The sequence below is a fragment of the Lytechinus pictus genome, unplaced genomic scaffold (assembly GCF_037042905.1).
Source record: "Lytechinus pictus isolate F3 Inbred unplaced genomic scaffold, Lp3.0 scaffold_19, whole genome shotgun sequence".
NCBI classification, from domain to species: Eukaryota; Metazoa; Echinodermata; class Echinoidea; order Temnopleuroida; family Toxopneustidae; genus Lytechinus; species Lytechinus pictus.
The window spans coordinates 13,973,497-14,103,945 of record NW_026974140.1 but is presented as its reverse complement, the minus strand read 5'-3'; the positions used below and the strand labels follow the sequence as shown (position 1 = coordinate 14,103,945).

The 130,449-nt window shown below is 35.9% G+C and overlaps 3 protein-coding genes across 3 annotated transcripts; 1 reads left to right on the top strand and 2 right to left on the bottom strand.

The window, feature by feature from the left end:
- Positions 1 to 51,634: 51,634 nt before the first annotated feature.
- On the bottom strand, positions 51,635 to 85,292 carry LOC129260848 (phosphopentomutase-like). The gene is made up of 16 exons (XM_054898842.2): positions 85,144 to 85,292; positions 74,965 to 75,064; positions 73,006 to 73,073; positions 70,629 to 70,717; positions 68,217 to 68,301; positions 67,870 to 67,977; positions 65,688 to 65,857; positions 65,169 to 65,292; positions 63,523 to 63,784; positions 61,846 to 61,928; positions 61,385 to 61,478; positions 58,298 to 58,427; positions 57,872 to 57,971; positions 57,137 to 57,223; positions 55,751 to 55,884; positions 51,635 to 52,701 (listed from the first exon to the last, which is right to left on the bottom strand). Exons 1-16 carry the CDS (start codon positions 85,213 to 85,215, stop codon positions 52,599 to 52,601), a joined length of 1,809 nt encoding a protein of 602 aa, XP_054754817.2. The 5' UTR covers positions 85,216 to 85,292; the 3' UTR covers positions 51,635 to 52,598.
- Positions 85,293 to 99,349: 14,057 nt separating this feature from the next.
- Positions 99,350 to 112,578, top strand: LOC129260849 (F-box/LRR-repeat protein 20-like). The gene is made up of 2 exons (XM_054898843.2): positions 99,350 to 99,514; positions 106,829 to 112,578. The coding sequence occupies exons 1-2, from the start codon at positions 99,485 to 99,487 to the stop codon at positions 108,734 to 108,736; spliced, it is 1,938 nt and encodes a 645-aa protein (XP_054754818.2). The 5' UTR covers positions 99,350 to 99,484; the 3' UTR covers positions 108,737 to 112,578.
- Positions 112,579 to 122,053: 9,475 nt separating this feature from the next.
- Positions 122,054 to 125,585, bottom strand: LOC135157762 (synaptonemal complex protein 1-like). Its single transcript, XM_064114595.1, has 5 exons — positions 125,148 to 125,585; positions 123,808 to 124,886; positions 123,137 to 123,273; positions 122,747 to 122,853; positions 122,054 to 122,081 (listed from the first exon to the last, which is right to left on the bottom strand). Exons 1-5 carry the CDS (start codon positions 125,195 to 125,197, stop codon positions 122,054 to 122,056), a joined length of 1,401 nt encoding a protein of 466 aa, XP_063970665.1. The 5' UTR covers positions 125,198 to 125,585.
- Between the last annotated feature and the right edge of the window lie 4,864 nt (positions 125,586 to 130,449).

Sequence of the window (130,449 nt, the reverse complement as noted above, 5' to 3'; positions counted from 1 at the left end):
ACTTAAGTTAATGAAATTTAATATGCTGTAATCATTCAGTGAATGTGAATTTCTTATAGTAAAGATAACAGGTATGATTGCATTCTTAAATGAAGTGTTTCACATCAAATGGCATATAACATGCAGAGTTCTGATTGGCCGAATGTTAAACAAAATACAGTCCATAATTGGGAAAATTCTGCTCTAAATTGTAATGATCCCATAGATCTTAATTAATCAAAGCTTAGATTACATAAGGGAATATTAGGAAGTTGTGGAATGTATAACAAAAGCAATATTTAACTGGGGGAAGTCTCTCTTTATCTTTCCTTTTCATTCTTACATATAGCTTGGTAAATACTGATTATAATGCCTGTGACTTCTTATTTTAATTGCTATTTCCTATCCTTGTTTTTCATGAGTAGCAACAAAATATCACAAAAGACAACGATAGTGCACTTGTCTGATTACCCAGAAAGTATAAACCATGCATGACCATGATTTGATTTTGTTCCAACAACCTCTAAATGTGACTGATTTTCAAACAAAAGATATCATTGACAAAGGATTACAAAGAGATATTTGCTTTCTATTAGACTTACATGTAACATGATTCAAAGTTTTATTGTCATTGATTGTAACTTTGAACTCAAGGTTTAGCAGATGGCAATACTGCCAATGTCTTCAACAACATGTTAATTGATTTGTATGTTATCTGACTTCCTGCATAATGATAATGTTATGTCCATGACTGTTATTTCCATGTCTCTGTAGAACATACATGGTCATGTTCATAAGTTCATAAGTTCATGTTAATGTGTTTTATACAATATCACTCAGTGGGCTGTAAATAATGCAACTCAGAGACTAATCCTTTAATGTATTTTTAGTTTCTATCGAGAGATTTCAATACAAACACTGTAGAGAAGTGAAGTTCTCTAAACACCATAGAGAGATTGGACTAGCGCAGCAAAGAAACATGGTTCAAAAGATTTCCAACCAAGAAAAAGAAAGGAAAGAGGTGCATGGGTTAATAATCTTTCTATGTGAAGATTGTTAAGAGATTTTTAACCATGATGATATACATATCAGATGTTAAGTTAAATTAAATGGTGGTACACTCTAAAAACACAAACGGCAAAACGGGTGGAAAATATGGAAAAAGGGCCAGGGAGTAATTTCCACCCTTATTGAAAACGCTGTCACTCTTTGGCCTCTTTAAAGGGTCAAATAATCATTTCCACCCTTTCATTTTTTTAGAGTAAAGTGATGAAAAAGGGCAAAGGAATTACCAAAATACTATTGATACCTTCCCCCACCACTATCCAACAAAGGAAATAAAATGAAAAAATCATGGAGATTTAATATAAAATATCTACATCCAACAAGCATTTCAGGCACTTACTATATCATGCATGGACCTCTTGTTAGTATGAACATGGACCTCTAGGTCCATGGTATGAGCGACTCCCTGGTATACATGTACAAGTACAGATGGGGACAGTAAAGTACTGCTATGCCATGGGAACAATCTACCCACTTTCAATTACACTCCACTTGTCTAGGTTTGTAATGAAAACAAGTCCTGATCCTGGGAAATCTAGCAATGACCTTTCCCAAAGAGGTAGGGTCTCAGTCTTTGAGTTTCAACGATAATAAAAATTTAGCTTCAGAAATTGTGATGCCAACAGATATGAAGTTCATCTTACAAGTAGAGAAAGTTACTAACTGCATGGGCATTATATATAAATTATAGTAGTCAATATCTTTATTATGCTACACAAATTAGACAGAAGTCCAATATCAAAAGGAAATGAATATTGAATATAGGCCTACTATTCTACTGCCACCGAATGAACCAAAAATATGGGAGTGAAGAGAAGATACATTTATACTTTGAAAATGTGAGACTTCAAAGAATACTTACACTGCATTCCAAATGATTGTACAAGAATTCCAGTTGTGCCTTTTATTTTAAACCAAATCCTTCCTTGTGGGTATATAAAATTAATTTCTTCACAAATTCAGAAATTGAAATCTCACAAACACTTCTCCAATCCATGTACACCACACAAAATGACCGAGCAGTTTGATCCCAAATGCTATTCCCCTGAAATGTTCAGTTTCAATATCTTCCCCATCTCCGCACCTCCACACAGGAGCAACCGCTTTGTGTTCGTGTGCCGTGTTTCACAGAATGTAAACAACTGGTGGAACTTGCACTTGAAGGTTGGACCTTTATGACAACACGATAAACCTTGATAGCTTTTTAATGATTCTGGACCAGTTTCAAGGAAGGAAGGGCCCTGACGATAACAGGCGCACTAAAGTTAGTTTCCAGGAAGGAAATTGTGTAAAGCATGTTAAAGTTCAACCCCCTGTCTGGTTATGAACAGAAAATGTTTATTAAAATGTTTATATAGGCTTTATGCTAATCTTGTTAAACTTCCCTTTTTCAAAAACCGGAATTTCAAACTGGCATGATTCCAGAATAAAGTTTAAAGTGAATGCCGAAATAAAAGCAAATCAAATAAAAGCCTAAATAACAATTAATATCTGCAATAAGTCATAAATAATTGTTACATTTTAAATAATTTTTAAAGTAAATAACTTTTTTTTGGCAGTTTTATTGATCCAAAATGAGTTCAATTTAAAGCAGAATAAAGACATGAATGAAATACAAGAACATAGAATGGGAGAAAAGGTTATTATAATGAAAGCTTTTCTCTTAAAATAAAAGATAAAATTGAAATATAAGAGACTATGCTGCCTATTAAAGCCTAATACTGCAATGAATGATAAAACTAGAAATGGTGATCCCATGATTATAAATGCTCTTATAATTATGATTAGTACTTTTATAACTTAAAAAACTGATAGCATATCAAAGGTTTTAATGATAAATAAAAAAATAAGTAGCACTATGGTATAATTTATATAAATAATAAATAATAAATAATAATGGTGGCTACTTATATAGTGCACAGGTCCACCTTTCGGTGCTCATGGCGCTTCAAGGAAAATAAACACAAACACAACAACAATAGAAAACAAAAAAGAATAGAATTTGAATTCTCCTGAATAAACACAATATTAAACTGCTAATGGGAGATTAAATAAGTTTTCAACTGGGACTTATATTATATTATATTCTGGGATATATTGTGGTAGCTGTATCTTTAAATATGTATTGTTTGTAAATGTATCATCTATTGCAAGGCATTTGAGTAATTTATCATTTTACATGTAACAATACAATCAGGAAGATGTTCAATTTGCATTTCACACTCTACTTGTGACAAACTAAAAATCATACTGTAAAAGATGTTAGGCTAATAAAGTTATAGGCAAACTAATTTTGCTTATTACACAAGACAAAAAAATATCATATTCTCCTGGCTCAACCAAATGACTATGTACAAGTACATTTTCTATATTCTTGAATGACATTCAACATTATTTTCATGCCTTTTGGAAAAAAATGATGCCTGAAACATCCAAGCTCAAAAGTCAGTCACTGTGGGTGTATTGACATTTGAGTTGAAAGACAATGCCCACTCAGTCGACAGGCGGTAGGATCGATACATAAATCAGATCATCCCAATACATAAGCTCTCTCCTCTATGACAGCTGAGTTTTGGTGCATCATAAGATTTCCTATTTTTCTACTTTTCTTTTTTCTTTTTTTACGATACCCGCTGTCTATCTCCCTACTCCTTGTGTTAACCCTCTCTCTCTCTTTCATATTCCAATTTTGTTTCTCCCTTTCCCTACCTATCAATCTCTTTTTATTTCCCCTCTCAGTCCCCCTTTCACCCCTCCTGCCCCCCTTTCATCCTTCTTTCATCACTTTCTTCTTCATCCTCCACCACCTCTCTTTCCCTTCAAGTTCTCACTATCAATCTTTCTAATTATTCTCCATTACCTCCTTTGTCCTAGCTTAACATTTTGTTTCCACATTCTTCCCATCTCTCAAACCTAATCAACCTTCTTTACTGGTTCATTCCCTCTCCCTTCAGTATTCCCCCCCCCTCTCTCTCTCTCTCTCTCTCTCTCTCTACCCCTTCTTCATCCAATCATTTCCATCCTCATTTCCTCCCCATTATTATCTGTATCTGTGATATCTCCCTCATCAGAGTTAGTTACCTACAATGGCTACATTAAACTGAACTTAATAAATTTCTTATCACATGAAATGGTACTGACTGGAATATGGATAGAAACTTGAACGTGGAGGAATTTTACAGTATCAGTAGCAGATGGCATCATTGAGGGAATCATAGACCCCATTCTCATTACACTTTCTAAAACTAGTTTACTGGAAACCGGCTAAGGAAACCAGTTTGGAAGATCGCTTTGCTAGCGTTCCCATTTCATCACTTCACGTAAAGCGATCTTGTTGCTATGGGAACGCTCTCAGTGGGGCGACACGTTTCAAAATTCAAAACCGCATCATAAGCATTCTACACACAGTGTGTAGAGTAGCGCACTCAAAATGTGCGAAGATAACTTCCCGAAAAACGGTTGTGTCCTCATTTATGCTAAAACCAGTTTAATGAGGCAAAGCGATCTTGAAAACTACATCGCAAGGTGGTCTTATGAACTGGTTTGGAAGATCGCTTCGACCGTTCTCATTAAACATTAAACTAGTTTCCACTATAAAACTAGTTTCCAGTAAACTAGTTTTAGGAAGGTAGTGAGAACAGTGTCCTAGTACACTACTGTATCATAGCCTACACTTTAGCAAAGAAAATAATAATTTTTTATCAGGTTTTAAAGTAAATAAATTACATTCTTGGAGCTCACAGTTGCTTAAAAGCAGTGAGTTAAGGAGAATGTTAAAAGGGCTAAATAAACACACTGAACATGTAACAATCTCATCAATAAATGGCAGATCAACATGGCAGACTATGTGCCAGTATTAATAGAGATCAGTGCATCCATGAGTTCACAAGTTCAAAGATAGTAGTATCACATCAAGGCTCCATCCAGCAAAGGCTTGATTATGACAAGGATAAAGGTGCAGACTGATAGACAGACAAGCCGAGAGTCATTACCCAGTTCAGAATTAGGACTCATTAACTTGGTGGACATCATCGGGTTGTTTTCTTTCATCAAGAGAAGCTCATGGAAGATCAGCAGAGACATTATTAGACTCAAGGTACTCCCCTAACAAGAGGCCAGAACATTTCTGAACATTCAATACAATGAATGTATGAGGTACACGTTCTAGACTGAGCAGGATGCCACAAACCAGGCATGTCAGGGGGTCATTGTCGCTGTCTCCTGGTTTCTTGGATAAGGGTGGCTTAGGGGACTAGAGACCTCTGGGTAGGCACATTACCCATAACATACACAAATAACCTATTTCTACACATCTGAAAATCTAGAAATAAGATTTCAATTCAGTGGTGAATATATGATGAAATTCCACGATTCCATTTTCTTTTCCAAGAAAATAATTCCACAATGAATCAATCAAGTTTCACCTAATTTTGCCTTCTCTGGCTCTAACCGCCCCTATCCCATTCCTTTGAAAGCCCTAGAATATTCGTCCTAATTATCAAAAAAGACCAAATCCTTGACAAGGGTCTGAAAACAAAGTTGAAGGACCAGTGGTGTTTGCAAGTATTCAAAACTTAAGAACTTCCATTAGTAGAAGCGTTTCACATATCTCGACTATTCAAAATTCAGATGAACATAAACTGACTTATCAGCATTGACAATACCCTCTAATTGCACGGAACGAGTTGATTATACTGAGAGCACAGTGCACTACCCCCCCCCCCCCCCCATCAATTATCAAGCTATTTTGGGATCAATTCAGACAAATGTTAAAATTACTTACCGCTTTTTCTTTACAGATTTATTCATGAAACATACAGGTAACAAGCCTATCAAACAATTAATTCAAGCTTCTTGACATAAAACTTGATAAAACTGAATGTCAAATAGAAAATGTGCAAGTTTACTGCTTAACAGTCGGTATACATGTAACAATGGGTAATCACAATTTCATTAACTATTACACTTTCTACTGACTTGATTCATAATTTTATATGGCCACCTGGCCATCTCTCTTATTGTTTTAAATGTTTATCTAATAATTCAATTCCATCTTGTCTTCTCTTTACCAATTCTCTTCAATCACTGGCATACAGATGAGGGGGGGGGCTTGGGGGCCTCAGACCCCCAAAATTTTTCACGACCGAGAAATAAAAGAGAAAAGGAAAGAGAAAATGGTGAAATCATCATGTCAGAATCTATCACAAATTTGGAGTTTAGTAATAAAAAATGTCAAGATTTTCGCTCGCTTCCAACTTTAGTTTTGGCCCGATACGCTACGTTTCATAATACCCTCAAAAATTTTGGCTCATTATCCTATTGTCTTCAATATATCTACAATTCTACAAGAGTGAGAGACTAAGCTTCACTACTAAATGATAGAAAATAAATAATGAAAACTAAATAATCATTCCTTAATTTTACGCATATCTTTCTCTTCTTCTCAATTGTCCCTCACTTTTTACATGCCTAGTCCAACAACAAAATCAAAACAAAATACAGGTGCAGTAATACTTGAGAAATTGCTATCAGTCACGAATTATCAATACTGTCCAAAAGCGCACAACAATCATACGTTCTCCCCAAAAACTCAATCTAACATGTCTAAAGGTACATTCTCCACAAAAGTGCACCAATAGGATTGGACAAACTTTCAAATTTTGACATACGAAAATTAATTAAACTCATTTGAATTCAGAAACTTTAATACTTCGAGAACACATAACAACAAACGGGTGATTTTTGACCCCAACATATTTTTCAAGAAATAGCATTGAACTTGAACACCTTTTTACATAGTTTTTACCACCCGTCAGATACGTTACCATTAGGCCTTAGACAAGAAAAATCGCTGTGGATGTATCACTTGTGGACCAATAGTATCAGTAAATATTTCAAAGTAAACGTAACTAATATACACACATGATTAAAAAGTAATTCTTGACATTTGATTGGTCGAGATGTATCAAAATGATAAATGTTAGAAGTCTGTAAGTCAAAATCAGCGCGAAAAAAATAGTATATTTTCAGATAAAATACATTACCTAAATTGCAATTCATATCTCTAATACAATTTGATCTTATATTGCTTTGAAACATTAATAAAAATCATACATAAATACTGAAATTATTAAAGAAATTTCATTGTAAGCACACTTTACTACATATTTCATACATTCTGAATTACAAGAAAAGAGAAAATTGGTAACGTATCTGACATACTTCCACGAAATTTCGTTTACTGTGACCAGTTTATACCTAAAGATAACGATAAACTCAATCGTGCAATATATTTTACATCCAAACGAATTATCAACTAGGAACATTCAGATTTATAATCCCGATTAAAAAACACTACTCAGTAATGCAAAGTCATGTATTCATCTATAGCATATATACGTGCATGCAAATATATAACTGTAATATGTCAATATGGTAACGTATCTTACAGACATCTATGATACAAAATGTTGTTACTGTGACGCAATAACATGATTATGTTCTGTTTGAAATGTATGAGCTAAACTTTTGATTTAAAGTGCACAACGTAGTCCATTTCCTTCTATAAACTCATTGATAATATATCTAACACTATTAAGATGGAACAATATCATCAAATTTATTACCTGCGAGTGCAAGGCAAATATATAACTGTAATATGTCAATATGGTAACATATCTTACAGACATCAATACTACAAAATGTTGTTACTGTGACTTATAATAGTAACATGCGTAAACTCACTCTTGCATTTTGTCTTACATCAAAATGTTATATCCACCTCGAACGTAATGATTATTTATGATGATCACCTTGACATAGTTCAGTAAATAAAATTATGCACCGATAAACAAACACAGACAAAATTCACCTCAGACATAATTATAATACTGTTTCAAATATATGACCAAAGCTTTTGATTTCTAATGTGTACAGTCTATTATGTAGCTTTGTTAACTTTTAATGAAATATGTAACATCATGCAGTTTGGAAAAACATGATAAATTTGATTACATCCGAGTGTTTAGACAAATATATAACTGCAACGTAGGGTAACGTATTTGACTGTTGATAATTTAAATTTTTAAGTACAATGAAATTTCACTTGGGCTATACTTGGTGTTTCGGCTCTGCTCCTAAAAAAAGAACCTTCTTAAATTGTATAAAAGATCTCATTCTTAACAATTAATCACGCTGAATAGTTATAAAAAGATTTGTATAAATTAATGTATTTCCACATGTTCTGTCATAAAATTTGTTTTTAAAATTTTAACGTAGCAGACACAACTCTCAAGTAATTAAAATGTCTTTGTAGCACATCTGATTCATCATCCACTCAAATATTTCGGTACATTAAAGCTTACACTATATTGACGGATTCTACTTTTTCATATTTTTGTACATTCAGAGAGCCAAGACAAAACAACTAGACTACGGAATCGAAATATTCTCCTTCCACATATCAGTTGACAATTAACATTATGTTGCCGCTTGTACATAATGTGGCACGTATTAAAGCAAAAAGCCGGGTAAAAAAATGATTAGCATGATTTAAGAAGGAAAATACAAACCGGATAACAACCGACAGCAAGTAAGGAAAATATTATATTTCAAAATTTTACATTTTCAGAAAACATATTCTAATGAGCAAGTTGTTAATGTCATCCCCTCATAATTTGTCACGTTTAAATGACATTTTGGATTGTTTTTGCAAGCATTGATGCAACCATACCCCTTTAAGATATGTCAGAACAAATATTTCAGAACAAATAGCATCTCTCATTCATTTTGTTTTAATTTGGGGTTAGTTGAATAGGAAAACTTTACTGTATCATATTTGATAAATGGATTTTTTAAAGGATTTCTGTAAATTAAATGTGAAGAAAATTGTAAGGGAATTACATCATTAACTTGCTCATAAAAAAAGAAATGTTTTCCGAAAAAAAATTATTAACGTCATTATTTTCCTTTTTTATAGAAATATGCCATTTTCATCATTCTTGCATCACAGGGAAAGGATTCCTTTTCTTTGTAAATTGTTCGAAAAATGGGAGGATATGGAAAGTGCATAAATACAAGTAATGCTGTCCAAATATTTGTCACCTGCAAATTCTTATATTGATCCTTTTACTTAATTTGTGCTTCTTTATATTTTTTGGCCAAATCTTCGATTAGTGTCAACTGTTTGATGGTTAACTCAGATTTTCTCTCTGACTTTCCGGATCTCAGCAGGCGTTTTACCCATGTCTTTTTTTTTCTCTGAAATAAACGAGAGACAGACAGAGAGGAAAAATATCAGCATGGGAGTTTTATATGTACATTATTTTATAATTAATAACAAATAAATATAAAATAGTTAGTCGTCGTGTACGTAAAAACATGACATTAATATCTAATAAGATACGTTACCAGTCGGGTAAGATACGTTACCGTGCCTGTCTGGTAACATTATAATGTTCATGCGAGCTATCACACACACTAAACAATCGCAGGCATACGTGTTAGATGTCTTAAGCCTATAACTGTTCCATCAACTTCAAATAACTCTCAAATGTATCATAGTACTCAAACAGATAAATGAACTATATTCTGTCAATATTCAAAAAATGAAAATTCTTACCAACCACGTAGCTGGGATGAATAACAAACGGCGAGAAGCCTTACATCTCCATCAGACTCTCAGCACGTAACGCTCAATGCTTTGAAGGGTGGAGAAGCGCTAAAAGCGTGTGCAAAATTAGAAAATGCGCGAATGGGCCTATCAACGCGCAATGCGGTAACGTATTTGACGGTAACGTATTTGACGGCCTTTAGGATCAACCTTGTGTTTTCACAAAATAACAACCTTTTCTTTCGTAACTCCCATGTATTACCATAAGCAATGTAGAGTGCTCTAAAACAAAATACATTATAACTTTGTTAACCAAGTTATTTTTCTGTAATAGAGCAAAGTTTCAGTAACGTATCTTATTTTACCTTATGGTAACATACACAATTGAAAACTTTGTGTCTGAATATATTCATTATTATAGAGATTCAGTATACACTATTTGTATTTATATAGCCTTGAAATGGACTTCATTCACTACACCGAAATACAGATCACTGCATTATTGTCTTCGTTCTTTTTAGGGCATCATACAAAAAGTAACGTATCTTATCCCGATTTGGAGACACCTTCGCTAAGACCGCAGGAAAAAATATACAAAAGTTTTTTCGCTCAGCAATATGCTTTTTTATTTAGGCACCGAAGGCACTATAAATTAGTGGACAAAACATGAAGTTCGGATATTACGGTAAAGAGCGGGAGTATGAAATATAATCACACAGGTCGCTGGAGACATGGGTAAAATGAGCACATATATGTTTTGTGCTGTCGTATATAATTTTTTCATGAGGTGTGGTGACCTCAGTTGATTTTAATTTTACTCAACATATTCTGTAGTATAAATAAAAGTCAAAAAATTGGTTTCCTGATGAATTAAATTATGGTTTATAGCCTAGAGAAGGTTGGAGACACGAAAATGTCCTTTGGTGCCCCTTTTCGGAGAATGGCCCTAAAGAAGCACGAAAAGCTTGATCACCAGCACCATACACCCCTGGCGATATTACTCACATGCCGATACTGCCCCGGTGGTTTACAGGTGCTATCCGCTCCTCATATCATTTTAGAAAAAGGAAGAGGTTCGCAGGAGGTTCGACCTTCAAAATGTTACTCACCTGTGATATTGATTGAAAATCGCAAATGAATTATCATGGTGCATCAAACTTCAATTCAAAATTAATTCTTCCTCGATAATATAATACAACCAGAAGACTGACTGAAATCAAAGAGTGTTTGGTGAAGTTTGTCCCGTGTTGAGCTCAGACGCAGTACGGACTGTAATCTGTATACTGTGATACGAATTTACCGGTATGCGATTGGCAAAAGTTCAGCACAGCACGCATGATGTAGCAGCATAGCAGACGACACGCGTTGTCGAGATAACAAGTCGAGTGTCAAGGGCAAAAGAAACTTTGATTTATTTTCTTGAGAAACAATCAATCAAAAATGATGAAAGCAACCTAAAGAGAATATTAAAAAGCATGTTATCTGTCTTAACAGACGAGAATCGAACGGCCCCGAATACACCATAATTATAAAAAGACTGGATATAGTCAAATGAGGCTCTTTAATCTTTCGGGGATAGGCCTAATGCTTTAAAAGGATAGAAACGAGGGGGTGGGCACTAAAATGATAAACACCCAGCCGGTGGTCACTTTCAGGGTTATGACCTCAATATTTATCTTACCAATTTGACCGTTAATGTCGAGATTTCAGAAAATTCTTTACAACTATTATCTGTATTATTTATTGTTATTGACCCCTTTATTGACCAACGTTGCACAAGGTCATGTTTTCATATCCTTCATCCTAAATTTCAGTGCTGACTGGGATGACGTTGTTCATTGGTGAACATTTTAAGACCAAGAAAAAAAAGTAAAATGAGAAAAACAATGAATAATCCCTCAGCCACATTTCTCCTACGGCGGCCGTATACGCCCAGTCGAAAACAGCCTTTTTAACAAAGTACCAGCGACATACATGTAGGTGGTTTAAACAAAAATGAATAAAACGGCTGTTTTTTACTCGCCATACTACGGAGCCCGAGAGGGGACATGCATGAAAAATTTTTTTTAATAAGTCGTTCCCACCACTTATAAGTCGTTCCCACCACTTATAAGTCGTTACCACCACTTATAAGTCGTTCCCACCACTTATAAGTCGTTACAACCACTTATAAGTCGTTCCCACCACTTATAAGTCGTTACCACCACTTATAAGTCGTTCCCACCACTTATAAGTCGTTCCCACCACTTATAAGTCGTTCCCACCACTTATAAGTCGTTCCCACCACTTATAAGTCGTTCCCACCACTTATAAGTCGTTCCCACCACTTATAAGTCGTTCCCACCACTTATAAGTCGTTACCACCACTTATAAGTCGTTCCCCACCACTTATAAGTCGTTCCCACCACTTATAAGTCGTTCCCACCACTTATTTATAACTACCACGTGATGGCATATAATTATGAAGAAGGGAGCAGTACGCCGCGCCCGCTAACTCCAGGAAGCTCCGACGCCGACGCCGAAGCTCTCAAACCAAGCCTGGCGAAAATCATCGAAATCGATGGATATAACAACAACAAGAAGAAGACCGGCAGGAAGTTGGTTGGATATTCGATATTCGATATTCAAACTGTGAAGTTGGTTTGATATTCCGGTTCGATATTCAAACGCGTGTGAAGTTGGACCAATATTCGATATTCGATATTCAAAAATTAGGGGTCTTGAAAGCTAACTAGGGGGTTAAACAGGTGCAGCACGTCTCGGGCAACCATAACAACACTGTCACTGGCCTGCCCTAGTAAGAGGACATTTAGGGGACAAACGTCAGTGAATAAAAGGGCAGAAAATTGTTATTTTTTTTTTTTCTTTTCGAGGGGCCCCCACATCCCGACGGCCTACCCAGGGCAACCATGTATCCTATCTTGTAGAACTGGACTCGGGCAACCAGATAAACACTAGTTTGACCCGGCGCATACACATTTAGGGGGCTCAAATTAACAAAATTAAAGGAATAAAGGGCTATTTATTGCATTTTTTTAATTTAAAAAGTATTTCTTCAAGGGGCCCCCAGGGATATCCCGACGGCCTAGCAAGGGTAACCACGTATCCTATCTTGTAGAACTGGACTCGGGCAACCAGATAAACACTAGCTTGACCCGGCGCATGCACATTTAGGGGGCAACTCGTTAAAGCATCTCATGAGCAGATCTTATTCATCTACTAGTATTATACTAAGTCCTAATTCCTCCGCCAATAAAATAGTTCCGAAATCTTAGTGACACCTGTATTTTTCTTTCATTTGCACAAAATTTGTTCAGTGGTTGCTCATTCTTTGTTTATATAATCAGTCTAATCATTATACATACTCTTTTTTGTAATCAACTTACCAAAAAAAAAAATGAGAATGGGTTGGGTCGAATGAATATCTTTAGCTTTCTGTTGTAGATCGTCATCTCTTGGAGAAAAGATGGGGGCGTATATCGATACAAAACGTATTGTCATGATATAAAATATGAGTATAAAGCTCCTATGATCTTCGAATGATTCTCATGAGACATTTTATTTTGCATGTTTAGCCTTCAATTTATTTAGTTAGCAAGGAGTTATACCCCTCCAATAAATTTTAATGAACTAAAATGTCTCTTTTAGACGATATCGCGTGACTAATTCCAAATCTATTGATTGATTGATCGACTAAATTTCCAAAGCTACTATCACATAATTAGAATTTAATTTCAAAATCATTTTAAAGGCCAAAATTTTCTGGCTTGCTTCGCTCGCTGGCTACTTTTTCAAAATTAACTATTCCACATTTGCTTTGGTGTGCTGCCTCAACATATTTTGTTTATTATCCGCAACTGCGTTGAACTTAATATAATATGTGGTGTATGTACCCGCGATTTGATAAAAAATGGCCATCTGCAATGTTTAAAAATATCACGAGGTTCCGGGGGCTCCGCCCCAGAACAGTGCATGGCGCCACCGAATGGGGAGGCCCCATTGAGCCCCCCCCCCCCCCGAAATTTGAAGGAAAAAAAATGTATATAATTCTCCAAAAATGTTTTTAGTTCTTTAAATTTTAACAATTTTCTCATCCATTCACCGTCACAGCATTTAGCTCCCAACAATTTTAGTCACTAACATAAATCTTTCAGGCCATTATATAAAATTAAAAATGTAGCTCGCGCTACGCGCTCGCAGTTATTAATGATTATCTTTTCACATGGGGCTTAAAAATCCAATATTATTAGAGTTTTCATTATTCGTTTTAGCAAGATACATTATCCTGCGAATTCATAATTTTCAAAAATGATATATTTTCAGCGAATTAGATAGCCATTCAGTTCATAATTTAAAAAAAAGCTTAGAACGGCCAGGTATCATCCCGGATATCAAAAATTTTCGGCTCGCGCTTCGCGCTCGCACTATTTATTTGGTGAGATATCATCTTCATAACCCAATTAATGGAAACAGCTGATCCTTAACAGGTCCCTTTTTCATTCAGTAGGGACTGCATATAAAAATAAAATTAACTCGCAACTCTCGCTCGATTTTTTTAAAAATGTGTGTCATCCCCCCGGCCCCAAAATGTTTGTTTGCCTCATCCTAGGTTAAAAACCCTGGTGCCGTCATTGCCCCGGACCCGAACCGCATAGCACTGCCCCCCCCCAAAAAAAAAAAAGTTCTACAACCGAGAACAAAAAAGAAATAATAAAAGGAAAGAAAGAAAAGGAAGATGAAAGATATGATGTCATTTTCTGCATTTCATGTCAAAATCAATCTCAAAATTACAGGTGATTTTTTTCGCTCACTTCGCTCGCTCGAGACTTATTATTAAGCAAATATTTGCTGCGTGCGCCATGGTGTGCCCCCTCTTTTTTGTTCTAATCTCGCATTGAGCTTCGCCCTAATGTTCAGGGCATAATCATAAAATATCCTGGTCATACAATAATATGACCCCTCCATTCTCTTTCTCTCCCTTTCCCCCTCCTTTTCTTTCCTATCTCTCCCTTTCGCTTCTCTCTCTTTTATTTTTGTCTTCTCTCTTTCTTTGTTGTTTTTTACTTTACCCATTGGCGGCAACCCTAACGGATGGGGGGACCGTGGTTCCCCATGCTTGAAATAGCCCGTATTCCTTGTTAATTTACCCCCCCCCAAATGTGCATGCGCTGGGTCAAGCTAGTGTGTATATTGTTGCCCAAGTCCTGTTCTAGAAGATAGGATACGTGGTTACCCTTGCTAGGCCGTCGGGATATCCCTGGAGGCCCCTTGAAAAAAAAAAGTTTTTTTTAATTGAAAAAATGCGATAAAAAGCCCTTTATTCCTTTAATTTTGTTAATTTGAGCCCCCTAAATGTGCATGCACCGGGTTAAACTAGTGTTTATCTGGTTGCCCGAGTCCAGTTCTACAAGATAGGATACGTGGTTACCATTGCTAGGCCGTCGGGATGTCCTTGGGGGCCCCTTGCAAAAAATACTTTTTTAAATTGAAAAGATGCGATAAATAGCCCTTTATTCCTTTAATTTATTTAATTTGAGCCCCCTAAATGTGCATGCGCCGGGTTAAACTAGTGCATATCTTGTTGCCCGAGTCCAGTTATACAAGATAGGATACATGGTTACCCTGGCTAGGCCGTCGGGATATCCCTGGGGGCCCCTTGAAAAGAAAAATAAAAAAAATAACAATTTTCTGCCCTTTTATTCACTGACGTTTGTCCCCTGAATGTCCTCTTACTAGGGCAGGCCAGTGACAGTGTTGTTATGGTTGCCCAAGACGTGCTGCACCTGTTTAACCCCCTAGTTAGCTTTCAAGACCCCTAATTTTTGAATATCGAATATCGAATATCCAACCAACTTCCTGCCGGTCTTCTTCTTGTTGTTGTTATAATGTTGGGTACCCGGGTCTGTTGACGTTGGCGCTATATCCATCGATTTCGATGATTTTCGCCAGGCTTGGTTTGAGAGCTTCGGCGTCGGCGTCGGAGCTTCCCGGAGTTAGCGGGCGCGGCGTACTGCTCCCTTCTTCATAATTATATGACATCACGTGGTAGTTATAAATAAGTGGTGGGAACGACTTATAAGTGGTGGGAACGACTTATAAGTGGTGGGAACGACTTATAAGTGGTGGGAACGACTTATAAGTGGTGGTAACGACTTATAAGTGGTGGGAACGACTTATAAGTGGTGGGAACGACTTATAAGTGGTGGGAACGACTTATAAGTGGTGGGAACGACTTATAAGTGGTGGGAACGACTTATAAGTGGTGGGAACGACTTATTAAAAAAAAATTGTCATGCATGTCCCCTTCCGGGCTCCGTACCATACGGCCGCCGTAGGAGAATTTGACTGAGGTTTGTAACGGAAAGGGTGAAATATGATATCATTTTGTGAATATATTAAATAAGTTTTTTTTGTTCAATGTGGTTCATGCAGGATAAACAAGCCTACATGTACATTCTCCATGTAGGCTAACAGTAATTCCCTATTTGGCCACCTGCGACCACAATCATGTAAACCGGTTTCAACACACGTATTCAATCATTGTCTTGGTCCGTATTGACCTTTAATATTTCATCTTTGTCATAATAGAGAGTGGAAAGAAAATGAATATAGCCAAATAAATCAACAACAAACATGATTGTGATTGATGATGATAATGAAGATTATGATGATTATGATTATGATGTTGATGATGATGATGTTGATGATGATGATGATGTTGATGATGATGATGATGGTGGTGGTGGTGATGGTGGTGGTAAGGACGATGATGGTGATTGCGGTTATGGTGGTGATGATGAAAAACCGGTGAAAACAAATATTGTGTAGGAAGACGACGCAGTAATGAGAATGGGATACAGTGTAACCAGGGAGTGCCCCTTCTGAGTGTACGGGTTCTAAACTAAATAAGATAAGGAAATAATGAAGATAAAAAGAAACTAATAATAAAAGTGAAGTCCCAATTGACTTGAGCCATTGGTATATTCATCTCACAGCAATGATCTAACAAGACCGTTATAAATTGAACTACATAATAAGTTTGGTATTTAAACTTAAACAGTTGTATTTACCTCAAGATTTAACTGGGGGTGATATCAAACTACTTAATCTGATACCAAGTCCAAAACAAACGTATCGCATGATAATTGGATATTGTTTGTAATCCACTACTCAAGTAGAACAGATTGTAAGACTATTCTTATTTGTGGTTTTACACACCAACATCATCGGTATATATCTCAGTAATCTCACCGTCATATTAAAAATAAAAAAAAATCTATGTGTGGTCCAATGCAGTCATCATGACAGAGGACTGTTTCTTGAAAAAAAAAACAGGTATCAACACTATTGTGAGCAATGACTGTCAACTCTCACTAAACCGAGAAACCAAACTATCGGTTAGCTAACTTGCATATTTGATTGGTTGTTGGAAGACAAGCATTGGTCTAATATATTAGTAGCTGACTATGGTAACTGTGACAAAATCGGATTATCGGAACACAATAATGGGGCACGTGCGGTAGGCATCAGGGGGCACCAACAGGAAAAAAAAAGGAGAGGGGAGAAAAGGGACAAAAGTAAAGCTTAAAAACAACTTGAAACTTGAAACTCACGACCAACCGGTGAAGAAACTAAAAGCTTCAAAAGTTGAAAGGGGCGCCATTTCATTGCTTTCACCAGCAGTGTATCAGATATTGAAAATGACTTGCCCCTTTTGTTAGTATTTCTAGCTAATCCAATGTGCACATGGCACAGAATCACAACTAAACGGTGGTGTCAAAACTTTTGGCTATAACGGGTCATAAAAATGAATCATATATCTTACTGAGATGGGGTAAAGTTGGGGTGAGGGGTTATCGAAAGCTATTCATAAATTATGGTGTGAAGTTGCGCGCCAATAACCTGTCAGTTCACTGACTGTGTTGCGCAGGTGAATGTCACAAATATTTGCTTTGAGTTACTGAAAAAAAAATTGCTTTTATAATTCCTCCAAATCCTATAAAGAATAAGTCATACATTGAGAAGAGGCATTATATGTTGTTATAAAATGTGCATCGTACTTATGATTCTTATCAGAATTATAACACGAATTTCCATAAGCAATTTCAATGCGTGATCCAATGACAATGTCGATCTTGTCAAAATTACAGATCTATTCACCTCATTTTGAAATTGTCACAGAACTCATACATATTAGTAGATATAATTAACCGTGAATTGCCAAAACTATCTTTGAGGTTTAAGTGTAATAAGCTTTCACTCAATATAGATAAAACAAACTTTATATATTTCAAGTATACACACTCACATGGTAACGAATTTCCTTTCAATATAAACATAGATAATATTCCTCTCAAAAGGAAAAGAGAAACAAAGTTTTTAGGTGTCACAATAGATGAAAATTTAAATTGGAATGAACATGTACGTTGTATAACTACTAGTATTTCTAGAAACGTAGGTATACTTTACAAAATGAAAAACATAATTCCACATACAACTCTTATCATACTATATACAATTCATTAATATTACCTTATACATCGTATTGCAACATAGTTTGGGCAACATGTGCAAAAACTAAAATTAATACAATATACTTATTACAGAAAAAGCAATTCGAATCTGTACTGATTCCCAATATTTATCACACACAAATCCATTATTCCATAAACTAAAGACTCTAAAAGTATTTGACATAAATTCACTTCAAAGTTTACTACTTATGTTTAAGTACGTAAATGACATGCTCCCACCTTCATTCCACAATTTTATACTCTGAATACATTTATTCATTTCATACCCTACCCGTAACTCTTCAAATTTCCATTTAATCAACCCCAAATTGCTTATTGCGCAGAGATCCATAAGACACCATGGTCCAGATTTGTGGAACTCTCTACCAGAGTCTGTAACACAATCTCCGTCTCTTCACTCATTTAAGGCAAACGTTAAATCTATGTTATTATCAGAATATTTGAAGTAAAATTTCTGTGTCGTATCCTTTTTTATCGTGAATTCATTCCTCCTTCGATTCAGTCATTACCAATATCCCCATCATGACCACCATCATCTCCATGGCCTTCATCATCATCATCATCATCATCATCATCATCATATCACCGTCACCCTCACCTTTATCATCTTCATCTTCATACTAAAAATATTGCATGAATTGATGATTCGTATTTAAAATATATGCCCATTCTGCTTTATAAACGTATTAATTAATTTAATTAGTTTTAGTTTGGGATTGTCATTTTTCTTCAAGCAATCTGCTTATGATGACAATCCTTCTCCTGCAAATTGTGAATATCATATAATAATTTGGTAGTTAATCATTTTTGTCTGGAATTATTATTTTTTTTTTTTAGTACACTTTATTTGTGATTCATGCCTTATGTTTATTATGTTATGGAAAATGTATTATACGAATGTTCCATGGATGCAGAAGAAAACAATAAATCAAATCAAAATCTATAGTAATTTTACGAGTGGCTGGAATGTTACACTTATCTACTAAAGTTCTTTATCCATTAGTGTGTTTACATTTCAGGCGTGTAATGACATACAACGTCATATCTGTCTGTATTTCGTGAGGCACTGATAATTATGGTCATTTATGGCCCTCTAAAATCAATTTGTTTAATTTCCGTGTAATTGATGAATAGCTAAATACACTCGATCATTGATTGTTGCGAGTCTTGCACTATTCATTCATTCTCAGGCCTAATGATGAATTAAGGAAAATATCAGTTGTCTTTCTTCAATAAGCCTAATCAGTAAATCTAGGTCAAGCATAATATTTGTATAATATAGCACTAGCATGTTTATTTTGCTGAAAATCTGTAAAAATATATATGAATATATATTTTATATTCACACATTGCCCAACGTTTTTCCAAATAAATTGCATTAAAATACACAAGCCTTTCTTCGTCTTTGAGGGTTTTTATCTTTGTTGTTGTTAATGGGTACAATGCATTATTCTTCCAGCATATAGAATGAGAGAGAGAATGTGTTTGAGTTTGTTGCCATCCATAATGACGATTTGGCAAAACGATAAGTGGGGTGTAGTATATAAGGTAAAACTTTTTACATTTGAGTTTATTTCTTTGATACGTTGCACTATTTTAGACAACTTGCAAGTGAGAGAAGCGAACGAGGGAGAAAAATGATGACATTTTGAATGTTAACAATTTGAAATGTATTTGGCGTGTGAAATTTCAAAGCGGCTAATTATGACATCATTGAAAATGATAATGCTAAACAGCAAAAAATGACACTTGCGCGGGGAGGGGGTGGTGGGGGTGGGGGGAGGAGGGGGGGGGGCTGGAGAAAAGCACTCCATCTTAATCACGAAAAGAATGCCGTTGTAATAATGTTTGAATAAATTTTATATACAAAAGTGATGTTCAATTGCTTTAATATCTGTTTTAGACAATCAATTTTACATCAAAATTATGAATTAGGATAGATAGAAATATGAATTTTGATAGATTTCAATTTTGTTACTCTTTCATTAATTTTAAATATCTTAAACATAAATCTTTATTGATGGGACTGACCTTTAGATTGAGAAATCTCCAATGCAAAAAGTCGGAATTAACACCAATACAGATGGCGAAGGAAGCAGACACGAAGTTCTCAGTCACCTTACATTATTACCCTACTAACATGATTATAATGCTTTCATGATTCAGAAACTAGTGTGTCTCTATATGAAACACATTTTATTTACCTTGGAAAGGTCACCATCAATGAGAAAGGATATATGAAATGGGGAGATAGGGTACTTGCTCAGAGCATTTTAATTTTCTTTCTTTCCTCCCCTCCAATTATACTCGCTATACGATTTGGGTTGCCTGTTTGATGATGTTCGGCGCGATTCATGCAGATACATTTTTGGCGGGAGGCGGAGTGAATGTCCATGCTAATGGGGATGTAAGTTATAGCAACGGAACATTAATTGCTTTATCTTGACTGAAATTTCAGGAGATATAAGTCAGCTTTAGATAGTCCAAAATCATTGAATCTTCTCATGTGCGTTTCAGCTGTTTGCAAGAGGTTCGATAAAAAAAAAACACGAAAGATAAATGTAATATAAAACTATATTGAAAATATATTTCAACAATATTTCCCAATGCTACCCCCATCTCCCCGCTTCTCTCTCGCTTGCTCGCTCTCTCACTCTCTCTCTCCCTCTCTTACACCCACACACACACACCCTACATTCAAAGAATCTCATCTTTGTGAAGCCGACGGCGTGTAAGTGACAAGACACGGTAAAATCATCCAGGCATTTACTCAAGCACTCGTCTTTCAGTCGAATAGACAATATTCTCCACTCAATTACATTTCATCTGCAGAAAAGCGAAGTCGAACAAATAAATGAAACATGAATGATAAGGTCCATTTTAAATGACATTCAAAATGAAGACATTTAAAAGGTGGTTATTATCCTAAATAAATCATGTCTTTTTTAGGAAGAAACTGTCACATGTATGGAAGAAAAAGGTGCTTGTGAATAGATGGGTATTTAAGGATGGAAGTTTTGAATTGAAAAGCGTCTCAGTTCTGTCCACATTAATTCCTCGGAGTGTTTGTGGTTAGCTGTAATTTAACTGACAACGAAGAGAAAGTCGATTTTCTTTTTTTTTCCTCAAAAGTGTCAGGAGAGCGAGAAAGGGCAATGGATGCAAAGTGGAAGCAAACGAAGATCTATGATCAGAAGCGGATCTAGAGGGGGGGTTGGGGGGGTTGCAACCCCCCCAAAAAAAAATCCGGGGACCATTTTTTTAAATCTTATCTTTTTTTTAAAACTTGTAATTTTATTTTATTCTATTTCTATGTATTTATTTCATTTATTATTATTATTATTATTATTATTATTATTATTATTATTTCTTTTTGGGGGAGGGGGGGGGTTGGGCGAACAAATGTCACAGGAAAATGCAACTTAATTTTACAAATTTTCATGGGGGTTAATTTGGCAACGACCTCTATACCAAAAAGAGTGGTGTTTTAGATGCAAGAAAACGCCATTTTCACACACAGATTTTCAAAAATTTTCCCTACTGTGGAAGGGGGGACACCCCCCTCCTACACCCTCCCCCCTCGCTCGCTCCGCTCGCTTGGACTCGGTCGCTACGCTCCCTCGCATACCACCCCAACCCCCCCTTTATAAAAAGCTGGATCCGCCCCTGATGATAATGTAGTGTTATTCATGCATGGTATGCAAGGAAGGCTTGGTAATGCGGCCATGTTCGCGAGTTCGTTATGACTGAAAAGAAGAGAGAAAAAACATGAAACTGTATTCAAGTTGAAGTTGTTACTTAGTCCATTAAACATTGAATTTTCTTCTACAAGTATATGACGTTTTAGAACTAATAGACTCATCATTCTCATGATTGTCATCACCATCAATATTATCATTGTCTATAATTCTGCGTTACTACTACTACTACTACTACTACTATTACTATTATCATAACTACTATCATCATTATCATCATTACTATAATTACCATCATCACCATCGATATTATCTTTATGATTATACAATATTCAATATTTCGTGTATTTATAAAAATATAATTCGAAATCTTTATGATGAGGCATGAACATACAAACATAATGGAAGCAATGAGCTTCCTCTTTCTTTATGTGTTCGTTGCCTTACTGTAATGTGTACAGCTTGCGATAACGTTCTTTAATTGGGGCGCATCGGTTAAGACTCTACAGACCATAACAAAAGCATCTCAGAATAAAGCTTAATTGCATTTTGATGATGGCACATACCTAGTGCAATGTATCATCAAGCTCAGAGGGTTATTATTTCACTTGAATTACAGACACTCCTACACATTTCAGAATCTATTATGGCATAGAAACCTTTAATCTCATGACACCCCCTCCCCCAAAAATATGAATTAAAAAAAGATGTTTTTGTAACTACGTATATTGCTAAAATCATAACTTTACTTCATTGACCAATAATAATTCCCTTACAACTATGTAAAACAGATTACATTATGCGTCGATGATGATTTGGGCTATAATTATGACAAAATATAATCTTGATAGATCGTAAAAATCATTGTAATTTAAGAGGGGAAATGTCATTCGAAAATTGGAGGATTACTACAGATGAATTCCGTGATTAAATCTAAGACGTTATGATTTCTTACTCGGGTCAATATGGCGCCTTCCCAATGCAGATTCGTTAAATATTAATCATAAATAAACCTTTATGAGATCATCTTGTCACAATCTTTGAAGAATCACAACGCTCTCCCATTAACAAGATATCCCGCCATGCACTCTGTTCATATCTTCTAAAGATCGCTCAGATTAAACGCCGTGCGAATCTGGCGCCAAAGTTCGATGTATGTAGTCACTCGCATGGAACAATGACGATGGAGGAATGTCGTCTGTTTCATTATTCACGTTTTTGTGGTATTTTGTAACGAAATAGACTGTACTATAATGAACGGGATGAAAGAGAGAGTATAAGAGGACAAGGAGAAGGGTGGGGTGGTTGGGTAATTGTGACGTATGAACGTTAGTTAATGTAAGTTCCAGAAAAGAGAGATAGGGAAGAATTTGTGTTTTGGATATATGGTATACTTTGCTTAAAATATCATTTCAATTACATGGGGGATAAAGAGAAAGAGGGGGGGGCAGGACTGGGCAATTCACTACGTGACCTGATATAAGGAGACAGTAGAAAAATGAGGTGGCGAAGATTTATAGCATATTAAAATGCTGAATTCTTCGCCACCTTATTTTTTCCCATTTGCTCTAAACTTTAGAGAAAAAAAATGTAGTTGCGAAGCAGATGGCGGGAGTACAAGGAATACACATACGAGCATGGGTCTATGATACGAGCAACCAATATATTAAGAACATTAATGGTAATTCAAAAAGTGACTGTGAAGAGAGCTTTTCCCACAACAAGCATGACTCCACGGCCAAACTCATTTTCTCTTCTCTCTTAACGGGACAAGCTTCAGTCGTTAAAGTTGATCTCCCGATCTTTAAGGGAAAGTTCATGCACCTGTGTCCACTAAATTAACTCAGTGAGAGAAGTAAGGGCGAGAATATATCGGTCAAATTGAATCATGAACCACCTTGCCTCTCATCAGCTGGAGGTTGGTTGGAGAGGCTATAAGAGGGAGTTTGGGTTACGCATCTGACCGGCTAAGTGCCTATTTGAACAGCCCATTTCATCTCGTCCAATTCGCACGGTTAAAAACGTGAGTGATATAGGCCTACATTAATAGTGACGGGGTAGGGAGGTCGTTTCATACCTCAAAGTACAAATTTTCTTTTGGATGATTATTCAGTTTACATTGGCGCAAAATTAATGTGTTTTTATTTGAAATTGCGTTTTTAAACACCATTTTTGACGAGCGGGTGTATAACAAACTATTAGATCTTTCAGAATATAGTGAATATAAAATCTAAGATGATTTTAATGGCATTGTAAAACCATCTTTGAAAAAGTGTAGAACAGTCAGTAAGTTATCTGACATCTTATTGCAAGGAAATTCCCGCCACCATATCGGATTTGTTGAAAAACTGATTTGAAAATACAATTATTATACGGTTCGCTGCTACAGATTGTTTCCCTTTCTCTATAAATGAACCAAAACTCATATAAATTCGTTTTGTTTTAACTCTTGTCAGTTACTATTACAAGACCCCTGTACAATTATTGTTGATGGATTACCTACAATGATACCAGTGGATATGGAAATTTCATTAAAAAATGAGATTGTTCCAAGGACAGTTTCTCGAAATTTTTCAGACCTTCTCATGCAGGGTATACATTTTTATATAAGCCTTAAGACGGACAAGAGGTAAAGTTATCCCAACACGAAGAGTACAATAACAATGTTAAAGGCTTTAACACAACCGGCACAGCACCGATGTGAAAGACCACTAGAACAGTACAATAACAATATGAAAGTCCCCTAACACGACAGTACCGATGTGAAAGACCCCAAAAGAACAGCGCAATACCACTGTGAAAGGCTCCTAACACGGCCAGTGCTTTACCGATGTGAAAGACCCCCAAAAGAACAACGCAATACCAATGTGAAAGGCTCCCAAAACGACCAGTGCAGTACCGATGTGAAAGACCCCAAAAGAACAGCGCATTACCACTGTGAAAGGCTCCTAACACGACCAGTGCTGTACCGATGTGAAATACCCCCTAATTCATGAAGTAACCGAGTGGATATCAAGGGCTTGAGGTTTCACAATCAATGGATGAACCCTATAATACATCAACACTACACGACCCGTGGAATAGACACCCATCGCCTTCCTCATTCTCATTCTCTTCATCTAATTGATCCTCTCATCTCAATCTTACATGGAGCGCATCCCAAATCAGAATGGATGAAGATGCTCCGGTATGACCACATCGATTAAGTTACCTTTTGAACGTATAAAAATGGCTGTAAAAACTTTGCTGAATCAATAAAAGTATGCTTGTTTATTCATTATAATCTTACTTAGAGATTCTGAACTTTTATTGATGACTTAGACTTAACAAATAGCCTATATCCATATTCCAAATCTAAATAATTTGTAATGAAAAGTCTATTTAAGAAATCGAAAATGACGATGGTTGGTCTGAGAAGCCTTTCATATTCATTTCCTATATTTTTTTATGCTCTCCAGAAATTCCGGATAGAAAAATCTGGCTTTTCAGAAAGGAAGGTGAAATGCAGAGGGGGAGCTGGTTTTGTTCACAAAAGAGAGGGTTTTCACTCTAAAATGAAGGTGATTTGGGTAAAAAAGAATTGACAAGCAAAAGAGGGGGGAGGGTTTCCTCTCTCAAAATAATGAAGGATATTTTGGCACCCCGCTTCCCAGGGCCATGGTCAAAAGCTAGCAATAAAAAGAACGCTTTACCAAATAGGAGCATTTATGACAAAACTAATATATGACAATTGAGCAGTTATATTCCACTTAATATTGCATGCAATTAGTTCTTAATCTGATACAACAAAAGACAAAAAACCTAATCATGTCTACCTAATTATCAAGTTTATACAATGTGGTAACTATAGTAACATATATCGGCAGCAAATTCATGTTTTCAACTGGTACACCATTACGTTTTATGATAAGAAGCTCCCATAAGAACTCATGCTTGATGTTCAGAAATAGATGAAAATTTGAATGTTAGTTGGTGGTTCCTATTCGATCTTCAAAATAGTTCGTCATATATAGAACTAAGACAGATCAAACATGGGAAAGAGGTTGAGAGGCAGCCGTTGAGTGCTTACTTCTTCTGAGCATAGAATGTACTCCACATACTGGATACACCTATTCAATGCGTGAATTTTTTACGATGGTAAAATATTTCTTCATTCATTACTAATAAGCTTTTACTATCCTTGCGTTTGGTTGGTTAAGATATTTTTATAAGTAGAGTAGACTACCGAAAAGACATGCACTCACCACCAAAAGTCTCAACCGGGGAGGGGGAGGGGGAAGAAGAATTATTAAAAGAGAGTATTAGATATTTATAAAAATTATATTCCTCCACCTAGAAAAAAAATGACGACATGGTTGAATTTAGGTCTGCATGTCCCTTCGCAATTGATCTCTATATTCGTTTTTATATTTTATTTGTGGAGGGGTGATCTACCCAAGCAGCAAATTTATATGTTGTCCTCATGCAGCCTTCATTTATATAATGTTTTTTTCAATATATTCTCGGTAGAATTTCATAAAGACACAACGGAATATTAAACGATTGAGGTCAGATTTTAAGTGAAAGCGACAGAAACAGTGTTCAATAGAGAGTGAGAGAGAAAGTGAGAGATAGATAGAGAGAGAGAGAGAGAGAGAGAGTGAGAGGGGGGGGAGAGTGGGAGAGGGAGAAGAGGGGGTGGAGGTAATAATAATAATAACAACTCTTATTTACCCATGCAGGGTAGCCACTCTCAGCTGTTAGCTGTTCTTCCAGCGGGCCCTGCATGCAGTCTCCATTCTCATTCGTCGAGCGCCTGACAAGAAGGCAGAAGGTCCCATGCATTTTTAAAGTGTTTGGTATGACTCGACTCGTCCGGGGATCGAACCCACGACCTCTCGTTCATGAGGCAAGCGCTCTACCACTGAGCCACCATGTCCGGTGGATACTTATAACAATCCAAACCCATAAGATCATAATGAAGTATTATACTAAATCAACAACATAAAGCTGTCTCCTAACATAAGAATAAAGACATACACCAGTATAGAGCGTCGGATGCACCTTAGGAAGATACTAGTTGGTTAATTATGATTAGGAATTAATGAAGCATATCGGCGAGAACGCGGAAAGAAAATTACCTTTTAATGAAGCATAATACGAGAAGTGACAAATCTTGCCAACTTGTGTCATAGCAAACGCGGTTAAGGTTTAAAGCACTTTCCTTATTTCAGGTATTTTGTACATGTCGGCATCTTGGTATACATAGTACACTATCAGGACCTTCACTGAGTATATGAAGGCTCTCTCTTTTACTGTGATATTATAACTTATGATATATTTCAATTTCAAACCAGCAATCGTCATGATAATACCAATAATATTTCGAATTCAAACGTATTTTAATGAACTTTTGAAAACTATTTTTAACAACATTTACTTGTATAGAGGATAATTATCCTGATAGCATGGTCATTATTATGATCACTGGCCTTGGAAGTTATGTGAAGATTATAATGATTATGAGAACACTAATCACTTTATCACTCTTGCTACTGGGATGATTTTCATCTTCTCTCTACTATCTTATAACCGCGGATTAAACGTCATTCTCTCGGGTCGAGATTAATGATGATACATTGCGAATGTTTTATAGGATGTGGAGTCAGGATTTACCAGGCATGATTTAAGAAAATTGCTTTAAATAATGAAGAAATAAAAATAACGATATAAAACTAGAACTGCTTGGTCAAAACAGTCATGACAGTTGTGTGAGATGATGTATTTTTCAAAGTCAGCTTATCATCATTCTCCCATCCCCTCTCTTTCTATGTACTTTCCAAATGCAAAGGAGCTAATCTGGTCCCTCCTCTTAGAGTGAGATAAGGGGCCAGTCCTGATTTATGAAGATTCAATCTTTCAGGAGTGATTTTTTTAACCTTTTTTTGGAGTGAAAGGTTAAAAAAGACACCCACTTTCACTCAAAGAAAGGTTAAAAATTTGTCATCATTCTCTACTCCCCTCTCTTTCTATTTACTTTCTAAATGCAAAGGAGCTAATCTGGTCCCGTGAGATGAGGGGCCAGTCCTGATTTATAAAGATTCAATCTTTCAGGAGTGAATTTTTACCTTTTTTGGAATGAAAGGTTAAAAAACACACCCACTTTCACTCAAAGAAAGGTTTAAAAATTTATCATCTTTCTCTCCTCCCCTCTCTTTCTACGTACTTTCTAAATGCAAAGGAGCTAATCTTTATCTAATCACACTCCTCTCAGAGTGAGATGAGGGACCAGTCCTGATGGAATGAGATTTAAATCTTTCAAGAGTGATTTTTTTTACCTTTTTGTGAAAGTGCACGTCTTTTCTTACCTTTCACTCTAAAAAAAGGTAAATATTCACTCCTGAAAGATTGAATCTTATTAAATCAGGACTGGCCCCTCATCTCACTATGAGAGGAGGGACCAGATTAGCTCCTTTGCATTTAGAAAGTATATCCCTCTTATTCTCTTTACTTTTTCAACACCTTCCTCCCTGATGATTCAAGCTTAAGCTTGAAATCGGTTCAAAATTTTCATATTTTGAATATCCAATTTAATCCCCCCCCCACACACGCACACACACACAAACCTCCCTCCCTAAGCCATCGCTAAGCCAGGAGCGATGGTCCCTGAAATACTGGCCTAAGACAAATGGAAAAGCGCTTAATCGCTATAACAACTCGGTCACAAAGAGAAAGAAAATAGTCACTTGGGGGATGACAGCCGATGGCATAATCATTTACACGTGATGGTGAAAGTATATATGCAGCTACGAAGATTGTTTACTCATCATAATTTTAATACATGATGTGTGTTTTTACGACCAGAGATGCAGAATTATCCTAGACATTACGATTATCGGGCAATACCTTCTGTTGATGGTGTTTCTATATGTGTTTTTATTTTTCATTTGTGTAATAAAATTCGCAATTCGTGATTTTTTCATTCCTGAAATTTTTTACCCTGTAATTTTCAAATAAAATATAACATATAATATTAATAATAAGTCTACAGGCCTGTTTCTTGCCTAACTGCAGTACACATTATGATTTCGTATGTACTTCTTTTTTTCTACTCCTCCTCTTCCTCTTCTTCTTCTTCTTCTTCCTCCTCCTCCCCCATCTTCTTCAACTTCTTCATTATCATCATCATCTTTTTCCTCCTCCCCCTCCTCCTCTTCTTCTTCTTCTTCTTCTTTTTCTCCTTCTCCTTCTTCTTCTCCTTCTTTCCCTCTTCCTCCTTTTTCCTCTTTATTTTAGCTTTTTCTTCTTCATCAATTATCAGTAATTACCATCACTACCATGGTCACGTGTAAAAATAAATCATATTTCAACTAATAGTGTATATAAATATTTTCAGGTGTTAAATATACATACATGCACGCATTACACTATCTAGGTAAGATGTGAAAGTATAGCACCGGGAGAGATAATATATACCTGCGTATATAATGCAACCGGTTTAATCATCTCGGATAGTCCCTGGTGCTGTCTATCTATATTAAAAATGTGACCAAGTTCGTTTCGGTACCAATAATTTCACCCACATTTTGTAGAAAAATAACATTCTATATTTAAAAAAATCACTCTTTTCTCATTCCAAGTGCAATTGCTGCACATAATTTTTCATTTCATTTCATTTATTTAAGCATATAGGGAAAGACTTCCTTATGTCCCCTCCACTAATTTAAAAAAATTCTTCTCCAAAACCCCCTTCTTTCATTCTCTTTTTCTTCTTTATTTTTCTTCTTACTTCCGGCTGGAACTTGGATTCGAACCTCTTGCTGCAGAACGATGAATCTCCAGTCTGTCGCCTTACTCAATGAGCTAGCAGGAACTGTGAAAGCCATGGGTTTCATAATGGTTATCAACCGATATTACGACTAGTCTACTCTCCAAGAGTATTGGGTATTTATTTTTCTGACTAAATAAACCGATACCATTGGGAATTACACACACTCGAAATTTTGACGGAATAAAGCCATATTTTGGTATGTATCCAACTTTTCCTTCTTAAATCTCTTAAATATACGTTAGATAATTCTTGATAAACCTTCTCCATATTTTTTTTTCAATTTTAGTGGAGGGGACATAATTATGGAAGTCTTGCAAAGCATAGGGCCAATAAAACTTGAAAGTCATATCCAGGTAGCCTGATCAACAATTAAAAATATGTAAATGTAGAAGATCGTATAGGCCTTATCAAATTCGAATTCTATATTCTTTAACTACGTGTTGCCATTAAAAGAAAAGTGATTTTAAGTTTAAGTTATATATATAGTTTACATAAGGACACAATAGGATTTACCTCACCTTTAACCAGCGGAGAAGGATGAAAGTCCGATTATGCATAATTAGATAGAGGAAAAGAAGATCATAATGTAAATACTAAGTCAAAGCCCCAAGCTTATGATGGTAATGACAGCCTTAAGCATAGACAACCTAAAAACGTGTAACCTTTCAGCTGATTCACGAGGGGGTGAGTCTGGATTCAGAAGACCTGCATCACAGAAACAGTTTTCATTTAACAGGATAGCCCCTGGTTCTGCATAAGTCATCAATACCTCCATTACATTATCAAGAACGATACAGAAAAGACCATTTATCGATTCACCAATTACATCAACGTAACATGGAAAATAAGACCTAACCTGACCAAAATGCTTACTAAAACAAACTTACCGCAGACAAGCAAAACTTTCATATAGGCACCACATTTACCATGAAGTGAATCTATGCAAGCGAAGAATAACCGACAAGCCATTAGGCCTACAGACGAACAAGTATTAATCGACACCCGACACTGAAAATGCGCCGAAGCCAGACTAAAAGCACAATTAAACTCTCTTTATTTTTTTCGTGATTTAAAGAGCAACATGGTGATTTCAACAATACGTTAATTCACTTAATAGTTTGCTCGATATATTTTTTTTTTTCATAAAAAAATTTCTCATCCCCGAAAAGTTGCTAATAACATGACAAACGAAGCAGAAATACAAAACTGATTTAAATAAATCGAAATATTGAGATGACAGTGATATAGAAGACTTGTCAAGTCTACATCATCCGTCGAACGTGAGGAGGTGGCATATTAAAAGGAAAAATAACTACAGGAGACATTATGAAGTTTCTTCAAAATTATCGGGAGCGAAACAATCTCCAAGATGGACGAAGATATTGACACGGGTAGGCAAGTTAAAGTGGTGAGTCAAAATAAATTCAGGACCGAAAATTGTTACGTCAAAACGGATAACAGTGCCCCGTACATCAATACAGGGATGTCTATTTTTATCTCGCGTTGTGCCTATATAGTAATTCAGTACGAAGTCGCCGGCAAGCAATGTCAATATATTTTTTTTGTATACTGTCTTATCCAAATGGGATCTGGGGCCCGTTTCATAAAGGATTTGCAACTGTTGTAACTTTGCCATAATGGCAACTACCATGTTAACAGGGCTCAGCAGCCAATCATAATAAAGGTCGCCATGGTAGTTGCCATAATGGCAAAGTTACAACAGTTGCAAGTCCTTTATGAAACGGGCCCCAGATCAGTTATTGAACATATTCCAAAAAGAAAAATCGAGAGGCTCCGCGGTCAAGCGGTCTAACCATTATTTTCGGAGGTTGTAGGTTCAGTACCGACCTGGTATACTTCTGATGCCCTTTTCTTTCTGATGGTTTCTATTTATGGGTATCTGATATATTCGAAAGACACTAAGTGTTGTCAGTATTCCTGCCTTAAGAAAATTATCTGGCCGGGAAGAGGGGGGGGGGGGGGGTACAGTGGAAGTTTGCTTCCTTTTCATTAAAATTTGCAAACATTTAGTACCCTGCGATAAATATTGCCCCTATTGTATTACCTTTTTAAGATGAAAGTAGGAACAGACCTGGAACGAAATCACCACCCTTCATTGTTTGATTGCTAGAAGGAGCAATAGACTTTGTTCTTGTTTGCCTGTCTCGTTTTGGCGAAACACGATTGATGGTAGCGAGAGCCTTTCAAAATAAAAATCATTAATCTCTGACACCTTGGATCCACTCCTACGTGTACAAAATGTTACTTAAATATCAAGTTACCTATTTGAATGAGCAGAAAATACACATCTCAACGGAGAGGTGTACATGATTTAAAATGAATTGAGCAGCAAAACAAGAAATCAATACATTTGGGGGAGGAGTATAGAGGAAACACTAATTAAAATCCTTGGTGATCCTTCATGAATGAGACATGATAGATCCAAAGTTTATCCATGAAACGTGCTTCTTAGAGTGATTATATCGAAAAGAGTTAGAAGAAATCAACGATGGATTTTCGAATGATCCTCGGAGTGATTTCTTTCATAGTCTCCTCTCAAATCGACCCTCGATTGCTTTGTTCAACACTCTACGACTTATTTTCTCATGAATACTAGTTGCGAGCTGATGGCTTGTTGTTTAAAGCATTTTAAGAACTAATTTTTTTTGGATATTTTCTCTCGAAATCTCTATCTCTGTAACTTTTACTAAATCATGACCTCTATAAAGCAGTTGGAAGAAAAGCATTATGACTGTCTTCTGACTACATGGATTTTTCTTGAATTATAAAAATGGATTGTTCTTCTTGAAATATTTCTTTTGGATGACTGAATGTCAAAAATAGTCTTTCCAGGCACGTGTATTTAGATTTAAATTTATTAAGAATTGCAATTTATACGCAATTAGGCTTTCCAGTGAAATATATTGTTTATTTGTAGTAAATTTCTGCAGATGTAAACTGCTCCTTATCGTTTGAAAGTTTAAAAAAGGTACAAAAAAGTAAGCAATAAGAATATGGTTATAATACAGGCATGGTTGCAATTTTACTTGAATTTCTAAAGCACTCTCTCTTTTGTTTTGTTTTTGCTTTGTATTGTTTTGCTTGTTTATTTGTTTGTTTGGGGAAGGGGCCTATTCGTTTTCCCCTACTCGATTTTTTCCTTCCTTGTTGATGCTATGTCAACGCTCATCCATCCCTCTGCTTTTTTTTAAATCCTCCTGTCGTCCCATCGTCTCTGTTCCCCCTCTCTATTATACAATATCTTCAATATACAATTATACAATATGACATTTTCGCTTATTTCTCACGAATTTCTTTCAGTCTGTAGAAAGCGATTCTCGGAAGCTCTTTGGTGATGACCTGGTTCTGTCAGTGAAACCTATCCAAAGAAAGGTACGATTCTATTAAAACTTGCATGAACTCATATACGAAATGAACTGTGCCCACGAGCACCGCATCATATTGGAAGTGGGAGAGTAGATACTGGAAATAATGGGGGGGGGGGGGGTTGGCATCGCCTCGTAACCTGGAGGGGAGCAGTAGGACCAAACATATTTGTTTAATTTATTTGAGGAGAAAAGTCTTAATCACAATTTTCTAATTAACAATAAAATGGGAGAAAAAAAAAGTCCACGCCAGGAAAGGGGGGGGGGGGGGTTGAGGGGTCGACCCACCCAACTCTACACTTTAATCTACCACTTTTAACAGACATCCAGCGACATATTTTATTGTCGAAGTGATAAAACCACTTAGTGCTAATTCAACCATACTTGCTTTTCAAAATCAAAGAAAAAGCCAAAATTTTCAATCTAGAATTATTATTTTTTGGTTAATTTGATTATGTTAATCATACATTTTTTCCCCTACCGTATGGGATTTCACTGTCAGGCTAAATCACGGAGAGACTATATCCGTGCCACTGTCTCGTATAACGGATAGATGTGCCAATGTATAATAATGGTAACATATATATTTTTCGTGCTCTATTTTATCTAAATATAACAATATCGATTAGGTTAAAAAAATCTATTCGCGAGAACAGAATTTGAACTATTATTTTGTTTCTGAAAATTGCAAAATTGATAACCGGCGGCAATTTCCTCGAAATTCATCCATTACTTATTTTTATTTTGTTCGTTGTTATTTTTCAAATTGTATAGTTATTTCATTTATCTGTCTACCTATACAAATGAACTGTCTCCTATAACCAGCTAACAGGATTTATCCTAATTAACATTAGTTTATCTGAAACCATGGTCTCCTCCCTCACTTTATTTCAGTAATACCCCCTCCCCCCCATTGCACCAGTTACTCTAATTTTATTCAACATCTTTCTCGCTTTTTTTCTCTTTCTTTTCCCTTTCCTTGCCTTTCTATGATATCTCTTACATTTCCTTTCTCTCCCTCTACCATCTTTCTTTCTCATTATTTATCTTTCACTTTTAACCCCCCCCCCTCTTAAAACTTTTTATCCGGGCTGTCGTCAATCGGACCTTTCTTTCGCTCTCTCACACACATTTCTCATGTCCCTTCTTCACGTTCTTATATTCATATTGTAGTAATGATACCGAGTGCACTTTGATTGTTCCAATGCATGTGCTTATCCTCTCGTTTTTCAGTTTGAAAGCGATCATGAGCTTTTGATTGGTTTCGGGTTTTTTCGTTATAAGGATAACTTTCCAATATTACTTCGCTCCTGCATGGTCTTGCAATAGCAACACCCCGGTCACACAAAACACAAACGACATAAAGACACTGTTTCACGGGATAGTCAGGTTCAAACATATCTATTTTAAACCCTTCAAATTCGTGGTTAAGCGTTTGAAAGAAAATAAATGAGAAATAATAGAATTTTCAACTGTTTCTTTTTCCTATCGTATTTTTACGTATATTTTTATATATAAATAAAGAACCACGTAGGCCTACTTAAAAGTTACGAAAAACATTCACCGGATAGTGTTCAAGATCAGTGGCGTACTAATGGGTTAGAACATGACGTATGGAATAACTTAACAGTTGCGAGCAAATAAAGCAAACATTTTCGACGAATATAGTGACAGATATACCTATAAACAATTCCAAATGTTAACCATTTAAACCATATCAAGTTTTTCTCAGAGTCAGGGTAGGCGGGGGGGGGGGGGGCGGCGACCCCACCAATAATGTAAGCTATTGTTCAAGCTGACATTGTATTCTGTACCCATGTATCGACCTATCGACTAATTTTTCTTTATCTGATAATGTATACATCTATTAGGTCATACAAACGTAAAAGATATTCGTAAATAATTGCAATTTGGATTGACTTCTTATTTCATGAGTTGGCATGCCAAGTTCATCACTCAACGGTTCATAATTATACAAAATGAAATAATGGCTGTATCGGAAACGAGTATTTCATGCATTCAAATTGGGTTATACTGAGGATAAAAGTATGACTGGAGTCGAACGAATAAAGTGCATTTATACATGTATATAACGGTAGGTCAGAATACTTTCAAAGAAAGAAAACCTATCGTCCTTTTCGTTTGGCTTATTGGAAATTGAATTCCACTTGGCAAATGAGATAGACTAGAAGTAGTGTCAAAGCACAACGGACATTCACTTATTTTTATATGGTCGGTAGATTGGAGTTTTAAGTTGAAAATAAGAGCATTAATTAGAAGGCAGTTTGATAGAAAGGGGGATTGCTTGATTGAAATGCAATTTGAAACGAAACATGGGTTACGAGAAAATAGGCAATCAATTGCCTCGTTTAGGTTCAGGAAGATATATGACTGCGTAGAAAGAGATCTATATATTATGCCTATATTTAGCAATTCATTTAGGGCCTATATGTGTTTTATTAAGCTGCGAATAATTATGGAAAGAAACGAGGAAACAAACTTAACTTCAAAATAACGTTGAAGACAGGTGTTCAAAATACACCATGATTGAACACAACGCAAAACAGTATTGAAACAACAAACAAAATGTGTTATACTTACACAAGTAACACTATAAATTCAACACCATGTAATGCTTTGTGTCTATAATCAATGTCGTTTCAACACCACTGTTCTCAGAAGTGTAAATTTTAATTAAAGTTATACGCACGGCTTAAGAAATGAGCTAAAATAGTAGTTAGCTTTAGAAAGTTCCCAACAATTTTACAAAAGTACAAATACATGTAATCGTATACGCTCTATTCTAACATTTTAGTAACACAATGCACAGGGGCAGCGTAAGAGTGTTTCGATAAGGGCAAGACAACATAAAGGTAACGTCATTTTTGATTGACGGTGTAATCTCTAGACCGCTTTCTTCTTTTTCTTCTTTATTTTCACCTCCCCCACTACTTGAAAAATCTTATGGAGTCGTTGCCCCTTTGCCCTTACCTTTCCATATTACAAAAACATTGACATAATTAAAGGAAAATAAGTGAAGTCTATCTCTTTTAAATTACATTTATTTACATCAACTGAAAAGGGAAGAAGCGGCGCCACGTGGGGGGGGGGGGGGGCGACCACCCTCTATGATTTTTCAAGTAATGAATAAAAAGACCCATGGAAGATCAGTACTGATCTTATATTTTTATGATATATGATTTGTTTTACTCTTTTTATATGGAAATAAATACAAACAAACAGGAGAAAGGAGAGGAAAGATGAAGTAAAAGACATAGAGAATATAGACATAAAGAGCGATATGTCGCGTAACTCTAATTACACCTGTTATTCAGTTGAGTCAGTCGTCCCCCCCTCCTATCAAAATACCCCTGATCTCAGCATGCATAACGATATGACTTCATAATTATAATAAGCCTTGCCTACATACCTTGAACGGTGACTTGACGTACACCTTTAAATACCATGACACATTATCATGTGTCACCTTCGGGCTACAAGTTCGATGTGACTGATATAAAGACATGACAAGATGACATTCTGTTATAGACTAAACAATGTATATTTAACAAAATATTGATACTGAAAATCCATTTGACTGAATAAGTCAATGTTGCCATCCTCCTCCTCATCATCGCCACCACCAGCAGTAGTATTATCATCATCAACAACATAATCAGCAGCATTTTTATAATCGTCGTGTGACTTTATCTTTATGACCATTGTCATAATAATATCGTCCTCCTCAACACACACTGTGGTACAGATGAGGCAGGCATGAGTCATTCACGGTTACACCCCCCCCCCCCATGTTCCACGACCGAAAGAAAAAAAAAGGAGAAAACTTCAAGAAAAAGTAAGGCATGGAAGGGTAAAAATCTGAAATCATTAGGATGTTAATGTTAAAATTCATCACAATTTATATTCAAAATGTCAAGTTTTAACTCACTGTCTCGCTGTTTACAAGTAACCCCCCCCCCCCCGTACGTAGGCCTGTTCTTCCCCTCAAAACTTTTGTCTCATAACTCTACTGGCATATCATCAACATTATGTCGGTATCATATTATTGTCACCGTCGTCTTCGTCATCATCGTTATCATCATAATAGCAGCAGTAGCACTATATACATGCAATAAATAACACAAAATTGCCAACTGCTGTCATGTTTTAGTTTTGTTACCAGCGTCATCAAGTCAAGTCAGCGTCTATAATAATTCGAATTGATCTTCCTTTCTGATAAACATTCGAAGCTAGTATCTCAACAAAATAGAACTTTATCTTCAATCAAACTCACCATTCTCCCATGCCTCCAACTATTATGTGAAGAATACAGGAACATGTGGGATTAAACAATCTGCTCTGCAAATGTCCTTGGATTATCAGTGTTTCTACGCACACTCTCAACAGGATGCACAGCGTGTCGTTTTTATATCAATGTCTCATTATAGGATTAATCAAGGGATGAGCAAAAAAAAAGTGCCATGCTGTTACAAGTCTTCTACAACCACCTGTCTGCCATTTTTTCTCATCGAGGCGTATAAGACAATAAATATCGTGAGAATAAAAAATGAAATCTTTGTTATTTTATGAATAAGGATTCAAATTAATCCTGAATTCCATTGGTCACTAGTCGATCTGAAATATTATTTAAATCCATACTGTTTAAATTAGAGTATTTTATAGTATGTAAATGCCGCATGGGCATCAATCTGATTTATGTATTTGGTTGGGTCCACCTATACTGCTTCGGAATTAACATCAATTTAGATGTAAAAAGTGATCAAACCCATTTTCATCATCTGAACAATATACGCATAAGACATTATATGCATTATATTAGTCCGATCAGATTGTCTTGATCAGATTTGCTTGCTTTCCGAAATCAACCTGCGCCACCTTTTTGTTTATGTCATTCTACAGCGAGTATGGACAAAAAGTACTTTCTTTTGGAAATGTTATATTTTGCCATTTAGAAAATTTGTATAGGCCTACACTCTAAAAAAAAGGTTTACCCAGTATTGGGTAAAATGGGAACATGCATGTTGGTTAATGGGTAAAAAGATACCAAATATTTTGTAAATTTTACGAAATGTTGCGTTAAAATAGCCAAATATGGGGTAAAACAAAATTACCCAGCAAACATGCATGCATGTTCCCTTTTACCCAATATTGGGTAAAATTTTATTCAGTGTTTTTAGAGTGTGCACTCTAAAAAATATTGGATAAAAATGCTCCGTGAGGGTAATAATGTGTCCAACCAACAATGGGCATTTCTTTTTGGGCATTTTGATTTATCCAGTGTGATGAAATTTTTGCCCATTCTAAGGTAATTACTGCTTATTATTATCATTTTTTACTTACTGGACAATATGCTTCCAGGCATTGGGTAAAATACTGCCCCAAATGGGTTGAACACAAAATTACCCTCATGCTGGTTAAAATTTTACCCAATATTTTTTACAGTGTACTATTATCATTGCGAACGATATGCGATCATCTAAACTGGCCCTGAATTTACATCGATCAGGCGTAGCGAGCGAAAAGAAAACTAGAAAATCTGCTAATTTACCAGTCATAAAAAAATGTGGATGCAGATTGCCCCACCCCCCATGCATCTTGAAGTCTTAGAGTGTTTTCCTAGATTGGCGTAGTTGATTATTCGATTTGAATTTTAAGTAACTACAAAATCACTGCCATGCAATAAATAAATCCCTATGCATTTGTCCATTTGTAGCCTATGTCATGACAAGTACATACAAATTTCAAAATCTAAAACTTCCAAAACAGAATGAAGCTCATATAGGTAGATATCCAAAGATGAATTAATAGGTTTTGTTTGAAACTTAAATAAATATAACTTTATATTAACAAAACCACACTAGATTGTTTCCAAAAAAGACATAGGCTTACAAACGAATTTTAATATATAGGCCTATACATCTGCATTAAGGGCATCGAGTATCATAGACTACTGATGTATACCTTACCATAACATTATCTAGCTGACTGCGACCAATGTAATATGACTTCCATTCATGTGTTATGACACCAGTTCATAATAACATACAATGTGATCCCGTGAGAGGAGCGGATGATAGATGATAATCAAGCGTTATGACAAATATTGACATGATCTTTGAAAACATAACGCAGATTAATGGTGCTCAATCATCTCACCCAGAGTGCGTCAGATAGCCCCTGATTGCAAAGAGAAATTATGAGTAGAGGAGCATTCGGTTTTATAAAAAATGCTTCAGTCACACCCAGAAACTGAATCCAGACCAATCAAAGGTATTACGTTATTTCGAATGGCATATCATCGTTCGGTTTGGAGTAGGTCTTCTTGGTGTGACTGATCAAAATTATTTTACACGTTGAGATTGCCATCAATTACCAATTATTACAGGATTAATCTGCTGTTGTTATAAAACCATAGTTACGTTTAAATAACAATTAAGCTCCCGTGTTGAAAAGGGGAAATTGTATGTGAGTTCTATCATTATTCCTTTTCTTTTACCAAATAACGTTCCATATACAAGATCACATATTTCACTTAATTCCCATCCTCCCATGGTATATACGCATATACGGCTTAGGCTTTCCTATTAATTAGCAAAACAAATATTTCTATTTTGTAAAGTACTTTTCTTTCCTCTTTTAGCCTTTTACTTAGTGTCCCCTTCTCTCTCTTCTTTTTCCTCTCTTCTTTTTACTACTTGAAATATAATACGCGACTGTCGTCTCATATTTGTTTACATTAATATGTTTCATTTTTTTCATATAACGCTGTTTACTATATGAGCTTTAGTAATACCATTTTAAACAATTGGAGATTGAACATAAAAACTATACTTTGTTATGAAAGATTGAAAGGGATACTCCGGGCTGAAGATATTTATATCAAAATAAATAGAGTAAAATTCATAGAGCAAAATGCTGAAAATTTACATCAAAACCGCGGATAACAAATAACGAAGTGATTGAAAATTAAAGTTTAGTCATATTCTTTGGAAACAATTATTTGCACGTCATCATGAATATTCCATCAGGTGGGCTGATGATGTCACATCCCCACTTTCCTTTTTCTTTTGTAAATGATGTATCTCCATTATAATGAAATAAGTTGCAGCAATAAATAATTAATGCACTTCATCAGTTATCAATCAAATTGTTTTAGTTCTTGGTATTTTTTTAAATAAACCTCATTTCATATATTATAATAATATACAAAATAACAAGTGGGGATATGACATCATCAGTTTGCTCATTGAATATTCAAAAGGACATGCCTAGAACTGTTTCAACGGAATAATGCAAAATCTTTAAAATTCAATAACTTTGTTATTTGTAATCCGATTTTGATCAAGTTTTCAGCATTTTGTTCTGTGAATTTTACTCTATTTATTAAGATATGAATATTTCCAGATCATCCCTTTAAAGCAACTACAGTAAAGTTCATATGTCAAACAGCGTTTTTACCGTGTAGTACCACCCCTTCGTTTACCACTGAAAAGAAAGATATAGAAAATAAGGTTGGGAATTCTACTTATTAAAACTTTTAGTAAGGATGATTATTTGCGATAATAATATAAGCAAATAAAAACCATCCATTTTCAGATAAAAGATATATTTACGTGAATTCTAATACAGAAATTCATAATCCACTTTTGCCACCAAACAGATTCGGGGACATAAGATTCAATGCTAGATTATAATTTCGCTGATCTATTTCTAAAAATATCCTTTATGCCACACAATTTGAACAGAAGGAAGGTTTGCTACCTGGCAGGATTCTGAATAAACATGACCCATTTTACTCAGATCATCTTCATCCTCAAGTCTCAGACGATCGCGAGAAGATTATTTAACAAGGAAATGATATATCGTGTTGCCATGGACACTAAAGAATCGATAATAATAATTCGATCGATATTACAAGAGGGTTAAAGAATCGTCTGATTTGTATGTAAGCTCTTTGAAATTTCATATAATTTTTGATTGACTCCATATTTAATTACATTTTGGTGACAGATCCACCCAAGATATGAAAGAAATCATCTTGAAATGCGACTTTCCATATGCACAAAACCAATAAAAGTTATATTAATTTCAACGATTTTCAGGCTTATCGCGAGTCTGAAAAAGGAAATGGAAAACATGACTTTTTCCAAGTACAAAATAATCGAAATTGCTCCTTAAGTCTCTGTTGTTTTAAAGAAAAAGGATGTCTAATTAAAAAAAAAAACACTAACAAAGCAATATATATTGTATATAATTTGACAGTGTATTTTTGTGATCAATATTAAGGCTGGTCTCCGTTTTGTTGAAGTGATTTTATCATGACATATCATTATTTTTCATACTAATTTTATTTCTCCATTTCACTGGGCCTCTTTTGGCCTTTAATTTTATAGGCCGCATGTGATAATCAAGACTCACATTCACTCACGCGCTAAATCACAGCTTATACTGTATATAGCCTAACTGCTGACCCCCCCCCCCCACACGCACACACACACATTTTCAATCCTTGCTATTATCTACCAGGGTAGCGGGTTAAGCTCATTATGAACTTTTCTCCTAGCGGACTTTGCGTATCATCATGATCATTATTACCCTATCTCTTCTCATATGTTGAGCGCCTGACAAAAAGAAGGTCCGTTTTCTGAGGTATATGTGGTACGATTCAGGAAGGAATCGAACCCACGACCTCACGTACATGAGTCAGACGCTCTACCAATGAACCACAATGATGATCAAGGATACATCGATGGTAATGGAAATGAAATAAGAAATAAAACAAGGAAATTAATTATTCTGTTGTAGAAAATGATGAGACAGAGTAGAGAAAATTCATAACCCTTCTCGGAAATGTACAGAATAGAAACACCCCCTGGATGGGGGCAGTCAAACGTATTGATGTACACATGCGTGACCAAATTATTTCCAAACATCCCCTAAACGAGTTTTTCTCTGTGTGCAAAACTACCCCCTAAACAAGTTTTATGGGGGACTTTATTTACACATTTTTTTGGCCCCTAAACAAGTTGTCGCCAGAATATGACCCCGGGAAAAAGCTTGTGGGGGAAAAACATACCCTGAACACGTTTGGCTAGTCTTAAAAGAAAGCTTTTGAATCACAATCAAACCCTAAATACGTTTGACCAAGCGATTGCGTTTTTTTGGGGTCACACATGTGTACAGCAATATATTTGACTGCCTCCCTCCCCGGAGAAATTTCCTGATAATAATCAAAAGCAATTAGAGGGAAAAAGGTAAATAAACAAAGCAAAGAAACAAAATAAAGAACAAAGATATTTGGGTTTTTTGCAGATACATGGGGAATCAAGGGACAAAATATAGATGAGTTATATTCCTACAGAAAATTTTACAGAATGAAAATCACATTATTTTTCATTCTTTTTCTCTTTTTATATCAAAGAAAGAAAAAAAATGGGAGAAAGACATGATAACAAGATAATCTTTTGTGGCAGATGATGGAACAAATTAGATTATATCTAGCAGTGAAAAAGTTTTTCAAAAATAAATATTGGGTGCACAATCTGAAACTTTATGACAGATAGCATGCAATATAGTTCAGATATTATGTAAAAGTCATTGGTTTTCCTCGTTCGCTTTGCTCATTCCTAATAGAATTAAGGTTGTTTGGGACTATAATTGGTAGAAACAAATTTCTGAAATGATAGAAAGTTTCCTGCCGGACAGTACTTCGTTCAAAACTTATTCCCCTTTGAGTTACATCAGATCTTTGAAACACTTTCGTACTATTATTGATTTATCTTTTCACTATAGAATCTAGTTATTGAAAACTTATTTTCATTGGTTATATTTGTAATTCAATACATTTATTTAGTTTCTCTTTTCATACGAATTTCGTTATTGAAATAGTCACAACAAAATTTTTTATTCGTACACAAGTCATGTATATAGTAGTTTTCATGCTTTTATTATGAAATTATATCTTCATACAGAAAGATTGATAAACACAATGTAATTTATGTAATTTTAGTTGTTCATATTGTTTTTATTGATACTTTCAGAGAAAGGCGGATACTGGTAATTGATTTTCATACGATGTGGAAGTTAAATGATAAAAACAATACATTTCTTTCATTATTTTTGTGAAACTGAAATTTGAAACAATCCAAATTATGAATATCAAAAGTGGTCACAGCAAGTGGCTATTTCCTGTGGATCGTAATCAAGAAAATTAAAAATCAGCTCAAATGAGTTGGTTCATTGCCAGAAATTGCCTATAAACTAAGTGATTGAAATGTCTGGCATTGATCTTTATAATGAAATTAAAAAGATAAATTATTTAAAAAGAACCATTATAGACACATGCATGACGAAATTAATGTCAAGCTCTAAAGAATTTACACGATATTAAGGTATAAATTAATAAAGCAAAATAAAGGAAATTTTCTAAAAAGGAAAAGTCCGTAAAAATGTCATTGCTTCAAAAGAAGAAAATTAGAAATTGAGAAGATAAAGATGACGAAGAAGCAGAAGTAGAAGAAGAAAAGGAAGAGGAAGAAAAGAAAGGAATGGAAGTAAAAATAACAAATGAGAAAAAAAGATTTTAAAAATGAAGAGTAAGAAGAGTGAGTGAGGAAGTGGAATATTGGAAAATAAGAAAAAAAGAAATATAAGGATGAAGAGGAGAATTAGAGATGAGAAAATAAGGAAAATTTTCTACTCACAAAACACTATCGTTGAAAAAGCTTGAATATTTTTTTTTCCTTCTGAAAACCCGATCCACTGAAAAAATAATTCGCTACCAGTGCAATAGGTTCCTTGTAAACACAATCCAATATCAAACCTGCGAACTAGGCATCGTCCTCTGAAATCATGCAGACACAAATGATGCAACCATGCTGAGGCATCCCTTTTCGCTTAACAATGATCGTCGAAAAGCGCGCGAAAGAGCGAGCAAAAGTGTTTTGTGCTTTGGGGTACACTTATGAGCGTTGCCACTGTGATGAAATATGACTGAAGATTTGGGTATGCTTATTCCAATAAATCATGTCATGATGTAATCATGTTACCCCTTAAAAGAAGAATGATCTGGATCTATTGCAAATGAAAGAATCCGGCAATGAAAACAAATGCCTTTAGCATGTTTGAGAAATATATATATATATATATATATATATAATGAGGAATAGACGGCCTGTAAAATTTGGTGAGCAGGAGAGTATTCATTGTTTAAGTGCTTGAGACTTCAATAATACCCCGGTCATCGGCTTTACTTTATCGTTATACAAATCTTTTGGCAACAATGCCTTCCCTATTCGACTAAATTTGAAATAACCAATCAACCAATTATTATGTCAATGCTATAAAGACTGCATTTGAAATGACCAAATAATTAATTATTTTGTCAATGTTATAAGACTTTCACTCAACAGAAAGCAAATATATATTTTTATTGATCTTTTACAGCTTACTTATTTTGTTTTTATTATTCTTAATTTACCTTTTCCTCATTATCTTATGTACATGTATGTAAATTTTCATTGCCTAAGTATTCTTGCCTATACACATATTTCTCATGTCAGTTTTTACAAAGGTGTACTGCTTTTTAATGTTTGAAATATGTAATGAGTCTTTTAATTGTTTTAACTTTGTATACATGACCAATTCAGCCATTTGGCTGCGACTCACGTTTTTAATAAACCTTGAATTGAATTGAATTGAATTGAATTGAAAAGTATAAATTGTTCTGGAGAGTAAATTGGTTGGCACGTGATCGAGCAGAGCATTGGCGTTGATCCAGGCTCTAATGAAGGTACACATGGAGACGTTTTACATGATTTATTAAAGTAGATACAATGACAGGTGATAAGTACAACACCTGTGGTCGAAGTCCCCACCCCTGCGGTGGTGATAGTGCTATTGGAAATAGGTGGTGGTAGATTTGAACATCGTAATCACTTTTGTCCATCATTATGATTTCTGTACCTGCACTCGCCCCTGCCCCCCCCCCCCACATCCCCAGCATGCTAATTGGTGGCCAGATCATTTCCTTTCCTCTTCATACATCACGACAGATGATAATAATCACCATTTCGATGCCAATATGTGTTCATGTACAACATTCAGTTAAAATTCCAAGAAAAACAACCTGTTCAGGAACCTGGGAAATGACACTAAAACGTCCGGGGAAAACAGACTTCGGTTTAGAAAGGTCAATTCACTTTCAATTACGCTTATTTTCCTTCCTTATTGTCTTAATAATTCACTGCTTGTCCCCGATTTCATTACTAATTGTTTAATCTTAGAACGACGAATTTAGTTCTATTCTTTTCACTGGGAAACCTGTATCCTTTAATATCCTGCTTATTTATTGTAGGAAGCCTTAAATATTAAATTTTGTCAAAATGCTAAGAAGGTAACATGTGCGTGTATAAGAGCCTATATTTTGAAGTGCCTTTATAATTCTCCTTTACAACCACTCCATTTTTAATGATCTACTAGTACTAGAGGTGAGAGTCTTCAATCTCAAAGTATATCAATATTGGTTATCTATCGGGATTAATTTTCTGAAATAAAATCAAAACAGATGATCCATTGGTTTAATAGTTTCAAGGTGTCTCAAGGGCCACAAAACAAGGGGGGGGGAGCCGTGTCCAAAATCGTAAAAATTATCATCTTTGATTTTTTTTGCATGGTCAGCCCCCCACTATCAAAACTGTTCCGCTGCCCCTATCTGTAAATACCAGAAGACAATAAGATTCTGGGGGCGTTTCTTGAAAGTTGTCAGCAATCAGCACTTATTAATTTCAGTGAACACCTTTTTATTGATTGGCTGAGAAGCACATCCAATAGGCCTATAACCAGTCTGCTTATTTTTTTCAGTACAAAAATCATCAAATCATATCATACAAATATTGAACCCTTTCAGTCCCAAAGGCCATTATGCCCCCTCAACATTTTTTCGCCATAAATCAGCAGCGCAAAATTGTTTGACAGAGCCGCTAGCAGACTTTTTACTTTCAAATTTCACTTAATGAATTTCTGAGGCTACTCATACAGATAAATAAAATAATATATTAATGAAAAAAGTGAATGAATGTTCAGTAAAATGAATGAATAAATAAAATGAGAAATAAAAAGAAATAAGAAAAACAAACAGATAAACTAATAAATTGATAAACATGTAACAAATTAAGATTAATACTGTATATACAGTATATGAATGTACACAAATAAAATGACGTATACTTCAAATGCCACAAATTTTGGTGTTATATGACTTTATTTTGAAACATTCAGATTATAATCTGATAACCTTTAAAGGTGCCTGTACACACACAAACAAGTAAATTTTGTGGCACTAAAAAGAGCAATCAAATTGCTATGTCGAGAAACAAAACAAAACCTAATTTGACCTGAGGTACATATATAATTATGAATACTAACAATGCCCTACTTTACCCCTAAATAATATGAATTCAAAGAGGAATATAAAAAAAACCAAGAGCAAAGCTGTTTCTAGTTACATTTTCTTATCTTTTTGAAAGGACGCATTGAATGAAAATAAATATATTTAAGTTTATCTTTTTACAGTCTACTTTTCTAATGAAAAAAATAAATAATTTTCTGTATCTGCATTGTGCATTATATTTATTTCATCTTAAATAAAACCATTAATGGTCTACTCGATGGCAACAAATCTAACATTTGGATCTTACATTATGCCATGTAACCATTAATGGTCTACTCGATGGCAACAAATATAACATTTGGATCTTACATTATGCAATGTAACCATTCATGACAAGACTTAATTTAAACCATGGAATTTTTTTTATAATCAAAGGCACCATAACAAAATCAGAGCTGCATATTTCAGATGAAATCCCACTGAGCATCTGTTTACATCTATCCTATATGAGCACACGATGATACGAGATGGAAGAATAAAAAAAAAGATAAGAGGGAATGCTGGGATCTTTTGCAAACAGGCAGTGAATCGTGGTTCCTGTGAAAAGACACATCACAGGGTTTAGGAATAGTGCCTAAGCTTAAACAGTACACACATAAAAAAAATAATCAAAGGATCCATCAACATTATAAAACATTAGATTAAAATAAATGTGAAATAAACTATCTTTGGTTTTGAGTGCGGGAATATAGATAAAACTTGTCTTTTGTCTTATCATTATAGTTTAATTTTTTTGTTGGTATAATAAGTCGATGGTTCAATAGTACGGACTGGTCAACAATTTAATATAACATCCATGCACCACTTATATATTTTCAAACACAAATGTACAATGATTCGTTACTACCAAACATAGAGCAAATTTAAATACATGAAAGTCAAAAATATTTGTACAACATATGTACACAGAAAGTATTTCATAAACAACAGGAACAAACTGTAACGGACTGATGGTAACTAATAGGACTATATTCCATAAAGCACCAATATCTTTTATTTCTGAAAAGAATATCAAGTATATTAAAATGGTATGGGGGTATTGCAAGAACATGAGATCAATTAATAAGTCAATAGCAGGTCACTGTATAATCCTATTAAAAAAAAAAAAATTTCAAATCTGCAATTAATTGTAAGCTACATCTTGCAAAGGAAGAATAAACTTTATGAATTGCAAATTTGAAATCAATGTTAGAAATTATTTGGAAATGTCTTACAACACCCCCTGAATAAGATAACTTCTAAATTAAGAGTGATCTAAAGATAAGCAAGGATATAAAACTGTGCTTTATCTTACTCCACTATTCTATCAAATGTATGCTTAGCTAAATATAAAATCTTGTTGTTTTCTCTCTATTTTGTTTGTTAGATTTTGATTATTTTCTTACAGTCAAGAGACCAATGTTCATTTAGTCATTATCTTTAGGTATACTGCTTTCACATCAAGGTACAGTCGCAGCGACCGATCGGATGTGCTTTCACACCACCGTCAAAATTTGGATAGGCCTAGAGTAATCGGTCGCTTTAGGTTTGTGCACATCATTATCTGCGCATACTTTACGCGATGCACATTAACGTCACAAAGGATGAAAAGGGCATTTCGATCGGTCGCTGTAGTACCTTTCCGATCATACTCAGCGACCGATCATTTTTTACCAAAACAATCAGTCACTGAGTACAATAAAATGCTTTCACATCATGATTTGATCGGTCGCTGGGTATGGTCATTGCGACCTTACCTTTATGTGAAAGCATCATCAGTTACCAAGCACAAAAACCTGTAAAATGTCTATGTGAGATATGTGTCACATTAACATCAATAATCATAATTAACAATTAAATGATGCTATCAGAGTTTAGCATATACTAAGTCGTTAAATTCCCATAGAGTATGTTTATCCCAAATCCACCGACGTGTATATCATAGTTTAGAATATGGGCTGTCAAACTCCCTAGAAATATGTTTATCCCGATATTCACTGATTTCAATCTCATTAAATCTAAGGATGCCAAACATATTCACAGATATAAAAAGAGAAATTTACTCAACCAGTCAACCTGAAAAAAAAGAGACATTTTGCAGCACTACAGAACTTAAAGCAGCAAAATTTGTGATAATTCAAAATTACACAGGTACATAGATGAAACATTTCTTTAACTTTTTTCAGATCATATAGTTAAAGATAAACATCTCAACTACCAAATCTTGTAAAAGTAGAATAACATTCCAGTAATATACAGCGAGCATCAAAGCAATGTAAAAACAATTCAAGTTATATGTTTCACTCTCTACAAAAGCAGTCTATATATTATATGTATTATGAAAATAATTAATCTCTTAACGACTCTTAATGAAGCTTCAAATGACCATAAAAACAATGAAATGAACAGCTGCATTGTTACTTCTCAATTCATTTTTTTTCATGAATTTGATCAGTATCATGTTACCTATCTGATCATAATATCTTCTATATCAAATTTTTTTTTTTCCTGCCATGTATTCATAATGCCACATGAAATGAGGTGGATATTAAGCATTAATTCATGCAGTATTGATAACATATAGATTATGCTTTTTTCACAGTGCTACTTGGACAGATATAGGGCAGGTAATTGACCCTTATGCCTGCTTCCTAAAATAATCATCCAATGATAATATGTCATTTAACCAGCCCTGTTTCAACGTTGAGAGTATCTAGATACACCACTTATTGTCTGGATCAACCTTGTTGACAGATGTCTTGAAGCAATAAACAAAAACAAACATGTTCACAATTACAAAAAAATAAACATTTAAATAAGACAGTAGGATTCATATCATATCTTAACACATACAAACAAAGAGGAAAATAATGATGAATATAAACAATAATAATATAAAAAAGAAACTTTAAAAATTCACAAAGAGATGAGATAATATCTTTCCATTTGATGCTAAACTTTCCATCGGTTTATTCACTTTACCAGGAATAAATCTGAATCGAATTGCAACCCCTGTACCAAATTTTAAGAGGCAACAGACATTAATTTGTCCAAAAATATTTTTGAAATGAAGTATTCCAAATGAAATAACTAGGAATTTCTAATATCTCTGAAAAAGAAATAATTATTAATCATTGTAGCATTGCAAATTATGCTTCAATGATCACAGCAAGGTTTGAAAGTATAACATCGCATTTAATAATTCATAATCATTCATGCATGACTCTTTACAATTTGCAACTACATAGATTCTCGACTGCATACAGTAAAAAATTTATCCCTCAGCCATTGCCAGATCTGAACTATAATATTGCATATTTTATTATAATAATGTGAAAGCTATCAAATTAATTTAGACATTGCTAATCTAGAGATTAAATAACAACATGCCCATTCCCCAAAACTAAAGATCGTTGTCATTCATATATGCTTGCATACATAAATCACGTTTGAAGTCAATCTTTCAAAAAGTTCTTGTTTTATAACAAATAAGATAGATTTTAAGATGAATGACCACTGTGACATTTGACCTTTGATCTCTGTTCCCATAAACTAATCAGATCATTGTCACTCCAGTAAGCAAACATCTTCCAATTTTGAAGTAGATACCTCAAATGTTTAATGAGCTACCACAAGTACAAGCCATCTCTGTAACCTTGATCCTCTGACCTTGTAGCCTGAAAAACTTGTCAGAAAATCATCACTACAATATGCATTCATCACCCCAGTTTGAAGATAATATGTCAAGAGCTTGTAGTTTCTGAAGGATTTCAAGGCGAAGAATAAGAGTATAGTAGTTTCATGGTACATTGAGTTTGGGTTGTCCTTATCAGGGCCAACATATGCCAACAAAAGAATACATTCTTATCGCAAGAACAAGGCATCTGAGGTATACAATGACCTTTGTGACCTTCAACTTTTGACCCTAAAACCCCCAAAACTAATCAAATCATTGTCATTCCCATATACATACAAGATCTAAGTTTGAAGTCATTCCGTCAAATGGATTCTTGAGTTATCATTTTAAAAAAAACGGGGGGGGGGGGGGGGGGGGGGACGGACGAACAACCCGGAATCATATTGCCACTGATACCACCTATAGTGGGTGGAGACATGACTAAGTAAAATACAAAGGCTATTCTTGTTTCTTTCATAAGATATACAATTCATTAGCTCTTTTATGATAGCCAGGTTACGATTTTCGTGTTTCCACTTTCCAGCAAACTTCACATCTCCTTTTACAGAGATGTGAATGTATAGTGTCTCAATAATTCTTGGGGACACTTAATCGTATATTATTACCTATACCAGGCATTTTAGCAGATAAATAAAAGTCATATTTTGCTCGCTACTTTCAATCCAAGACCAACGAGGTAAACATTTGCCATGTTGCCCTCCCTGGGCTTTGCCTATAGAAATCTTTAACAAAACAGAGAACAATATTGACCATATTTCGGCTTGCGTGCGCTTGCACAGTAGGAGCCGATTCTGATCACGAATTTCAGTATTTGAGAAGACTGGCTGGAACCAGTTTATGAACCAACGCATTGTAGATAATGTGCAGCACGGCCAATCCATACACAAAACCAAGCGCAAGACTTCTACTCGTTAAGTGAATGTGCGCGCCATGCATAAAGCGCGACTGCAAGGTAACAATTTACGTCACAATTGCTTATTAAGGGTTACTTCGCTAGGTTCGTGAATAACCAGAAAGCAGAAGTAGTGATAAGCAAACAGGCATATAAATTGTTCAAAATAATAGCTTCAATAACACACTGTACAGCCTTATAGGTAATAATTATAATATTGACTGGCTGTTCATTCGGGAAACATCAAATATGCTGCCCTTAAATAATCCACATTGCCCTCAAATAATCCACATTGCCCTCGTCTAAAGACTCAGGCCAATATGATTATGTTGCAGGCGACATATTTGATGTTCCCCTCAAGTCAATATTATATAAATATCAATACTACTTCCTTTGTCATTCAAACAAAATACTCCTCACAGTGAAATAAATCTTAAAAACAAACTTGATCCTTTCCCCCTATATATATATATATATATATATATATACATATATATATATATCTTCTTTTTAGTTATGCTTTTTTGCAAATAAATATTTGCCAGGAAATAAAGCAGCTTGATGATTCTGTTTAAACGCTGCAAAAATATTGGAAGTCGAATATACTTGATCTTTTGCAAGTGCATTCATTACAACAAACCTTGCTATATACCTTTTGCAAAACTAAAATAGAAGTCCCATCGGAATAGATGGTGCTACAAAATTGTATGCAATAAACATATACCATCCTTTACATAATTTATCAGCATATATCATTTATAATTCAACCATCAACTTTATTTCAGATAATATATTATACTATTCAGCTTTGCTGAGGCACAAATATAATCATTCACATATCCATTTTCGTTATTTCTGTCATAATCATCCAATGACCCCAATGTATTTTCAAGCACTATTCTTTCGGGCCATCCACTCCTTCTAGAACAGATAAAAGCTTGAAAGGGTCATTCTCATCATGAAAACATCACTATTTACTGTCCCACCATCTTTTGGCCAGTAGCCTTGGAACCTTGCATGGTTTCTGTGACATTTTGTCTGAGCAATAACATGGATGGATGGCCAATGCATTGCATGTGTGCTTGGTGGCTGGTGTTGCTTTGGCGTCAATGTGCAATCCAGTTTGTTCAAATCCATTACAAAAAATGTAATGCTTTTATCTGTAATGTGTTTTGAATTTGAATTGTGGAGAACTCTGCTGGTAACTGAAAATATGCAATGTGTGTATGTGTGTTTTGTGAGCAGCTTTTTTTCTAAATAAGTGTGGGGCTGTAGGCCAAAAGATGGTTCAGACAGGATTTTCATGAATTGTGATATTTCATTTTTTCTAGAATGACCCCTTTAAGATATCAACAATACCGATGATTAATTCCCCATAGGGTTACTTGAATACATTTGATGATGCCTCTGCAATTAAATGGTTGGTAGCCGCTGGTGGCTATTTTCATCATGATGTGTGATAAGGATATGGTGCCCTCAATCGCCTTTGGGAATTAATTTGTTCACCTCAGGCTGAAGTAATTCCTCCACTAAGATATCAACAAACTTGCTCAGCTCATCAGAAATCTCCTCCTTACATCTGTAAATTAAAAAAGAGACAGAAATGAGTTCCCAACTTTAATATTCACATTTCAAGAAGAGTTGACAAACAAGTGGAATGTCTCTGGCAGTCTTGCATGCATTACGCGAATCGATAGAGCAGCAGTGCTGACTTTAACAAGGCAAACGCCAAGCGTTGTCTCGCCTGCATATTGCAGTCATGAAGAGATTGCATGTCAAATCTGAAGGGTAACATTTAAGAAACTTTGACAGCTTTTCTATTGTACCATTGGCAAATTTGTGTGAATATTATAAATAGTGCCAAGAACTATAGCTCATTAAATAAATAACAACAGTCTTTAAAGAATAAACAAGTAAAATACAAAATCTGGTTCAGGTATAGAGAGTACTGAGTTCTGAAGTAAAATGTTAGTGTTAAAAAGTATCAAATTATAAAGTTCATGTCACTAGAGGAACAAAGTAGTGTGAAAGTTCATTGACCTTTGACCTTAATCAAATTCAACTCACATTCGAACCTGACTTGCACCTTCAAGAGATGGACCTCTGTTACGAGTTTGGCGATCCCACCTCGAAGCTATAGAAAGTTATTGTGTGTACAAAATAGCACAGTGCCAGTCATGGAAAGTTCATTGACCTTTGACCTTAATCAAATTCAACTCACATTTGAACTTGACCTGCACCTTCAAGAGATGGACCTCTTGTATGAATTTGGCAATCCTACCTCGAAGATATAAAAAGTTATTATGTGTACAACACAGCACAGTGCCAGTCATGGAAAGTTCATTGACCTTTGACCTTAATCAAATTCAACTCACATTTGAACTTGACCTGCACCTTCAAGAGATGGACCTCTGTTATGAATATGGCGATCTCACCTCGAAGCTATAGAAAGTTATTGTGTGTACAACACAGCACAGTGCCAGTCATGGAAAGTTCATTGACCTTTGACCTTATTCACATTCGACTAATATTCGAACCTGACCTGTGCCTTCAGGAGATGGACCTCTGGTATGAATTTGGCGATCCCAACTCGAAGCTATAGAAAGTTATTGTGTGTACAACACAGCACAGTGCCAGTCATGGAAAGTTCATTGACCTTTGACCTTATTCACATTCGACTAATATTCGAACCTGACCTGTGCCTTCAGGAGATGGACCTCTGGTATGAATTTGGCGATCCCAACTCGAAGATATAGAAAGTTATTGTGTGTACAACACAGCACAGTGCCAGTCATGGAAAGTTCATTGACCTTTGACCTTATTCACATTCGACTAATATTCGAACTTGACCTGTGCCTTCAGGAGATGGACCTCTGGTATGAATTTGGTGATCCCACCTCGAAGCTATAGAAAGTTATTGGGTGTACAACACAATTGTTGACGACGACGACGCCGGAAATAGTGATACCTATGTCTCGCTCCGCTACGCAGGCGAGACAAAAACAGCCATTGAATAATCCTTCACAAAAGAAAACATTCATATGACAATAAAATACTATGTCCATAGACCCAAAATGACCGTTGACCATGAACATGTGACCTAAGATATGTGCAAAACAATAATTCATACTTGATTTACCCTTATGTTATGTTTCATGAACTACATGTAGATCCATTAACTTTAAAATTTATGACAATTTCACAAATACTCCCAACATTACCAAAGTTCGCTGACTCTAAATGACATGTGTCATGTGACCTGAATCTCACATAGGATGTTCAGGGATATTGATTGCTCTTATGTCCAAGTTTTATGAACTAGATCCATAAAATGTTTAAATTATTATGCCTATTCATCAAATAACCCCAATATGACCTAAGTTCATTGAACCTAAATGCTCTTTGATCTTAGTCATGTGACCTGAATCACAAACAGGATATTCAGGGATATATGGTTACTCTTAATGTCCAAGTTTCATGAACTAGATCCATAAACTTTTAAAGTTATGATGACAATTCCACAAATACTCCCAATATAGCCAAAGTTCATTGACCCCAAGTGACCTTTGACCTTGGTCATGTGACCTGAAACTCGGGCAGGATCTTCAGTGATATACCATTACCGTTATGTCTAAGTTTCATGAACTAGGTCCATATACTTGACTTTTAAAACTTAACCTTGGTTATGACTTCGATATTGATTCCCCCAACATGGTCTACGTTCATTGACCCTAAATGACCTTTTACTTTGGTCATGTGACTTGAAACTCTGGCAGGATCTTCATTAATAATTGATTACCCTTATGTCCAAGTTTTATGAACTAAGTCCATTTACTTTTTAGGTTATGATGACATTTCAAAAACTTAACCTTGGTTAAGATTTCAATGTTGACAATGCTGCCGCCGCCATCGGAAAAGCAGCGCCTATAGTCTCGCTCTGCTCTGCAGGCAAGACAAAAAGTGATAGAGATGTAAAACAAAGTGGGAGGATGGGGCATTCATCCATGCAGGGCCCTCACTATGGAATTCCCTCCGAGAGATCCTGGAGAGCTCATTTTATCAATGAAGATTCTTTATTTTGTTTTGCCCCCCCCCCCTTTCACTTGTGCACCTTGAGCATCTCTTAAGAGATGGATATGGTGCCTAATAATTTGCATTTATTATTATTATTATTTTATAAAATCATGAAAATTTAGGTTATCAATTTTCTTTATATGTATGTATAGCTTTATGAACAGATGTCTGAAACACTAAGGTATATCAACCTCTTAGGTAAGGAAAATTGTTATGAAGGTGGTATTCCATAATTAAAATTGGGTTTAATTAAAAACAAAAATCTATAATGCCTTATCAATATTTATGAAAACGATAATGTACCAAGGAATTCATTGAATTTTTTTCTCTCATTTCAGGAAAAAAGTTTTTTACCACCCACTTTCATTGATGATTGATTTAAATCGACCAAAACTTTAAGATTGAACATTTAAGATATCCAATTTAAAATCAATATAAAAAAATTGAAGAGACAGGAACAGTACTACACACTATGGGCAATCATTCTGCTTATAAAAAATGCTGTGTAGAATTTCATATCAAATTCAAAAGAAGGCTCACAGAGAGGGACTTACCTCTGTTTTACGTCTGCACATATTTCAGTATAGTATTTGACCTTTGGTTCAGTCCCACTGGTTCTTAGAGTAGCTGTGACACCGTTGTCAAATGTGAATGTGATCATCTGACTTGATTTACTTACAGGGAGGATCTATAAAGGGATGAAACAAAGATATATTGGGAAACATATGTATAAAGACCACTCAAGGAAGATGAGAAATGTTCTGTCAATAATCTCATCAGAATGAAAATATTACATATTGTGTTTAGAGACAGGTGTGGTTTTCACATTTTTATAGTGCTATTAACCTCTTTATCACTAGTCTTGTCGATAATCGCATATTTTTGCCACTTAGCGATATCTATAACCTTTCTCTCGTTGTCTATAATACCACTATTATGTAGGGACATGACAGTGATTTTCCGCGATTGCAGATAATGGACGGAATTCATGGAAACGGCCTTTTGAAAGTGGCTTTTCTGAAACGGAAAATCACAGAAAATGTATTTTTCCTCAAAATGAACAGAACATCAACAGAAATTACTCCAAAATCTCAACAAAATACGAATACTAACTAGCCACAAAACACGATCTCAATTCGCTATAATCATGACAATCCAAATATTGTGACTGCACTCAATTCCACTCGATCACATCAAAAACTTTCACAAGCGCAAGCTCAATTTTAGCGACCAAAGACAAGTACCAACTATTGTGACATTGCTAATATTTAATCAATGCATAAAAAATGCATATCGATTGTGTTCTTTTGTTGATAATTATCGATATTGGTAAGATATTTTTAGCGATATATCGACAGAGAATTTTCTTACCGATAACAGCACTACATTTTTATGCCACTTAATAATACTGATTACTTATACGGCACTTTTCCCATAAGGCCCAAAGCGCGTACAAAGAAAATAAAAATCTTAACAGACTTTATTATATTGGTGAACCAAATTTAAACAGGGAGCAACCTAAACTATAAGCACAAAATCATAGGTTCTTTTAATCAATGAAACAGAGTTATTACATTGACTGGACCTAGTCAAACCTATTTCTCATCATAAAAATTTCTACAATTCCAATACACAAAAATTTATATTATACAGAAAACCAAGGGAGGCAGAGGGTTTATGTAGGCACTGATTATAAACAACTTTTCTTCAAAGTAAGATTCTAAGGGACTGAATATTCTTTTAACTGATTTAAAGTCATTCAATATATAAGAAATGTTCAATTGATTGTCTACAAGAAATGTCTATACATTATAAGAAATGTTTATGTTTAATTGATTGTTTACAGGGTAAATCCCCATTTTCAGATTAAAGGCTCAGTGTATTCTCAGTTCTTCCTCATATCTTATAAGCCCCCCCCCCCCTTTTTTTTGTTTACTTACAGCTTGTTTGTCTGGTTGAGAACTATCATATCCCGTCGTCAGATCTCTTACAGATGTTACTTTGCTATTACCTATTGAATCTGGATACTGGAAGAGACAAAAATATGCATCGTAATAAATCATAATCTCTATGTCATATCAAGAAAGCATATTAATCCTTTTACTCTCAATGACTGGGTTGTTTTTGATCGGGGGAGGGGGGCATGATGGCAGTTGGCACTATTCTGAAATTGATGTCAACTGTTCAACTATTCAACTGTGCTGAAACGTAACACACCTTTCATCATAAATTATAAGCTTGTATAACATTGTGTTTAACTTGGTCTAATATCAACTTGGCCATTTTTAACGCAAAATATGGGAATGAAAATGACACTTATAAGTATGGGAGGGAAATCATATAAAATGGCCCCCTTTATACACAATTTTGGCATTTTTTAAAGGAAAAATTTGTTGTTAAAATGGCGATTCCTATTTTTGTCTGAAAATGATATTAATGACATTTCCAAGCTCTAAAAATAGTTAATGGTCTCAGTGGAAATTATTATTTGAAAACTTGGCTGTAAATTATAATGAGATTACACCAAAAAAGTAACAAAGGTAGTGGAATCAGAACATGATACTTTGTCACAATACTGATTTATATTACACGGCATATCAAAATGATTTAACACCCTATACAAGTATCTATATAATCACGATTGCTTTCAATGATTTAAAGAAAAAAATCCTTACTGATCCTTGATGCAATGTTCGTATCCTATCAAACATGGCCATTATTGTTGCAGGTTGGAGACAGATGTAGTAAGAATTCTTTGACACATGGTAACCATACCTGAGAGAGATAACAGAAAGAGAGACAAATGACAATGAGGTGAAAATACAGAGAAGGGGTGGGGGTGAAGACAAGGAGGAGCAAACAGGGGTAAAGGCAATATAGGGGAGGAGGAAAGTAATGTCTAGAATCTTTTGAATAAAAATCCTATTGTTATATTGCTTTCAAAAATATAGAAACTTCTAGTGAGTTAAGGAACACTGATATGTTTACAATAGCTTGAATTCAAAAGTAATCATCATTTACAGAAGGTATGAAACATACTGATATATTCTCTAATTTCACTTTTTTTTGTTTAATCATACAATATACTGTAATATGCTTACTTTGCATAGATTTCTTCTAGTTTTTCTGTGCATGTGAGGTTGATTGACTTGAGATATGCAGCCATTTCACAAGCTAACGTTCCAGCACTGATGCCATCCTTGTCCATTACCATAGTCCCACACATAAACCCTGGATGTAGGCAAAGATATATAGTCCCATTAACTGATTATGGTGTGTGAAAGATTTCAACAATACAAGCTATGATTCATGTACATTAACCTGAAATACACAAGGATTTAAAGGACAAGTCCACCACAACAAAAAGTTCATTTGAATAAAAGAGAAAAATCCAACAAGCATAACACTGAAAATTTCATCAAAATCGGATGTAAAGTAAAAAAGTTACGACATTTTAAAGTTTTACTTAATTTCACAAAACAGTTATATGCACATACTGGTCGGTATGCAAATGAGGAGACTGATGACGTCATCCACTCACTATTTCTTTTGTATTTCAGTATATAAAATATGAAATATTATAATTTTCTCTTCATTGTCAAGGGAAACAACAATTAATTCCTCCCTGAACATGTGGAATTAGCATTGTTTAATACTATATGGTTCAGTCAAGGTGGTCCTTATTGTCAAATATGTAAAAAATGAAATATTGTATAATTCAAACAATAAAAAACAAAAGAAAAAGTGAGTGATGGACATCATCCACTGACCCATTTGCATGTCACTGAGTTGTGCATATCACTGTTTTGTGAAAAATAAGCGAAACTTCTAAATGCCATAACTTTTTTTATTTTACATCCGATTTTGATGAAATTTTCAGCATTATGTTTGTTTTATTTTTCCCTATTTATTCAAATCAACATATTTCTGGGGTGGACTTGACCTTTAAATAGGACATGAAACCATTAAAGGAGAAATATATTGATTATGAATATGGCCTTATTATATATCAGTGGAAAGGTAATGATGTGAGGATTACCATTAGGTCATTCAAAAATAACGAAAATAATACATAAGGTGGAAATCGCCGATTAAAAAGCGCTAAAATGCCTCTCCGAAATATGCCTCGCATCGGTCTCTGAATTGACTCGAATTTGATGACGTCACTGTCTGTACGAGAGGCGTGATTGGCTCTCCCACGTCAAGCTCCACTTGCATGCAAAACCTGTTGCGAGGGTATGTTTTCTCCACATTGTCACTGAATACTTCGATCATGAAATGAAAGAAAACCCAGAAATTTATCTAGATTTGGATTTTCAAATTGATGATTATGAAGATGAAGAGAATGATGATAAAGTTTCTAACTCTAGAAAAACAAAGTGACGTGGATGGTGGTAAATTAAGGGAATTACGCCGGTGATGATGAGTAAGACAATTCAACTTGCAAGCCGATTCGCTACCAACGCATGAAGCTGCTAGCTGCACCGCGGGTCAAATCCATGAAAATGAATTCCATGCAGCATGACCACATCCAGACAGAGTCTCTTTCCTCTATCAACAACATAATGAGAAGGAAAATAATAAAATAACTGTACTTACAAATAAGTGAATATATCCGAACCTAGGCTGAAGGTAAATCAACTCAAGGAATAGCAGCAGACGATATGCACCGACGATGAATTTCACGTGGCTGGAATAGATTGTCACTCGTTCTGTTAGATAATATTTCTATTTCATTATTTTGACTAAATTACGAAACTCGGAGAATTAGTATTCTACATAAAAATTAAGTAACACCTGGTACTATTTTTTTAATTACGATAAAATATTTTTGAAGCAAAGAAATTGAGGTAAATTAAAATAAGATATAAAGGATCATCCACTTAGCCGCATGCGATTGTAAACAAACAATCAAAAGCACATGGCCAGCTTGCTCCACTGAACTGAAAATACGTATTTTCAGTTCATTGGCTTGCTCGCCCATAGAGTTGGAGCGTAGCTTTATCCAACTCTATGTGCTCGCCTTGCTGATTGTTTACAATCGAATGCGAGCTAGGCGGATGATCTTTTATATCTAATTTTAATTTACCTCATTTTCTTTGCTTCAAAAAGGTTTTATCGTAATTCAAAAAATAGTACCAGGTGTTACTTAATTTTTATGTAGAATACTAATTCTCAGAGTTTCGTAATTTAGTCAAAATAATGAGATAGAAATTTTATCTAACAGAACGAGTGACAATCTCCCAGCCACGTGAAATTCATCGTCGGTGCATATCGTCTGCTGTTATTCCTTGAGTTGATTTACCTTCAGCCTAGGTTCGGATATATTCACTTGTTTGTAAGTACAGTTATATCATTATTTTCATTCTCATTATGTTGTTGATAGAAGAAAGAGACTCTGTCTGGATGTGGTCGTGATGGAATTCATTTTCATGGATTTGACCCGCGGAGCAGCTATCAGCTGCATGTGTTGGTAGCGAATCGGCATGCAAGTTGAATTGTCCGACTCATAATCACCGGCGTAATTCCCCTTATGTATACCTCTACCCACGTCACTTTGTTTTTCTAGAGTTAGAAACTTCATCATCATTCTCTTCATCTTCATAATCATCAATTTGAAAATCCAAATTTAGATAAAATTCTGGGTTTTCTTTCATTTCGGGATCGAAGTATTCAGTGACAATGTGGAGAAAACGTACCCTCGCAACAGGTTTTGCATGCAAGTGGAGCTTCACGTTGGAGAGCCAATCACACCTCTCGTACAGAAAGTGACGTCATAAAAAATCCCCAATTTCGCGGACGTAATTCTGCGTGTTTGAAGCATTCAGAGAGAGAACTTTAAACTATCAATTAACTGAGTTCCATCGGTCTCCATGATAAATGATTTACACCATCGTGTTCTCCTTATTTTCTCCTTTAATTTGATATATGATTCTCCATTTTTACGATTTTCAATATAGTTCTACTTTAAAGAATAGGTTTATCCAGGATCAATTTATTACAAAACAGAATCATCCACACGCAAGTACAGATTATAATTTTTCCATTATAGACTGTAAACCAGGTAATTTAAGAGAATAATAAAGCAATATAATCCCACTTACAATACCTGGTTTGATAAGATTCATAGAAAATGACTACGGTGTAACATACACAAACTCTTTAAAGATTAAGAGATATCACCTTACCTATTGCTTCTTCAAAAGCAAAGATAACATTCTTTCCTTCTTTGATCAGATCAACAGCTTTGTTTCCCATCCATTTGAAACCCGTCAGTGTTTCCTGAAATAAATAAAGAATAAATAATAAGTCAGAATGTGTAGTGACCCAAGGGAAGCTACTGAATCAGCAGGATATACCCATGACCAAATTTACAACACATTACATTTGCTTTTGGATTCCAGCTACCTACCTCATCCCCTGGTCATTGTTTCATTTCATACCACTAAATAACGTATTCTTAAAATCATATTTTTTGTTACGTGCATGCCAAAACTTTCAAGCTACTTTAAAAAAAAAATCCCCTGAAATAACTAAATAATCTGCTTACTAGACATATTTTCTGAGAATAAGTTACAACGAAGTTTGATGTTTTCTATTTTTTCAAAGCAATATATTGATCCCCCATAAAAGTTTCATTTACCCTTACCACAAAGTGAAAGCCCTCATATTCTGCCATTTTTTGCAATAACTTAGATGAGACTGTGCTGGCAAGCATGTACATATCGCTATCTGTGGATGAAAAATAAGAAAACAATGGAAACATTAGAAAGACTAAATGGTTGGTTTTTAAATAATATTACTTCTGGAAGACAAATTTTCTATAATGTCTATTTCAACCTCCATCTGACCAGTTAATTCAGAGACAGTATGTATGTGTACATGACTTTATCCGCTAAAATAGATGAAAATATACTATATGTACACAATTTTGTATAAATTCTACAAGATTTACATGTTGAAAAAAAAGCTTGGCCTAGCAGGACTGTCAAAATATACAATCAGAACAAATTCACTTAAGTTTTAGAAATTAGTCATTTTTTTCAAAAGAATTACTGAAAGAAAGTATTGAAGTGATATTTATCACATAGAAAATAGATATAAATGGCTGTCTAAGAATAAGACGTGACATTTAGCCTCTGTAATTTTTTCAACTTGGATTTGATATTCTCTAATCTCTTGGATGGTTTTGGATTATTTTGTTGCTCTTTTTGACTCAACATTCATCATGCCCCCCCCAAAAAAAAAAAAAAAAATTAAAGAAGAAGTCAGCAACAAATAAGCCAAAGATGCTTTTAAGTCAGGCACAGGTGAGGACTTTCTGATACCTCAGAATCAGACACCTCAAGGGAGCTGAAACCATCAAATACTGGATCACTATGCGGTGTTGAGGCCAGTCCATAGACCACAAGGAACTGAAGGACACTTCCAGCTGTTTAGATTCCTTGAACTTGCAAGACAACGTAAACCATGATGAAATAGATAAGTTCTTCAAAGCAGCCATCAACAAGTTGATCAGAGATGATCCGAGATACCACTGCCTCATTGAAGAACTTCAAGATTTTTGAGAAATAATCTGAACTCTGCCAGTAGCACGAGAGCCGAAGAGTGAGGGGAAAAATATGCATGCTTTGAAAAAGAATGAGAAAAATGGAATCGGAGGTGCATAAATTACAATCTAGAGTTGCCATCAATACGTTGATATCAACGAAAGCGAAGGATGCTCCCAAAGGAACAATGTCTGGATCATCAGCATTCCAGAATCAACATTGGGAGATGAAAACTGTGTCAACTTTACTGAGAAGATCATGACGGTGAAGATTGGTCTTGTTCTTAAGAAAGAGCCCACATACCAAGAATGTTTCCATCTGATTTGGTACAATTGATCAGTGATAAAGAGCAAATGGCCCATCAAACAAATGGTGGCATTCTGCATTTGCCAGAATATGATCATATCAACTTAATAAACATTTAGTGAATAATTCATATCACTTCAATACTGCATTTCTAAGCAGATTCAATATCAGATTAATCATTATCAACATTTCACCTGGTCATACAAATCCACGTTGTTCTAGTAAAGATGTCACTTTTAAAAGAAATATGTTCATGTCCTTTGTATTGTTTCCAATGCAAAAATATAAAGCAAATCATCATCATTACAGTGCAGTGGAGGATAAGATTGTGATAGCTACATTTAAATTGCCTCCTACATAGCTTGTTCATTCACCTTCAACAGTGGTCATTATTTGCTTCCTATAAAATTAAAGTTGATATTCTCAGCACAAACTCTCTCTATTGTGTTTAAAATTTAACATAATCCTACCTGTTGATTCGACTCCATTCTGTTGTTTAGCACACGAGTAGCACCACCAACCTAAGAGTGCACCAAGCTCATTCCCAGTGAATATCTTCCACTGTCCATCTCTCTGCCTCTCAGCTACTGCCAGCCTATCAGCATCAGGGTCATTGGCGATGATGATGGAGCTACCGTTGGCTTTGGCTGTACTCATGGAGAGATCAAGGGCGCTCTTTCCCTCTTCAGGATTGGGATACTTGACGGTGGGGAATTCAGGGTCTGGTTCAACCTATGGGTTTCATTACAATACAAAGGAAGACTGCTAAACAGTTTAACTATTAAAGTGAAAATCCAAAGACCAGTCAGGACTGGAAAAATTATCTGGATTAATATTTTACCTTGGGATTAGATATGGGAGTTGAAGATTTGATGGAAGCAAGCACAGGAGAGCATTGCATCAACATTTGTAATCCGACAAGTTGTCATATCTAACAACTTTCCTTGATTTTTATTGGGTGATAAAAACAGTTCCTATGGTAACTGTCAGATAAAACATACTTAGTCGGATGTTTTATCCACAAAGTCCTTTTATGAAATGGTCCACAGGTGTGTAGTGGTTCTTATTATTGCTTTTCATCACTTAATTTAGAGATCATATCTCTATCCTTATTACTCTTTCAGTAAAAAAGATCATCCACATTGTGCTATTCTTTGAATACACCAAGGTTGCTTCAACTAAAACCTATTTAATGATATCTGAGTCATTACAAAGAACACAAAGACATTATAGTTAGCAGTTTCATGAGATCGCTAGGGCGAGCACATAATACGTCAGCCTGTAACATGGAAAATGGAGTTATTGGTCAAGCAAGAAAGAAAGTTGGCGACTTGACCTTTTGACCTAAAAATCAATAGGCTTCCCGGGATCCATGCTAACATCATACAAACCAAATTATATGAGCCTAGGTCAAATTAAACTAAAGTTATTGCGTTTACAAGGACTTCACAAGGGTAAGATGAAAACATGTCACTGTGAGCTTGACCTTTTGACCCCAAAATCGATAGGCTTCCTGGGATCCATGCTAGTATCATACACACCAAATTATATGAGCCTAGGTGAAGTTAAACTGAAGTTATTGCGTTTACAAGAACTTTAGAAGGGTAAGATGAAAGCATGTCACTGTGACCTTGACCTTTTGACCCCCAAAATCGATAGGCTTCCTGGGATCCATGCTAGTATAATACACACCAAATTATATGAGTCTTGATACAGTCAAAACGAAGTTATCGCGTTTACATGGAAAAGTTAACGGATGGACGGACAGACAGACGGACAGACACCGAGTGTGATACCATAATACATCCCGTCTAGGACGGGCGTATAATAAAAAGGAAAATCTGATTCATCATGAACATCTAGTTTTTAAATTACAAAGAGAAAATTAAACCCAATAACATGGTTATGAGGGCTAATTTAGAGCCGAGTACATGTAGGCCATCTATGTACATAAAACTTATTTTGCATCTACAAAACAACTGTCCTTTGCAACAACTAAGGGGATGATTTATACACTAATTTCATTTTAACCTACATCTTGTTGCTCATTGAAGTATTTTCAAAACATTAAAGGGACAAATAGCAGTTTACTTGAGTTAATCTAACTAAAGCTCACCTGTTCTTTCACCATAATCAGTGGTTGAAATCCAAAGGATTGAGTTGCAGCACATATGAATTTAGTACCTACACCATGCATGGCTGAGTATGTGAACTTCAATGGGGTCTTCTCATTTATTTCTCTGAATAGAAAAATATTTAGTAGCATTATATAGCACTAAGTCACCAATATCAATTAGAAATAGATTGATAGAAACAAAATATATGTCTAAATATATGAATCAGTCTTAATGATATTTCTATCTTTATATATACAAGTTTCTCTCACAGAACAAGAAACAATTCCCATAGACACCAATTTCAAATCATCACCTAATAAATTAACATTAATCAATCCATAGAGGCTTAGCACTGAAATTGGTGGCCTAGCTTAGCCAGGGTAAAATAGGAATGCCTTGAGCACCTAAAAAGGTGGATATGTGAGCAATAATATAAATACACCATATCATTTTTGTAACTGTTTACTTTTCTTATAATTAAAAAAAAATGTTTCAACCCTACAATCAAATATTTTTACCTATGTAGACATTTTTGTTGTAGGTCTTGGATATAACTATCTAGAACATCATCAAAAGGATCGGTCAATAGTTTACTTCTCGTTAAGATGGATGTATCCCAGGAGTCTGACCATGGCTCTAAGTTCTCCTCAATGTTTTTAGCAATCCCTTTATCAATAGGGCTGATAATCTAGGTACAGATAAATCATTACAAAAGTTGAAATTAATAAGTTTTGCTTTTACTTTGGGTAGTTGCTTTATCATTGAAGCTCCTCAGCAACACATTTCTTATCAATTCATTGCTAATCATTTATAAATATCATTAAGAAAATATTATTTCCTACTCATGGGATTAACCACTTTATTAGATTTCTATATAGGTCCACCAAAATATGACATATTGAACTTAATATAATTATTATTAGAACAAACTGAAAATATAAAAATAATAAATAGAAAATTGGCTATTAAAACAAAACTTAATCCTTTCCTCATTACTACACCATGGATATCAATATACAAAAAAAAAAGTGCAGTAAAACTAATTACATTAACAAATGCGGCAACCTTGTAGCATTAGGGATGAAATGATATAACTACTCCACCATCATTCTTGGTCTCCTTAGTCCAGGCTGGGCCCCATAGAAAATGGACCGAACCTTGTTTTTTGATAAATACAATGTCTTTTTATGGTTTGTTGTCAATTTGAGGGTGCTGATTCCAAATCTGAATGATGCCATTTGCGTCACCTTGAGTTATTTTCTGCAAATTGGCAAAATCCAATATGACCACCAAAATATGCAAATTACCCATGGAAATCACAAAAATTGCACACACCTTGACTATACAATGGCTATAATTGTGAGGAAGTGACATGATTTTTGACAATATATTTATTTTTTTGATATTCAAAATGGCTGCCATAGAACCCTGTATACTTTATGAAAGCCATTTTCAATTTCAAAATACAGTACTTATCATATATGTGGCAGGAAAAATGATTTATTTCATTATAAATCATGTTTTCATACAATATTTCAGGCATAAAACACAATTACATTAATTTTATAGTGAAGCAAAACCTAATTCTGTAAAAAAGAATTGTTACCATTCACATTGTACATACATGCAAATACTTTGAAGGCCCATGGCAGCCATTTTGAATTTCAGAATACAGTACCTACATGGCAGAAAAAATTATATATTTTGTTAGAAATCATGCTTCCAGACAACAATTTACCTATAAAATCACAATTACATGCATTTTATGATGCCCACTCTTGTTAAAAAGTATAGAATCTCCATTCGCATTGTATGATACTGTTATAGCCTATGGTGGCTATTTTGAATTTCAAAATACTGCATTTACCATCTTTATGGCAAAGGAAATTAAACACATTAAAAATCATATTGCCAAACAGTATATTTCACTCTTACATCACAATTATAGGCATTTTGTAGTCAAACAAAGCCAAATTTTGTTAAGATTATTTGTCCCCACTCAAATTGTTCATAATATAGTGAGGTAGTATAGGGCATATAGCAGCCATTTGGAATATCAAAATCACATATGTGACATAAGTAATGACATATTTGGTTAGCAATCATGTTTTCACTTTTTTCAGACAGTACTTCACTCATAGATTACAATTTTACTGCTCCCTCTTGTGAAAAACAGCTTTATTGATTCATATTGCACATAATAGAGCATACAGGAGTCTAGCACCCATTTCTAATATCAAGGAAATGATTATTTTGTCAAAAATCATGTTTTTAGACATTATTTCACTTGTGTGTCATAATTACAGGCATTTCATGGTCAATGTACATGCAATTTTGTGATTTCCATGGGCAATATTTAGGCGACCATATTGGATTTTGCATATTTGGGGAAAATGCTCAAGGTTACAAGAGTGGCATCATTCATATTCGGAATCAGCACCCTCGAATTGATAAGAAAAACCATTAAAAAACATTGCATGGGCCTAAAGTGTATATAAAAAAAGGTCATGACTCTTCTATCCTGGACTACCTAAAATATTATTCTTGACCCTGGATTAACAATAGAGTAAGTCATATAAATGGATAAATATACAGAACAACTGAGCTACAGTTTAGGGGGAAGCAATACATTCAGAATTGTGGCTAACTACAGCTATAGCTTTACAATTACAAAGACTTTTAAAAAGAAAGACATTGTACCTGAGCACTATTGTTCCAGTATACCTTGTACCCATTGTCTCCTTTAGGATTGTGGGAGGGCGTAACCATGACACCAACAGCACACCCATACTTCCGAATTGCATATGGCTAAAATAAAAAAATAAAAAATTGGCATTTAAAGGTAGCTGAATCTATAGCATGCTGGAAACAAATTCATCTCTGGCACATGTATGATCTTTTCCTTGAATGCATCTGTGAAAGCCGATAAAGCTAGAGCCAGGATTGTTTCTTAAAGTCACAGGAACATCATGAGAGATTTCAATAGCATAGTGCCACACTAAAATGGTTTACATTACCATTGACAAGTTAACTACATATATACATACCACAAAAGGCGTTGGCACTATATCTGAGAAGAGGTAGACAGGTATCCCTGCTCGTAGCATAATAGAAGCAGTTAAGTGAGCATACCTGAAAAAGAAATAAAGACATCAATCAAATATAAATCCACAATATAAAGGGGCAGACAAAACTGTGCTTTGCTACAATGACCAGCAAAACTTCATTATACACATCTGAAGAGGCAACTAGATAGACAGGGCTATATAAATGCTATCCGGTAAGCTCTTGATGCTGTCATCTACATGAAACCTTTTGACAATTGAGATTCTTTAATTTCTGTCTAGGTTTCATACAGGAACAACTGATTTCAGGAAGCCATAAATTAAGACAAAATTCATATTTTCACAAACATTGAAGCTTGACCTCTCATACAAGTGTCAGCAGCTGATTGTAAACATATTTTGGCGAAGTATGAATTTCGTACAAATTTCAAGAGACATTTAACGTGGGCCATACCAGTTTCAGATTTAAAAAGAGCAAATACCCTTTAAAGCGGTGTTTTCTACAAAATTCACAACCCCTAAAACACGCCAAAAATAATTCATGACATATGTACAGAGTGAAAAAAAAGACAAATTTGTGAAATATTATCCTTACAAATTATAAGATATAAACAGTGAACTATTCAAATATTAGCCATATTACTTGAGTTATATATTTCTGTCACTAAAAATTTAAGGCTAACGTGTAAGAACTCCCATAAACTTTTCTGCTAAGTGGGGCAAATGAATTCAGTCAGATCGAGATAAGGCCAATAATCTTCAATTGACAGACGAGATTTCCTGCTACTGCTGCATAGGCACTTGCCTGCTTCATTTACACTATCCTCAAGTATTTAAATACCCCAAAATACAATTAACTAATGTAAATCACAGCAGAATATCATTGCTGTATGACAACAAGACCATTAATCTGTTCTTGCATAGCACATACTGTATGAGATCAATCTGCACCACGTGAATTTGCATTGATGAAACAATAATGACAGTACTTAGTTCTTTAATTTAAACATTTCTTAAAGATCTGCTTTTCTTATAGCAGTATTGATAGGCCTACTCTGATTATCAAAATGTATGCATATCTCAAAATGTCATAAGTTTATTTTGATCTTTTCCTAGTATTAAAGATGGTAAAGGAGATTGTGTAATCTAACTGTATAATCAAGTCTGTGCATTGACTAAAGCTGACAAGAGGTTGAATGCAGTTTATTTGCATTTTTCATATAAGTAGGTCAATTTATACATTTGTGTGCATAGCATTGGACATACATATCATGTGAGCTCTTCTGGGCAAAGGTCAAATTGAGATAGCCTTAAAAATTAAATACAGATGTCCAAGTGCACTTACTGTAAGTACAAAAAATAAATGCTGACATTTGGTTGTATTGTAAAAAATAGATACGGTACTGTGAAATTACTAGAGTCAGATTTTTTTTTCTTTCATTTTTCTCTCCACCAGTTCAGCAGAAGACATATTATCAAAGGCATTTCAGTATTTCTGTTTTCCAAGAATTGCACAGATATTAAGCAAATAATCACTGTTGGTGAAGGTGATGGGTAAACTATCACTTTTGAGGCAAACTGGAAGTAGCTACCTTTCTGAAATGAAGCTGAAGAAAGATAGCGAGTACATCCAGCTTACTGAGGAAGTGATACTTTGCCTCATCACCTTAAGTTAAGAGGTGATTATATGATTTAAATTCCACGTCGAGAACCATTATAAACACAAGTATCAAGATTTTGCACGATCGTCACTGCATGTGGAGAATGATGGAAGATAAAAAAAAACATGGGGCAATGACCTCATCATTTCGCGTGTACGCAGACTAATTTATAATGCGTTATGAACCTATGGGCTGAAAAGATCAGCAAAATACAAAAGTTCCATCACTGCGAGTGATGATTAATGGGAGAAACCACCCTATATCACGGCCGAATTGACAAATCCTATAGCAAGATTCTTAGTATGCAGAAAATAAACTGTAATTAAGCGAAATACATCTGCATTCTATTTGTTTGTTGGTGGTATATGAAACACGAAAATAAATAGAGTAAGAAACATATGACTGGAAACCTTTATTTTTTTCTGCATTGTATCAGACATTTGATTTAGTTTTAAACTTGAATAAAGAAATCTGATATAATAAACACAGTGCAATCTTAAACTTGATAGCAAGGAGGAATTTTACAATCATTCTTAAAGACTGATTAATTTGTACATGTGTAAATTACTACATCAAATCTTCTGAATACATCACCTTATAAAGTCTGACAAAAACAATACTAAATGAAATTGCACATGACACAAAATCTATACAAATATTTAGGAAAAACTGATCACTCTCAATCAATTAGCAATTCATCTTCTTTAAACACAAATTATGCACTTAATCATACCTTTGACTTGAGTATCTTGCATCATATCCAATAATGATTCCTTGTGATTTACATTCTGGATTGACAGATTCTAAATATCTTAGGAGACCCTAGAAAAAAGAATGAGAAGTTCAGTGTATGGTATAAACATACAGAGCCTTGATTTAAGAATGCTGTCTATATTTCAAGGTACAGGTATATTCAGACTGTTTACCACTGAGCATCTATTTGTACCTAATTCTACAAATCTCCACTGTCAGAGCTGCGTGCTGTTTTATGCTCTCAATGTCTGTTGCCTTGCCAATTAAATACTGGAGCCGTGTTGCTCCTTCAACAAAAAGATATGGGATCAGAGACCTATTTTATACAATGATTATAATTGGTGAATAGTGGAAATGGCTATTACCATGTCTCAATTGATCACAAACCTTTGTGTTAAAGGGAGCAGGCTTGACCTTTCAAATTCACATCATGATACCGAATTCCATAATTGACAAATGCATGTACATGTAGCTATCATCTTGGTACACAAGTGTCAATATGTAAGACAGCATAAAGCTCCTTTAAAAACAACAGCTGATGCAAACATTATATCTGGGTCAACTTTATATCCAACTTCCGAGACAGCATATTGAGATATAATTAGGCTTCTTGGAGAATTTGGAGTAATGTTGAGATATTTCTAGCTTTCTAGCTTCATTTACATTTGTAGTTGTTTATAGTACATATATATCCAAAGGAACTGTTGCTGCGCTAGCACCATGAGCGTCTCTAGACGGTGTGTGTGCTCAATATTAGATATCACTATAATTGTTATTATTTCTGCATATAGTAATATTTTATAGTAACATTTTCAATCTTAAAGTACATCAGCTTAAGTCTGGCTTGCGTACAGTTTAACAAAAATGATACGCGCAGTCATACATTCTGTGCACAGATGGATGCATACTTTACACATTATTTGGCTTATACTTTATGACGTCACAATGGTTATTAGTTATTATTGAGTATTTTGCTTAAATTTGGCTGGATAAAGTAAAATAGTTAAATGTGATCTGAATATGAGTTTAAGTATTTTGCTATTAAAGCAAAAGTAAATAATTACTCCATCTATACTTATAATACTGGCCCAGGGCTCAATCCAAGAGAATCGAAGGCCATGGCAATAAATATCTTTTCAATCACCTTTAAGCCACTTTAAGTGGCCATTGACATTTCTTTTGAATTTTACCATTTGTGCTGCAATACTGTACAAGCTGTTATTTTCGCGTACAGAATTTTCCGCGAATCGCGGGGGTCCCGACATTTTCGCGGGTTGTTAAATTCGCGATGGGAAGATGTACAAAACATTTCCACAGCATTCCTAAGAAGCAAAACTAGTGGAAATTACGTGCAAATTTATACTCTTCAAAGTCCTCATGCTGATGTGTCTCTTGTACATAAATATGTCCCTGTAAAAACAGTTACGAACTGTGGAAAAAGGTGGCTTGAATTTCACCTTTTTTTACCTTTAGTTCTGAAAATTCATCATGCCACAATTTGATCTGTAATCTACAGGGTTTAGCAATCTTTGGAATTTGTGATTTGTTCGATTCATTTTTCAAAAAGTTGGTAAAAGTGCAAAAATTTGGAATTTTGTGAACAGAATCTTCACCTCTAAAAGCTCTGGTCATGTGACTTATGAATATTAATGAGTATGCAAATAGCTGCCAATACGTGTGTATAGAGTCAATTAGATGAAAATAAAATCAAATTATTTCATGAAAAATACATTTTGATATTACAGGGAGTGTATGAATATTGATAAAATGATATTAGAAAATAGTTTAGGCTCTGATTTTGTTTGAGAAATTTAAAAAAGTGAAATTCTAGCTAACTTTTTGAATCACTAACTGTACTTTCTAAGCCTTATTTTTTGTACATATACAGGTGCATATCTCCAATTTCTCACTACACAGTATGTTTTCAATAGCAAAGCTTTGCTGTTGGGTACATTGGCACTGACTAAGAAGTGTGTCAATATTTTCGCGTGTTGTTAAATTCGCGGCCGATCGGCAATTCGCGAAATCCGCGAAAATAAAACCCCCGCGAAAATAACAGCTTCTACAGTAATTGGAATGTGCCCTTGATAGAAAAGTGGCTTTACCAAAAATATAAATTAGGCCTCTGTAACTGTTTATATTGAAAAATATTTCTTTTGGAGGTGGGGGAGGAGAGATGTACATATCAAAACATCATTTTATGACTTTACATGTAATTCCAAAAGAGGTATTTAATAGCTTTGAATCATGCTAACTGATTTTCATTATTTTGATCTTTTTTATAGATTTAGGGAAAAAACATATACATTTCATGTATGCTCAGTGTCACTGAAATATAAAAATAATATAAATAATACCTGTGCTGTTTGAATGATTATAAGGTCATTTATTCTCGCTGTACCAGCTTCCATTGCAGCTCTCAGACCTAAAGTGTATAAACAGATTGATGTTCATGTCAAGTCCACCTTAGATAAAAAGTTGAGTAATTCAGTAGAGAAAAATAACGCTGAAAATTTCATCAAACTCGGATGTTAAAAAAGAAAGTTATGACATTTCAAATTTATTTCATTTTTTGTTCTTTTTTTTCACTGAACAGTTTTATGTACAATGTACAACTCAGTGAAATGCAAATGAGATAAGTAGTAGTATAGTAGAAGTAGTAGTAGTAGCAGGCCTGGTAGTAGTACTAGTAGCAGAAGTACATCATCGTAGTAGTAGATGAAGTAGTAGGAGTAGTAGTAGTAGTAGTATTAGTCGTAGTAGAAATATTAGTGGTAGTACTAGTAGCAGTAGTGGTATAAGTAGTAGTAATGGAAGCAATATTAGTAGTAAATAGTTGTAATTCAGTCACTGTCTTCTTAGCCGTAGTTGAAGTAATTAGTTTCACAGTGCCACTATTTGATGCACTGTCTGAATCGGGCAAAAGTGGAGGGAGAGGGGTAAGGAGATTAATGCGTGTGTGAGATAAATCCGGCAACCCCTGTTCACAGAGACAAAACTGGATTTAAAACTTTGAATATACTACTAACTACCAGGCCTAACTACTACTATCCATTTTGATTTTCCCAAAAGGTTTGTATTGTAATTACATTCAGATACAGATAAGAAATATATCATATTACAGGTTAATAGGAAACTGATAGCTTATATAAAAAGGTTTAATGGTAGCAACTGATAAGAAGATTTATATCCTTTTGGGCAAGGAGCTTACTTACCAAGGGCCTAGGCTAGGGGGGGGGAGTGCACTGGGTGCATGTGCACCCTCCCACTGAGGCAGACGAGTTCCGACACTGGCAAGCAAAGCAACATTTGTACCCCTTCTTCTTTCAACAGCTGATTTTCCGAACTCTAGTTCCACCTCCCCAAGATGTGCACCCCCATACCACTTTAGTTCCACCTTCCCCCAGATATGCACCTACCCATTCTCAAACCAACCTACTGTACACCCTTGCTTACTTGACTTTATGGTCAGCTGCATATTTCATACTATAGGGAGTTTAGACACCCAAACACATCAAGAATTCATGCCATACCTACGTGTACTGCACGAGCACAAGAGGAAGAAGACACTAAAATTGGACTTGTATAATGAACAAGTCTCCAAAAATTGATCAAAATAAAGCATTATTCATTGACATGGCAACTGATGCTGCATTTTGCCTTTATGCCAATCAGTATATTAAAGCTCTGGTCAAATTCAAAAAATTTGAAGAAAGTAGAATTCCCTATTGAAGGAGGCCTGATGTTTTGCATTCTGTGATAGTTACGGAAATGGTTTTGAGTGACATATTCTTAAGTCATGGGTTTCGTCAATGACCAATTTCACTTGAACTGTAATGACTGCTAGTACTATTTTTTTCAATAATTTTAAAGTAAATTAGATTACATGTATTATGTTTAGATGGATGGCAAACAGTCACAGGTTATTTTCATCTCATTCAGAGACGGCTAAACTGATATCCAGATAGAGCATAAATTAATCCACTGCCATCGAAGGTCGTTTCAAAGTTTTGCTGTGCATTTTTTTATTCTCCATACATGTATGTGTTGTACAGTATATAGAAATACATTTAAGCCCTATATTAGAAATATGGCCTTGTCATTAAAATATTGAAATCAAAGGCCTACTAACTTTGCCTCTTCAAGTGGCATTGCATTTGTTGTTGATGTTGGGTGCTCCCCAACTTAAATGTTTTTATCAAATGATAGGCCTATCTTTATTTTGTATTTGCATACATGTAGGCTCAATACAAATATATCTACTTCAATTTTAATTTGCAAAGAAGAAAATGAATATAATTTCTGTTTTACAGTACCGGCAGTTCCAAACTGGATCCTTGTCCCAAACCTCTCTTGCAACTCTGCGACGTTGTGGTCATTCAAAAGTTCGGTGACTTCTTGTCTGGTTGCCATATTCTGAAAAAGAAAATTTGCTTTGATTTTTGTATGCTTCTCTATGCAATTATGTCATTGTGCATGAATTAAAAGTAATAAATTTCAACAATGCACTGTAGGTATGGTAAATATATGTATATGAAATCATGCCAAACATATCCCCTATTAACAATTTATTTTATTTATTCATTTATTCATTCTGTTTAAAAGTAAAACATAGATCCCGTACATGTTACAAAGTTCCAAGGACCAAACTGAACATGTTTACAATAACAACATTATCGTAGATAAAAATTAATAGTAAGACCCAAACTGACCACAACATTGAACAAAGGAAATATAAATACATTCAACAAGAAAACTATTAACCATATTAATGAAAACCAGCATAAGAGAAGAATTATTTACAGAAGTTATCAAATCATTGCAGTATTGTAGGTTTTACTTCAGCAGACAAAAAATGTATACCTGGAAGATTATAAAATAAGATAAAAGAAATACACAGCAAAAAAAACAAGTGGAATGCCTCTGGCCGTCTCACCTGCATCACGCGATTCAATATAGCAGCAGTGCTGATTTTGAAAACTACTATAACTCGCACAAGATGTTCAGTGATACTTGGTTACTCGTATTTCCACGTTTTATGAATTAGACCAATACACTTATAGAGATATGATGGCAATTCAACAAATACCCCCAACGTGGCCAAAGTTCTTTGACCTTACATGACCTTTGACCTTGATCATGTGACCTGAAACTCGCATAGGATGTTCAGTGATACTTGATTACTCCAGGGAAGTGTTATAGAAGGAAATGAAACTCGAAAAGTAAGATTTTATTGCCCCCTTTAGGCAAATCCGAAGTGAAATTGAGAGGGGACACCCTGCTGATAAGTCTCTCACCAGCCCCCAAAATACCCCTGCAGGCCGCAATGATTACGCAACCAAGGCTTACTTTTATCGCTTTCCCTGCCTCGCTCCTAATCTCCGCTCTCCTAGCCAAACGACTTCGTCTTTTGATCTCACTACCTCGGAGCCGATAACATGACGTCATTTACATGATTTCTCAATAGCTGAGTTCAGAGTGAAAAGTTATATGTACACGTTTTGGCTGCGCACTACTCTGTTGATTGCTGGAGACATGCGTAGTTATCACATTCGCACCCAGTGTATTCTAAAGATTCAGCCGATATCTCATTCATCAAATTCACCCTTCGTATACCGGAGTAACAAGGTTTGTTATCTATTTGTTTACATTTTTGTATATGATATGATATATAGATTTCATTGTATGACCCGCTAATCTTGGCTATTCTTCTGTTATATGTAAGTGAAGAGGAATAAAATATCTTTATGATGGTAGTTGTCTCATTGGCGTGTTCTCGCGTGCCTAAAAGTTATGGTACTTCAAAGTTGGTTGATTTTCACCGAAATCTCCAGTTTGGCCGTTGATCGACTCGATTCGAGCGCCACGCGTGCATGGAAAGCGACTTTCGTGCAGCTGAATAATGGTATAAGATTGCATGGAAATGACCATGATTTATTTATTTCAGTTTATGTTCCATTATTAAATCATTAAATGCTGTGTTTGGTGGGCTTTGGGAAGTTTCATTTTAAGTTCAGTTTCGATGGGAACAATTTTGCGTGCGGCTCAGGCTGCACAGCTACCGGGATAGCGTAGGCCCGGAGCGCAGGCTTACGAGGTGTATACAGTCCCCGAAGACGAAGTCTCGTTGCAATGACAATGCAGGAGACTAACTTGTTAAGTTTTAAAGATATTTGAATTCAATTATTTATCTTGAAACCAAGAATTGTGTCAATGCAACGTCACTGTGTTTACATTCGGCGTCCATCTTAGCAGACAAGCCTATCCCATATTGCACTGCGCGAGTCCTGTACTTCCGCCAGCTGTAGCGACCGTAAGCGGACTTTACGACCGACCGCAGGGGATCATTTTACGAGCTTGCCTGATAGAGTGGGATTAAGCCAATTATGGAGAATAACAACGGCTCCGCGCATGCTACAAAGGGAACTTTTCGAGTTTCATTTCCTTCTATAACACTTCCCTGATTACTCTTATGTCCAAGTTTTATGAACTAGACCAACACACTTTCAAATTTATGGCTGTAATTCAACAAATACCCCAATTTGGCCAAAGTTCATTGACCCTAAATGACCTTTGACCTTGATCATGTGACCTGAAACTTGCACAGGATGTTCAGTAATACTTGATTACTATTATGTCCAAGTTTCATGAATCAGATCCATAAACTTTCAAAGTTATGATGGTAATTCAACAGATACCCCCAATTCGGCCAAAGTTCATTGACCCTAAATGACCTTTGACCTTGGTCATGTGTCGTGAAACTCATGCAGGATGTTCAGTGATACTTGATTAACCTTATGTATAAGTTTCATGAACTAGGTCCATACATTTTCTAATTTATGATGACATTTCAAAAACTTAACCTTAGGTTAAGATTTTGATGTTGATTCCCCCAACATGGTCTAAGTTCATTGACCCTAAATGACCTTTGACCTTGGTCATGTGACATGAAACTCAGGCAGGATGTTCAGTAATACTTGATTAACCTTATGGCCAAGTTTCATGAACTAGGTCCATATACTTTCTAAGTTATGCTGTCATTTCAAAAACTTAACCTCAGGTTAAGATTTGGTGTTGACGCCGCCGCCGCCGTCGCCGCCGCCGTCGCCGTCGCCGTCGGAAAAGCGGCGCCTATAGTCTCACTCTGCTATGCAGGTGAGACAAAAATGGTTCTAAGAGGTAGGCAGTTATTACAAGGTATCATCTATGCCAATAGACCAGTTCATAGTTACTTCATGGACAATTTTGGTCAAATGTCCTTTCATTTCTTTCATTATGATAGGCAGATTTCAAAGCAAGATATTACATAAGCATGCCTTACATAGCAGGATGAAGAAATTGAATAGACCAGGGGGGTGTTTCACAAAGATTTAAGTATGACTTAGAGTCGCACTTAAATACCAAGTTGCGTACGGTATGAAAAGCTTGACCGCATTGGTCAGATCGTGTCATGAGGACGCGCACTACTGCGTGTCTATCAATAAGATCGCGCGTTCCATATCATGTACGCGTAGGCATTAAAGTGCGACTTAAGTCATACTTAAATCTTTGTGAAACACCCCCCAGGTGACTAGAATAGCAAACCAATAATCACTCTATGAAGGTACTTGTTGCATAATTTTGTACTTGGAATGCATATCAAACAGTACTGTAGCATGTTGTACAATGTTTGGCAAACTGTCCTTCGTGGATGCATTGTTGTTTTTTGTAGATGTAAGTGAAAAACACAATTTAAAAGAATATGAATAATCAAGACATCAAAGTTGGTGCTTATCTCATTAAATTTTAAACCACCATGTCACTTTAGTACCAATGACCTTTCTCTGATCATGCGCTGAATCTTCTGATCATGTGCAGAGTGTACAGTAGTGTACGTACGAACTGGCTTATTAACGTTATCAATCAGGTGAGTGAGCTACAATTACAACTTTGACTTTAATAAATAATAATAATAATTGGATTTATATAGCGCTCTTTCCAGAGGATACAAAGCTACTTTATACATAAACAATTCAATATTTAAGTTGAAAAAAGTCATGTTGTTTTGAGATCAGAAACAGGTACAATTTATTTCCGTTTGAAAGACAATAGAGTGGGCATATTTATTTATTTGTCATTCAAACATTTCATACCAACAAAGCATAGTAGTATGAAAGATTTCATATTTATTGAAATGGCAAGTGTAAGTGACTACTGATCCTTGTATCATAAACATGGTAATACATTGTAACTATTAGCCTGAAAGAACCATTGAAATTTGAAGGCAAGATGTTTTTAAAATAATAGAAAATGAATATACTGTAGCAACCTTAAATTCATACAATTCAGAGATTTTGCTAATACTTCATAACAATCCATGTTTTTTATCTTGCCGCATACATTGTTGAATTTGAAGTTATGAACGTTTACGTTTTTACTCTTTCTTTCATCTCCCCCTTCCACACCCTGCTCAGCCTTGGGCACACCCTTGGCCTTGGTCACTTCACTCCCTCGCAATGTCTCAAGTCTCTCATGAAAGGTTGGCACTTGGCAGCCCTGCTAAATGTAGTCGCAGGATCTTGCCATCTATTCGGTAAACTTTATCTTAAAGTCTATCTTAAATTTTGGTAAATCCCCCCGAAAGTGCATGTCACTACTCCATTTCATTACTAGATTAATGCATATACAGTTGTAGTGTGAAGGATATAAACTAAAAATATGTTTTATTGGATAAATTACTGATTATACATCAGAATTTATTTGATCGGCTATTCTCCTGGCTCCTATGAATTGTGGAGATCCACGTGAAAAAGTTATAATGATGCACTAAAATTTGCAATTCATGTTCACTCATGCATTAAATTTCAATTCAATAACTCCTGAAATTTTCTCAAACAAACTGATCATGATAGATCATTAACTCATCACAAATTCCTCAAAGGACTTGCCTCTAAAAAAAAAAACTGAAAGAAATTGGAAGGCTAATTCCTGCCAAGCCTAATTTTCATACCCTTTATTTAAAGGGATGGTCCGGGCTGAAAATATTTGTATCTTAATACATAGAGTAGAATTCACTGAGAAAAATGCCGAAAATTTCATCAAAATCGGAAAACAAATAATAAAGTTATTGAAGTTTAAAGTTTAGCAAAATTTTGTGAAAACAGCCGTCATGAATATTCATTTATAGGTGGGCTGATGATGTCACATCTCCACTTTCAGTTTTCTTATGTTATTACATAAAATCATAATTTTTTCATTATTTCATACTTGTGTGAATAATATATGTCTATAATGAAATAAGTTGCAGCAATAAATATATAATGCACTAAATCAGTTGTCAATCCAATTTTTCTAGTTCTTGGAGGAAAAAATTTAAATAAACCTAATTTCATATAATGTAATACAAAAGAACAAGTGGAAATGTGACATCATCAGCCCACCTAATGAATATTCATGACGACTGTTTTCACAAAATATTGCTAAACTTTAAAATTCAATAACTTTGTTATTTGTTATCCGATTTTGATGAAATTTTCGGCATTTTGCTCTGTGAATTCTACTCTATTAAACTATTCATACTTTCAGCCCGGAACATCCCTTTATTTAAAGGTAAATGCCAGTTTTGGTAATGATATCAAAATGAGTTCGTACAGAATCTAATAAAATGACCACCAAAGTGTCTGTTTGTATAAATAAAACATATGTGCCAAAGGATTCTGGAAGAAATGGTGTAATTGCTGAGAAATCAGCAAATAAGCACAGGATTCGGGTCAAGCGTCGGGCCCGACGCTCAAAGCAATAATTATACACTGCCCCACGTGCGCATATCTGTGCGAGTGATCTTCAGCGTGAACATATTTCAGCGTAGATTTCAAGATTTCACAAAGTTCGGTTTATGTAACTACCAGATCTAGATCCTCGATGATATACTGACAATTAAACCTTGTTTTACAGACTTTCTCATGAAATCAGTGTTTACTGCAACTACTGGCATTTCTCTTTAAGTAGGCAGTATTCACTCAAGCATGTATACATGCAGTTTCCAACTGTATGGTGTCATATTAAAATTGACTTATATTTCCTAGAACTCTTCTCCAAGAGTGATATATATTTTGTTTGGCAGCCATTTCAAAAGTGTATATATCTAGTTTTTATACATTGCGTTGCCAAAGAAAGACATTGGTATACACGCAGGATTAAGGAGGCTATTAGTATACGTCTTTGTCCTAACAACTTCAACAGAGACAGCGGGATCAGTGGCAGTGGCAGTGGCAGTGCACGCCAACCCGACCAAGCAAGGACCGCTCAGCTAGTCAACCCCCACCCACGGGAAACTAGCGAGCCCGCCAATTTTGTCTTATTTGCATATTGCCGACTCGCGGCGTATTTGCATATACCTCCGGCTTATTTGCATATACGCCCGACCAATCACATAACGGATCAGTGCCCACCTATTGTTCCCGCGTTCGTGCGTACATGTACGGTCCTGGGGATTGGTATAAATTGACTACCGTATCAGATAATTTTCGTCACTTGATAAAGAGTTGCAGCGGCACTCGAAAGCTCGTGAACTTGTAAGCTAGTGAACACTTTTTGCGAGAGTGATCACGAATTTCCTAGAAAGCTAGTGAACACTTTTGGCGAGAGTGATCACAAATTTCCTTGTTGACCATAGTACATGTAGATTGCGAGACAAATGAATACCCTCTAGCGATTATTTCATTCCGCAATAATGAACCTATTTAGTATTATCTAGTTTTTATTAAGATGCACTGTAATCAGATCTAAACTTTGTCAACAGCAAGTGATTAATGGCATATATAGGTCTAGATTTTCAATTGAAATAAAAAAAAACATTAGCTTCACTGTATTTAAATTAAAATCCTAACAGCTTAAAAGTGCCATATTTGAATGATAATTTTACGCTCAGTCATTATCCATGACTAAAACATTGACCAATCAAAAACTATGATTCTCCAAGAAATATGAATATTCATACACAAAAGTATAAGTTTACAGACAATTCAGTTTTATGTGAAATTTAAACACAATACTGGAAAATACGGTGACTTTCATGCCTCTAAAAATTACCCTTAAAACAACATGTTTACAAGAAAAAATTAGGTTTATCCCAAGTTGCCATGGTAATGCGGTCTGAGTTTTAAAAGCTTAGCCAACACTTATTTCAATGATCGAGGATGCATTTGTTCACGGTAATTGGTTTACATCACTTTTAACATTTTTTCCAGACTGAACTTAAAAAAAGTGATATTTTAGGCTACGATTTCTGGCAATTTTCTGAGACATGCACTTCGAAGACATATTTTTTACAGCATTAGAAGAAGACATCATGGATTTTCATAATTATCAAGATGGACATGTAGAGTAAGTGTAAAAAAAATCAAACAAAGTTTATGATATATTTTTGATAATGCAAAAAGTGACATTCAAGTCTCTGATTGAGAGCCGCTGATCAACTTTCGCACAGCGCGATGGTAACGTTTTTGCCGAATTCGTGGGGGCGAAAACTCCAAACTAGCCGTACCACTCACCAGTCCCGAACGCTGCGCAGTATGGTTGATCAGATATCTGGTGGATTTCGTGCTTATAAATTTGTTTTTTTTCTACAATGCCACTATTTCAATAATAATGTTTGTCATGATAACATTGGAAATATTATTTATTAACGGCCCAAATGATCAACTGTAATAAAAGATACTTTGAAATATTACCAGAGAGTGATTAATTATGGTCAAAATTTAGTAATTACTTCGGGTGAACATATGCGAATGCGGTCACTTGCGCACAGGGCAATCGGACTGGACTTTGGTGGGTGGCTGTTGGCACATTCAACGTGCAGAGCAGAGTTGGGGAGTTAGGTAAAAATAAATAATCTGCAAATATTTTTTTCTTGTCCCTTCGAATTACTTAGATAATAACTTCAATTTAGTTTCAAATTCTCAAAGTTGAAGTCCAATTTTAGTGGCATAATAAAGAGTGGTGCTTATGGCCATGGGAGGGGGGCCTTGCCCCCAAATTTCTTCATGTAGAGAAAGAAAAGGAAAGAGTGAAAGGTGCGAAATTGTTTAATTGGAATTTTGTAACAAAAACGTCAAAATTTATGGTCATGTCGCTTGCTCGCAACGATACCTTCATAAATTTTGCCTGATACGCCATATAGTAATAACCCTAAATTTTTTTTTGCTCGTTCGCCACTGATAACTAATTTACGCCAACATTATTTGGTTGCGGGATCGAAGTATCAGCTATAGCGTACATTTATACTTTGTTTAGGCCTGCATTTATGAGATGTTTATAAGATCTATGGGTGCCTTTATTTTCATTTTCAATTAAAACAATGTTCAACATTATTATTATCAATTATGTATTAATTCATCATTAACTTCCATGATATATTTTATTGTGTTAAATCATACAATTTGTTATTTTAAGCCCCTGGGCAAGTCCAAGAAAAGGTCACCCTAGAAGGCAAAATTTCATCTTTAATTTAAGAAGTTATATTTGGTGGGGTAAGAAAGCCCAAATGTTGAATTTTAAAATTTCATTGATAATATACATATTTATGCTAATTTGGGGCACCTAATTTGCATAATTGGTAAAATGGGCGTTACGTATGGGACAATTATAAAAACTCATAGAAAATCAAAACAAAACTTGTAAGATTTAGTCATAGGTGGGACATGGACCCCATAACATCTTATTACTTTTTTGGGAAAAAAGTGGTGTCATCTAATTAAATATGCAAATTAGGTCTTGTCCAAGGATGGAATGTCCCATACGTAACATTTGAGGATGTTTTTTTAAGTTATTTCTCATAATACAATACTTGTACTGTTGTATCTCTGGGAAGTTCTAATTCATTAAGTAGGAAATTGTTATACCACAAAAAGTTTCAAAAATAAAGTTTACATTTTAATTAAAACTTAATTAAAAAATTGTTACGTATGGGACAACATGTTACGTATGGGACATTTACACACAATGTCAATGGGGAGATTTGTGTACAAAGTGAATGGAGAAAAACCAATTTCAAGAGTGCTCTAAAAAGTGATTATTTACCTTTTCTTTAGTGTTTAAAGACTAATTTGTTATGAATACTGATTGATGAAAACAATCAAAGTGAAAAAACTGTGAAAATGGAACAATATGAAAAAAATAAAAAACAATAGAAATACATAAAACCATGAAAAACAAGAAAAAAAATTGTTGAAATGGCTAATTTTCTTTTCAGTCATATCAAATATGTCTCAATAGAACATTTTAAAAGAAAAAAACTCTTTGTTATTTCCATATTTTTGATTATTTGGATTTTTGAAATTATGGGGAAAATTATGTACGTTCTCTATGGGGACAAAATGTCCCATACGTAACTGTCCCATACGTAACATGTCATTAATTTGTTTAATTAGAGGGTTTGGGCTTATGACATGAAACTTGCCATAGATATACTAGAGTGTAGTGACTTCTATCACACTAAGTTACAAGCTGTCAAATGAAATACTTTCAGAGAATTCTCAACTTGAAAAAAAGGTTATAAAAATTGTCTTTTTTCTGCGTCCCATACGTAACGGCACATCTTTTCTCTCTAAAAGGTCAAGGTCAAGGCCATATGACACAATTTTTTGCATGGCGCTAATAAATTTCACAACCTTGATTCAGCTCCTCGGTAATTTTATAACTGTGTCTAAATTATTTGAATGTGCAATTCTTATGATTAATTTACTAATTATGGGCACCAATAAATGAAATACCTTTAAAAATATAATTCAAGATTACTATTGGCGATGATAACACTTTTTTGCAATTGATTTAAAACGATGACTAATAAAATAAAATTGAAAAAAATACACATGCCTGGAACGAAACCAGCAGTACAAGCTTTAACGAACGTCAATAATACGGTATACCAAAGTCTATACAATGAAAAGATTGGACACTTTAGGGACTTCGCGTAATGCCTTGCGTGGATTTGCGTGTAAAATAGTGTAGGTGGTGCCTAGTCTTTCCCTTGTCGTGTCTTTGATATGAATATAAATCGCGCGCCCTCTTTAGGAGAAAATTGATATCCACGCCAACCAATTTTTAAATTTATCTCCGTGAAAATCTTCACTAAACTTCTAAAGATCAAGAAAATATACATATTTTTTAAAAGAAACTTCAAGGAGAAGTCACGGAAGGATCTAAATGATTCGGTAAGTGTCATAGCAGAATGTGAAATACCAGATTATGCGTGATATTTTATGTGGGCAAAAGCCCAATCTATTTTCAATGTGTCGTGTGTGTCGTGTGAATATGACTGATAAGTGATATTCCTTCGCACGCGAGACCGATATGAACCCATGGGTGCGGTAACCCCCGACGCCGCGCCGCGGCCCGGGCGCGGGATGTGCCTGTGCGAGATGAGTTGCTCGAAGAGACGAAGTAAATATAACAGACACGACACTGACATAAGGTTTAAAAAAAAAAAATTTATGAAATAAATTTAGATCACTTACTTTATCCCATTCCAACCATTGTTTTATAGCTTTGTCCAGGTCAGCATTGCCAGTATCGACGTGCTCTGCCATCGTGAGTGATTGTAGATCTGCACAAATGTTCGCGGTCGGTCTACGTCTGAGTTGAGATTCCGCTTGCTTGAGCTATATTTATGGGCAGCCAAAAGGGCCAAAATTAACAATATCAAAAATAAAGAAACTCTCAGAAATAAATGTAGTATCTCAGATCGAAATACATGTAGTCGTTCAGACATAAATGCAGTCTCTCAGAAAAAAATTGCCGTTTCTTAGAAATAAATTAACTTCCTCAGAAAGAAAAGTAGTATCTTAGAAATATAGCATTCAGAAATGAATAAATTACTTCGAAAGAATAGTAGGCCTACATAAGTCATAAATATAAGTATTTAACCAGAAATGCATATCATTGAGAAATAAAAGGCAACTCAGAAATAAATCTCACCAATCATCATAAATAAAAGATTTTAGAAATATAAGACTCATTCAGAAAAAAAATATCATAATTGGAATAGCAGTATATTTTACAAATAAATGTCATCTTCCAGAAATATATAATCTCGCAAATAACTTAACAATTAAAAAAAATAAGATTAGGGGCGGTAGTGAGCACTGGAAGCGCGCTCCCTTGGAAGGGGGGAAATAAAGATCTTCAAGCTCGTCAGGGGGTGGGGGCAGGGATACGTCTTTGCATGGGTTGTGGCTCGTCAGGGGGGGGGGGGCAGAATGCCCCCTCTGCCCCCCCCCCCCCCGTAGTTACGCTAGTGGGGAGGGGGCAGCTAGGGAGGGGTGCATGCAGTTTTCCGCTACTTAGTATAAACTTACGTTGCCTAATTTCACCGACACTACTTAATCATTAACTCTACTCATTTAACGTTTATTTTTATGGTAATTCTGCTTCATGATCCTGTGGATTCAAAGAAACATCGGAGCTTCCGCAATTCGAAATTTTTCTCCCCCCCTAGCTCCATTAACAGGAAGAGCAGGAGCAGGCAAGGAACAATTCGAAGAAAACGTCGGAGCTTCCGTGCTTCGCCCGGGAGGGGAAAAACTCCCCTTATAATATAGAGCGCCTTTCGCGCGCTCATTATTAAGTGTTTTGCTCTGCCCCCCTCCGATAACAGGCAGAGGACGTATTAAGATTAGTGAGAGCAGATGAGGAACAATTCAAAGGAATGTAGGACCTTCCGCGCTTCTCGCGGGGGAGTACACTCTCCTCCCTGCACCCGGCCCCCTCGGAACGCGCTTCCCGCGTGCTCACCATACTGCCCCCTAAACTGACATCCTAGTTATGCCACTAATTCTAGACGGAATTACTGGGAAATATTTGGCTCTGCCCCCTCCCCCCTCTGATAACAGGCACCTGTTACGCCGCTGCAACGAGGCGCCTTAAACCACTCGACCACGGCACCCGATGAAGGGGGAAAAAGTCGGTCTCGCAGGCCTTTGGTCTTGCGGGCCTTCGGTCTCACGGGCCCTCGGTCTCGTGGGTCTTCGGTGTCGCGGGCTGTCATCACTTTTATTTCAGAGGAAGTTAATTTATTTCTAATAAGCGGCAATTTTTTTTCTTAGAGACTGCATTTATTTCTGAGTTTCTTTATTTTTGAGATTGTTAATTTTGGCCCTTTTGGCTGCCCATAATATATGGTTTACCAAACTGCAAGTACAATTACGGTACCGTACACGTGTAATATTTGGCAGTGGATTGCACACTGTACGTACGGCCAGTGTAGCGGCGGATTCAGTACCTGGCAGATACGTTCCTAAAGTTATACTTTTAGTATAGGCCTACATGCGTTAGGCACACAATCTGCCGGTGTAACGGCAGATCCAGTGCCTGGCAGATAGGCCTATAGGCACACAAATGCACAATTCGCCGGCGGGATCGTGTTAACAACTCCGGCGGATTCAGTACCAATTTCTCTTCGGCAGATATCGTTCTTGAAATCGTTATTCACCACCTTTAAAAATCAGTATACATAAAAATATGACATGAAATGAACACAGTACATATTATTTAAAAATGGAGGGATACCCTTAAAGGTCAAGTCCACCCCAGAAAAATGTTGATTTGAATAAATAGAGAAAATCAAACTAGCAAAACGCTGAAAATTTCATCAAAATCGGATGTAAAATAAGAAAGTTATGACCGTAAAGTTTTGCTTATTTTTCACAAAAAAGTGATATGCACAACTCAAATGAGAAGGTCGATAATGTCCCTCACTCACTATTTCTTTTGTTTTTTATTGTTTGAATTATACAATATTTCATTTTTCATACATTTGACAATCAGGACCAACTTGACTGAATCATATAGTATAAAACAATGCTCATTCCACATGTTCAGGGAGGAATTAATCGTTGTTTCACTTGACAATTAGGAGAAAAATAGAATATTCCCTATTTCATATAATAAAATACAAAAGAAATAGTGAGTGGATGACGTCATCAGTCTCCTCATTTGCATACCCACAAGGATGTGCATTAAACTGTTTTGTGAAATTAAGCAAAACTTTAAAATGTCATAACTTTCTTATTTTACATCCGATTTTGATGAAATTGTCAGAATTTTGCTTGTTGGATTTTTTTCTTTTTATTCAAATCAACTTTTTGTTGGGGTGGACTTGTCCTTTAATAAGCAAAGTGCTTGTAGGCAGGGTCCCAACATACACTATAAATTTGAAATTAACATTAGGCCTTTAATACAAAATACATCAAAAATACATGTAACATTAAGGCACACACACCCACATATTGCATATACACACAAATTTGAGAGAGAGAGAGAGAAACAGAGGGGGACACTTAGAAGAGGTAGAAATAAAAGAGTCTGGCATAATTATGACAATTCCTCAAACAACCGCCGCACCATAAAGGGAGCTAGAGAACAATGGAATTGCTTCCAGGGCCGTATAGCCAGAAGCATTTTGTTGGGGGGGTGTACCAGCTAAATTTGCCAACTAAATTTGGCGTGACAGCGCCAACGTGAGCACAGGGGGAGTCTGATGGGGGATGTGCCCCCCTACAATAATCACATGCTAAAAGATTTTGAATTTTTAGAATTGAATTAGTGGCATTTGGTGAATACATTAAGGTAAATTATACAAAGATATACAAAGATATTTGCACTGTAAAAATAAACATTTTGGATCAAAATAGAAAGGCTAGTGTGCCGTAGTTGCTAACTTGCATGCAGTATAATGATATATACCCTATGCATTAATAATATCAAAATCAAAGATTTGTTCATTTTTAATTGACTTTCTGTGCAAGATGTAACTAAAATTTCAAGAGTGCTACTGCTAACATGTATCTCTTTCAGCCATTAAAAATGTTACAGAAATTATTGAAGTTACCTTTATCTTGTATGTTATTCTATATCATATTTAACGTCTTGGGCAACCCCAACCTGTCCCCACTCCCACCCATCCCCACCCCAAGCACATTCTGACACCATAAATTTAAAAAAAAATCGTCGGCGACAGAATTTAGTAAAAATAACTTAGAACATTTTGTGTTTTTTGTGTTTTGTTCTTTTCCGCAGATCTGAAACGGGGCAGTACTTGTACATTACTTTGCTGATTGGTAGAGCGTAGTGTTCTGCCACTTTATAATTTGCCAACTATACTTTGGCTTTGATTATTATTCAACTTAAACCTTGAAAATTCATCCCACCCCATATTTCTTTACCTAGTCTTGCCTCTAATTTTACAAAACTAATGTGTTTGTTAAATCGTCAATAATTGTGGTATAATTTGCAAACTCACAAGCTTGTTTATATTGGGGGAGGACCGGGGACTTACTTTGTGTGTTATAGCTCCATCTGTTTTGTCCTTTGTATTTTGCTGACTAGTAGGGCTCTAAGCCTGGCTACATGGACTTGCCAACTGGTTGTCTTTACTCTATAAGTCGTAACCTTCTTCGAAGTTAGTACCCCTATTTTTCTTTCCTTTTTTTCTTTCTTTCTTGTTTTCTTTCTCTCCCCCTCTCTCCTTCTTTCTTTTTTCTCTTCCTTTCTTTCCCTCTTTCTTTTTCTCCCCTATCCTCCATTTTGCCAACTGGTACATGATTTTGCCGACTGCCATGAATGTTGGGGGGGGGGGGGGGTGTCACACCCCCCCCCCATACCCCCTCTAGCTACGGCCCTGATTGCTTCGCTGAATTAACCCACCGTTCTCCGCCCATCATACAGCGCATTGGCGAGTCAAGGAAGTGGGAACGGCAGTGTGCATGAAGCTGAGAAATACTAAGAAAAGAGAATGAGGATTCAACATTGTATACATTGTAACTCAGCATGTATTCATTTTAGAAAAGTACAGTCTTTTTAAAGAGAGTTTGAATTTGGAAAGTGTTGAACTTTGTTGAGTATATTGTGATCAAGGCTGTTCCACAATATTGCACACGGAATGAATTTAAAACCATGGAAGAGGAAACCTTAATTGGGTTGATAAATTTGGTTTTATCAAAATTCAAAGAACGTTTATTACAACAGAACCAATCATACAATATTTGTCAACTTCTTTATTAGTATAATAGATATTAAATCATAAATATTCTTATTAGAATTTATAATGCTAGTGTCATCACCAAATGAATAACGGAATAATTATGAAGAATTTGTGATATCATTTATGTACACGAGGAACAGGAGGGGCCCGAGAATAGAACCTTGCAGAATTCCAAATATAATAAGTTTACGCTGTGATTGGACACCATTGACCATGACATACTGATATCTGTTATGCAAATAATCGTTTGAACCATTCTAACGCTAACCCTCCGACACCAAAAGCATTAAGTTTACGTAAGAGTACGTCATGGTCAATGGTGTCAAAAGCTTTTGACAGATCCATCAGATCATCTGTTTTAAAAGATGTAGACATGACGAGATCGGAGATCTTGCCATCTGATCATAATGGATGTACACAGTCATGACGAGATCCGAGATCTTGCCATCCGATCATCTCTTGTATAAGATGTAGACATGACGAGATCCAAGATCTTGCCATCTGATCATCTCTTCTAAAAAATGTAGACATGACGAGATCCAAGATCTTATCATCGGATCATCTCTCCCACAGGATGTACGAGATCCGAGATATCGTCATGCATCTTCTCCTTTTCCCTAAGACCCCAAGAGATGTAGACATGACGAGATGATTACATGAACATCTGGGTGACACTTTTAAGCTTCCATATAGTATTCTATGGATTTGAAATAATATGTATATTTTATGATGTTTTCTCATTGATATAATTTTGTTGCCGATATTTGACGGATGTATAGGCGCGGAGGGGGAGAGGGTGTTGAATCCAAATTGGTACCCCTTTCCTTCAAAATTATATAGGGACCTACCCATAGAGATATATTACCACGAGTTTGCGTTATAAATATGGACCTACCATTTTTATTTATCTATTCTAATAAGAAAATTCGGGTTGACTAAAAAATACATCAAAGTTTTCTATTTTTGCTCACTATTATTATTATCATTATTATTATTATTTGGACGATTCTGCTCTAAATTGCTCACAGCTATAAACTATAACTGTGATCAATTTTGGCCTATAGACACTTTACCATGCAGGGCCTTGTTTATCGCCTATATTCTTCTTCAAGCATGACCACTAAAACTGCTTAGAATATCAATTGACAGATCTACAGCTCTATATAAGAAATATCAACACATTTCACCTTTAATCCCCCATCCCCATCGCGCCCCTTGTCAGAAGCTGCATGGATCCGCCACTGGATAAAAAATGACCAAAATCCGGCCGTAAATACCCCCTCCCGATATTGCCAGAGCCGCGCATGCGCTGCCGATCGAGGGTGTCATACCAGGGGCCCGTTTCATAAATGACTTGCAACTCTTGTAACTTTGCCATTATGGCAACTACCATGGAAACCTTGATTCTGTTTAGCTGTTGAGCCCTGTTACCATGGCAGTTGCCATTATGGCAAAGTTACATCAGTTGCAAGTCCTTTATGAAACGGGCCCCAGATCACAAATAATGAATACATACACGGACTCAAACTGAACCGAATCCACCGAGGAAACAAATCTGCATACATCGCAAACCGCGTCAAACCCGGAAGATATTTAAAGGTCAAGCAAGTCCACCACAGAAAATGTTGATTTGAATAAATAAAGAAATTTTATCACATTTTAAAGATTCGCTTATTTTCACAAAACAGTGATATGCACAACTCAGTGACATGCAAATGAGAAAGTCGATGATATCCCTCACTCACTATTTCTTTTGTTTTTTATTGTTTGAATATACAATTTTTTTTTTCAAATTTGACAATAGGGACCAACTTGACTGAACCATATATGCCTAGTATTAAACAATGCTAATTCCACAAGTTCAGGGAGGTATTGAACGTTATTTCACTTGATAATGAGGAGAAAATTTGAATATTTCATAATGAAATACAAAAGAAATAGTGAGTGGATGACGTAATCAGTCTCCTCATTCGCATACCGACCAGGATGTGCATATAACTGTTTTGTGAAATATTATTAAGCGAAAATGTCATAACTTTCTTATATACATTTTCGCTTAATAATATTTCACAAAACAGTTATATGCACATCCTGGTCGGTATGCGAACGAGGAGACTGATTACGTCATCCACTCACTATTTCTTTTGTATCCGCCGGTGGAATCAAATCCACCGCTACACCGGCGGATAATTCCGGCGGATTCAATACAAATTTCTCTTCGACAGAGATCGTTCTTGCTATATCGTTTCTCGATCTGCACAAACTCCTTAAAAAGATATTCGGGCCTAAAGACAGGGGTACTCACCCCGGATGTAGGGCGCGGAGGGGGGGGGGGGCAGTAGGAATCCAAATTAGGTACCCCTTCTCTTCAAAATTATATTGGACCTCCCATTCTTATTTATCTATTTTAATAGGAAAATTCGGGTTGACTACATCAAAGTTTTTATCTTTGCTCACTATTATTATTGCTATTCTTATTATCATTATTATTATTATTATTATTTGAAACACTGAAATGTGTCATTTTTACTCGGGAAAAATGCCCCCTCACGAACGTGTTATGTGCCCCTTTCACCTGAGGAGGACCCGTTTTAGGTTTTACCATGTGCCCTTTCTCGTATGAATGCTACCGAAAATGCTCCCTCTCGAACGTGTTCTGTGCCCCTTTTACCTGAGGAGGACGATCGTTTTAGGTGTTGCCAACTGCCCTTTCACGTATTAGTGCTAATTTTTACTGAAAATGCCCCCCTCTCGATCGTTTTCTGACGTGCCCCTTTCAACTGAGAAGGACCCGTTTAAGTGCCCTTTCTAGGACGCTAATTTTACCCAATAATGCCCTCTTGAACTCTTTTCACCTGAGAAGGACCAGTTTTATGTGTTAGCAAGTGCCATTTCTTCAGTGCCCGAAATTGCTACAAAAATGCCCCTTACGAACGTGTTCTGTGCCCCTTTGCCAATTCATCCACTCATATGGTCTACCTCCAATGCCATTCCGTCTATCAACATTTCGTCTAACATCCATTTGGTTCAATAACTATTTGTTCCAATCATCACTTCGTTTAATCACCAGTTCGTCTATGACCATTTCGTCTCACAACTATAGTTGGTCTAATATTCGTTTTATTTTCATTTTGCCCGATTAACACTTAGGGGGTGTTGCAAGAAAACATTTGCGATCAATTGCAAATAATTTGTTGCAATGTTACAACTGATAGTTCCACGTTAGCTGTAGCAAATCAGATTAAACTTCTTGTTTCAAGGAGCAGATAAGCAATCATTCACTAATTTGCAATGAATTACAAGACATGTGATTGATTTAGGGACCAAAAATAGACTTGCAATTGATCGCAAGTTTCTTGCAACACCCCATTAGTCTAATTAGGGATATGGACTGAATGGCTATTGGACCAACTGGTTATTTAGACGAAATGGTGAGTGGACGAAATGACAATTAGACCATGTGGATATTGGACGAACTGATGGTAGACAAAATGATATAGTAGACGAGTTGTCAATTAGACGAAATGAAAATAAACCTTCATATATACCTGAGAAGGAATCGTTTTATGCCTCTAACGAGTGCCCCTTTGAAACAAGAAAACAATAGTTCTCATTTTTATATCATTTATGAAGGAAAAGGCTAGTAAGAATAATCTTGACCAAGAAAAAAAAAGAAGAGAGGAAAGAAAGGAAAGAGAGAAGGATGAAATTTGATATTATTTTCTGAATATTATTCCAAAATCTATCACAAAAGGATTTTCGTTATAAAAATGTCAAAATTTTTGCTCACTCGCGATTTTACGTGATACGACATAATAACCCCCTCAAAATTTTACGCCACTAGATATAGAGCCCTTTTCAAAAGAAAAGGTCCCTTTTTTCTAGCTGTGCCCCCCCCCCCCCACTTTCAGCTTCGCTCCGCCGCCCCTGTATTAACATTGTATAATTATCCAACTGATAACCTTGCTTTTTGTTTTAATATATACACACACTTATTTTTCCCGACGTTCAACCATTTCCAACAATGTAAGATTAAAAAAAGACCATATACCTATTATCTCCAACTGCTTATATTTTAATTGAATTATTATGTACCAGGCTAATATTAATTCTGTATTTTTACCATAAAATAACAATTTTCAGATTACTCATATCTTCATATATATACATATTTTTAGAGGAAGGCCCTGAGGAAGACCATTTACACTGGTCAAAAGCTTGGCCTAATAAAGGAGTTGGACAAAATATTGCTACGTCCCGCAGCCTCTTAAAATTATATTCTAGCCGAGTTATTATTCCTTAATTATATGTATGTGTTTTTATTATTTTATGTCACCTTACAAGTCCTGGGGTCCGTATCGTACGCTTGATTTTTACGATTGATTGTACATTGTATAGTCAATGCAATCAATCGTGAAAATTTGTTCTACGATCATTGCTAAGCTTTGTGTTAAGGGATCCAGGGGCCCATTTCATAAAGGACTTGTAACTGCTGCAACTTTGCCATTATGGCAACTACCATGGTATCAGGGCTCAGCAACCAATCATAATCAAAGTTACAACAGTTACAAGTCTTTTATGAAACTGGCCCCATGTCGGGGGTGGAAAACCTGCAGGCTACAGTAATTTGTTTTTTTTTCCTTTCTCAGGCATCCTTGACTTGTACTGTAGACATCCTTGTTCCTCTCCAAATATAGTAATTATAATACATTTCTAATTGCCCACTGTTATTGTTGTGATGAATTTTGGGATCCTATCACTGGTAGTTTTTTTTTTTAAAGCGATATATCCCTCAATTTTGATTATATTCCCTGCAATTTATGTAAATTCTTCTTCCGTTGGTTACAAAATCCTATTGCCTGTTTAAGTAAAACGATGCATCCCGACTGGAGATTTTTAGTGTAATTACCGGTATAGTATAATGGACGAAGACTGCAATATATATACAGGGGCGGATCCAGCCTTCGCCAATAGGGGGGGGGGGGCGGAATTTTTTCAGCCATATTTTCCCCGATCGGCCGCTCGAAGATAATTTTTGGTTTCTTTGAAGGGGTAATCCTAACAGTCACTTCTTAGCTTTATTCTTATAAATCAAAATAAATATAATATCATAATCCTCATTTATATAATGCGAGCGCGAAGCGCGAGCTAATTTTTTTTTGAAATCTCTTTTTTTCCCTTGAAATTTGAAGATTCTGGGCAATGTTTGTTTTCCTGAAAAAGATGTGTATTCAACTAAATAATTATACGAACGCGAAACGCAAGCAGCAATGAAACTGGTGGAAACGATACCTGTTAAAGATTGCATGCAGTTAGCCATGAAGACGTTACATATTTTAAAAATCAAATAATGCGAGCGCGAAGCGCGAGATGATTTTTTAAAACATTTTTATCTAAAGAATGGAAATTCTAAGCACTTTTCGTAACTTAAACAGAATAGGTGTATAACTAAACAATTGATGCGAGCAAGAAGCGCGAGCGGAAAATTTCGAGATTTAGACCTACTGAACGAGACACTCTATTCATGTTAAATCATGAAAGAGATGAGTAATTGGGGATCTTCCTTACATTAATAATGTGAGGCAAAGCGCGAGCGGAAAATTTTTATGTACGCTTTGAACTGATCGAACTGCTTGCACTTAGCCATGAAGACGTTATCTATTTCAACAATCAAATAATGCGAACGCGAAGTGCGAGCTGAAAAATTTTGACATTTCTACATAAAGAATGGGAAATTTAAATCAATTTTTGTAATCGTGAACAGGATAGCTACATAACTAATCAATTGGTGCGAGCGCGAAGCGCGAGCGGAAAAATTCAAGATTTAGACCTAAAAATGTGACACTCTATATATTCATATTTTGTAAATCATGAAAAGAATGAGTAATATGGGATCTTCCTCCGTTAATAATGCGAGCACAGAGCGCGAGCAGAAATTTTTTTATACTGTGATCTGAAACTGGATAATTATTTAAATATAGAACAAGGTGAGTATCTGAATAAACATGTGCGCGCGTGTTTCATATTCAGACCTAGAATCTAGGCGTTCTAAATACATATTTTATCATGAAAATCAAAGCGAGCGCGAGCTTAAACTATATTGATATTCCGATCTGAAAAAAAAGAGTCAATTTCAGCTCTATATTTCAAGCACTTTATAGAAAAATTGTGAGGTGGATATGGATGAAAAGCTGATATTTTTTATTATAATTACTTTGAGTTTTGACATATAGGACCGGGACATCCTTAGGACATGTCATCATATGAAAATGATGACTGTCTTCCTATTCCTCTTGCTAAGCGCGATATGAAACAAAAGGGACAATTTAATTATTAAATTAATATCTTATTCATTAATGTTTAATGAGGGCGCGAAATCTGATGATATTATGGCCTGAAACTTGGACATTTCAAGCAGTTTTGTAATTATAATAGGATGCATCAGTTGGTATATTTTTAACCATTAATGCGAGCGCGAATTGCGAGCCTATTTTTTTTTATATCGTAACTGGGCGTTGTGGCGTGCGCCGCAATCCAAGCTGTGGGGAAGTTACAAATTGATGCAGAGGTTCGAGGTTCGAGCCCTGGTCACGTCTTTCGGATGGTGACGTTAAAGGTCGGTCCCAGACGTATAATCATATCTGATTGATACACGTCTGACCATGGGCGGAAATCTGTCCCGAAAGGTAGGGGGGACAACAGGGGCTGATCCAGCCTTCGCCAATAGGGGGGGGGGGGGCGAAAACATTTTCAGTCATATGTTAATCCCCGATCGGCAGCTCGAAGGTAATTTTTGTCTGTTTCATTGAAGGAGTAGTCCTCATGGTCACTTTTTAGCTTTATCCTTATAAATCAACATAAATATATGATATCGTTGTCCTTATTTATATAATGCGAGCGCGAAGCGCGAGCAAATTTTTTTGGAAAATTTATGTATTTTTTTCCTAAAATTTGAACATTCTGGGCAATGTTTGTTATCCTGAAAAAGATGTATATACAACTAAATATTTACTACGCCCGCGAAGTGCGAGCAGATGTAAACTGATGGAAAAGGTACCTGTCAAAGACTGCTTGCAATTAGCCATGAAGACGTTACATATTTCAACAATCAAATAATGCGAGCGCGAAGCGCGAGCTGATTTTTTTTGAAATTTTTACCTAAAGACTGGAAATTCTAAGCACTTTTGTAACTTAAACATATAATAGGTATATATATAACTAAACAATTGATGCGAACGCGAAGCACGAGCGGAAGGTTTTGAGATTTAGACCTAAGAACGAGACACTCGTGTTCATGTTTTGTAAATCATGAAAAGGATGAGTAATTTGGGGTCTTTCTTACACCCGGTCCTTACATTAATAAAGCGAGTGCAAAATGCAGCTAGAAAATGTTCATATACGTTTAATTTGAATTGATCGAAAGGGTGCTTGTTAAGGACTGCTTGCACTTAGCCATGAAGACATTACATATTTCAACAATCAATTCTAGCGCGAATCGCGAGCTGAAAATTTTTGACACTTTTTCAAAAAGAATCGAAAATTTTAATCAATTTTTTTAATCGTGAACAGGGTAGCTATATAACTAAACAATTGATGTAAGCGAAGCTTGAGCAGAAAAATTCGAGATTTAGACCTAAAAACGGGACACTCTACTCATGTTTTGTAAATCATGAAAAGGATGAGTAATAGGGGATCTTTCTACATTAATAATGCGAGCACAAAGCGCGAGCAGAAATTTTTTGATATTGTGATCTGAAACTGGATAATGATTTAAATAGAGAACAAATTGAATATCTGAATAAACATGAGCGTGTTTCAGATTTAGACCTAGAATCTCGGCATTTTACACATCTATCAGCGAGCGCGAAGCGCGAGCTTAAACTATTTGATATTCCGATCTGAAAAAAAGAGTCAATTTGAGCTATATATTTCAAGCACTTTGTAGGAAAATTGTGAGGTGGATATGGATCACACTTAATAAAGAGCTGATATTTTTCATTATTATTTGAGTTTTGACATAGGACCGAGACATCCTTAGGACAAGTCATATGAAAATGATGACTATCTTCCTATTCCTCTTACTAAGCGCAAGATGAAACGAAAGGGACAATTTAATCATTAAATTGATATCTTATTTATTAATGCATAATGTGGGCGGGAAATCTGATGATATTATGGCCTGAAAACTGGACATTTCAAGCACTTTTGTAATTAGGAATAGAATGCATCAGTTAAAACATTTTAACCATCAATGCGAGCGCAAAATCGCGAGCCAAAATCTTTGATAAACTGTCATGAAAATCAATATTGAGACATACATAAATCGCCTATCAAAATACGAGTAGCACTATCTGCTACGTTTTGACAATCAGACTTGAAAAGGGATATTTTCAAACTAAAAGGTACTGAATAAATCGAATTTTGCGAGCGCTCAGTGCGAGTAGAAAATGTCAATATTCAGACCATAAAAGCTGTAACTTTTACAGATCACTTTTTTAAAAATCCGTTTGTAAATCACACAAAATAATGAAAGTTTGATTTCCGAGGTGAAATGTATAATGTATATTGACTTCCAAACATGATATTTAAGCTCCATATTGAAAAATCACCTAACAGGCAATGCGAGCGCGAAGCGCGAGCGAAAATTTTATATAGTGACATGAAAGATTCTTTTTATTTTCCAAGTTTTCCCCTCATCTTATTTTATTTACTCTGGAAAATTTGACAAGCAAAAAAAACAAAGGTTTTCACCCAAAATTTAAGATCATTTAGTCCAAAATACACGTATTATTTCGAATGTGAATGATGCATTTTTCTCCATCATAAAAGACCAAAAATAGTAGGGGGGACATTTGATATTGTGTCCCCCCTACTATTTTTGGTAGGGGGGACACGTCCCCCCTGTCCCCCCTGGGATTTCCGCCCATGCGTCTGACAAAAACTCAAATACACACACACACACACATGTCATGAAAAGGGGATCTTAATTAGTTTGTTGTATAATCAATATTAAGACATACATAACTCGCCAATCAAAATGCAAGCGTGCAGCGCTAGCTGATACGTTTTGACAATCAGACCGGAAAAGGGATATTTTTAAAACTTTATGGAATACGCAAAAATAATAGGTACCTGATAAACAAAATTTGCGAGCGCGCAGCTCGAGCAGAAAATGTTAATATTCAGACCATAAAACTGGCGTTTTTACAGAGCACTTTTTAAAAGTCAATTTGTAAATCACACAAAATAATGAAAGTTCGATTTCCGAGATGAAATATGTTTTGTATATTGACTTCCAAACTTGATATTTAAACTCCATATTGAACAAGATATGAAAATCACCTAACAGGCAATGCGAGCGCGAGCGAAAATTTTATATAGTGACATGAAAGATTCTTTTTATTTTCCAAGTCTTCCCTTCATCTTATTTTATTCACTCGTCTTCCTCCTCTTCTTTTTTCTCCTCTCTTTTCCCGCCTTTTTTAAATTTCTTTCCTTTTCCCCCCTTTTTTGCTCCGCCATTAGGGGGGGGGGGCCCTGAATCCGCCTATTTATATAGGCCCCTATAGGCCTATACTAGTAAATTTATTTGTGTCCGGGATTGTGTAACGTAATAGTTCGCCACGCCCCCCCCCCCCCCCCCCATATAACGATGCCCTCAAAATTTGCGCATGCGCGGAGCTAATGATTTTGCATGTGATCTTTTTACTGTTTACATAAGTTCTGACTTGTGTTGGTTAATTCGCGATTACCGAAATTCTATCGAATCCTAGACTTCACTTGAAGTCAATATCATCGTAGAAAGTGAAGTGTATTTTATGAATATGGCCGAACGTTTACCTCAAGAGGTAAGTTTAGTAGTTAACATATTAACATAAAATTTACGTTATTTTTTAAATCTTAGGCTTATTTTTTTAGGATTCCTACGCTACAGCCGGGATTCCAGCGGTTTCACAGAGAAGGTTACGCCGAAACCATCGGGCTGGATCGTTGGGTTAAGGTTGCTACTTGGCCTGGGGTGAACCGACTATAAGTCAGTCACATCATAGAGCTATTAGTATTACTATGGTCACATCACACTAAAATAGTCTAGACTAGGATAGTACCAGTAGCTATAATATATCACAGCCGATTCGAGTTTAAGACATTGTCCTATCTGTCGCCGTGTTAAATTGGCGAGATCAATAGTGACAAGTCAATAGTAACTTAATTTCTACAAACATTCAAACTTAAAAAAAAAAAATGGTTTGTGTGGGAAAAACAAACATTATGCTCTCCAAAATTATTACATTGATTTCAAACTTACATCGTGTGGACTAGGCCCTACTTTGAGTTCCATAATAATCCATTTTACAGAATCTAGACGATCTTGTAAGTTGTCACTCGTTCATCCCCGAAAAAGTCGCCATCTTGAAAATATAGAGTTTCGCGAGATCTGACTTCGGGGTTTTTAATTTTCTCTCTTATCATCGCTATTCGATGAAGCATCAATTTTCTTTCTTTTCGGACATGATTATGAGTTCGAAAAGGTCTTTTGATGCTGAAAATAAAAAAACAGTTAGGCAAAATTGTGTTTTTTAAGTGATTTTTTGTTTGCATAGTTCATTATTATTAATATTTGTTTGGCCTTCGTTTGTCTTATTTCTCAGGTGGCGTTTTCTTGACGCCGATTAGACCAAAAGCTTCAGTCTCTGTATTTTGGTTGTTCCGCTGAACTGCGTTGGCTCCACTCACCAATACATAGACTGAAGAGTTGTTGGCCCGTACGTACAGCCAACGTATTAGCAGTAACGTTAGATCTAACATTCGGCGGAAACCCGATTTTCGGATCGATATTTTGTACATAAAATGTCACATTATAAAAAAAGAAAGTACATTCAAACTTACGAAAAAATATATAAAATTCAGAAATATCGTACCTCCGACCACAGTTACCCCTAATTTCTTTCAAATGATGATCGAAACATAGTCATCTTCAATCCTTTCGTTGGTCAACGTAAGTTGCCATCTTGGATGACGTCATCTCCTTACAGATGTATTTACCAGTTGCTATATATCGCGATTTGTGCCGCTGCTTTGCGCTTGTAGATGTGTGTGCATTCGCTCGCATTGATTGGCCAGGATGTCAAAAATTTAATCGGAAAGCCTTGATAAAACACAACTCGTTGAACGTAGAGGGCAGCAACACACGGCTGCCATTTTTTCCTCTCCGGCAGAAAATTTAAAAAATAAGGAATAAATCATCGGTAACGTATATTTTTGATATTTTCTTAGAACTTAAATAGTATCAAAAGAAAGATTAGAGTCTAACGAAAATAGTGGGCCTTCGTTCAAGATAATATAATGTCATTTAGAATAAAAAAAAAAAAAAAAATCTGGACAAAACCCGTCCTCCGAAGTGCTGACCTGATTACACATGCAGGCTCGCACTAACACACTACCGTCGGTGAATGGGGATTATAGTAAAATGTCAGAAATCGTTAAATAAATCCCCAGAAACGACGGTTATTCCTGCCTAGACGCTGATGTATGAATTAAGTAAGCTTTTTTCTCCAGGTGATGGTCATTTTCTGACTTCACAAATGTGTCACATATCGCCCTCAAAGCTTCAACGCAAGGCGATGTTGGACTAATGAGTCATAATTTTTCTCAAGTTTGAGCGAGGTTGAACTGTCATTAATAATGACCCTTTTGAAATTTTTGTTTGATATACAAATAACAATACATGTACGTACCTCTAATGAATAACAAATGTCGCATTCAACTTGTGCACTTAGGTGAAATGAATGGGTCTACCGGATCGAGCTCTGTGTGTCTCTAGTGCAGTGGTCACCAGTAGAACATGTATAAGAGCTGGAGAATCTGCACGTGGCGTGTGTGCATGTATACAATTACAAGTGGTGTGCCATCATCAGGTGTGACTGTGAAGCCAAAGGAAACAAAGGGGCTACATGTATGTTAGCCCCCTCTTCAAATATATTTTTTGACAGCAAATGGGTTTACATCAGGGATGGAAGGGGTAGGCCTATATCTCTTCAAATATAGTATCTTTACACCAGGGGCAGATCCAGTATTTTCCAAGGGGGGGGGGGGGGCACATTTTCCCAAGGAAAAATTTGACAAGCCCCCCCCCCCAAAAAAAAAAAGGTTTTCAACTAAAGGTGAAGTACATTTCGTCCACGAAAAAAATTGACAAGCAAAAAAAGTCCTCACTTTCAAGGGGGGGGGGGTACAGTCGTGTTTTAACAGCATTTTTACATTACAAATTTTAATTGTGCCTCTCAAAGGGGGGGGGGGGGGACATGGGCCGGCTGTGCCCCTGGATCCGCCTGTGCTTGACACCAGAGGTTAGTTACAAGGTATGCCCCCCCTTTTAAATGTTTCATTTCAATGCAAGTAAATATTTTCATGCCCCACTTAAAAATTTGGGAAGCCTGCAGCATGAGTCCTATACAATGTACATGACCATTGGAGGATCCAGGGGGGATGCACATCCAACCCATGGTGTCTCCATCATTTACTCCATGGTAAATGCAAAAACTTTAAAAGTAAAAAGTGCCATATTTTTCAGATTTTACTCAGAAGTTTTTTATTAATCTTTATTCCACATAGCCTAAATGTACATACTCACTTACTGAGAGTCTTGTTTAGGCTTAGACTAAATTGGTCAAAAGTGGATAAACACAGGATGAACTGTATTCCTCATCAATCATCACTCGAGGTGATGGAACCTCTGTGTTTTCCTGACCACTTTCATTGACCAAAGTGCAGTAGCAAGTATCGACTCTCTACATGTATTAGAGCACATTCTCTTCAGAGGAAACCTTTATTTTTTTCACCAATAATTGGCAATATATTTTTATTTAGAAGAGTACAATGTATGAATTTTTTTTCTTCTGATCAATGTTAATATTCTTTGACTTCAGGTGATATGGGGGAGGGATTAGGCCAGATTTGACTGCCAATCTGTGTACATGTGTGAGGAGGAGAACAAAGTTTTTGTCTCACCTGCGAAGCAGAGTGAGACTACATACTGTAGGCGCCGCTTTTCCGGCGACGGCGGCGTCAACACTAAATCTTAACCAAAGGTTAAGTTTTTGAAATGACAGCATAACTTAGAAACTAAAGTATATGGACCTAGTTCATGAAACTTGGCCATAAGGTTAATGAAGTATTACTGAACATCCTGCCTGAGTTTCAGGTCACATGATCAAGGTCAAAGGTCATTTAGGGTCAATGAACTTACATGTAGACCATGTTGGGGGAATCAATATCAAAATCTTAACCTACATGTAAGGTTAAGTTTTTGAAATGTCATAACTTAAAAAGCATATGGACCTAGTTCATGAAACTTGGCCATAAGGTTAATGAAGTATTACTGAACATCCTGCCTCAGTTTCAAGTCACATGACCAAGGTCAAAGGTCAGTTAGGGTCAATGAACTTTGGCCGAGTTAGGGGTTATCTGTTGAATTACCATCATAACTTTAAAAGTTTATGGATCTGATTCATGAAACTTGGACATAAGAGTAATCAAGTATCACTGAACATCTTGTGCAAGTTTCAGGTCACATGATCAAGGTCAATCTTGGACATAAGAGTAATCAAGTATCATTGAACATCCTGTGCGAGTTTCAGGTCACATGACCAAGGTCAAAGGTCAATGAACTTTGGCCATGTTGGGGGTATCCGTTGAATTACCATTGTAACTTTGAAAGTTTATGGATCTGATTCATGAAACTTGGACATAAGAGTAATCAAGTATCTTTGAATATTCTGTGCGAGTTTTAGGTCACATGATCAAGGTCAAAGGTCAATGAAGTTGGGGGTATTTGTTGAATTACTATCATAACTTTGAAAGTTTATTTTGTCTAGTTTAAACTTGGACATAAGAGTAATCAAGTATCACTGAACATCCTGTGCTAATTTCAGGTCACATGACAAAGGTCAATGAACTTTGGCCATGTTGGGGTATCTGTTGAATTAGTATTACCATCATAATTTTGAAAGTTTATGGATCTGATTCATGAAACTTGGACATAAGAGTAATCAAGTATCACTGAACATCTCGTGCGAGTTTCAGGTCACATGATCAAGGTCACAGGTCATTTAAAGTCAATGAAATTTGGCCAAGTTGGGGGTATTTGTTGAATTACCATCATAACTTTGAAAGTTTATGGATCTGATTCATGAAACTTTGACATAAGTGTAATCAACTATCATTGAACATCCTATGCGAGTTTCAGGTCACATGACCAAAGTCAATGGTCATTTAAGGTCATTGAACTTTGGCTATTTTGGAGGTAATTATTAGATTGCTGTCATAACTTTCAAAGTTTATAGATATAGTTTATAAAATGTGGATATAGGGGTAATCAAGTATCACTGACAGGTTTTAGGTCGCATGATCAAGGTCAAATGTCAATGAACGTAGTATTGTATCATTATATGAATGGTGTTTTTTGTAAATAATTATTTTATAGTAGTTTTCAAAGTCAGCACTGCTGCTATATTGAATCGTGCGATGCAGGTGAGACTGCCAGAGGCGCACCACTTGTTAAAGATATAAAACTCCTCAAATCACAGACTTTTTTGTCTACTAAAGTGTTAATATGTGAAATTGTGAATGATGAATATCACCAAACATTGCATTCTTAAAAAGTTAAGTAAATGAATCTTTAGTTTTTGTATGTGAAAGTTTGCATGTTGAACTTTGGGATATCTGCATACAGTAGCACCCTCTTGGTAATGTTTTTAATTTTGTATTTTGTTTTCAAAAGGCTATTGAGCGCTTATCTTGCAAATTTTGAAATCTACATGTAGTTCGAAGATCATTTCCTGAAATTTGTGCCTTATTTACGCTTACGAACTAATGAGTTCCAGAGACCCCCTTTTTTATGTGGTCAGTTCCAGAGCACTGCATTTTTAGCAATCGTTGATCCAAGAGCCATTCCGTAGACCCCCATTTTAAGACTAAGATTTAGTTCCAGAGCCTCTGACCCCTGACTTTGGCACAGCACATAGGTATCATGTTATAATTTGAGTGCCCCCCCCTGAGATTTTATCCCCCAAATAAGTATAAATTATGCCCCTTATCAAGGAATTTTATATTGGCTGAAATCCAGACTAGTATGAGAAAAGATACCCTAAACATTCATGAGTGAATACTAGAACTACATCCTTGTTTTGCTTTTTTTGTGACTCCATTCCTCCTATTTGGCATTTTGGACATTCTGAATGAGCCACCCCAGAGGCCTTAGCCAGAAAGAAGGCTGCCCTTCTTATACATGTACATTTGCTGATCACAATTACATACCGGTATGTAGTTATTGTATTGGTCTACACCTACACACAATGTACATTGCAGGTTGGATTAAGAAACTCATTAATATCATTCAATGCCATTAGTGTGTCTAGCTTTCATAACTTTAGAATTTACTGGTACCATAGATGTACATGTAGTTTGATGGACCTGATGGCAAGAACCTTGTTAGCAAATTTTACATTTTACAACATGTTACTGTTTGACTAATTTTTGGGGAGTGTTGTTTTATGAGTAAATTGAATCAAGACCTGCACGTATGTTATGATTTGATTTTGACATTTGTCCTGAAATATAGAGTAGAATAGATCTTAAAAACTCCTTCTGAGCAACTTTTATAGATATCATGGCTGTGCAAAGTGGGGGGGCAGTTATCCCCCAGAAATTTTGAAAGCCTACATTCTTTTACTGAAAATTGCCACAAAATTCAAAAGTGTGCACAAAATCCTTCAAAATACAAAAGTGCTCAAATGACAAAGCTCAGTCGCTTCGCTCCCTTGCTTTCATGATTCTTTAAAAAAAATTACGCCCCCCCCCCCCGGAAAAAAATTATGCAGACCTTGATAGACATTTAATAGCACTGATTGACTGATGCATGTACTTACATGTATACTGTGAATGATTATGATGATGTATCCAGTAAGAAATTGTTGGCTTTCCACATACTGTACATCATTTTCCAATCAAATATTATCTGTGTGTTAAATTGTAGGCCTACTGTACGTTTGTTTTTCCACTTCCAGTTTTCACTTATTTTTCATTCTAATATATTGCAGTTTATATCTGCTGATTTGTGAATGTGTTTTATAAAATGTTTTTCTTGGAACTCATTTATTCTAGGTCTGATCTGATTTTGAAATGTAGTGTACATGTACATGTACCTACTTGTCTATCTTGGTGTATGGTGCAAACTTTGCATGCTGTCTCATAATAAGGTTGATGCAATGAATCATATTGGAATGATTGAAATCTCAACTACATGTAGTTCTACAGGATATGATGATGCAGTATATTCCCTCACATACATGTACATTACTAATTTCAACACTTTTGAAGTTATGCTGGTCAAGCAAACAAAGTACAGTATGAAGATTTTACAGTGCAATGCCAAATATCAGCAAACTGATTCAACAATAACATGTATTTGTTTCTTTACAGACTTAGTATCCTGAAGTATGATTGTTGTCTTTTTGATAATAAAATACAGACAACACAGTGTTCTTCATTATATCCACCACACTTGCTGGGTGCTTTACGGAGTGATAGATCTGTGAAGTACTCAATGATTATTGTTAAATTATTTATGGACATCTAATTATGATTGAAAATTACAGTATGTGCATACATATGATACCTTTTGTATGCTATGGGAGATGTTGCAAGAAACTGATCTTGAATTGATAACAAATTAAAAATGATATTGTATTAATCATATAAAAGATCTAAGTATTTTTGGTTGCATTAATGCAGACCAACAATTAATGAGTTTGCAATTAATTGCAAGACTGATTGGTTGATTCTTTGGGTGAAATTTTGCCTGCAATGAAACACCTTAGTATTTTTGAAATATGAGTGTTCCTTGTGAATAAAGGGTTCCACCCAAGTTTGTATTAATTTGTTGGTACTGTGAAAGTAATATTTTTCTATTTGTTCAACATACTTGTATTTCTGTTCATACAAAACTGTGTGGCACCTCTTTTCATTATACATATTTGAGTACAGTATATTGCTGTTGGTCACATGCAATTTATCTTAAAAATCTGTGTGGATAAAAGTGAACATATCTAAATTGAATTGGATTATCATTAAATTGCATTTCATACTTCCTTTTGTCATTTCAGCTTATAGCTCACATCCTGAAATTCCTGTGCTACACAGATCGAGAAGAAGCATCTGTGGTCTGCAAACACTGGTTCCATGCATCCTTAGATCCTGCACTTCACAGAAACACAAAGATAACCCTGAGGGCATCATCATCAACAGGAAAACACCTCCAGGATCTTGGACACAGGAAGAGTCCAAAGCTAGTCATCACCTATGTGGAAGGAACCAACGCCGATTTCCTCCTGAAAGAAGTCGGTCGGCACCTTGGTCCTCATCTGCAATATCTATGTCTCAAAGGATGTGATCTGACACAAAAGATGTTCCTAGGTATTCTCGCCCATTGTGACAACCTGACATCACTTGATCTTAGTTGCTGTAACAGTATGTTCATGTCTGGTACACTTTTGCAGAAGGATGCAGATAGGCAAGTGGCCCTCCAGGCTTTCAGGAGGTTAAAGAAGCTATCTTTAGCATCAATTAGATATCTTTCTGATGCTCTCTTTAATCTGTTTGTAGCCACCACTCCTCAACTAGAAGACTTGTCCCTAGCAGGATGCAACATAGCGTTTGAAACAGACCCATACCGCAATAGAGATATGGGAAAGGACTCTGTCACTTTGCTTAGTTTCTCAAATCTTTTGGCATTTGTGAAGAGATTCACATCAACCTTGACTTCTCTGGACCTTAGTTTAACTACAGTTACCAGTGAAGCATTGACATCCTTAGCCAATGTGCCAAATCTCAAGCTGAGGCGGATTGTTTTGGTGAGGTGTACTCATCTAACAAATGATGGCGTAAAGAATCTTGCAAATCTACAACCAAGCCTAAAGGAAGTAATCTTGGCATCATGTCCATCTGTTGGAAATGTAGCTATCAATGCTATTACACAGAATCTTGGAAGCTTGGAAAAACTGAATCTAAACAAACTCAAGTCCATTCCTCAGGATACCTTTGAGCAGCTGACATCGAACCTGACCAAGTTGACCCATTTAAGTTTAGCAAGTAACCTCAATCTCAAAGGAGCTCAGATGCTGAAGGGACTGAGGGGTGCTTCTTTCTCACACTTGAGGTCATTGAATCTGCAAGGTTGTCCACAAGTGGACGATGACGTAGTCTTCTGCATCTGTGATGCTGCACCCGATCTTCAAGAACTCAATCTCAGCTCCTCTCATGCCATGACAGACCTCAGCGTTCATCGCATCTCTGCTCGGCTCCACTGCCTTAAGCGGCTCAATCTCAGTTGGTGTCAGCGGATTACTGATTTTGGTCTCCTTGGATTAGATAAGGATTGTCCAGTTATCTCTCCTCCCGATGAATCCTCAAAGCACAGCAGTGATCGCTACACTCGCAGTCACAGCAACATGGGCTTCTTTCGGCCTGCAAAATTCGAAGAGGTCATCTTGACCATTCCAGAAGATGAGATGCAGGAATACCTCAACTCTACATCAAGAGTAGCTATCAATGCCATCAAAACTCTTGAGTATCTCAACCTTGCCGCTTGCCATCATCTAACAGACCGATGTATTCAGGAGAGCATATCCTTTCCGCGCCTGCAAACCCTGGATCTCCGTATGTGCCGCAATGTCACTGACAAAAGCCTGGAGTCTGTTGCAAAGAACAACCCCAACCTGCAGGACTTGACGGTTAGTGAATGCCATCAAATAACTGATGTAGGTGTGACAGCTGTAGCAGAGGGGTTGTGTCGTCTTTCATCTCTGGTCATTCCTCGTTGTCTCATCACTGAAAAGAGTTTGGATGCTCTGGCCCAGCATTGTAGGCACCTCAAGTTTCTGGATGTATCTCAGTGTAATGTTCCTATAGCTGCCGTAGATACGATGCGTAGCAAGCTGCCATGTCTCCAGACCGTTGTAACATCATACTTAGATGGCAATCTATCTACAATGTACCAACCAGAATTTTTCTGAGTAAATGCATTCAAGGATAATGCACAGTACAATGTACATGTACATGTACATGTATGTTTGTTTGTGTATTGCTTGTACAAGATATCAGTACTAGGATTTGTTTTTAGGATGGGAGAAGTCCAGCCAAAAATTAACTCAAGCCTTAAATTGATCTCATATCCACACCATTTTGCAAAACACATTATTGCTCTTACTTTTTAAGGTTCATTTTCAAAATGTATTTTGGTAGTTTTGTCATTCACTGGTCACCTCAACAGACTGCTTGACTTAACTGGAAAGGTGACCATACATGTACGTACATGTAGTAGATTTTTAGCAGCAGGGCCCTAATGAGAAAAAGACTGTATGGTCCCAAAGTCAATGATGGCATCTTTTGCACAATTTATCTCCATGTACACGTAGTAGAAACAGATATGATATACCTAGCTCCAGATACTGGGCATTGAAGCCTTGGTGTACTGGGTTCAGTCATTTCACATACTGTCTATTCTCTGTCCTACATTAACTTGGTACATGTTCAGTCTCCCAGTACAAAAGATCAATAGGCCCTACTATATTTTTTTTTCATCATTGCTTAACTTTATCTTGTTTCTATAATAGGTTATCATAATGTACATATATGCTTCACAAGGAGTCAGATAGAACTTGTCTAGAAAAAGGCTAACTTTCTTACTATTTGCATACTAATGTGTGAAGTGGAAGAGAGGGAGATATGCTTGGGAAAAAATGAAAATGTGATATTGAAAATAGATCAAAGAAGCATTTTTCAAATAAAAGTGTTTGTTTTTGCCAATTTAAAAAAAGATTAAGAAAAGTACATGTATTAATGGCAATTAAATCAATTTATATCTCTTAAGTGACCCAAAGCAATAATATACCTTGGAACATTCCAATCTGTGATTTATCATTTTTAATTTATCATGAAGCATACTGTACTGTCCCTGCCTTTATACATATATCAGAAGGGATTGTTTGTGATTGAAAGACTTGTGTTACGCACAATTGCCCCAGTATGTAAAGAGAAATATCCTTATTATTATCAGTTGTATTAGTACGTAGTAGTATTAGTAGTAGTAGTAGGAGTAATTGTAGAAAAAAAAGTGTTTTTATTTTACCTGGCAATGTGTACAATACATATACATGTAAGAGTCTGACATTTAGCTCTGGCATTATTGGTTTCATAATAATAATATATAAGAAAAGGTAGATCTTCAAGTTTTGTTTGAATTGATCCAATAGTGGTGACGATTTAAGGAGATGAGGTACTGTACTATGTTTATTGTTCAGTGCTTTTTACTGTACTTTAGAGTTTACTTTTTTAGGGCTCAACAAAATTACTGCCTGTATTTTTTTTACACTTAATATGCAGTACTGGAAAAATGATAGAAATTAACTACATTAACTCCTAAACAGTTACTTTCACTTCATTCCCTACAGATCTCTTGTGTAAATTATTAGAAAATGTTGTTTGCTGTACATAGTAATATCAATGTAAATTTTCAAAAGTTTTACACTGGGAACATGTACATGTACTTATAATAAAGTAAGTTATTTGAGATACAGTATTTGTAGTTAGTAATGAATAAAGGGAAGAAGAATTTATATAAAGGACGGGGGGGGGGGGGGTTGATTGATTCATCTTTGCTCCTTATTTACATGTAATCTCCAATATCATTCAGTATAATCATGGACCTATTTCGTAATAGGTCCATGGTATAATAAGCAGATTGGTTGGTCAATAAGAAAATCCTTGGTGAATTGTTCACATAAATATATGCAATGAAAAATTTAATAGTAAATTTACCCTATGCAATAATTTCCCTACAGTGGTGTGATCCTGCATTACCCCAATAAGAATGAGAGCTTGATACATGATGACAAACTTAATGTAATTTTCAGGTAAAACCCGCCAATTAGTGTAGGCATAACCTGATATATGCTGATAACATTCATTCAAACATTCTTTTTGTGACAAACAACAACATTGTTTCTTCACAAAATAAATGTGGTTGCTTAGAAAGTGTAATGCTTAATGTATTATTAGAACATTCACATGAAGGTAAAATTTAATGTCATGGTGTCTAAAGACACTTTTTAATTACCCTGATATCCATGTGATGTTTAATCAATGTATCATTAGGACATTAACATAGAAGTAAAGTTTAATGGTGTATAAAGACACTTTTTTAATTAGTCTGAAATCTATGTTCATTAAAGAAATTTTTATCTATATTGTACATGAAATAAATATTTTATGTAACATTATGTACATGTAGGTTTGAATGAAGGTTTGACTGAATGATATTCTATGAGTTTGGAAAATCCATTGTAAATTATATACAGTATATACAGTTATATATTTAAAGTGTACTTTAATATGATAAACATCTATTTAGTTTTAAAACAAATTTGAATTCTATGTGTGGAATATGAAATATGGCAATGATAATCAAATTTTCTTGTATTTTTGAGGGAGGGGGGGGGGGGTCACGGGGTGTTGGGAAATAGGGGCTTGCCCTCATGTACTTTCTTTATAGTAATTTGAACATACATGTATGTTTGTTATGTTATCCTCAATTCATTGAGTTCATGTCTTATTAGAAATTACTTAATGAATTCATGTAACAAGTCAAAGAGTGATTATATTTTTGTGGGAGGCAAATATTTTCTTTTTTAATCATTCCATACAAGAAATATTCTAATCTATTAGGCCACATGGCCAGAGTGTTTATTCCCATGAATACTGATTTTTTTTTTCCAGATGTTGACAGCTTTTGTTTGTATTAAAGTAGATGTTGACCATTTTTTTTATATTGAAGTACATGTAGATGTTGACAACTTATATAGGCCCGTATTCTGAAGTCCAGATTATCTTGAGCCAAGGTCCAACTCTGTTTTATGGGAAATAAAAAATGTCTGTCTAATCAGCTGTATGTGTCTCATGTATATTGTGGTCTTTCCTTATGTGTTAATGGTGACGAAAACTATTTCACTGCTTATATTTAGACAGTTAGGAATGATTTGGGTGTCAAATGATAACAAGTCCTGTTCAAGATTTGTGTGATTTTTAAACTACAACTCTAGACCAGAGTTTGAATTAAATTCAAGTTCAGGATGTGGGCAATATATTGTACATGAAGATTATTGTGTTCAGTCATGAAGCACAATCAGTTCTTTATGATACTGCCTCATTCGTGGTGCCCTCTGGCCCAATATTGACCAAAGATTGTCCTATGTAAATACTTTTGATTTCAGATAAAATTTCCATGATTGTATGTTGTATAAGAAATATCAGTCGATATCTTTATATTCTATCTAATGGTGTTATGGCTCAGTTGGTGGAGCATCCGTCTCACAACTGGGAGGTCAGGAGTTCAAGCCCCAAGCCACATCAGACCAAAAGACATTAAAAGATGGGAATTGCTGCTACCCTTTTTGGTGTTCAACAATTCAAGGGATAGAGCTACATCGATCTGGCGCTGCAGGTTGGCTGCTGGGCCCATGATCGATTGGGAGAAAATAATTTTTGGAGGAATTTTTTATTAGAATTCATTTCGAACAATGAAAGTTGATTTTCATTTTTTTTCTTTATCTATTTGAGAGGAGGAATTCTATGTCCAAAGAATCACATAAGCTTCTCATTGTATGTGGCGAATGAACATGTTTATATGTAGTTCAGATTGCAAGGTAACCTTTACTGATTATTGATTGAATGTATATCTGCCCATTCTTGTTAAAATTGATGTGCAATTGAATTTATTAACTTCCATAGTTTATTTCATATTAAATATATGTAGACATGTATAATTGACATATGTAATAAATACTATGTATATCATAAATTAATTGTATACTTGAACATTTGTTTTTATAGTCTATAGTACATGTATATGTTCCAGTAAAAGTTTAACATATCATTTGACAGACTTGTTATTTTTTTATCAATATTTGATCCTTAGACAATTACATGTACAGTATACTTAATCACAGAAGAAAAAAAAACTTTCTGAATAGAAACTAAATTCTCATGGAGTTGACCACTAAAGATATCTCCAAGATATATTTTTTAAAGCATTTTTATCTCATTATGCTGCCCTCACGGAAAAAAACCTTTCTGAATAAAAACTAAATTCTCATCGAGTTGACCACTAAAGATATCTCCAAGATATATTTTTTTTTAGCATTTTTATCTCATTATGCTGCCCTCACGGATTGTCAACTGTGTGATGTCTTTGATCACAGAAGAAAAAAAACCTTTCTGAATAAAAACTAAATTCTTATTGAGTTGATCACTAAAGATATATCCCAAGATATATTTTTTTAGCATTTTTATCTCATTATGCTGCCCTCACAGATTGTCAACTGTGTGATGTCTTTGATTTTTGTTTCTTCAATTTTTGTTTCTTCAATTATTGAGGTTATATTTATCAAGGGGAATTAGTTTGTGTTCAGTTTTAATGGTGGGGAACAGAAACGTAGAAAGGTTGTTACATCGTACAGTAGGTAGGTGTCCCCCTTATTTTTGTTTCACCTGCATAGCAGAGTGAGACTATAGGCGCCGCTTTTCCGACGGCGACGGCGGCGGCGGCGTCAACACCAAATCTTAACCTGAGGTTAAGTTTTTGAAATGACAGCATAACTTAGAAAGTATATGGACCTAGTTCATGAAACTTGGCCATAAGGTTAATCAAGTATTACTGAACATCCTGCCTGAGTTTCATGTCACATGACCGAGGTCAAAGGTCATTTAGGGTCAATGAACTTAGACCATGTTGGGGGAATCAACATCAAAATCTTAACCTAAGGTTAAGTTTTTGAAATGTCATCATAACTTAGAAAATATATGGACCTAGTTCATGAAACTTATACATAAGGTTAATCAAGTATCACTAAACATCCTGCATGAGTTTCACGTCACATGACCAAGGTCAAAGGTCATTTAGGGTCAATGAACTTTGGCCGAATTGGGGGTATCTGTTGAATTACCATCATAACTTTGAAAGTTTATGGATCTGATTCATGAAACTTGGACATAATAGTAATCAAGTATTACTGAACACCCTGTGCAAGTTTCAGGTCACATGATCAAGGTCAAAGGTCATTTAGGGTCAATGAACTTTGGCCAAATTGAGGTATTTGTTGAATTACAGCCATAAATTTGAAAGTGTGTTGGTCTAGTTCATAAAACTTGGACATAAGAGTAATCAAGTATCACTGAACATCCTGTGCGAGTTTCAGGTCACATGATCAAGGTCAAAGGTCATGTAAGGTCAAAGAACTTTGGCCACGTTGGGGGTATTTGTTGAATTGCCATCATATCTCTATAAGTGTATTGGTCTAGTTCATAAAACGTGGAAATAAGAGTAACCAAGTATCACTGAACATCTTGTGCGAGTTATAGTAGTTTTCAAAATCAGCACTGCTGCTATATTGAATCGCGTGATGCAGGTGAGACGGCCAGAGGCATTCCACTTGTTGTTTTAAACAATTACTTAAAATTTTGTTCTTTGGTAATTTTTTTTATACAAAAAAAACAATATACCATATCAGAATAATAATGGATAGCTTAATTTATATCATTTCAATCCTGCGTTGTAAAAAGTTGAATACAATAAAAGGAGTAAAATTAAACAAATGAGATAGGAAAAATATTTTTAAGATATTTTTAATTGGCCTTAAATCGTGATATGCATAACGTTAGATATATCTCGATTAGGTAAAATAATTCTTAATTGTTTTTGCATATTTAAAATTCAATATACAGGAAAAACTTCAAGCCCTTACCTTGAATATCAGGTTGTCGTTTGTTTCTCGTAATGTTGAGGATTTACATCGTACACGTCGGAAAATTCATCCGTTCTAAAAGTTTTGTGCAGCTCAAAACATTTTGTAACGATGAAATCACAGTAAGTGCAGTGGGACCGGGCCTTAAGGCCTGGTCCCACTGCACTTACGAAGGCAAAGCGGATGTAAAACGTAAAAAAAAACTTGCCATCCGTTGGAAAACGCTATGCATCGAATTGGTTGGTTATAAACCAAAACACAGCTCTTATGCTGTACAAGGCTTTAATCTAACCGATACTTGGCTATGATCAGATGTACAATCTGGAGAAATGGCAATAAAAGCCAACTAAATCGTCTCCAAGTTCTACTAAACAGGGTACTGAAATTTGTCTTAGAAGTAAACAGTCAATTAAGTACAGCGAATATATATGACATTTTGAAGGTTGATCAACTAAACAAGAGATGGAACAATCAGTCAGTTATTTTGTCTCGCCTGCATAGCAGAGCGAGACTACAGGTGCCGCTATTCCGACGGCGGCGGCGTCGTCAACACTGAAATATGACCAAGGTTAAGTTTTTTAAATGTCACATAACTTGGAATGTTTGGGGACCGAGTTCATGAAACTTAGACATAAGGGTAATCAAGTATTACTGAACATGCTGCCTGAGTTTCATGTCACACGACCAAGGTCAGAGGTCATTTAGGGTCAATGAATTTAGCCCATGTTGGGGGAATCAATATCGAAATCTTAACCAAGGTTAAGGTTTTGAAATGTTGTCATAACTTTGAAAGTATACGGACCTAGTTCATAAAACTTAGAAATAAGGGTAATAGTTTATCACTGAAGATCCTGCCCGAGTTTCAGGTCACGTGATTTAGGTCAAATGTCAATTAGGGTCAACGAACTTTGGCTATGTGGGGGTTATTTGAGGAATCGTCATCATAACTGAATGTTTATGGATCTAGTTCATGAAACTTGGACATAGAGCAATCAAGTATCCTTGAACATCCTGTGGGAGTGTCAGGTCACATGACCAAGGTGAAAGGGCATTTAGGGTCAACAAAATTTGGTAATGTTGGATTACATGTATTTGTAGAATTGTCATCTTAACTTTTAAAGTTTATGGATCTAGTTCATGAAACTTGGACATAAGATCAGCAATGTATCCCTGAATATCCTGTGCGCGTTCCAGGAACATGGCCAAGCTCAAAGGTCAAAGATGTTGGGAGTATGTTTTGAATTGGCATCATAACTTAGGAAGTTTATGGATCTAGCTCATGAAACATCGACATAAGGGTAATCTAGTATGAATAATTGTTTTGCACATGTCCTATGTCATAGGTTTATGGTCAAATGTCATTTTTGGTCATTGGACATAATTTATTATCATGTTTTCTTCTGTGAATAGTTATTCATTATATGTTTTACAAAGGCGGCACTGCTGCTATAGCGAATTGCGTAATGCAGGCGAGACTGCCAGAGGCGTTCCACTTGTTACCATTTTTAAATTGGTCAATAATCTAGCTCCATCTGTACTTTGTACTCGAATCACACTAATATCACGATAATATCTTCTAAGAAACACAGACCGACAAATTCAATTACTAAGTCTCACTCTAGTTATCTAAAAAATAAAAACAACCCCCTTTATTCAACCACCTGATTAGACAACACCGACTACATTTGCACGTCTCATATCACTTTCTTAATTCAATCCTCCCCCCCCCCCGACCACCCTTGTTGGTACTGCATTATATACCTTCATTTTTGTATATTTTGATGTTTGATTTTGACACTACTTTGTAATGTAACTCTCTAATCAGCGCCAATTCACCCATCTTCCCTCCTCAGATGCGTAGATTGGCGCTGATTAGAGAGTGGGAGTCATGTGCCCTCTATGTTAGCTTTGGGAAAGAGAACTTCCAAACACCAAGGTCTAATCTGGACTAGGGAGGCCCCCACATGGAACGTATACATCGTTAGGAGCGCGGAAATAGAAAGGATGTATTACATCCTTAAAGCGTCTGCATCTCCTCGAAATCCCCGATAACCCCTCGGTCGCTGCCATTTATTTCCATCCGCTTCACCCGTTGGGCTTCCGATCATGAACATCCGTTTAACTCTCCCGCCAAAATAATACGACCGTCCGTTATTTTCCATTATGTTTTCACTATTATGTCAATTTCTGGAGAGGATGAAAACGGATGGACCCATCCCGATATTTTGCTAGCCCGCTGTGTCCTTAATGAATACGTTTTGCGGGGCATCAGCCAGTGGGACCAGGCCTTTAGGATGGACTTATCATCGCATCATGGAGCTACTACTGAATAGTTTTTCGTCCCCAGGTTAAAAAACCAGTTGAAACCAGTTGAAATTTTAACTGGTTTCAACTGGATTCAACTGATACCAATTGGCACAACTGGTAAACTCCCATCTTACCAGTATATTCCAGTTGAAACCCATTGTCCCAACTGGAAATGCTGAAAACATACAAGTTAATTCCAGTTGAAACCAATTAACTATACTGGTATAAATTAGTACACAAGTTAATACCAGTTAAAACCTGATATAGGCCTTGCTGGTTTATCTACCAATAGATTCCAGTTTAAAACCCATAAGCCAAACTGGACCATTTGATGCCAGTTGGAACCCATAGAAACCCAATGGCCGGGTGTATATACCAGTTAATGCCACCTTAAACCCATAAACCATACTGGTATATCATAAACCAATTGATACCAGTTAGAACCAACATGTCTTACTGGTATCTACCAATTGATTCCAGTTAAAACCCGTAAACCAAACTGGATCAGAATGTACCAGTTGGAACCCATAGACCTCCCATAACCCACTTGAAACCCATTGACCATACTGGAATATCAAACTAATTGATACCATTTAGAACCAATAGCCCTTACTGGTATACCTACCAATTGATTCCAGTTAAAACCCGTAAACCAAACTGGATCAGAATGTACCAGTTGGAACCCATAGACCTCCCATAACCCACTTGAAACCCATTGACCATACTGGAATATCAAACTAATTGATACCATTTAGAACCAATAGCCCTTACTGGTATACCTACCAATTGATTCCAGTTAAAACCCATAAACCAAACTAGAACAGATTATGCCAGTTGGAACCCATAGACCACCCATAACCCACTTGGAACCAATTAACCATACTGGAATATCATGTTATTCTCAGTGAAATTTTCTAGTTTACATTAAAAAATTGTTATCCTAGATTTTTGTTGCGAGAACAAATATTTTTTCCTATTTAATCCTTTTTTTCTATTTTTTAAATACTAATTTTAGTAAAAGGGGACTATTTCATACTATTTTTACAAATGAAATAGAAAAAATTGTCTACTTTTCTTTTTAATTTTTAACTCACTACACTAATATTTTTTTAAATTTTTTTGCAGGTGAATAGAATAGCTATTTTTCTATTTATAATGCGCATACTATTTATTGCTAGTTTACAACCTTGCCATGTTAGCAAGGCTATTTTGATCTTGAAAAGAAAAAGAAAATAAATAAAATAGAAATAAAGAAAAAAAATGAAGCTAATTCATTCTTGATCTTTCAAAGAAAAAAAAAGCTCCAAAAGCAGTGGCAAAAATCGTCATTTCTTGACTGGTTGCCAACCAAAACCAAACAAGAAGAAGTTTTTATGTCAAAGAAGTTCCTATCTATTTTAAAACTTCTTTCTTGCTTTGATCCCACCACCGCTCCGGGATCATAATATTTTGATGTTCTACAAATCGAAAACCCTCCCCTTTCTCGGTATCCCCCCTCTCTCTCTCCCCCTCTGATCCCTCTCTCACCCAACCTCCCCCCCCCCCACATTCTCTCGCTCCCTCTGCAGATTAGTGCATTCATAGGATGTCACTGTCCAAAGTTCATTATCTCTTCTCCTGGTCTATTTTGCATATCTTTATAGCATATGTGCCTTGATATCCTGTGCATTCTCATTTTTAGGCCTGTATACAAGCAAGGAGGCAGGGTTTATCACACAGGTACCAATTCATTACCATTCGGCTTTATTGTATGTTCTATTTACATGCCTGTCCATAATTATGTTTCAAATTTTTCAATTCAAGACTTTATTCCAGACACAACTGCATAAGCAAAGGTCCATATAAACAAACATCATAGTATACATCAAAACAGACATACCGTGCAGATATAAAACTAGATTAAACAAAGAACAGATAATTATGTATAGAGAGTAGAACAAGGTATAAAATAATCACACTAAAATGATACTAGAAATTAACAATGAATACACAAAACAAAATTACAGCAATGTATAAAAAGTACAATGGAAATATTTACAATATGGCAATATGAGTAACTTGTTTCAATAAAAGACAAATATACGAAGCTTTTTTAATAGATCACGACTCATGACTCTGCCATTAAATTGTTATACCAATGCTTCCACAACTCTGATGTATAGGCCTACCTCGTACAGCTGTACAATGGGTTAACCAATATGCTTGCAATAGTATTTTCAGAAATTTTCAATTCTCTCAATAAAGTTAAAAGTTAAGTTTCTAACAACTGCTTGACACGAGGGTACATGGGCATTAGCAAACATTCTACTATAACACTAGAGTGTCTGGGTAACCGAATGAGCATTCTCATAGCATCGTTATAAGTTTCCACAAGTTTCCTCAAACTGCTTTTCTTATATCTGCACCAAAATGTGCAGTATACAGCCGAGTACAGTATGCTCGAAATAATGCAACCTTAACAAGAGAGCACATTATGGAACTCCCTGCACAGTGTGTTCCCTTGTGCATAAAGTTTGCGACATTGTCTAAAGATATCTCTGTCATCGCACAAGTTGTCTGTAAAAATATGACCAAGATACCTCCTTACAAAACATCAAGTTTTGCACCACAAAGATAGAAATTTGGAAACACTAAAGTATTAAGATCTTTACAGGTTACAAACATAGCATGACTTTTCTTCGCATTAAATTTGACATCATTATCCATCCCAAACTGAGTACAAACATTCAACAAATTCTGTAGCCCAGCGGTTGACGGACTAAAGATTACAAGATCGTCAGCATACATCAAGTGATTAACCTTGGTATACGACCAACTAAACATACAGTACTACTTTAATCCCAAAGATAGGTCATCCATATACAAATTAATAAGATATGACGACAATATACCTCCTTGTCGAACACCATTAACAACAGTAAACGAGTCGGATAGGCAACTGCCCCATCTAACCATCATAGTATGGTTATCATACCAATACACCAATATTCTGATCAAATAACTTGGTATGCCCTTATCATACATTTTTGGAAGAGTTTCCCATGATTGACTCTATCAAATGCCTTGGAGGCATCGAGAAAACACAAAAACATTTCTCTTTCGATAACTTGCAATGATTTCTATTAAAGCAAAAATACACATATCAGTTCCGTGCTTCGCTTTAAAGCCGAATTGATTATCACAAATTAATATATATTTCTCTAACCTACAGAAAATTCCCGAGAAATTTTCTTCTCCAATACTTTAGAAAGAACACTTGCTAAAGCGATCGGTCTATAATTATCTTTGTTAGCAATGCGACCCGCTTTGTCCTTTAATACAGGGACCAAAATGACAGATGGCATATTATCAGGCAGTATTCCATGGATTAAAAACCCAGAAAAGCATACTGCAAGTAAAGGTGCTAACTTGGAGCTATATAGCGTACTTTAAATGCTATGCAGTTACACCATATAACCCACATGACTTATGTCAATAAGCTCCTTAATGGCTTCTATAGTTTCTTTCTTTGAAAACATACATGCCATCGAGAAAAGAAACATCGTTAACTAAAAACATTTCACCTATGTGTTGTGTCATATGATTGTACGTCCAGGGATCGATACTCCCAACTCCCTCAAGTCTAAACTACAGCCCTATCATGCCTATAGGTAGGTCTATAGGTCCCCAATCGTGTAGCGAATGGGACAATTATGCTATGCTTTCTCTTTGCAGAATTTATGCAAACTCGGCGCTAATGCTAACTGTATACATATTTGCTACATGAATTCCTTAAAGTTGAATTAAGAAGACGATTCCAAATATTGAGATATTTACATTAATAGCAACCTTACAACCCCCCAAACACTAATAGGTGATTCGACCCCCCATTTTCTTTTTTCAAAATAGTGAATTTGAACGAATATCCCTACCCATTTTCCCTGAGTTCGCTCCTGCAATGCCTACCGAGACGGGTGTTCTTTGAGTGTGACGTCACCGGGGGGTATTCGGTCCCGGTTTAGTAAACAAGGCAGTGCCGTTTTGTGTACTACTATGGAATAACTGCAGTTGAAGTTGTATCTGCGAGCCATAGAACTTGCAAAGAGGAAATGATTAAAATATTTGTGGCCGTACTATTATTCCAAATATGTGAATTCCCTCAGAATGATACCATAGACCCTAAAGGAATAATTTCAAGGTGAATAATATGAAATTTGATCGAGATCTTCTCACCAGTCGATAACGTAGCAGACGTGTTATTATGACATATTTATCCGCGTGTGACGCGGCTCTTGCAAAAAAACACAGTTGGTTGCGGAATTGCTTTGTGCCGACCGGCCGCCCGCTCCGGCGCAGCTAGCTGTCGAGCTACCGTACCGTTCTTGTTGTCTTCAACCATAGAGATGTATACTAATTACTATATATCTTTCTGTCTTCAACTCACTTCCGAATTGCGTTTGTATGTGTGACGGTGACCCCTAGCGTAATTAAATATAGAAAACAACTCAGAAGGCCGAGAAAGAATACTATACGTTTGGTTCAAGATTGTTCTGTGGAATGAGCTATGTGTGGAAATGATCCAGAGGATATAAAAGTGGAGTCAAAGACAAAAGAAAAGAAGAAAAAACGCCAGGGGATCGCTGCACGGCCATGAACTAAGTCGACATACCAGACCATAACAGTACACTCAATGCCTGGGTATTGTGTGTACTAGTATTATGCGTTCAGCGCGCGCTGAGCTAGCCGCCGGAATTACTTTCCAGCTACTCACTTGATTGAACATCGTGATAAAATAAATGAGAAATAGTGAAAACATCATTCAATAACTCACTGTTTGCTATCTTACATCATGATTGAAGAGTTCATGGTGGTTATTCATACTGTTTTTTATACAGGGAAAGTAAAGATTTGTACATATCAGTCCTATTTGTTTGATTTGAGTTGCTTTGAAAAAAAAAAGTAAAATATCTTTCTCTCTCTGCATAGCATTTCTGTATGACATTCAGGCACCTCTTATACTAAATTCCCCCCGGTGACGTCACACTCCGAGTGACTTTTCTGTACACTCGTCTCTCGGGCTCTGACAGGTGGCTAATTTCATAGACTTTCAAAGCAAAATATCGAGAAGGCAGAGGATTATTGTGACATGATATGTGTTTGAACAACTTATATATACTATATATTGTATGTAGAACCTATATTTATGGAAACTCACCCCCTTCTTAATTCAACTTTAATGATAACATCTCATTGAGGCTTGGAGCTGGGCTTGGAGCTGTATACAAAAGCGCACAATAAATGGTATCCAATTTGATTTTGACCTTTTTTCAAGAGAGGATGAAAGAATACCTTGACATGCAATCATTATTTGACTAATAACTCACTTCAAGCCATCACTGTTTCAGATCCTGGATGAACCTGATACCTCCAAGACAGTGCGAGGTAGGAAGTCTCTCCCGTGGTTTTCACACAGCAGCGAATGGTGAAGAGGAAAATGAGACTTTACAAGAAAACCAAGAAAAACACCCACGATGCAGCCAAAAAGAGTGCATGGAAGAAGTATACAGACTTCCAGAAGGACTGCAAACAGGCTTTTAAAGTAGCTGAAGAAAATTTCATCCTAAGCCCTTCTGGAGATATGTGTCTTCGAAGAGAAGAGAAAAATTAAGAACTGGTACTCCAGCACTAAAGAAGGATGGTTATCTGATCCATGATAGCAGACTGAAAGCATAGATGTTGTTACAACAGCAGTTCAAATCAGTCTTCAACTTGGACACCTTCATCCCACCAGTTGAGACAAGAACTACGAAGTCTGCACGCAAGATTGATGATCTGCACATTTCTGTCTCTGGTGTGGAAAAGCTACTTAGTAAGATCAACATCTCAAAAGGGACCGTGCTCGGCCACTAGCTCCTCTTTTTTGTCATATCAACGACTTACAAGACAACGTCAAGTCTACTGTCCGCCTTTTCGCTGACGACTGCCTCTTGTATAGAACGATCAAGTCGCAGCGGGATCATGTCAGTCTCCAAAACGATCTGTCCAAACTGCAGCAATATGGGCGAATACACGGGGAATGAGATTTAACGCCACAAAATGCCAAGTACTATTGAGTCGATCTGATCAGAAGTCATCCTACTTCTACAACATCAATGGTCATATTCTCAAACACATTTCCCAAGAGAAGTACCTCGAAGTCATGCTGTCTGATGACCTTAAATGGACCCCTCACATCAGCATGACAACGAAGAAAGCTAACTCCATCCTGGGACATCTTCGCCGAAATCTCCAGTTTTGCCCTGAGCAGTGTAAACGTACAGCCTACATCACCAGCATGAGCATGATGAGAGAAAAGCTAAATCTGCCAACACTATCCTCAAGACGACAAGTCCTAAAGCTATCTTCCTTCTTCGAGGTGGTCGAGGGTTCGGTCCCATAAGCAGTCCTTCCTATTGAGAATTTCTTGACTAAAACAAGGCCAAAACGAAAAGTCAAAACTAATCAATTTCAAGAATTTCAAGCACAGAATATCTTAGAAAGACAAATAGTGAACCACAATTAAGGTTACACTATTCACCCAACAGACACTGAGCCATTAAAACAATCATTTTTTTGTGAGTATGCCCCTAAGGTAACCCCTTTGGCTTGGAACCATCTCCCACCTGATGTAGTGAACAGCACTAGAGGTATTCAAGTCGAAGATCGAAAAGAGCCACCTACGGTGCGACTAGATATCATCGCGCCTCCCTCACCCGCTGCATTCATACCAATTGGTCCAGTAGATCCTGGGAATATGCCCTAATCAGTGACCGCGTAAAGGAAGTTGACATCTATATATCGGGCTACTGATCCTATTGATTCCAGTAATGTAAGGACACATACTCAAATTAATGCAGGAGCATCATCTTCATAATGACATGTACAATCACTCAAAGCTTTTCGAAGTGTCAGTTTTTCTATTTCTAGTTCCTGCAAATATTTTCTTTGGGAAATGAACCCACGACGTTCCTCATCCATTCTGGCAATTTTGGTTTTAAGTTGATTACTCAGGTCAACATTTTCTTTTATCAATCTGGTGTTTTCATTTTCTAAATTTTTTTTTTCTTTTTTTAATATCTGACATTCTTTTGATATTTTCATTAGCTTTTCATCTGCGTCGGGAGGTTGATCCTCAGACGAGAGGCTTCTTGGCAAGGATGCCACCCCTTCTTCAAAAACAATAAATGATGAAGAACCTTTTACATCTTTTAGTAGCTGATCGTTTGATATTAGACTTTGGGGAGAAGACATCTCCCCTTCTTTAGTGCAACCAGTTTGAAGAGGTCTATCAATATCAACATTCTCAGCATTCATAAGCCTATGTTTACAATAATCATTTTCATTTTCGGATATCACCTCATAATTTTCCAAAATAATGCATTCAATATTAGACACACTGTCTGTTTCAGTGGATTGATCGTTTGATGAGCTGCTCGATAGCAGGGATAGAACATTATCTTTAGAATGACATGTGCATTCCTTCAGTGCATTTACAAGTGCCCGGTTTTCTGTATTTAGCTCCTGTAAGTATTTCCCTTCGGGAATGAACTCTAAACGTTCCTTATCCATTCTAGCATTTCTGGTTTTAATTTCATTTTTCAAATACATTTTTTCATCATTCAATTTGTTATTTTCATTTTCTAAGATTTCATTTTCTCTTTTTAATAACTCATATTGTTTCATTTTATCTGCATCAGGAGGTTGATCCTCTGAAGAAAGGCTCTTGGGCAGGGAATTCCCCTCCTCTTTAAAAACAATATCAGCTGATGAGGAAGAACATTCGTTTGAAACGAGACTTTGGATAGAAGACATCTCCCCTTCCTCACTAGAATCATTGAGAGAGAGTTCAGTGTCGTTTTCTGTTTCATGATATGCAGTCACTAGGTCAAGCGCCTGAGTACCCAGATTGATCTCTTCTTTACTTTCTTCGGAAGACCCTTCAATATTGTCATCTGGCGTAGCATGGTTCTTCATGTCCGACGAAGCCTGTTCGTTGGTCGGAAATTCCTTGGCAAGCCAGGTCACTTCATCGACGGGTTCGCTGGGAAAAAAATGCATAAGAAAAATTGATTGAAATTTTTTTTCCCTCGCTTTAGAATTTGTAAAAGAATATTTATTTGATATTTCCTCCTTTATACTATGTCTCATACCGGGAGAAAGTTCTTTAATTTTCAATTTTAATATCACTAATGAATTAATACACATCGGGTCCTCAACACATAACTGCCTAATATTATATCAAAATGATAATGAATTAAGTAAACTATTAAAAGCGCGTGTTTTTTTTATATGCAGCCCATACCTTGCATTTTCTTCAACGCTGCTATTCGAGTTCCCGTTCACTTTGTCCATTTCGTCAGTAAATGTAGTGCAAAGTTCTTTACTTGAGTATTTCTGTAAGGACAGAAAACAGGCAAACAATTTTCAACGAACAGAATTAGTATATTGCCAACGATTAATCAACAGATTGTCGTTACTGGAAAGGGTCGAAAGCTACACAGCAAAAACTTTGGTGTTAGCCGGTGTACATAGAGGACCACACCAGTTATTTTACACCGGTGTTAAATTGGTGGTGTTAGTTTTACACATATAGGTGTTATTACAACACCTATGGTTGTTACATTTACACTCTTTGGTGTTATGTTCAATCTCTAGGGGGTTATTTTAACACCTCAGGGTGTGGTCCTCTATTAACACCAATCGGTGTCAGTTTTAACACCACAGTTTTTACAGTGTAATTATTGTCAAAGAGTTAGATTAAGATGTTACGTTTTTCCGTTTCAGAGTTTACAAAGTATGACCAAATATAAACATTACAAATTTAAACATATTCCAAAGCAATTTTGAAGACTGGAGTCACAACGAACTAAAAATGTATACATGCAGCTTCCCATTCCTAAGTACAGTGGCTGCGGAACGATTTAAAAGTGGGTGCTTGAGCCGAAAGTGTGTGTGTAACATACTTAACATCATGCATATTTGAAGGTAATTTTCAAGTTTTTGTACATGGTTAATGAAAGAGGGGGGGCGCTTCACCCCCCCCCCTCCGGATTCTGCAGTCCCTGAAGTATATGAGTATATAATGATTGTATACACTAGAAATAGGGGTTCAGATATGAACTATACTGATATAGGGTTTGGTATATAGGCCTACTTGCAGCACCCTAACCGGTGTTAATGAGTGTAATTATGCACATTATTTTGTTGTTAATGGTGTTGGTGTAACTAATAGGGTGCAGAGATGAACCACGTAGGTGAAAAGTTGCACTTTTTAGGTGCAAACGATCATTTCTTGTTGAAAATAATAACAGTGTGCACCCTAGGTCCTATACCACTGTTTGGTTCAGGGTGCAAAATTAGTGTGTAGGTTCAGTGCAGCGTTTGATGGCGATTTGATGTCGCCAGTTTCATTGGAAAGTGATTTGTGTTAACACCGCAAAAACTTTGCTGGAGAGTTCCTGGAGATGTGAAAAAAATCATCACCGCTCGTTACCCGGTTCACCACCGTCAGAAGTTGGTCACCGTTATTTTTTAAAGGAAACCAAAACCCTAGAAGAGAAGCAATCCTATTGGAAAGAGTAAAATGTGAGGAGCAACCGTTATACCAACGCTAAAGAAACGCCGGCTTCAGCGGTGCACCGCTAAGGCAACGCCCCTGTTTCGATTTTTGTTTTCCTTCTTGCGCCCGGTGACGAGCGTTGTTGAAATTCGAACCCCTCTCCCTACAGTTCAAGGACCGCTCCAGCAAAGTTCAGGCGTTGTGACCAGGCCTTTTAGAAATCAATGTTTGTTACTGATGGTTACGGAGCTAATAAATCCAACTAGCAACTTCTTTACCGACAATCATCTGTCGTTAATCTCTGCTCGAACAATCGATCGTGAATCGAGATTTCGATCACCAAATTACATCTCCAATATACTCAAAATATTGAGTCGCAGTACGTATAAGAGACAAGAGATTTTATTCCCGAGAAGCCTTCGTAAGATATAACACGAGCGGGTTTGTCAGGATAGCGCATATGTTGGGCAATCGAACATGATATCATTATCTCGCTTTTCCTTTTGAAATTAATATTTAAAACTATCCAACCACAATCATGATTTTGTTTCTACATTGTGCGGCCACTCCCACTCTACCCCCGCTCCTCAGAGTCCAAAGTACATATACGGCTAGACAGAATCTCAAAGGTTGTAACATATGCAAAGTACAGATTATTACTTTTAAAATAAAACTTGTTATCAGACAAGGAACCGCAGCAACACCAAAGAACCTGGTTTTGACCCTGTCCCAGCTAAACACATTGTTTTCGCAGCACTTGCAGCACGTTTTAGGGTGCAAATTTATACAATTTGAAAATGAGTTCAACCAGTGGACTATCAGTTTAAAGGTATTGGTTAACATTAATTTGACTGTAAGGTCCCATTCGTCATGATATGGATAATTCCACACGTTGGTGGACAGTGGCGTACCGTGGGTCACGGCATTGGGGGGGCACGAGCAAAAATTTTGAGTCACTTAGTGAGCGCAGCGCGCCCAGTTGCCAGGTATACTGACCTAATAGAGACATTTTAAGGACAGTGCCATTAAACGGATATGTATCTCACTGGTCAAATAATGCGAGCGCGAAGCGCGAACTTAAAATTTTTGATATTTAGACCTAAAAAAGGACATTATAAAATTCTTTTGTAATCATGATACGTACCTGTCTCACTAAATAATGCGAGCGCGAAGCGCGAGCTGAAATTTTTGTAAATATTGACCCCAAACAGGAAGATTTTAAGGACTATATTTTAGGAATCCGTTAAGAGTATACACATCTCACCATAGTCATCTAATGCGAGTGCCAATAAGCGCTTGCTGATTTTGTTAGAATTACATCTAAACATATGCACATAAAGCACTTGTAATCATGATTAACATACCCATCTCACTAATCAAATCTTGCGAGCGCGAAGCGCGAGCTGAAAATTTAGGAAATTCAGACCTGAAGAGGGGCATTTTAAGGCTTGTTTGTAGGAATTCACGAAGACCATACGTAGTTCACTAACCAAACGGTGCGAGCGCGAAGCGCGAGGTGAAAATTTTTGATATTCAGATCAGAAAAAGGAACATTTTAAGGACTGATTCTAGGAATTCATTGAGAGCAGACATATTTCACCAATCCGCTACTGCTAACGTAAGCACGGACAGGAAATGTTTTATATTAAGACCTTAAAATGGGGCAATCACTTTAGTCATGAAAAAGAAGCATACTATTGTACATAAAACAATAACAAATATATTTGGCAGTTTGGTATATATTGACTTGAAAACGGGAGGTTTTAGTTTTTATCAGGGTTATATATCTCGGTAAACAGACAATGCGAGCATCAGGAGCAATGAAAACATAGGCCCTGAGCAAATTATGTTTCATTAAGTTATGAAAAATGTTTCTTATGTAATATAACATAACATATTATTATGAAATAATATAACATTATAATGAACAATAATGTCTTTTTTCCCACTACGTTTCTCTTCCTTTCTCCCTCTTTTTCTCCTTTTCCCCGTTTTTTTTTTTTTTTTTTTTTTTGTCAGCCGATTGGGGGGGGGGCACGTGCCCCCCATGCCCCCCCCCCCGTAGTTACGCCACTGTTGGTGGATAAGGTTTAATAAAAAGAAAAAAATGTGCTTCATAATGTGATTTTTTTTTGTTTATCAAGGACCTAACTTCATGGATGTTCACAAATCACAAAGGTTTTTCAAACTGCTTTTCCATTTATTTATTATTTTTTGTGTTTGTTTGTTTGTTGTTGTTTTTATCATGACTGAGTTAGAACAATGGGAAGTGTAGCTTTTGTTGCCATCTATTCGGAAATGTTCATCTTATCTTCTTTCATATTAGACCTTATGCGTAAAATATGAATTACGCATAATCGAGAAAAAGTTGCATAAAACCTGCTAAATATACCTATTCGATTGATCGTTGAAAAACAAGTATTTTGCGTCCCAACAAAGCAGCAGACAATGGGCCAACGGTGAATGGCTGAATGATGTTCGGGAAGGGAAGTCCTTTATTGATGTCATTTATGGGTTCAGCTACAATGATAATAATTTTGAAAATTATGTTATTCGAACTTCTCTCAATCGTTTCATTCATCGCTACATTGTACATGAGTGGGGGATTAGTGTTTGAATGGGGATGGGGCGAAGCAGAAAAGGGGCACATCACTTTTTACAAGTTGGGACCCCCTTTTGGCTCGAAATGTGTTTTTTTTTGTGGGCAACCGAAGCAACCCCACGTGCATGATTCCGCAGTCCCTGCCTCCTCCAATCATTTCAAGCAAATCTTTACAAGTTAGAAAGAATCCACACATAACATTCAAGTTATCTGCAAGATCGCAACCACTGTGCATTTACTGTTAGCCTATTTGTCTACTAGAACCAGAGTACTGCTTTGGTGGGAAAACGAAATACTAGTAGTTGTTTTTCAACGATCCGTCGTATAGGTTGAAATTGAGCATGTTTTGGTGAACTTATTTCTCGGCCATTCGTCATTTATATTTTACGCATACGGTCTCATATGAAAGAAAATAAGATGATTAAGTTATGAACTACGTTTTTCGAATATTTTCTGGCAAAAGCACGAAACTCACTCAAAATCGTTATTTGTTCATGCAAATTAAAATTTGATAGCACCATTTTTCTTATAATTCAGTCTGTCATGCGTGCATTATGAACGTTAAAATTGGCCTCCAATTATTAACGAAAAAACACGTCTTTCCATTCACGTACATCTCTCATGAAGCAAATTTATGATCACGATGTAAAAAAACTACAGTAAATTGCGGTTTCGTTTTTTTTTGTGGGACACACTGTATTGTCCATATCACCTTAATTACGGGTAACTGCTGATGGGATGGCTGTTACTTATAACATGGCAAGACCCTGGGAGGGGACAGGATATTTTGATGATGGGGAGGGGGAGGGCAAGATGGCCTGAAGGTGATGTCATATTTCTTTTCTTATTTGAATTATAGGGGTATCATTATACACTACCCATGCAGATTTCTCATTCCTCTTCCTTCGTGTCCTTCCTTCTTACTTTTCTACAATAGGAGCGGTCGCCCCTTGCTCCCTGAGGCGTTGTCATGTAATACTATCACTAATTATAGTGTGATTATAATATATATATTTATATATGGTTAAATAAGTATTAAGTCAATAATATAACATTCTGAAATATATTTTAAATCAGTATTTACATGCTTTTGCGTTCGTTGCCAGAGTGATTATTTTTTCGCGTGTATTTTTTTCATAAAAATCATAAAAATCGGACAAGGAATAATGCATTTGAAATATTTGCGTTATTTTTGTATACAGATTTATGAGTGTTTTCATGAACATTCATTGAGATAACTGATGATGCCATATCCCCATTTATGTACTTTTTATTTTGTATTTTATCAACATGAAGTTATTTTTATTCACATTTTGTACTCCAAGAAAAAAAATTGACATCTGATTTGGTGCAGTATATATTTTTTATTGCAACCTATTTTATTTTAGGGGAGGCATTTCAAATACAAATGTACAAAAATATGAAATATTTGTAATTTTTATG

Bases quoted from the DNA above. Each gene is read 5' to 3' on its own strand.
- LOC129260848 (XM_054898842.2), bottom strand. From the start codon at position 85,215: ATGGCAGAGCACGTCGATACTGGCAATGCTGACCTGGACAAAGCTATA. The intron at 67,978-68,216 runs GTATGTATATAT...TTTTTATTTTAG, and splicing joins TAGTGCCAACGCCTTTTGTG to CCATATGCAATTCGGAAGTA. The intron at 57,224-57,871 runs GTAAGGATTTTT...TGTCTCTTCCAG, and splicing joins GAACATTGCATCAAGGATCA to TATCCAGATTCAATAGGTAA.
- LOC129260849 (XM_054898843.2), top strand. From the start codon at position 99,485: ATGAATATGGCCGAACGTTTACCTCAAGAG. The intron at 99,515-106,828 runs GTAAGTTTAGTA...TTGTCATTTCAG, and splicing joins CCGAACGTTTACCTCAAGAG to CTTATAGCTCACATCCTGAA.
- LOC135157762 (XM_064114595.1), bottom strand. From the start codon at position 125,197: ATGGACAAAGTGAACGGGAACTCGAATAGCAGCGTTGAAGAAAATGCA. The intron at 123,274-123,807 runs GTGGGTTCATTT...GCCTTGTTTTAG, and splicing joins CAGAATGGATGAGGAACGTC to TCAAGAAATTCTCAATAGGA. The intron at 122,854-123,136 runs GTGATGTAGGCT...ATATTGCTGCAG, and splicing joins CTCTCATCATGCTCATGCTG to TTTGGACAGATCGTTTTGGA.